Genomic DNA, 144,179 nt, shown 5'->3' with positions numbered 1-144,179 from the left:
GTTTGCATAACTTATTCACAATTTAATACCCTTCCTACAAATTTTGGTGATTTTTCACATCCACGTCACTGCAACTGGCAGCATCTGTTTTTAAGGTAGGCCTTACCTATTTTGTAGTTTCCATGGACCAACTATAGTCTAGTCATACGTAGGTCCACCTATGATCATGTTTAGCCATTCAAATGGCTGATCATGTGACCAACACTCCCATTCCAATCCATAATAACATCATGAAACCATATAAAATTACAAACCACAAATGGTCTAATTCCGTACTCCACTTTTACGAACCATTTTCGCATGGCCGTACACATATACATCACAAAAGCACTTGAAAACACCCGAGGATAGTCCTATACATGCCATATCCAAAGTTCAACTAAAAGAGTACCAAAGGGGGTTTGATAGTGTGGATGACTTCACTTCAATGATCCCGAATCGGATCGCTAGCGAGCAAAATCTATAAAACAGAGAGCCAAAGCAACGGGGTAAGCATGTTTATGCTTAGTAAATCTCAAGCAATGAAATCGGCTTTAACTAAAGCATTACATTCACATAGCCAAATGAATCATTGCATTTATACACATTCACATAATCATACTTACTTCACACTTCATCAACATATACATTCACAAGATATCAACCAATTCAAGAGATGAAAATTCGTTAGTCGATTGACGAATATTATTCAAACGTATCGACTTTTTCATTGCACATGTAAACATACCTTATCCTTTGGGCTTTTCGAGCGTACTAATTAAATGTATTACAGCAACCAACGCTCACCTTCAACCCAAGCTTCTTCGGAATACAACCGGATATAACCACACGCACGAATGCCTTCGGGTCTTAGCCCGGATATAACGACTCGCACAAATGCCTTCGGGTATTAGCCCGCATAAAGTCACTAGCACAATTGCCTTCGGGTCTTAACCCGGATATCATTCAATTGCTCATGCACACATACATCCATAATCATTACACATTCATGTTTCATTTTCGTTACTAAGGCTCAAACACAAATATAATCACTAGCGTAATTGCCTTCGGACTTAGCCCGGTACCATTCAAATACTCATACACACGTATATTAGTAATCATTACACATCCATAATTTCATTTCACATAATTCAAGTAGGGTCATTACTTGAAGACTTACCTCGGATGTTGTCGAACGGCTTCAACGGCTATTCGATCACTTTTTCCTTCCCCTTATCCAATTGTGGCCCTCTAAGCTCTTGAGCTAATTCAAACAAATTCAATTTATTAAAGTCTCGCCATAGCCTTGGCGAATACACACATCATTGACTCAACATCACATAACTAAGCACTTTAGTCAATTTTCTTTAATTACGCACACATTCGGCCTTAGCTCACAACAAGGTAGCCGATTACCTAAGTCAAGAATAGGCACCATTAAGCTTGCCTCTAACCGAATGCATGCACAATAATTCCCCTCATGTGGCCGATTATACTTAGTCATACTTGCACAAAATCAACAATAAATTGCAAGATTTTCACATCATATGTGTACTAGGCGAATGTACTTGCAATTTCACAAACATTCTTCAACACTTTCTTCTTTAAACAAACATATTTATCACTTACTTCATAACCAAAACATCATGTGCAAACATATATACACATATAAGTGCAAGGCGAATTTCAAGGTGTCCATAACCATCCAAAACACAAATTTTAACTAACATGCAAGAAGCATAAACCATGCTCATGAGCATACCATGGCGAATACATCACACACCATACCCTTTTAATTTTTTTGGTCATGGTTAAACAAAGGATTCAATGTCTTACTCAAGAATGCTAAAAGAAATTTCAAGAGTAGTCAATCCATCATTGCATGCATCATCAACAAGCTTCACATTTAGCATGCAATGGCTTTAACACAATATCAAACTTGGCCAAATACCATTTCCATGGCACAACAAGGATTTGGACCATGGGCTAACATGAACATCAAGTTAGCAACTAAAACATGCATGAATCTCATGACACAACCTCAAACATACCTTAATCTTGATGCAAGTATAGCCAAATCTCCTTCTAGATCTCTTCTAAACCAAAATGGAGCAAAAATCCCTCATTGTTCCTTAGTTTTGGCTCAAAGAAAGGATGAACAAATTTTTTTCTTTCTTTCTCTACAACTCACGACAATGGGGGAATACCACACTCACACACATTTTTTTTCATTCTTTTCTTACCCATACTCCTTTGTTTATTATTTCTCCCTAATGCACCAACAAAACATGTTTATGACATGTTTTGCCCATCCTCTCTTGCCATGGCCGCCACCACCTATAAAAGGGGTATTTGACATGCAAGTCCATTGTTTTGCATGCATGCTTTAATTAGTCATCACACATTTCCCTATCATACTTTCAAAGTTTACTACTAGGCCCTTTCTAGTGAAATTCACATTTATAACACTAAATCAAATCATCAAAAATGTCACACACAATTTAACACATATCATAAGCATCAAAATAAATTTTAAATTATTTTTATGCCTCGGTTTTGTGGTCCCGAAACCACATCCCGACTAGGGTCAATTTTGGGCTGTCACATCCCATATAGACAAGAGAGCTACGAGAGAGGATAAATGTAGCTAGGCCGTATGTGTGATTCCAAGTGAAGGACACCATGTAGACAAGAGAGCTAGAGATAAGTTGGCTAGGTCACATGGGTGGTACTAAGTGTTCACCATGTGTACAAGAGAGCCGAATTATATGAAATATGATGGTGGGGCTGTGTGCTAAACCATCAAGTATCGAGGATTGATCCGAATTGTTCAACGAGATGGTTTTATGGTGACATTGTAATCATGGACCTATACTTGTGATGTATGAAATGTGGTGAAAATGAATTGTGATATGCATGTTAAAATGAGGTTAATACAAAGAAAGTGTGAAAGAGTGAATTAGCAATAATACTGTTTTGGACAGTTGCAGTGACGTGAATTTGAAAAATCACCAAAAATAGTAGGAATTTAATTAGATGCTAAATGAGATATGAAATTAAAGCTTAATGAATCTATTTCCATGTAAAAGAAACAAAGCAAGTAAAGGAACTCTATATTTTGAGATATTTATATTTGAGTGTACTCGCTTAGAATAACTATGTGATCCCCTGTTCTAACTTTGAAAAATCATTAAAAATTGTAAAAAACAAATTAAGAAATATAGTTTATATGTATAGATTCCTTATTGAGTCTAGTTTGTAAATGAAACAAATTTCATGGCTATTTGAATTGTGTACTTGTATAAATTCAATTCGTAGTGAACAGAGGCAGATCATTCGAGCTGTATAACAGGGGAAATTTTAACTAATAAACTGTACTAATTGGCTAGACCAAAAATTCTAGAAAAACTTTAGTAAGAAGTAATATGAGTCTAGTTTCAGGGAAATTTTACAGATTTGAATTTCGGCTTTTGTAACTCGAGTTATGATTTATTTAGTGAATATGACGCAGGAGAGATAGCTTGACCAAAGTGGAGTAAATTGTGAAATTAAAAGTAGATACACTTGAGTTATTGTGTAAACATATTAAATTCTTTATTCATTATTTATATACTTGCTTACTAAGCTATAAGCTTACTTTCTTTTCTCTCTTTTGTCTTATAGTGTCGTCCAGCTTGTACAGGAGTCAAGGATCGTTGAAGATCTGCCTACACTCTCAATACTTTTGGGTATTTGAACTGAACATTTTGAATTATGGCATGTATAATAGACTTAGTTATTTTGTTACGTGTCATAATTGCCTAGGTTTAAAATATTAATTATAGTATTTGACCGATTATTTTGTACGAAGCCTTTGAAATTGGCTAGTATTGTTAAAGGCATATGTTATAATGATTCATGATCTAATTGCACGCCATATTTTTGTCTCGGTTTTATTTAATAGTATGTACTATGATTTGTTAATACCTCGGACCCTGTTCCGGCAACGGATACGGGTAAGGTGTGTTACAATGCCAAATGAAAGCATAATGCATATAATTCATAAAGAAAACTTAGATTTTTAAAGAGAATGATTAAATTTGCAAGAAAATGACTAATTCAATAAACGTAAAAACGTCACACGAGTAATTCATGCTGGATAAATAATGTCAAAATAGATTAAATATCTATGTAAAATCCCCCTATCTTTATGCATACAAAAGTCATGAAATATTTACTCAACAAGCTTTTTGTAACAAAATTAATCACATAGCATAGAAAAATTCAACACAAAGTCAAGGAAAGGTGGTTAAGCCTCGTGCTCTCCTAAGTGTCCAAAATCTCTCTTTTTCTAATGGTTTTGTAAAAATGTCAGCTAATTGGTTTAAGGTGTCTATATACTTTAGAACTATTTCACCATTTTAGACATGATCTCTTATGAAATTATGTCTAATTTCAATGTGTTTAGTCCTAGAATGTTGGATGAGATTTTTACTAAGACAAATAACACTAGTATTGTCAAACATGATAGGGATGGTATCTATATCAATTCCATAATCCTTAAGTTGTTGTTTCATCCATAAAACTTGAGCACAATAACTACCGGTAAAAATATATTATGCTTCGGTCGTAGACAAGGCAACACTTTTTTTTTCTTTGAAAACCATGATTTTAGTATGTTGCCTAGGAATGGACCAGTACTAAAGGTGCTCTATCTATTTAATTTATAACCTCCAAAATTCACATCCGAGAATGCATGCAAGCTAAAGGATGAGTCTCTAGGATACCAAAGGCATAAATTTGGAGTGTCTCAAACGTATCTAAAGATCCTCTTAAGGGCTTGTAAATGTGATTCCTTAGGATAAGATTGATATCTAGAACACAAGCATACACTAAATATAATGTCGGGTCTACTTGCGGTAAGATAAAGCAAAGAACCAATCATTGACCAAAATAATTTTAAATCAACACATTTACCTTCCTCATCTTTATTAAGCTTTGTATAAGGGTTCATAGGAGTAGCTTGTGGTTTGAGAGTGTCCATCACAAACTTCTTGAGCATTTCCTTTGTGTACTTTGCTTTATTAATAAAGATGTCATCCTATCTTTGCTTGTTTTGAAGTCCCAAAAATAAATTTAGTTCTCTCATCATTCTCATTGTAAACTCACCTTGCATTAGCTTACAAAATTCTTGACAATGAAGATTATTAGTAGAACCAAAAATAATATCACCAACATAAATTTGAACTACTAATAAATCTTTGTCTTTTCTTTTAATAAAAAGTGTTGTGTCAACCTTCTCTTTACAAAAACCTTTTTTCAATAAGAAAATTTGATAATTTTTTTATACCAAGCTCTAGGAGATTGTTTCAAACCATATAAAGCTTTTGAAAGTTTGAAAATATAGTTTGGAAATTTTGGATCTTCAAAATTGGGTGGTTGTTCAACGTACCCTTCTTCATTTATAAAATCATTTAGAAAAGCCCTTTTTACATCCATGTGATATAGTTTGAAATCATTAAATCATGTAAAAGCTAAAAGCATTCTAATGGCTTCCATCCTAGCTATGGGATCATAGCTTTTATCATAATATATTTCTTCCTCTTAAGTTCAGCAATAAGTCTAGCCTTGTTCCTCACTATGGTACCACTCTCATCTAACGTGTTCCTAAAAACCCATTTAGTACCTATAGTAAATTTATCTCTAGGTCTATCAACTAGGGTCCATACTTTACTTCTCTCAAATTTATTTAACTCTTCTTACATAGACAATATCCAAAATTCATCATTTAATGCTTCTTTGATATTTTTAGGCTCAATGCATGAGATAAATGCAACATACTTACAAATATTTCTAAGAGAAGATATAGTAATTACTCTTTGGGATGGATCTTTCAAAATCATACCATCCTTCACATGGTTGAACCCTCTTGAATGAGTGATTTCCCTTTCCTTAATTGAAAGTTCTTTTAGAGAATCTTGTGTTCGTTCTTGAAAATTTTCATTTTATGATTGATCCTCTTTATCAATATTATTAAAAGATTTTGCATCATCATCATTAACACAAGAGTCCTTTCTAGGAGGAGGATTAGATTCATAAAAAACAACATGTATAGACTCTTCTACTACTAAAGTTCTTTGGTTAAAGACTCAATAAGCTTTAGAACTTAAAGAATATCCAAGAAAAATTCCTTCATCACTTTTTGCATCAAATTTACCAAGATTATCTTTGTCTTTGTTTAAAACAAAACTTTGCATCCAAAGGGATGAAAATAGTTAATGTTAGGCTTTTTATTTTTGAAAAATTCATATATAGTTTTCTTTAAAATAGGTCTAATCATTACTTTATTTACAACATAGCAAGCGGTGTTTGTGGCTTCCACCCAAAAATATTTTGGTAAATTATTTTCACAAAGCATAGTTCTAGCCATTTCCTCTAAAGTTTTATTTTTCCTCTCAACAACTTCATTTTGTTGAAGGGTTAGAGGTGCAGAAAATTATGTCTAATTCTATTTGAGTTGCAAAAAATTTCAAAACTAAGACTTTGAAATTCAGTTCCATGGTCACTTCTAACACTAGTGATAGAGTAACCTTTTCATTTTGGTTCATTTTTTAAAACGTGATTAATTTTTCTAAAGCTTCATCTTTAGTACTTAAGAAAAGAACCCAAGTAAATCTAGAATAGTCATCAACAAGCACAAAAGCATATTGTCTTCCACCGAAGCTAGTTGTCCTAATAGGACCAAATAAGCCTATGTGAAATAGTTGAATAGCTCTATTAGTTGATACATTATTAATAGGTTTAAAGGAAATTCTCTTATGTTTACCCTTAACACAAGCATTACAAACTTTATCTAAATCAAAATTAATTTTAGGAAATCCTCTTACTAAGTCTTTTTTAGGTAGTTTATGCAATATGTTCATGCTAGCATGTCCCAGTTTTCTATGCCATAACAAAGAACTGTTTTCATTTTTAGCAACAAGGCATAAATTAGAATTATGCAAATCATTTAAATGCACCATATATATGTTTCTTGTCCTATGTCCTACAAGCACAATCTTATTAGAAGCAATGTTAATAACTTTGCAACCTTTAGACTCAAAAATGACATTGAAACCTTTATAACATAATTTATTGATACTTAGAAGATTATACTTAAGACTATTAACATATAAGACATTCTCAATAATAATTGAAGAGTTTTTACTAAAAGCTATTCCTTCAATTTTTCTTGTGGAGTTGGCACCGAATGTAACTTCTCTTCCATTTTTTTGGATTCAAATTGATAAAGTGACTCTTGTCACCGATCATATGTCTTGAGCATCCACTATCAAGGTACCATAAGTTTTTCCTTAAATAGTCCACCTCAAAACAATGCTCTTTTTCTCACAAACATAGAATTAAACTTTGATTTTTGGTACCCAAATTCTTTTCGGTCCATAAACTTTAGTTCCTACAATTTTAGTCCCTTTAGGTATCTATTTTAAAATCAAGTTCATGTCTTGAGAAGTTATGAGTCCTTTAGGGGCCCATACACTTTTATAATTTTTCTTTTGTAAAAATTTTGAGGACTTCTATGTTTATAGAAATTAAAACTTTTTTTAACAAAGTTTTGTTTTGAATTTTCTCTTTCTTCAAAAACTTTGCTAGAGTAAGATTTTTCACTATTAAACAACTTAAGTTGCTTTTCATGATCATCATGAACTTTAGAAAGTAAATTATGCAAATATGACTTCTTTTTCTCAAACTTATTAATAATTTATTAATAATTTATTGCATTTTGTTTACTTTCTCTTCAAGTTCATGATTGGCTTTGGAAAGCAAGTCATTTTCATTTTCAACTTTGAAATATTTTTTTTTATGTTTTGAATTCATGACTTCAAATTCCAAACCCAATTCATCATAGGCATCTTGCAACTCATCAAAAGAATAAAAATTTGAAATAGATGAGTTAGAAGTTACCCTAGAATCATTGATGGTCATGAGACACAAGTTGGATACTTCTTAATTTTCTTCATCAGATGAATCCTCATCACTCCAAGTAGCAAAATTTGCCTTGTGTTTTTGTGTGTTAGACCCCTTCTTCTTCTATTGAGGACAATCAAACTTGATATGTCCTAGTTTCATGCACTCATAACAAATGATAGGATCTTTCTCCTTGGTTGATTCAATTTTGAGTCCTTCCTTCTTTTGGAATTGTTTTCATTTGTTGGACTTCATAAACCTCTTGAATTTTCTTGCAAACATAGTCATCTCTTCATCCTCATCCACATCTTTATTTGAATTACCTTATTCTATTGTGGACTTGAGGGCAATGTCAGCCTTCTTCTTATCCATCTTTTCTTCTTCAACCCCTTCATTAATTCTCATCTCATAAGTAAGTAATGAACCAATAAGCTCATATAAAGAGAGTGTTTCCAAGTTTATTGCTTCTTCTATGGCGGTCACTTTAGCCTCTCATGCCTTTGGCAAGCTTTGAAGTATTTTTCTTATAACTTCTTCATAGGGATAAGTCTTTCCATATGATTTGAGCTCATTGATGATAATTGTAAATCGATCTAACATAGCCTTGATGTCTTCCTCAGGTTCCATCTTGAATGTTTCATAGTTGAGTGTGAGAATTCCCACTTTAGACTTTTAAACTTGACTTGTACCCTCATGAGTGACTTCTAACTTGTCCTAAATTTTCTTAGTATTGGAACATGAATATACTCTACTATATTCTTCCAGACCAAGTGCACAAAATAAAGTGCGCATAGCCTTGGAAATAAGTTGAATGCTCCTTTTATCCTCTTCATTCCACTCATTCTTACTTTTTGGCACCGAGAGCTCTCATTCTTGCTTTAGAGGTATGGATGGGCCATCCATGATGATGTCCCACATAGTAAGATCATTGGCTTGTATAAATAGCATCATTCTTGTCTTCCAATAAGAGTAGTTTGCACCATTGATGTAAGGAGGCTTGGAGACGGATTGTGATTCTCCAAGAAAAACTAAACCGAATGTAGAAGTCATCTTTTGTGGTTTGATTTGCTCAAAGTTGAGCTACTTCAAGGATATCCTATTTGGTTGTTAAATCATCTAAAAGAGACAAGCTCTGATTCTAATTGATAACTTGATATATCAAACTGAAATCGCCAAAAGAGGCTGAATTGGCTTTTAAAAATTTGGTGGAAAAAAAGGGAGAAAACTGAAAGATGAACATGATATTTAGAGTAGTCCAGCCCCAATTGCCTACTCCGCTACCTTAGCTTTCCAAAACTAAGGATTTTCCTAAATTCACTAATTTGATAACCTTTGAGGACAAGGTTTAACCTTACAACTTCCTTAATATTTCTACCCTAAAGCTTAAGAGACAAACCCTCTTAAGGAAATACAAATAAGCAAACAAAAAAATAATCCTTCCAAGATAAAGTGTTTGCAAATTAAGCTCAAATACAATGAAACACACTTGAGCAAAAGAATAAAAGTAAAGCCCACAAGTGTATGTAAGAAGAATATGGAAATAGTAAGCTCAAAGGTTGTTTGATTGATGATTTTAGCTTGAAAGTGTTTTCTAGTTGTTATAGGAACTTTAGATGTTGGTATTTATACCCCCTAATTGATTTCCAACCGTTAAGGTTGTTGGTATCATGAATAGAGCTGTTGGCAATGAAAAAACCAGAGTATTTAATTCACTTGCAACACCGAGTATCGATACCATATAAACGACTATCAATGTTATTTGTAATAAATGCTAAATTCAATGACCGTTGGAGATTTGTTATCGATACCAAAAGATATTTTATAGAAACTTATAAATAGGTATCAATACCAAATCGATACTTTATAAGTTTTGTAAGAAACAGAATACCATTTTGGTACAGTTTTTAAGACAGGGTATTGATATTTAAGAAAATACTAATACTTCACCAAAATGTATCGATACTTAATTGGGTTTGTGAAAAATAAAATTTCATTTTGGTATCACTTTTAAGAAGGGTATCAATAATTCATAAAATATCGATACCGGGCCAAAAAGGTATCGATGCTTTTTAGCCTGAAGCAATTTTAACTTGATAAAATGATAAAACACTTTCTTACTTAGTCAAAATTATTCTAACTTATTTTAAAATTGTTTCAAAATTTTCTAAGAGTTCAAAGTTTTTATCTCTTAGACTTCAATATTAAACAAATCATTTTGTCAAGTTAGTTCAATTTTAACTTTTATTTAAAAACATTTCAATTTGTTATATCAAAACATTTTATCAAAGAAAGCTTGGTTTAACACTCTCTCACATAGGGTCCAATTACGAGTACTTCCTAGGCCTTTTGACCTAATACTCTATAATGTGATCCAAACCAATTTTGTTTTTCCATTTCTCTAAATAAACCTTAATATTTTTTATTAAACAATTTTCTGATCCCTATTTTACCCTCGGTAAAATTTTAATGATTTTACCCCCAGTACAATTTTGAGAAAATATGTTTAATATTTTACAAATCAACTTGTTCACTGTGACCGAATGGTTTGTTTTCATTTTCAGGCTTTAAAACAGCTCAAAAACATAAATTCGTTCTTCCGATCATTTTTAAGTAATCCATATAGAATTGCAAATGAATCATTTCCATTTCCTTTTTGGAAACCTATATTCATTTCCAACTGATTCCATTTTTTCATTTTGGAAAAAACCATAACCATTTCTGAATGTTTTCCATTTCTCTTTTCCTATTCATTCTATTCATTTCTATTCAAACACACAATGCATTTCTGGTTTCAACGAGCTAGCAGAAGGACTGATTGGACATATGTAATTAGGGCTCAAATGATTTATAATTAAGTTATAAGTTTTCATCTATTAATTATAAACTCATTTAGTCACAAAGTCATTTCACTATAGTATCGTGACTGAGCTCTCCCTAAAGGCATACCATTATAAAAGCAACTACTCAGTGCTTGTCCAATGACATTGTCATAAGTGTGTTACCCTCGTAAGATGTCCTTAATCTCTTTGGGATAATACCCATTATCCCAATATGATTCTATTTTATCTCATTGTAACCATTACATCTTCCTTCGTGAAAAGTCAATTACTATCGAATAGTTATTAAGTCACTCATCAAAAAGACGAAAAAATGAAGACCATGTTTTCTTTTCATCAACCATGTAATGCCAATGAGAGGATATCACTTAGACATGTATCAGGCCATGAATTCTACTGTTGTGAATGACACTACGTACTGCAAAAGTTGTACAACCAACACACCATCTTTCAGTTCCTTATCTATTCAAACTCAGACTTTTACTTACACCAAAGTGTATGAGTCACACATATATAGTCCTCTACCTACTCAAGATTTAGATATGTCATACTATGAACATCATAAGTGTAACACCCGTAACCCGTATCCATCGCCAGACTAGGGTTACGAGGCATTATCGGACATAACAGAATGTTTCACAATCATTTCACAATCAAAAGTCATACACCGTCAAATCATAGTCAAATATCAAAACTAATTCGTATAAGTTTCATAATTTCAAAGTTTGAACCATATAGCAACAATTTCTATATCATTTGATTACCCAAGTCATAACTCAACCATAATTCATTTCATATACATAGCATATAACAAGACATTTATATCTTTAGCTAAATACAACCATAATAGTTTGAAATCTTTATACATGCACATATTAAACCAATTTGGCCTTATATCGCAGTTGAATATTCATTTGCGCATAAAACATTAGGTAACTATATAACATAACCAACTATACTTTAAACATTATCAAACCATTTTTAAATACAAGTACTAAATCTTAGCATTTTAAACATTATAACATTATGCGCATTTTACCAAATCAAATTGAATCATTTCTTTATCACGATGTCAAGTCATACGATACCTAATTCACAATCTAACTAATATAATCAACCACACATATAAACTGCATACTTAAGCCAAATTTTACTGTTACATATATATATCACATTTATGATTACTCACTGAACCAACAATTCAAATAGACAACTATTCATTATCAAATTTAGCCTCACTAGGTTCTAACATTTTCATCATTCAAATTCTAAGCTAAACATGCTATTTCATAACTTGACATTTAAACAAATGGGTCACTTGTAGTTATTTAAAATGTCCATCGAATATACCCATAATATAATCAATGTATTACCTTATTTTCAAGCCAAAATAAACCATTAGTACCTATCTATCATATACCAAAAATATTTAACCACAAATATTTGACATTTCAACTCAAATATTAACCTAACAATCTAATCTTTCATTACCAAACCTCAAACAAAACATATCAATCTCAATAGTAATGTAACTATTCAAATAATTTCATGATTTAAATCACCTAGGCCGAATCACAATTTAAACTAAAACCATTATCTATATTTACAATTTAGGTTAATACAAATGAATCAAAATGACCTTTATATATATTTGGCTATAAATTCATCAACTACTCCATTACCAATTGCAAATCTCAAGACTAACCAAATATGCAAATCATACCATATACCAAACTTATTAAATGAGCTAATTATAAGTTGTTCATATCATTACCCAAATCAAGACATAAAACCAAACACCATTCAAATATTTCATATAGCATATTTACCAAAATGAGCTTAAACCATGATTAAAAATAACTGAACATAAGCATAATAATCAAGCCATTTTCGCATGGCTATATTTATATACACTTTCAAATCAACCAAAACAAGTGTTAGCCTATACATGCCATAGGTTCGAAATTCAAACTATTTAAAATACCAAAATAACAACCGATAGTGTGACGGATTTCCCTAACGATCCCTGAGCTCGTAACTAGCTTCCAATATCTATAAAATAGCAAACGAACACACACCGTAAGCTTAAATAGCTTAGTAAGTCAAAAGCAATTAAATCAATTCAATGACATTCATCATTCAACTTAATTAAACTGAACCATACTAACTATAACCACATATCCAATTATTAAGCTTACAACTACATATATCAGACATATACTTTAGCATTATTTTCCACTTGGCCGAATACACATATATACATATACATATTTAACTCTCATTTTCATAATGCACATTTCATATATTCATATAAAGTATATACTTACCTTTCTACTTAATCATTTAACTTAGTACATATCTGTCCTTTTAGCTTGATTTCACATTCGATCTTAACTCGATATTACCTGTTGAACCATTCAGAATTAATAAGGATACTCGAATAGTCGAAAAGCTCGTACAACGCCAACGTCCCAGACGTGGTCTTACATTTAATCACATGCCGATGCCACTGTCCCAGACAGGGTTTTACACGAACTCATATACGATATCGATGTCCCAGACATGGTCTTACACATAAATCACATATCGATGCCAACGTCCCAGACGTGCTTTTATACAAAATCACATATCAAAATCCTATGTCATGACATATGTATCTTAACTATTCCTAAGGTTCGTATGGGACTTTCGGATGTCGTAACTCGATCGATTCAGGCTTATAAATACTTCTCCATACTTAAACAAATTCAGCTTGAACATATATATACAAGCAATAGTTTGATTCAACACAAATATAATATATATACAATCAAATTTAACATGTATTTACTTATGAACTTACCTCGTACGAAGACGAATAGACTGGGTCGACTATTTAACAACTTTAGATTTCCCCCGATCAAAATCTGATTTTCTCTTTTCTTGATCTAAATTAATATAAATTAAACTTATTAAATAAAATATTCAATCAAATTCATCCAAAAACACATAAATGGGCTAATTACACTTTTGCCCCTAACATTTCACATTTTTCACAATTTAGTCTCTATTTCACAAAACACAAAATATTCAAAACTTGACTATACCGATGTTAGGCCGAATCTACCCCTAGTCCATATAAGCCCATATGTTTCACTCATTTCACATTTGACCCCTAAATTTACAAAATTCACAATTTAATCCTAAATAGGCATTTTTACTAAAAATCACTTAATTAAACTTGACAATCTAACAACATATATTTATTTTTCATCATCAAACACAAAAATCATCAAGCTACCAACAATGGCAAATCATGAATACATCATCAAATTCAAAAATTCAAGCATGGGCTAGCTAGTACTCAAAGCAATGATCTCAAAAACGTAAAAATTATCAAAAACTGAACAAAATCCTTACTTTAATTGAGCAAAATGAGTGTCGAACCTAAAACCACATTCAAAGCTTTCTTTTCTTCTCAACTTTTGGCAATTATAAAGATGAACATGCAAAATTTTACTTATGTTTTATTATATTAACTTAATTTACAAAACTAACCTTTATAATGTAATAAGTAAACCATATATTATAAAACCAAAACCGTCAATGCTACCCTTTAATGGCTTAATTTCCTTTTAAGGACCCCACATTATAAAAACAATAACAGTTCACACTTACACAATTAGCTAGCTATTTTTACATTTTCGCAATTAAGTCATTTTAATTAAATCGAACACTCAAACGATAAAATTAAATCATGAAGATTTCACACATATAAATTAACATGCTGTAGAAACCAAAAATAATATTAAAATATTTTTCTGACTCGGATTTATGGTCACGTAACCACTGTTTCAAATAGGGTCTAAACCGAACTGTTACAATAAGAAAATAAATCTATAAATAGATTTAGGATATATTCTACTTGGGTCCAATCCGATGTAATATTAGAACAGTTAGTCACATCTGTCTCTATCTTCTAGGAGTCCTCCGCTCTGATGCCTAAGACAGCGCATCTTCCTAATTGGATTTGATAGACAACATATTGGCCTTTCAATTTGTTTGCTCATTTTCGATTAGACTAAGGACATGTTTAGGTTCATCTACTAATACAAGCTGTCTTAAAAATGAATTTATCCACATGAACTAAGATGTCTTTGATTTGCTCTTTAGGTTGAGCCAAGGATCGATCTACTAGTTGGAATGTCACTGCAGTAGGTTTCATGTGACTAATTTCCAACTTTTTGAAAGTAGATAGTGGCATTAAGTTTATGCTAGCTCCCAAGTTGCATAAAGCCTTGCCCAAATAATGGTTGCCAATTGAACATGGGATAGTAAAGCTCCCAGGATCTTTCATTTTGGGGGGCAACTTATTTGTCAAAATAGTACTACAGCCTTCTATGAGTGCAATAGTTTCAATATCACTGAGCTTTTTTCTTCTTGGACAAGAGCTCCTTCATAAATTTCCTATAATTTGAAATTTACACAAGAGGTTCTACTAAAGGAATATTAACCTGAAGTTACTTCAGTGTGTTCAGGAACTGTTGGTACTGCTTATCCTACTCATTCTCCCTGAATCTTTTGTGAAAAAAGTAAAAGTGGAGATACATCTGATTGCGCCAACACCTTTGATTGCGACAACAATTTTGAAGGTCAGACATTAGGCATATGAGTGACAATTTGTGGAACTTATTTGTTTGGTACATTGACAAGCTCTTCAGATTAAACCTTCTCACCAGGAATCACTTCACCAGTATCTTTAAGTGTTACAGAACAGTCCATAGTCGGCTCGCCAGTTTGTTTACCACTCCTAAGAGTGATAGCCTTACAGTGTCCTTTCCCCCTTGGACTGGGATTTTTTGTGTCACTTCGTAGTGTGTCGGGTGGTCAAATATTCAGATTCAAAGCAAGTTGCCCTAATTGTGCCTCCAACACCTGAATAGAAGATGAATTCCGTTGCACAATAGCTTCTGTGCGAGTAATATGCTCCCTCATTAAAGCCTCAAGAGCTACTAATGGGTTAGAAGGAGAAGCTTGCATATACTATTGTTGTTGATGTCCTTGAGCATGTTGATTCGGTATTGAAGAGTGTTGTGGCTGCATTTGATTCTGGTGTGGATGCATCTGGCTTTATTGTGGATTCATCTGAGTGTGCTGATTCTAGTTCTACTGTTCTTGATTGTATTTCCTTTGTCTTGGATTATAATTGCCTTGAGTAGATATATTCCCATATCGGAATGTTGCAGCATTTTGTCCACCAGTCTGAATTTCCCAAGATTGTTGATTGCGTGCAGAATTATTATAAGAGTTGCCATAAGAATTATTGCATATGTTACTGACATAAAAGGCATTCTCTGTTTGTTGTGGACATTGTTCATAGCTATGGTTGTCATTGCAAATCTCACAACAAAAGGCAGGAACATCAACTTGTTAGGCGACTTGTATAAGTGCAACATCACTAGTCCCTTGCATATGTTTTATCATATTTGCAAGAGAAAAAACTTGAGCACTAAGCGCAGATATTGCATCCAGTTCAATAACTCCCGGAGTAGCTTTTGTTTATAGGATATTAATAATCATTATGAGCAATTCTCTCAAGAATTCCAACAGCATCATTATAAGTACAATCCAAAAAATGACCATTGACTGATGCATTAAAAAGATTTCTCGTGTGTGAATTCAGCCCATTATAGAAAATTTCAATTTGTGTTTCCTGTCAAATGTGCATAGGGCAACATCAAAGAAAAGATTTATAACGTTCCCATGTAGTGTAAAGATTCTCATCATTCTGTTGATGATAACCTATAATATCATTTCAGAGACGAGCATTCATTATCGGTAGTTTAAAGCGCAAAACAAACTGTATTACTAGTGCATTCCAAAAAGTAATTGATCTGGTAGGTAGCCTAAGGAACCAAGTACGAGCTCTTCCTTGCATAGAATAAGGAAATAATTGCATCTTCAAAGCATCGTCAGGAACGCATTATTGACTAAAGGAAGCACAAATCAATAAAAATGATTTAAGTTGTTCTCGTGCATCTTCATGTGGCAGTCCAACATATTTCCCATTAGAATTCAACATTTGAAACATTACTGGCTTGAGTTTAAAATTCCCAGCTTAGATTGCTGGCCTAACAAGTCCTGATTGTAAGTCATCCAAGACAGGTACTATAAAGTCTCGTATAGTCCTGTTTTGTTATTAGTTAAACATTAGACAACCAATGAGCAATATTTACTTCCATTTTTCTTTGTGTGCAAAAACCATGTGAGGAAATTATATAAAATATTAATGCAATTCATGAATAATTTTATTAATCAATCTTTACAAAACTTACAAGTGTGCTTAGATGAAAATACTACACTTAGGGCACCAAATCCAACTGTAATGGTTACCATGAGATAAAATAGGACCATATTGAGAGAGCAGATTTATCCCAAAGATATTAAAGATATCCTATGAGGGTAAGACACTTATGAAAAGGTCATTAGATGAGCACTGATCAAGTAACTTTCGTAATGGTATGTCATTAGGGAGAGCTCATTCACAATGTTATAGTGGACTGACTTCATGATTAAATGAGTTTAAAATCAATAAGAGACAAGGTGGAACTAATTATAAATCATTTGATCCTTAATCACATATGTTCGATCAATCTTTTCACTAGCTCGTTGAAACCAGAAATGAATTGCATGATGAATCAAATGAATATAAATGGATAAAAATGTTAATTTTAGAGAAATGGGTTATATTTAGAAATGAATTTGGTTTCTCACTTAGTATTAAAATAACTTGATATTAAATTTAAGTTTTTCAAATTGTTATTTATGTCACACCCTGAAATCGATGGATCCAAAAAGGTGAGTAAGGTATGTATGTAAATTGTTTTGGCGTACTATGCTAGTAACATCTGCCACCCTACTAACTTGTTGGCGAGTTAGAGTATGCACACATACTAACGTTAAAATATTTGTCTATTGGTAGCATCTAAGGATTTTAATACAAGGTATCTTTAAGTGAAGAAAGAGTTCACCTAAGGAAGAGTACACCCTAGAGTTTTGGCTAAGCATGAAGAGCCTACCAAGTGTATGATAAAACAATAGGAGACTTAATTATCTTTAAGACCACACCATACGCGAGTCACCACCAAGGTATCGTACGCTCGGTTTACATGAGCACTGTTCAAGTTTGTTTTTGTAATGGGTTTAGTCGAGAGTCAATTGGATTGATTTGATCTTCCCCATGAATGGTCGAACAGTATTTTAAATTTTCATCGGATTTTCTTTTACCTACCCCTGAAATTGGTAGGGGAATCAGAGGGGGTCAAAAGTATATATATAAAGTAAATGGGGGACATTCCATATGGTTTTTCTTTCTGCTCGTCATTCTAGTTTTTCTTTCTATCCTAAATGTTCTCTTTTTCTTCTTTAAGCTAAAACTAAGACTTCATTTAATCTATAAATGATTCAACTTTCTGGTAAGTTTTATAGCTTTATATGTTACGATTGTTAAAGAGTAAAGATGTTAAAAGATGTAAAAATAGTAGGGTTGAGTGGAAGGCTCTGCACGGGGGTCACATGTAGTTGAAACGTTAGTAAAATATCTATAAATGAGGATTCTAATGAAAATTTCATGATCTTTTAAGCAAACAATTGTTGATTTTTGATTAGGAAGGATAGTTGAAACGGAAGCTCTAGGTCGAAATAAAGGTAGGTCTTTGGTGAGCCCCTAGACTCGACTCCTGTACATTATTTATGATGATTCTTTGTATGGTTGATTTCCATGTAGTTATGCATATCTCCTTGAGCAGTTGATGTGTGTGTGTGTGTTTCCTGTGAAGCATCTGTATGTATGTAATGAAATATACAATGTGCTGCATGAATATGATGATGTGTGGTAAGCATGCATGGGAAATTATGTGTTGGGAAGTATTTTTTAATGTGTGCGAGTGAAATCTACGTTAACGTGTTCATTATGTAAATTGAATGATGCTGACAAAGATGGCTAATGATAAAGGGGTTCAGACGGAGTGTCTGTAACAACCCATTTTTTAATGGTGTCAAAAATAGTAGTTTCAGAGCCAAAAATCTGACAAGTGAGTCTTTAAATATTATTATTTAATATTTACAAGTCAAATGTAGCAATAAATTTTTATTTGAATTTTTTTTAATAAGTGAACAAATAGTTAAGTACAAATGATTTGTCCCTAAAGTCAAGTGGTTTTGGAAAATGAGATTTCAAGACCTCATTTCCATAGACCGAGCCTATAAATATTTTTCTTAAACGTTTACGGAGTTACAATATAAGTATATTAAAATTTGGTCCAGAAATTTTAGTGATTTGATTGTTAATTAAAAAAAGGACTAAATCGTAAAAGATGCAAAACTTAATCACTATTGATTATTATGGGTTAATTGAGCACAGAAATATATTTGAATGGCTTTATATGGTAATTTATCCATAATTATTAGATAGCGGAATGTTTAGGTGATATGTTTTCTGAAATTTTATTAAATAGTAAAGGGCAAACTTGTAATTACATAATTAAATTAAATTAAAACATAAATTAAAAGATGAACAGAGCCATTTGTTTGCCATTTTTTTGGGGAGAATGCCAAAACTCCATGGAAGCTTAAAACAAGCTTTCAACCAAGGTTTATTTCACATTCATGGTATGTATTTTTCACTTGTTTTTCATGAATTTTATGTTTTTGTGATCATTTGAGCTTAATCTAGCTAACCCGGCGACTAATTCATAAAATTTCAAACATTTTAGATTATGTCATTGATGATTTTGAGGTGTTCATGAATTTTTTGGTAGATTATTAAGCTTGGTTGATAAATAAGACTATTTTGTAAAGTGATTTTTAGTAATTTTAATGTTTAAGGATTTAATTATGAAAATAGTCAAATTACATCGACTTATTTTGAAAATTTGATAAATTTGGGATGATTAGAGACTATATAGAAATTGGCTAGTATGGGTTTTATGTGATTAAATTGTAAGTTTCAAGTTTAGGGACTAAATTACAAAAAGGGTAAAATGTTAGGGGTAATTTTGTAAATTTACATTAATAAGGGTTATAAGCTTAAATTTAATTATTTTATATGTTTGAATGAATTAATTGAACAAAAATTATTATTTAGATCAAGAAACAACCTAATCGGATTTGAATCATGGAAAAGCTAAAGTCACAAAATAGGCATTGAGTTTGTCTCTACAACCATTTTTGTTTAGGTAAGTTTGTAAATTATATTAAATTAAATGAGTTGTTATTTTGGTAATTATAAAATGTGATAATCGAGTTCGTTGGTTAAAATATGAGTAAGACCATAGTTGAAAGATGTTATGGCATCACAAATCAAACGAGTAAGACCATAGTTGAAAGACACTATGGCATTATACCAGAAATGAATAAGACCATAGTTGAAAGACACTATGGCACTATACCGGAAATGAATAAGACCATAGTTGAAAGACACTATGGCACTATACTGGAATCGAATAAGACCATAGTTGAAATATACTATAGCATCATGTCGGAAAAAAATAAGGTCGTGGCTGAAAGACGCTATGATATCTTTGAACAATTGTTTATTAGGTAATATGTATCGCATGATAAATGTGTTATATAATATGAACATGAGATGGATGATTGTATTGCAATTGTTAATTATAAGCATTATATGACATGATATGATTTAAGTTTTTATATAAGAAAAATGGAAAGAATATATGCATTAGCTACATGGAATTAAACATTGAAAGGAGAAATTGAACATGGAACATTAAAATGGAATGTGATTTACCATTTGAATATGAGTTGAAAAGAATTGATTTTTAAATACGTTATTTGAAATTTTTTGCTATAGTATACTCAAGTTTCATGTATATATGTAAACTCACTAACTTGTGAGATTTGTCCTGTGCATAGGAAATGAATGAATTCATAAGCTTGCTAATGAAATTATGCATGAATTGTACAAAATGGTTCAAATTTGGTAAGCTTAAGTTTATCTTATATATGAGTTTACTAAGCTTTGATTTGCTTATGTCTATTGTTTTATTTCCTTGTAAATCATCGGAAAGCTCGACCGATTGTAATCAAGTAAGAGCACATTTACACTATCTATCCTTGATCACATTAGAATATTTGGTCATTTTGATTACTGGGTTATAAATGGCATGTACTAGGAGCTTTTAAGTTATTTTGTTTATAAAAATGTTGTCTATAAGTTGGATTGAGTAAGTTTTGTGGTTGTATATATATGATTTGCATGTTTGGTCTAAATTTGTGTTTAGAAGTTCTTTTGGTTAATTGATAATTGCCTTATGTGATTAGTTTGAGTTATGGCAAATGATTGTGAAAAAATGGATGAATTGGTATGTCTTTAAGGTAATGACTTGTAAATTTTGAGTGTGTGTCAGTTTGGATGTTTAAATTGTGGTACCAATGAGGGTACATTAGTTAAGCATATAGGTTGAATGTTATGATGTAATTTTGGTAGGTTTGAATGTGAATTAAATGCATGGTAATGATTGCAAATGGTTTGGCTTGGTACTTTAGAAATGGTGTTTGAATGTGGCTTGGATTTGAGGTTTTTCATGTACACACGGTCGTGTATTAATTTTAAGTGCGGGTTATTCCACACGGCATCAAGTTGTTATATGACTTGGCAACACGGTAGTGTTACGCTACATGAACTGAACACGGTTTGGCACACGGTCAGTGATACGATGGTGTGTGACCTTGAGTTACACGGTTTGGCCACACAGCCATGTCCTTGAGCCACACGACCTGGCCACACGGTTGTGTGAGCCCTATTTTCAATTTTTCTGAATGATTTTTATTTTATTTCAAATTAGCCACTAATTGTTTCTAAACTGATTTTTAGGTCTCGTGAGCTCAATATAAGACCTGTAAATGTATATATGCTATGAATGATATGTAGTTTTATGATATGTAGTTTTGATTATATGATATTTAAATTAAATAAAAAATGATTTAATATTGCTAATTGTTCTGAAATGTGTCGTAATACAATGTTGGGAAAATATATGATGTGATAATAAACCTCGTGGTGGTGCTTTGATGATGTCTACCAAGACAGTAAACACGAAGGCCAATATGGTGAAAATGTAGTCCGTTAAGACCGTAAACACAAGGTTTGTCAAGACAATAAACACGAAAAAATGCTAGTGTGGCAGATATGTGGAAAGACCATGGTCATGGTACATTCCAAATATGGTGGATGGGTCGCATTTGTCTACTAGCGACTTTATGTGTCCCAAGGGCAATAACGGGAAAACCTTAGGTGATGCCGAGTTTAGGCAAATCCATATTGTGAAACATGATAGTTTTATGTGGTGCCTTGGTCGCAAACCAAACTCAGCCTTTGTGGCAAATTACCTGTAAAGCCTTTGTGACAAATTATTCGGGAAGCCTTAGTGGCGAAATTATCTGAGATGCCTTCGTGGCGAGACAACTGGAAAGTCTGTATGGTGAATTCTGTAACGCGTAAGTAGGGAGTTAGTAGTCTGCCTTTTTTATGAGATCTGGATATCACTTTGAGGCATTTTTTGAAAGAGTTCTTGATAATGTATTCAACTTATGAATCTGCTATAGTAACCCGCTAGGATGGAGAGCTTGGCATATCCGTAATGTGACAGCCCTAATTTGACCCCAGTTGAAAAGTGGTTTAGAGACCACAAAACCGAGTCATAAAAATAATTAAATGTTATATTCTATTCTTATTATATGTGAAAGTGTATGTGTGAAAGTATCGTGTCTTAACTTTGTCATTTGAATGTGGAAATAGCTAAAAAGGACTTGTGTGTTAAAACTTAAAAATATGATAGGAAGAATTTAGAGGGCCGAATAATGCATGGTATATAACAAGGAGGACTTGCAGGTCAAATGGACCACTATTAGATTAGTGGACGACAATGATGAAAGTTGACAGGAAAAATATGTATTTTGTATTGTAAAATAATAACCTAATGAATATTATATGATTCCATGTTAGTAATATAATATTTAATGATATTATAAGAGGAATTATATAATTTAATAAAAGAAAATAGGTGAGAAAAACAAAGTTTCATCCACTTTTCTTTCATTTTGCCGAAATTTAAAGAACAAGCAAAACAAAAGGGTTCTTGGATATTCGGCCTTGATGTTCCTAATTGGAGGTATGTTTGATTTTATTTCTTGATAATTTATGTGAAATTGAGTTAATTGCTAAGCTCCTTTCATAGCCCATGACTTAATTTTTGTTATTGATTTGAACTGATGCATTTGGCTATGGGTTGTATGGATGTCTTTGAAGGTGTTATATGTTTTGGAAATGGTTTGTTAATGTTGTCACTTATGGTTATAATTCGGTCATGATTTAACTTATGTTTGATTTTATTTCTTGATAATTTATGTGAAATTGAGTTAATTGCTAAGCTCCTTTCATAGCCCATGACTTAATTTTTGTTATTGATTTGAAATGATGCATTTGGCTATGGGTTGTATGGATGTCATTGAAGGTGTTATATATTTTGGAAATGGTTTGTTAATGCTGTCACTTATAGTGATAATTCGGTCATGATTTAGCTTATATTGAAAATATGTAATTATAAGCATAATAATAAACATGCGAAATGGTTGTATTTTTAGTAGATATTTGTGTTCAAAATGGTTCAATTTGTTTTAGCCACATGTGCATAAATTGTAATAATAGAATAGATAATATGTACTTGAGTATTCGGTTATGGTTTTAGGTTCGAGTTGACGGATATGCAAAAATTAGCTTTTGGTATGTATTGATTTAGTATAAGAGTTCAAAAATGGCTTAATTTTCATGTTTAAATTCGGTTATATCCGATCATGGTTGGAGTTATTTTGATATGCATATTATAAGGTATGTATGATTTGTGTATTGGTTGCATTTTTGAGATGTTAGTTGTCTTTTGATCATAACCCATGAATTTATTTTCCTAATTGTTGAACATTGAATGTTCGGTCATGAGGTTGATATGAAGAAATGCTTTAGTTCTTTGTTGAATCTGCTAGAAAATAAAAGTTGGTGTTTGATTATTGAGCTTTAAATTTAGATGTTAGGTGATTTTGTGTTTATGGTATGAAAATGAAATAAATTGTTAAATGGGAAGTTAATTGCAAAATGAAGATATGTAAGGATTCATATAGGCATATGGAGCATTCGGTTATGGTACATTGAAATAAAGAATTGATGTATTTTAATTATTAAATACTTTGGACTATTTAGCAAATGTTGAATACCATGAGGAGCGAATAAGTAAACTTATTAATTATGCATTAAGAATTGATTTGTTTATAAATTAAATTGAATGAGTTGAAATTGAAATTTTAATTAGATCAAGAAACGAGGAGATCAGAAGCGGATAAGAGAAAAGCGAAATTAATTGAATAGCCGAGAAACTTAATCCGTCGATAATCGAAGTAAGTTTTAAGCAATTGAGTTGATTGAATTTAATTATAATGTAATTCATGAATTCAATGGAAGTACATAATTATATATGTATAGTTTGGTATAATCAAAAGTTAATACATATGTATGGTTTGATATCACCGAAGGTGAATATATATATATATATATATATACATTTATTTGATCTAGCCGATTGTGGTATAAGTATGTGTATATATATTCAAAATGGTAGTAAGCTTGAGATGAGCACTAAGTGTGCGAAGTGAAATTGGTAATGAGTACTAAGTGTAAAAAAAAAATTGATCATTTGGCACTAAGTGTGCAAACTGAATTTATACCGAGTACTAAGTGTACGAGATCAGTTAATGAGCACTAAGTGTGCGAGTTTATCTTTACGCATCAAAGATGGATTAAGGTGAATAAATGTTTATTTGTTTGTTTAAATTAAGCTCAAGAGAAAAAGGAGCTAAATTCGAAAAGGGGGAAAGCAAAAGTAGTTGATTAATCAATCCGTAATTGTGCAATGACATTCAAGGTAAGTCCTTAAGTAATTAAATTTGATTTGCTGTGCGCTTAAGATTATATAATATGATAAGAAATTATTTGACCTTTACAAGTTCGATTTGCAATAAGTATATTGAATTTAGGCTATAAAGCCGAATATGAAATGGATGATTTATGTATATAATGTGGCCGAATGACTATTAAGTAATGATGTGAAAGTTTGTAATATGTGTGTACAATTTTATTGTACTTGTTTGTATAAAGTCGAATGTGAATTGAATGGTATATATGTGGTGACCGAATAGCTATTATGAAACAAAGTCAAAGAATGGGATATTTGTATAATAGATGAATTGTGATTATTGTTCCTACTTGATCGAGGTTGTGTGTAGCCGAATGGTTATTAAAAGTGAAACTGGGATAGTGAAAAGATTATATGTTCTTTATGTATGATTATTGAACCGAAAGTTAAAGGGTAGGTGTACATTTTGTGCTTATATTCGAATGAAGCAATTGAATTACTAATGTGATATGTTATGTGAAATGTGTTAACATGTGAATAAATATGCAAGACACTGGAAATGTATCCGGGCTAAAGTCCCGCAGGCTTCGTGCTAGAAATGTATCCGGGCTAAAGTCCTGCAGGCTTCGTGTTGGAAATGTATCCAGGCTAAAGTCCCGTAGGCTTCGTGCTGGAAATGTATCCGGGCTAAAGCCCGCAGGCTTTGTGCTGGTAATATAATTTCGGGTTTTATACCTAGCAGGCTAAGTGCCGATGAATTTGATAAAAGTATACAATTACAAGATCCTACACTAAGATGACAAATTGAAAGTGTATTACATATTAAGTTGGCCAGGTATGTATCATGTACTTGTATGGGATTTTGATTTGAATTAAATTATAAATGTGATCGTGATACATTCGGTAAATGTGTAAAGTTATGTGAAGTGATTCTATGTTTATATTCAAATATAAACACTTGGTCCTTGTGGAAAGGTTTGTGGAAGTATATGATTTTATTTTTTTTAGGTGATTACGATCATGGAAAATTAAATGTGAATATGATATTGCATTTTATTCGTTTCAATTGAACTAAAGTTAATAGTGAAGCATTTTAATGCCTATGTTATATGAGTTCGATCTTGAATGATATGATATACGTGTTTAAATAATTTGAATGCAAGGAATGTGTGAAAGAGCAAATTTGTAATAAATCTGCTTGGGACAGCAACAATAGCGTGATTTTGAAAAATCACTATAAATTGTGGAAATGGAATTAGAAGCTGAATAAATTATGTAGTTAAAGCATAATGAATCTAGTTTCTTATAAAAGAAACCATGTAAGCAAAAGAATTATAGATAATGAGATATTTGAAGTGGCGTGAGATAGAGTCAAAATGACTTCAAAATCCCCTGTTATGTTTTTAGAAAATCATTGTAAATTGTACAATGAAGATTATAAGATAAAATTTATATTCTTAGACTCCTTAATGAGTCTAGTTTCAAATGAAATAAACGAGAACATATTTTGAATTCTGTATAATGAGAAATCTGATTTATAGTGAAGAATGGTCAGAATAGTCAGACAGTGAAATAGGGGAAAATTTAAGAAAAATCTGGTATTGATTGGTCAAACCAAAAATTCTGAAAATTTTAGGGATATAAGATATATGAGTCTATTTTCAGGGAAAATTAACAGCACATGATTTGGAGTTTTGTAGCTCCAGTTATAAATAATTTAGTGACTGCTGCTTAGCAAGACAGCTTGTAGTGATTATGTGATTATGTTGTGAACATTGAATAAACTTGGTCAGATGTATGTAGTCCATGTGAAAATGAGACGTGATAAATAACAGATAAATATATGCTATATGTGCTTGACATGTGACCTTGTGGTTCAATGAATCAAACATGGAAAAATGTGACATGTCTTGGTTGGTATGAATTGGATATGTGCAAGTTTTGTTCATACGAATGAATTGGCAGTTATCACATGAATTTAAAATCATAGTCATAAGTTATTTGTAAATATAAATAAGTGAAGCTATTTAATAAGGTTATATGAACTTAAGAGTACTATGAATGTATATGCAATTGAGATTATTTTTCAATTCAGATTAGTGATATGGAATTTCCATAATCATTGAAATGATTTATTTGCTTAAGGTTTACTAAGCTTTCAAAGCTTATTCTGTGTGTTTTTCCTATGTCTATAGTGTAACACCCCATACCCGATACCGTTGCCAGAGTCGAACACGAGGTGTTAACGGACTTAATTCATTAATTAAACAGCTCATACAATTCATTTTAAAATTTCCAGACAAGCTGGCTAACTGCATCACAGTCGCTTTAAAAATCATATCTCGAGTTACGAAACTCGAAATCCAATTCCGTAAATTTTTCCTGAAACTAGACTCATATATATATCTACTAATTTTTTTCTAGAATTTTTGGTTGGGCCAATTAGTACAGTTTATTAGTTAAAGTCTCCCCTGTTTCAGGGTTCAACTACTCTGACCTCTGTGTATTACGAATCAGATATCTCCCTGTACAGAGCTTCAATGACTATGGCGTTTGTCTCTAATAAAACTAGACTCAATAAGGAATCTTTACATATAAAGCGTGATTTCTAATTATCTTTGTAAAATTTATGGTGAATTTCCAAAGTCAGAACAGGGGATCCAGAAATCGCTCTGGCCCTGTTTCACAAAAATTTAAACATCTCATAAAATATAGCTCATATACCTGTTTCGCTTATTCCATATGAAAATAGACTCATCAAGCTTCGATTCCATAACTTATTCATTATTTAATTCCATTTCTACTATTTTTAGTGATTTTTCAAACTCACGTCACTGCTGTTGTCTGAATCTATTTTATGGTAAATTTTACCTATCTCATGGTTTCCATGGATTAGCTAGCAATTTGACATACATAATACCAAATATGATCATGATTTGCCATTCCAATGGCTAATCATTACCAAGCATTTCTATTTCCATACCACTCAATAACCATATCACAAGACCATATATACAAAATGATTATAATGCTATACATGCCATACTCAAAATATACAAGCCATTATGCCAAGATGGTATACGGATAGTGTGAGCGTGCCTCCGACCGCTTCCGATTTCCGAGCTGGCTTGTCAACACTACAAGGAATGAAAAGGAGGAGTAAGCATAAATGCTTAGTAAGCTCACATGCAAATAGCAAGTAACATAACCATATAAGCAAACATAAAACATCATTTGCATAATCATCACCAAGACATTCATATCACCTTTTCATTTATCATCTTACCATATTGTTGTTATATCGAGTTTTCAACCATAGGGTTAAGTACATACCTGTTCAAAGTATCCATTTCACAACACTTACCAATCGTCCCTTTCATCTTGAGTATTCCTCCATTTGAGTAGAACTTTACCCGTTGAACACATCGAATATAATTTGGATACATGGATAACTTGCACATAAGTGCCACATATGTAGCCAAGCTACCATGTAACCCGCCCATAAGTGAACTCGGACTCAACTCAACGAGCTCGGGCGTTCGCATCCATAAGTGAACTCGGACTCAACTCAACGAGTTCGGATGCCTAGTTACATCTCACGAACTCGGACTCAACTCAACGAGTTCGACGCTCGCATCCATAAGTGAACTCGGACTCAACTCAACGAGTTCGGATGCCCAAATATCCCAGTGACATGTCACTTGTATCCTAATCCATTCCTAAGGTTCAACGGGACCTTTTCCCAATCATGTGTCTCAACCATCTTCTACGGAATGCCGATACGATACTCGGTAGTATTTCACATTTTCCAAGTATATCACATAATTTGACATATTATCAAACAATTATCACAAGTATAATATTTCATAATAATTATCATATCATTTAAAAACATTAAAACATTTAAAATAATAACTATGTTACCAACATTTACATATGAACTTACCTCGTATGCGAAAATGGCTATTTTACCATTTCGTCCACAACTTGGTATTTTCCTATTTTAGCCCGAATTTCAGTTTTCCTTGCTCTATCATTTAAAATATAGTCTAATTAGGACTCACATTATTCAAATTGACCCAAAATCATATTTTGGAAAAATTACAATTTTGCCCCTAAACTTTTGCATATTTACACTTTTGCCCCAAAGCTCGTAAATTAAAATTCAGCCTATTTTCTTATGTTTTATGACATGCTGATCATTTTTCCTTCTATGGCAACATCAAATTCTCACTCTAACATGTACTTATGACTATTAGGTATTTTTACCGATTAAGCCATTTTGCTCGTTTTCACTTAAAACCGAGTAGCACAAGTTGTCTAACATAATTTAAAACCTCATATTCTATCATAAAACACCAAAATACACAAATTTCACCTATGGGTATTTTTCCAAATATAAACCCTAGGTTAAATTATTGCTAGCATAAGCTAAATCGAGCTACCGGGACTCCAAAAACGTAAAAATCATTAAAAACGAGGCTAGAACGGACTTACAATCGAGCTTGGAAGCTTGAAAAACCCTAGCCATGGTTTCTCCTTGCTATATTCGGCCATGGGGTTGAAGATGAGCAAAATTGGCTTTTAATTTTGTATTTTAATTCATTTTACCCCTAAATGACCAAAATGCCCTTACTACTAAACTTTCCAAAATTCCATCCATGTCCAATTTTGTCCATAGACTTAGAAATTGGTAAAATTACTCTTTAAGGACCTCTAATTAATAATCTAATTCAATTTTATGCAAAATACTTCTAGAACACAAGTTTTGCAATTTATTCAATTTAGTCCCAAATTTCAAATTAAGCACTTTATGCATAAAATTTCTTCACGAAATTTTCACACAATTATGCAATCATATCATAGACCTTAAAATAATCATAAAATAATTATTTCTATCTCAGATTTTGTGGTCACAAAACCACTATTCCGACTAGGCCCAAAATCTGGATATTACATATAGGGCTTTAGAGAAATTGCTTGGGTTGGAAGTCGAGGAGATTTCATCACACTATCGAGTTATCATGTGAGTAGATAAAGTTTGTATATCATTAAGGTTTAAGGCATGTATAGAATAGACTATAGTGGAAGGATATTTTGGTTAACGTATTTAAGCCATGCGAATATGGTATCTTTTGGATGTTTAATTTTATAAGTTAGAAATTCAATCACTGGTTGTGTCTAGCAATTATTTAAATAAAAAAAATCTTTATTTCAAGAGAATGTTCAAAATTTTACTGTTAAGATCTGTTTTCTGATTTCCAGTAACGCCTTGTCCTATTCCGACGACGGTTATGGGATAGGGGTGTTACATTTTATTGGTATCAGAGCCATGGTTTAGTCAGCTCTAGGACTACCACTATATATGAGTCTAGTTGTACATGCCATATTTGACTGCGATAGTGTGATATCTCCGACTCGACGAAAATTTTTGAATAGGACGGATAAGTCTTTCAATCAAGCTAATTTTAATAGTATAGAATATGTACTCAGATGTTTGAATGAAATTGTGTTCTATACTGATTTGATTAAATTAAAGTTGGCTCTGAAATGTTTAAGTGTTCATGAATATATGAATCCAAAGTTAAGTGAAATGATATGTTCAAAGTGCACATATGTGATGTTTTATAGACTTGGTTAAGTCACTTCAATGTGCAACAACAAGTGAACATAGGCACTGTGTGTGTGAGATCGGTTGTTGAGGCACTGTGTGTGCGAGTTCCGTAACCGAGCACTGTGTGTGCGAAATCGGTTATTGAAGCACTGTGTGTGCGAGATCGGTTGTTGAGGCAATGTGTGTGCGAGTTCTATAACCGAGCACTGTGTGTGCAAGATCGGTTGTTGGGGCACTAAGTGTGTGAAATGAGATCATGTAAGTTTTCGTTCGAGACGAAGGCATTGATTTTAAGTAGTGTATAAGAACGTGTCTGGGACACTGGCATCACTTATGATTCGTGTAAGACCCTGTCCGGGACAGTGGCATCGATATTGAATAACATGTAAGACCGCGTCTGGGACGTCGGCATTGTATAAGTTCTATTTGAATTTTAACGCATTCCTGAACGACTCGATTTAAAACATTTGTTGAATAAGTAAATACTTACCTTACATATGTAATTTAGGTTATAAACCTAGCAAATTTAGGACTGGTGAATTGTATACTAGGCTAATAGCCTAATAAGTTGATGGCTGTTAAGATTACTCGGACTTTGGGTCAAGTAGGCTTTGAACCAGCGTGGGGGTTCGAGTTTATACCTAGTAGGTTCATACCGGTGAGTTAAGTTGTGTTTTACCTATGTGCGTTATTACCAAAATGAAAAGTAAGTGAGTAAATGTCAATTCTGCGGATCTCTGTGATTTATCATGATCAAACTAAGAAAATTTTGTTAGTTAAAGTACTGTGGCATAAGCTCAGAATTAAAAAAAAAAGGGATCTAGAGAACTCAATGAGAGAACGTCACCCTAACCTAATCACCGGTAAGATTTTCGGGGACGAAAATCCCTAAGAGGGGAGAGTTGTGACAGCCCTAATTTGACCCTAGTCAGAAAGTGGTTTCGGGACCACAAAACCGAGTCATAAAAATAATTAAATGTTATATTCTATGCTTATTATATGTGAAAGTGTATGTGTGAAAGTATCGTGTCTTAACTTTGTCATTTGAATGTGGAAATAGCTAAAAAGGACTTGTGTGTTAAAACTTAAAAATATGATAGGAAGAATTTAGAGGGCCAAATAATGCATGGTATATAACAAGGAGGACTTGCATGTCAAATGGACCACTATTAGATTAGTGGACGACAATGATGAAAGTTGACAGGAAAAATATGTATTTTGTATTGTAAAATAATAACCTACTGAATATTATATGATTCCATGTTAGTAATATAATATTTAATAATATTATAAGAGGAATTATATAATTTAATAAAAGAAAATAGGTGAGAAAAACAAAGTTTCATCCATTCTTCTTTCATTTTGCCGAAATTTAAAGAACAAGCAAAACAAAAGGGTTCTTGGATATTCGGCCTTGATGTTCCTAATTGGAGGTATGTTTGATTTTATTTCTTGATAATTTATGTGAAATTGAGTTAATTGCTAAGCTCCTTTCATAACCCATGACTTAATTTTTGTTATTGATTTGAAATGATGCATTTGGCTATGGGTTGTATGGATGTCTTTGAAGGTGTTATATGTTTTGGAAATGGTTTGTTAATGTTGTCACTTATAGTGATAATTCGGTCATGATTTAGCTTATATTGAAAATATGTAATTATAAGCATAATAATAAACATGCGAAATGGTTGTATTTTTAGTTGATATTTGTGTTCAAAATGGTTCAATTTGTTTTAGCCACATGTGCATAAATTGTAATAATAGAATAGATAATATATACTTGAGTATTCGGTTATGGTTTTAGGTTCGAGTTGACGGACATGCAAAAATTAGCTTTTGGTATGTATTGATTTAGTATAAGAGTTCAAAAATGGCTTAATTTTCATGTTTAAATTCGGTTATATCTGATCATGGTTGGAGTTATTTTGATATGCATATTATAAGGTATGTATGATTTGTGTATTGGTTGCATTTTTGAGATGTTAGTTGTCTTTTGATCATAACCCATGAATTTATTTTCCTAATTGTTGAACATTGAATATTCGGTCATGAGGTTGATATGAAGAAATGCTTTAGTTCTTTGTTAAATGTGTTAGAAAATAAAAGTTGGTGTTTGATTATTGAGCTTTAAATTTAGATGTTAGGTGATTTTGTGTTTATGGTATGAAAATGAAATAAATTGTTAAATGGGAAGTTAATTGCGAAATGAAGATATGTAAGGATTCATATAAGCATATGGAGCATTCGGTTATCGTACATTGAAATAAAGAATTGATGTATTTTAATTATTAAATACTTTGGACTATTTAGCAAATGTTGAATACCATGAGAAGCGAATAAGTAAACTTGTTAATTATGCATTAAGAATTGATTTGTTTATAAATTAAATTGAATGAGTTGAAATTGAAATTTTAATTAGATCAAGAAACGAGGAGATTGGAAGCGGATAAGAGAAAAACGAAATTAATTGAATAGCCGAGAAACTTAATCCGTCGATAATCGAAGTAAGTTTTAAGCAATTGAGTTGATTGAATTTAATTATAATGTAATTCATGAATTCAATGGAAGTGCATAATTATATATGTACAGTTTGGTATAATCAAAAGTGAATACATATGTATGGTTTGATATCACCGAAGGTGAATATATATATATATATACATTTATTTGATCTAGCCGATTGTGGTATAAGTATGTGTATATATATATTCAAAATGGTAGTAAGCTTGAGATGAGCACTAAGTGTGCGAAGTGAAATTGGTAATGAGTACTAAGTGTAAAAAAAAAAATTGATCATTTGGCACTAAGTGTGCAAACTGAATTTATACCGAGTACTAAGTGTACAAGATCAGTTAATGAGCATTAAGTGTGCGAGTTTGTCTTTACGCATCAAAGATGGATTAAGGTGAATAAATGTTTATTTGTTTGTTTGAATTAAGCTCAAGAGAAAAAGGAGCTAAATTCGGAAAGGGGGAAAGCAAAAGTAGTTGATTAATCAATCCGTAATTGTGCAATGACATTCAAGGTAAGTCCTTAAGTAATTAAATTTGATTTGTCTACGCTTAAGATTATATAATATGATAAGAAATTATTTGACCTTTACAAGTTCGATTTGCAATAAGTATATTGAATTTAGGCTATAAAGCCGAATATGAAATGGATGATTTATGTATATAATGTGGCCGAATGACTATTAAGTAATGATGTGAATGTTTGTAATATATGTATACAATTGTATTGTACTTGTTTGTATAAAGTCGAATGTGAATTGAATGGTATATATGTGGTGACCGAATAGCTATTATGAAACAAAGTCAAAAAATGGGATATTTGTATAATAGATGAATTGTGATTATTGTTCCTACTTGATCGAGGTTGTGTGTAGCCGAATGGTTATTAAAAGTGAAACTGGGATAGTGAAAAGATTATATGTTCTTTATGTATGATTATTGAACCGAAAGTTAAAGGGTAGGTGTACATTTTGTGCTTATATTCGAATGAAGCAATTGAATTACTAATGTGATATGTTATGTGAAATGTGTTAACATGTGAATAAATATGCACGACACTGGAAATGTATCTGGGCTAAAGTCCCGCAGGCTTCGTACTAGAAATGTATCCGGGCTAAAGTCCTGCAAGTTTCGTCTTTGAAATGTATCCGCTAAAGTCCCGTGAGGCTTCGTCTTTGAAATGTATCCGACTCTGATCCCATGAGCTTTGTGCTGGTAATATAATTTTGGGTTTTATACCTAGCAGGCTAAGTGCCGATGAATTTGATAAAAGTATACAATTACAAGATCCTACACTAAGATGACAAATTGAAAGTGTATTACATATTAAGTTGGCTAGGTATGTATCATGTACTCGTATGCGATTTTGATTTGAATTAAATTATAAATGTGATCGTGATACATTCGGTAAATGTGTGAAGTTATGTGAAGTGATTCTATGTTTATATTCAAATATAAACACTTGGTCCTTGTGGAAAGGTTTGTGGAAGTATATGATTTTATTTTTTTTAGGTGATTACGATCATGGAATATTAAATGTGAATATGATATTGTATTTTATTCGTTTCAATTGAACTAAAGTTAATAGTGAAGCATTTTAATGCCTATGTTATATGAGTTCGATCTTGAATGACATGATATACTTGTTTAAATAATTTGAATGCAAGGAATGTGTGAAAGAGCAAATTTGTAATAAATCTACTTGGGACAGCAACAGTAGCGTGATTTTGGAAAATCACCATAAATTGTGGAAATGGAATTAGAAGCTGAATAAATTATGTAATTAAAGCTCAATGAATCTATTTTCTTATAAAAGAAACCATGTAAGCAAAAGAATTAGAGATAATGAGATATTTGAAGTGGCGTGAGATAGAGTCAAAATGACTTCGAAATCCCTTGTTCTGTTTTTAGAAAATCATTGTAAATTGTACAATGATGATTATAAGATAAAATTTATATTCTTAGACTCCTTAATGAGTCTAGTTTCAAATGAAATAAATGAGAACATATTTTGAATTCTGTACAATGAGAAATCTGATTTATAGTGAAGAATGGTCAGAATAGTCAGACAGTGAAACAGGGGAAAATTTAAGAAAAATTTGGTATTGATTGGTCAAACCAAAAATTCTGAAAATTTTAGGGATATAAGATATATGAGTCTATTTTCAGGGAAAATTAACAGCACATGATTTGGAGTTTCGTAGCTCCAGTTATAAATAATTTAATGACTGCTGCTTAGCAAGACAGCTTGTAGTGATTATGTGATTATGTTGTGAACATTGAACAAAGTTGGTCAGATGTATGTAGTCCATGTGAAAATGAGACGTGATAAATAACAGATAAATATATGCTATATGTGCTTGACATGTGACCTTGTGGTTCCATGAATCAAACATGGAAAAATGTGACATGTCTTGGTTGGTATGAATTGGATATGTGCAAGTTTTATTCATACGAATGAATTGGCAGTTATCACATGAATTTAAAATCATAGTCATAAGTTATTTGTAAATATAAATAAGTGAAGCTATTTAATAAGGTTATTTGAACTTAAGAGTACTATGAATGTATATGCAATTGAGATTATTTTTCAATTCGGATTAGTGATATGGAATTTCCATAATCATTGAAATGATTTATTTTCTTAAGGCTTACTAAGCTTTCAAAGCTTATTCTGTGTGTTTTTCCTATGTCTATAGGGCTTTAGAGAAATTGCTTGGGTTGGAAGTCGAGGAGATTTCATCACACTATCGAGTTATCATGTGAGTAGATAAAGTTTGTATATCATTAAGGTTTAAGGCATGTATAGAATAGACTAATAGTGGAAGGATATTTTGGTTAATGTATTTAAGCCATGCGAATATGGCATCTTTTGGATGTTTAATTTTATAAGTTTGAAATTCAATCATTGGTTGTGTCTAGCAATTATTTAAATAAAAAAAATCTTTATTTCAAGAGAATGTTCAAAATTTTACTATTAAGATCTATTTTCTAATTTCCGGTAACGCCTTGTCCTATTCCGGCGACGGTTACGGGATAGGGGTGTTGTGACAGCCCTAAATTGACCCTAGTCGGAAAGTGGTTTCGGGACCACAAAACCGAGTCATAAAAATAATTAACCGTTATATTTGATGCTTATTATATGTAGATAGGCATGTGTGAAAATTTCATGTTTGAACTTTGTTAATTGTAAGTGAATTTTGCTAAATAGGACTTGTGTGAGAAATTTTAGAAATGTGCTAGGCAAATGTTAAAGTGGCCTATTGATGCATGCTAGAAAATGCTTGTCCTTGCATGTCAAATTACCCAAAACTTAGGATGGTGGCCGGCCATGCTATGGGTTAAAAGGTATTATAAACATTTTATGTTAGTGTTTTATGTTAGGAATAATAAAATAAGGAGCATGGGTGATGAAAAAAAAAAAAGGAGAAAAAGTTCTCATTTTGTTCTTCTTGACTGAAAAATCAAAGGAAAGAAAGGAAGAAAGGTTGAAGAGGTTCGGCCATGCTTGTAACTAGGTTAAGGTATGTTTGATGTTATTCCATGAAATTCATGCATATTTTTAGATGTTAGTTTGAATTCTACCTAGCCCATGGTTTAAATTCTTTTTTTTTTGCTATTTGATGGGGATGATACTCGGCCATGGATGTTGTCATTCTTGCTTGGTGTTGATGTTGTGTTGATGAGGTATCAAGTTATTTTAGTAACCCATGTCAAAATTATGAAAATCATGGTATGGTGTCTTGAGCATTCGGCCATGGTAGGAAGTAGAAGAGAAATATGGTTGTTGTTCATGTTATTTGGATGAAAAGAAAAGGGGTTAGTAGTTAGATGAAGTAGAGCCTAACAAATGAGCACATATGTGCATTAGTTGCTAGATGGAGAAAAATCGGCTAGCAAGTTATGTACTAAGGCCGAATATGATTTTGAACATTATTGAGTAATGTATGTGTTTTGAATTGATGGAATGGAGAGGATGCTTTAATTGTGTTATGCACAAATATATGTTAAATTAAGGTTTGCTAAGCTAGCTATTAAGGTGAAGTGCAAATGTTAGTATTTGATTACTAGTGTATATATGTGTATTAGCCGAGTTTTGAACTTGAAACAAAATGGTATTTAGTCAATACAAGTGACCATATTTGTAGAATGTATTAAGTATACAATCGGCCTCAACATAGACATGCATATTCGGCCACATGAATGAATACATAGGTTGATGTGTACGTTCGGCTATAGGTAAGCATATTGATGGCTTTATCTTGACTTAGAAAAATCGGCTAAAGGGGAATATTGGCAAATATGTTGAAATTGATTCATGATTTCATACATATATGACTCTAATGCCTAATATACATGGGCTAAGTACCTTGAGTTTCTCTTTGATGTTCAAAATGATTAAATCAATTTATTTTTAAATTAAGCTCAAGAACAAAGGGAACTAAATCCGATAAAGGAAAGGAAAAGGTGATCGAATAGCATTGAAATCGCTTCGACAACATCCGAGGTAAGTTTTGAGTAATGGAACATAGATTATGATTCGATTAGATCATGTTATGAGCAAATCAAAATCATGTTCTTTGTATGTGGCTATTGAGCCGAAAATGGGAATGATTGATTAGTGTCTTGTGTTTGAGTTCTAGTGATGAAAATGAAATATAGATGTGATATGATTTATTGATATACGTGCATGAATATTCGGATGATAACCGGGCTAAGTCCCGAAGGCATTTGTGCGAGTTACTATATCCGGGCTAAGTCCCGAAGGCATTTGTGCGAAGTTACTATATCCGAGCTAAGTCCGAAGGCGCTTGAGCGAGTAGCTATATCCGGCTAAATCCCGAAGGTACTTGGTTTGGGAATGAGCGATCTTGCTGTAATAATTTCAATTAATACGCTCGTAAAACCCCAACGTTGAGGTATGTTTTGTATATGCATTGGAATAATTGATTCCTTTTAAATAGTATTCGCTCAATCGATTAACAAGCTTAGGCCTTTAGTCAAGTTGATTTCTTATGTATGAATATAAGGGTTGGAAATGTGAAGTAGGTATGGTTGTGAGAATATGTGTATATGAAATTATTCGTTTAGTCATATAAATGCTATACTTCAGTTGTGCATGATTTCATTACTCAAAACTTACTAAGCATTAAATGCTTATTCATTTCTTTGATTCTCTGTTTTATAGATTTTGGTTCGCCGGGTTATCGACTCGGAGTCTCAAAGTCAAGTCGCCCACACTATCAAAGCCCTTTTGGTACTCTTTTAGTTGAACTCTGATAATGGCATGATTAGGGCTGCCCTTTTGTTGTTAGTCAAGTACTTTGGTATTGTATATATTTGGATAGCCATGCGAAAATGGCTTATATATTTTGAGCATAGCGTTATAATCGTTTTGTATATATATGGTTGTTGAGAGGTGTGGAAATGCTTGGCAATGATTAGCCATTGGAATGGTTAATCACGATCATATTTTTGTGCTATGTATGTAAAAGGGCTAGTTGAGTCATGGAAATTATGAAATAGGTAAAGTCTACCTTAAAAATAGATACCGACAGCAGCAGTATTGTGAATTTGAAAAATCACTAAAAATAGTAGGAATAGAATTAAATTGTGAATAAATTATGTAATCTAACCTTGATGAATCTATTTTCATATGAAATTAACGAAACGATCATATGAGCCATATTTTATGAGATGTTTAAGTTTTCGTGAAACAGGGCTAGAGCAATTTCTGGATCCCCTATTCTGACTTTGGGAATTCATTATAAATTAACCAGGGATAATTAGAAGTCATACCATATATGTATAGATTCTTTTTCGAGTCTAGTTTCTTTAGAAATAAACGCCATAAGTATTGAAGCCCTGTACAGGGAGATATCTAAGTCGTAATGCATGAAGGTCAGAGTAGTCGAACCCTGAAATAGGGGAGACTTTAACTAATAAACTGTACTAATTAGCTTGACCAAAAATTCTAGAAAAAAATTTTTAGATGGACATATGAGTCTAGTTTCAGGAAAAATTTACAGAACTGGTTTTCGAGTTTTAGAACTTGAGATATGATTTTTAAGGTGACAGTGATGCAGTTAGCCAGCTTGTCTGGAAATTTTAAAATGGACTGTGCAAATAAATAAATTAAGTCTGTTTGCACCTCGGGTTCGACTCCGGCAACGGTCTCGGGTACGGGGTGTTACAATTTTATTGGTATCAGAGCTACGGTTTAGTCAATTCTAGGACTACCGTAATACGTTTGGGTCTAGCTATACATGCCATTATGTGATTATTTGATAGTGTGGTGATTTTTGACAATTGAAAATGTGTTTATTTATAGTAATGGATCCCGATCCCAACCGAAGCGGTGGTGATGATCTTGAGAGTGTAGCGCTGCTCCCAGACAGGGACAACGGCGGGACTCTCAACCTATTGCTAGTAATCGAATGATGAAGCTAGACAAGCTTTTATAGCGTGATGAATGATTGGTTCAACCAATACATTCGAACTAATACTACTGTTCCACAACCTCCATTCCCGACTAATACAACCCCAAGACCTACAATACCTCCGTGAATCGACCAAATAAGGTCAAATAAGCCCCATTTGATGAATTCAAAACACGGCTATCGAATTTAAAGCTACGGACAATGACGATGCCAAGCAAGCTGAATTTTGGTTGGACAACACTATTCGGCTACTTGATGAACTGTCTTGTACACCCGATGAATGCCTAAAGTGTACTATCTCCTTGCTACGTGATTACGCCTACTATTGGTGGAATACATTGATTTGTCATGCCCGAGAGCAAGTAACTTGGGAGTTTTTCCAAACCGAGTTTGAAAAAGTATATCGATCGAGATTCATTGATCAAAAGCGGAAAGAATTTCTTGAACTTAAACAGGGTTCCATGTCGGTTACCGACTATGAACGAAAGTTTGTAAGGCTCAGCCGGTAAGCGCGAGAATGCATTTCTTCAGAAATTATGATGTGTAAACGTTTCGAAGATGGACTGAACGATGATATAAAGCTGTATGTTGGCATTTTAGAAATCCGAGAATTTGTGGTACTTGTCGAGCGAGCTTGCAAAGCCGAGGAGCTCAGTATGGAGAAAAGAAAAGCTGATATGGGAGCAAAGAAGTTTCATAAGAGGTCTTCGGGGAGGCCCTTTCAACAGTCATCAAAAAAATTTAGAGATGATTTAGGCCGATCTAAAGACACTTCGGGCTTTTCTAGACGAGATCGTGATCGACCCCTGTGAGTGCACAAGTCACTTGATGCCGATGTTGGAAATGATCGTCGAGACGAGCGAGTGTCGATATTGTGGTAAATGGCATTCGGGAGTTGTAGATTCCATGGCCGCTCTCGTTACAAGTGCGGATCACCGATCACTTTATTAAAGATTGCCCGAGATTGCTGAATGAATGTAAATCGAGTGGGAAACCTAGTGCTACCACCGCTGGGTAGACCATCTAGAAATACGGGCAATGCTAGTGGCGGTCGAGAGGATCTAGAGATGCTACAACCGGATCTCGAGGCTCGTACTCTGCTAGAGCTTATGCTATCTGGCGCCGAGGATGCTTCCTCGCCGATGTTATTACCGGTACTTTTACGCTCTTTGATACTAATGTGATTGCTTTGATTGACCCTGGTTCTACTCATTCTTATATATGTGAAACCTTAGCTTCCAGTAAGACTTTACCTGTTGAGTCTACTGAGTTCGTAATTCGGGTGTCAAATCCCTTAGGTCGTTACGTGCTTGTCGACAAAGTGTGTAAGAAATGTCCCCTAATAATTCGAGATTCCTATTTTCCGGCCGATTTGATGCTTTTACCGTTTGATGAATTTGATGTTATCCTCGGTATGGATTGGTTGACCGTACATGATACAATTGTAAATTGCAAAAGAAAAACCATCGATTTGAGGTGTGTCAATAACGAGATAATCCGAGTTGAGTCTACTGACTGGAATAGGTTGCCAGCTGTAATATCATCGATATTGGCTCAGAAATATGTAAGAAAGGGGTGTGAAGCATACCTAGCATTTGTACTTGATGACAAAGAGTTAGAAAAGAAGCCTGAATCTGTGCCGGTGGTTTACGAATATCTGGATGTTTTTCCCGAAGAATTACCGGGTTTACCACATGTTCGGGAGGTAGAGTTTGGCATTGAGCTTGTACTTGGGACTACACCGATTTCGATAGCTCCGTATCGTATGGCACCAACGGAGTTAAAGGAATTGAAGGCTCAGTTGCAAGAGTTGATGGATAGAGGTTTCGCTCGACCAAGTTTCTCACCGTGGGGTGCACCAGTATTGTTTGTGAAAAAGAAGGACGGAACCATGAGGTTGTGCATCGACTATCGTCACCGAATAAGGTGACAATAAAAATAAATATCCGATACCGCGCATTGACGATTTGTTTGATCAACTAAAGGGAGCCTCGGTGTTTTCAAAGATAGATTTGAGATCGGGTTATTATCGATTCTTTCGAGATTCGGATATACCCAAAATAGCTTTGAAGCGAGATACAATTACTACGAGTTCTTAGTGATGCCGTTTGGGCTCACTAATGCCCTACGGTATTTATGGATTTGATGAATCGGATCTTCGAGACGATTTGGACCGGTTTGTAGTTGTGTTTATTGATGACATCTTAGTCTATTCAAGAGATGAGACCGAACATGCCGAGCACCGAGATTAGTGTTGCAGATTTTACGGGATAAGCGGTTATATGCTAAGTTCAATGAAGTGCGAGTTCGTTAAGAGGTTAGCTTCTTGGGTCATGTGGTATCTCGCATCGGCATTCGAGTTGATCCGAGCAAAATTTTAGCCATACTTAACCGGAAGCCTCAGAAATCTAATTGAGGTTTGGAGCTTTTGGGACTTGCTTGGTTACTACTACAGACGGTTTGTAAAGGTTTCTCGATGGTAGCCACACCAATGACGAAACTACTTGTAAAGATGTTGAGTTTGAATGGACGTAAAAGTGTCGAAAAGTTTCGATCAATTGAAAACTCATTTGACGGAAGCTCCAAGACTAGTGCGCCCGAATCGTGCAAGGAGTTCGTCATCTACATGATGCATCCTTACTTGGGTTGGGTTGTGTATTGATGCAAGAAGGTCGAGTTGTAGCTTACGCCGAGACAATTGAAGCCACATGAGAAAAATTATCCAACCCATGATCTCGAATTAGTCGCCATCGTATTCGCTTTGAAAATATGGCGACATTACTTATTTGGTGAGAAGTGCCATGTATTTTCGGATCACAAAAGTCTCAAATATTTGATGACTCAAAGAGACTTGAATCTGGGACAAAGACATTGGCTCGAGTTGTTAAAAGATTATGAGCTTGTCATTGACTATCACCCAGGAAAGGCTAATGTGGTTGCGGACGCTTTGAGTCGTAAATCACTGTTTGCTTTACGAGCGATGAATGTACACTTGTCCGTTCTATCCGACAATGTGTTAGTAGCGGAATTAAAGGCTAGACCATTGTTGATTCATCAAATTCGTGAAGCTCAGAAAGTCGATGATGAATTAGTTGCAAAATGGGCTGAATGTGTTTCGAATATGGAATCAGAGTTTCAAATTGATGATGACGATTGTTTGAGGTTCAGAAGTCGTTTGTGTGTTCCAAGAAATTCAGAACATATTTCGACGATTCTGAACGAAGCTCATTGTAGCCGAATGTCAATTCACTCGGGGAGTACGAAAATGTACAACGATCTAAGACTTCAGTTTTGGTGGCATGGTATGAAACGAGACATTTCCGATTTTGTTTCGAAGTGTTTAATATTCCACAAGTGAAAGCGGAACATCAAGTGCCTACAGGTTTACTTCAGCCGATCATGATACCTGAATGGAAATGGGAACGAATCACGATGGATTTTGTATCTGGGTTACCATTGTCGGTGAGTAAGAAAGATACGATTTGGGTTGTTGTTGATAGACTGACTAAGTCGGCTCATTTTATTCCCGTACGTACGGATTATTCATTGGATAAACTAGCTTAATTGTATGTTTCTCAGATTGTGAGATTACTCGGGGTACCCATTTCTATTGTGTCGGATAGAGATCCGAGGTTCACCTCGCGATTTTGGAAGAAATTGCAAGAAGCTTTGGGTACCAAGTTGCATTTTAGCACCGCTTTTCATCCCCAAACCGATGGTCAATCCAAGCGGATAATTCAGATACTCGAGGATATGTTGAGATGTTGCATCCTTGAGTTTAGTAGTTCATGGGAACAGTATTTACCTTTGATTGAATTCGCTTACAACAATAGTTTTCAATCAAGTATTAAGATGGCACCTTACGAGGCTTTGTACGGTCGTAAATGCCGTACACCATTGTTTTGGACCGAGCTCGGTGAAAGTAAAATTTTCGAGTTGATTTGATTAAAGATGCTTTGCGGAAAGTAAAAATAATTCGTGAAAGTTCAAGGCGAGATCCGATCGTCGAAGTCGATGCGGATTTAAAACGAAGAGATATTGAGTATCGTGGGAGACAAAGTGTTTCTTAAGGTTTCATCTTGGAAAAAGATACTCAGATTTGGCCGTAAGGGCAAACTGAGTCCAAGATTCATTGGGCCGTATGAAATCTCCGAACGAGTTGGTCCAATTGCATATAGGTTGCTTTTACCCCCTGAACTTGAAAGGATTCACAACGTTTTTCATGTTTCGATGCTTCGACGTTACAGATCTGATCCTTCGCACATAATTAGCCCATCAGAGGTCGAAATTCAATCTGACTTGAGTTATGAAGAAGAACCGATTCGTATCCTAGCTCGTGAAGTGAAAGAGTTGCGAAACAAAAGGGTTCCGTTAGTAAAGGTGTTATGGCTCAAACACGGAGTCGAAGAAGCTACTTGGGAAACCGAGAACTCTATGAAAGAACGATACCCAAATCTATTTACGGTAAGATTTTCGGGACGAAAATTTCTTAAGTGGGGAGAGTTGTGACACCCTAAATTGACCCTAGTCGAAAAGTGGTTTCGGGACCACAAAACCGAGTCATAAAAATAATTAACCGTTATATTTGATGCTTATTATATGTAGATAGGCATGTGTGAAAATTCCATGTTTGAACTTTGTTAATTGTAAGTGAATTTTGCTAAATAGGACTTGTGTGAGAAAATTTAGAAATGTGCTAGGCAAATGTTAAAGTGGCCTATTGATGCATGCTAGAAAATGCTTGTCCTTGCATGTCAAATTACCCAAAACTTAGGATGGTGGCCGGCCATGCTATGGGTTAAAAGGTATTATAAACATTTTATGTTAGAGTTTTATGTTAGGAATAATAAAATAAGGAGCATGGGTGATGAAAAAAAAAAGGAGAAAAAGTTTTCATTTTGTTCTTCTTGACCGAAAAATCAAAGGAAAGAAAGGAAGAAAGGTTGAAGAGGTTCGGCCATGCTTGTAACTAGGTTAAGGTATGTTTGATGTTATTCTATGAAATTCATGCATATTTTTAGATGTTAGTTTGAATTCTACCTAGCCCATGGTTTAAATTCTTTTTTTTGCTATTTGATGGGGATGATACTCGGCCATGGATGTTGTCATTCTTGCTTGGTGTTGATGTTGTGTTGATGAGGTATCAAGTTATTTTAGTAACCCATGTCAAAATTATGAAAATCATGGTATGGTGTCTTGAGCATTCGGCCATGGTAGGAAGTAGAAGAGAAATATGGTTGTTGTTCATGTTATTTGGATGAAAAGAAAAGGGGTTAGTAGTTAGATGAAGTAGAGTCTAACAAATGAGCACATATGTGCATTAGTTGCTAGATGGAGAAAAATCGACTAGCAAGTTATGTACTAAGGCCGAATATGATTTTGAACATTATTGAGTAATGTATGTGTTTTGAATTGATGGAATGGAGAGGATGCTTTAATTGTGTTATGCACAAATATATGTTAAATTAAGGTTTGCTAAGCTAGCTATTAAGGTGAAGTGCAAATGTTAGTATTTGATTACTAGTGTATATATGTGTATTAGCGAGTTTTGAACTTGAAACAAAATGGTATTTAGTCAATACAAGTGACCATATTTGTAGAATGTATTAAGTATACAATCGGCCTCAACATAGACATGCATATTCGGCCACATGAATGAATACATAGGTTGATGTGTACGTTCGGCTATAGGTAAGCATATTGATGGCTTTATCTTGACATAGAAAAATCGGCTAAAGGGGAATATTGGCAAATATGTTGAAATTGATTCATGATTTCATACATATATGACTCTAATGCCTAATATACATGGGCTAAGTACCTTGAGTTTCTCTTTGATGTTCAAAATGATTAAATCAATTTATTTGTTAAATTAAGCTCAAGAACAAAGGGGAACTAAATCCGATAAAGGAAAGGAAAAGGTGATCGAATAGCCGTTGAAATCGCTTCGACAACATCCGAGGTAAGTTTTGAGTAATGGAACTTAGATTATGATTCGATTAGATCATGTTATGAGCAAATCAAAATCATGTTCTTTGTATGTGGCTATTGAGCCGAAAATGGGAATGATTGATAAGTGTCTTGTGTTTGAGTTCTAGTGATGAAAATGAAATATAGATGTGATATGATTTATTGATATACGTGCATGAATATTCGGATGATAACCGGCTAAGTCCCAAGGCATTTGTGCGAGTTACTATATCTGGCTAAGTCCCAAGTCATTTGTGCGAGTTACTATATCCGGCTAAGTCCCAAGGCATTTGTGCGAGTTACTATATCCGGCTAAGTCCCAAGGCGCTTGAGCGAGTAGCTATATCCGCTAAATCCAAAGGTACTTGGTTTGGGAATGAGCGATCTTGCTGTAATAATTTCAATTAATACGCCGTAAAACCCCAACGTTGAGGTATGTTTTGTATATGCATTAGAATAATTGATTCCTTTTAAATAGTATTCGCTCAATCGATTAACAAGCTTCCGGCCTTTAGTCAAGTTGATTTCTTATGTATGAATATAAGGGCTGGAAATGTGAAGTAGGTATGGTTGTGAGAATATGTGTATGAAATTATTCGTTTAGTCATATAAATCTTGTACTTGATTGTGCATGATTTCATTACTCAAAACTTACTAAGCATTAAATGCTTATTCCGTTTCTTTGATTCTCTGTTTTATAGATTTTGGTTCGTCACCATCGAACTCTGGAGTGTCAAAGTCAAGTCGCCCACACTATCAAATCCCTTTTGGTACTCTTTTAGTTGAACTCGATAATGGCATGTATAGGGCTGCCTTTTGTTGTTAGTCAAGTACTTTGGTATTGTATATATTTGGATAGCCATGCGAAAATGGCTTATATATTTTGAGCATAGCGTTATAATCATTTTGTATATATATGGTTGTTGAGAGGTGTGGAAATGCTTCGCAGTGATTAGCCATTGGAATGGTTAATCACGATCATATTTTTGTGCTATGTATGTAAAAGGGCTAGTTGAGTCATGGAAATTATGAAATAGGTAAAGTCTACCTTAAAAACAGATACCGACAGCAGCAGTGATGTGAATTTGAAAAATCACTAAAAATAGTAGGAATAGAATTAAATTGTGAATAAATTATGTAATCGAACCTTGATGAATCTATTTTCATATGAAAGTAACGAAACGATCATATGAGCCGTATTTTATGAGATGTTTAAGTTTTCGTGAAATAGGGCTAGAGCAATTTCTGGATCCCCTGTTCTGACTTTGGAAATTCATTATAAATTAACCAGAGATAATTAGAAGTCATACCATATATGTATAGATTTCTTTTCGAGTCTAGTTTCTTTAGAAACAAACAGCATAAGTATTGAAGCCCTGTACAGAGAGATATCTAAGTCGTAATGCATGAAGATCAGAATAGTCGAACCCTGAAATAGGGGAGACTTTAACTAATAAACTGTACTAATTGGCTTGACCAAAAATTCTAGGAAAAAATTTGTAGATGGAAATATGAGTATAGTTTCAGGAAAAATTTACGGAACTGGTTTTCGAGTTTTGGAACTTGAGATATGATTTTTAAGGTGACAGTGACGCAGTTAGCCAGCTTGTCTGGAAATTTTAAAATGGACTGTGCGAATAAATGAATTAAGTCTGTTTGCACCTCGTGTTCGACTCCGGCAACGGTCTCGGGTACGGGGTGTTATAAAAATAAATGAATTAAGTCTGTTTGCACCTCGTGTTCGACTCCGGTAACGGTCTCGGGTACGGGGTGTTACAGGTGTTACACGTAATTATAAGTGGTGTAAATGCCCACAAAACTTAGAAGATTTCATAGTATGTATCGAAGTCATCTGAGATTAATTGGATGATCTAAAATATGGTATATATTAGACCAAGTTCGTTTGTGTGGATCGACTTGAAGTTACAATATGACTGTGTTCTTACAACCTACCAGAGCCAATATAAGAATCCGCCAAGAGTAGTATCCGTATGATTATCATTCTAAAGAATGTATCCAACTTCTATCCTCAAAGAGATTGGCAAATAGGATCTGCAAAAGGTGTGGAGTCTGTGACCCTCCAATCGAGCATAATGTGTATAAGGGGGCCTAGTGCAGAGGATGGAGTATAGTTATCCATTAGGAATCAGAAAAGTATTCGGCATAGGCTAAATGGAAGTTCAGAACCTTTAAGCCGAGGAATTCAACAACAAGGTTCAAAGGTAATATTGGGTGAGACTCACTAAGTTCCGTTGAACTTACGAGCAATTATTTATAATGCAGGATTCTGGAAATTGAACCAGAACGTCAGGAGAGATCAAGCCAGGAATGCACCTAAGAGATAGTTCAAAGAGCAATATTATGCATACAGAGGGGCACTCGTAGGAATATGGCGAGTATTACTCTATGCCATGATTAAGTCAGTTTTAACAAGTTTTAAGTTGTAATGTCTTATACTACTATCGAGAATTTGTTGTATTTAATAAACATCTCCTTCAAAATCTTTTGACTTCGGAAAGAAAATATAAATAAATTAGAAATATGTTCAGTATGGTTTTTGCCCATTGAAAAATTTTGTTAACTATGGTGGCATCCTATATCTGGATCCAGTGAGTCGAGTCAGGTGTAGGGTGCTACAATTTACTTAAATAATTGAAGTTTGACAATGGAATTAAATTAATTGATCATTATGAAATCTAATAAATGTGTAAATTAAATACATTTTCTCATAAATTCTTTTACAAAAAAGTTGTCATAATTTTAACGGAATTAGAATTGGATTAAGAAAATTATTTAATAGAAAATTAATTAATTTAATAAATAATGTCTATTTTAAGAAATAGAAAAACATGTAACGGGTTGGATTAAATTATAAAGTGTTGGGTTAAAGTCCAAGTATATATAATTGGACCAAATACAGGAGAGGCCTAAATCTCCATCATAATATATATGAGAGGAAACACACCCAATTAGTCGCCTATCTCTTCTAGTTCAACTAAGGGATTGGTTTTTTTTTTCTATTAAATAGACATTAAATGCATTCTACTAATTCAACTAGAGTTTCACTTCTTTTCCCTATAAATAGATGACATCGATAAGGCTAAAAATAGAATATGTTACTCACAACTTTTGAGATATTGTTATATTACCTGAAAATAGTGAGAATTTATTTCTAAGTATAAATTCTATTTTTTGAGAATAACAATTCTACCAATTTCTATAAGAGAGAAAGTTTTACTTTCCCACTGAAAGTAAAGAAAATATTTTCACTTTCCCACTGAAAGTAAAGAAAATATTTTCTGGTTTTGTGTTTAACTCAAAAGTGTTCAAGCCCACACTCGAAGTAATTCGTGGTACGAGAATAGAGGAGAAGGTCATTCGATTGAAAGCCGAGAATGACAAGGATCCTTCTAGCCCAAAGCACAGTGCAATTTCGGGAAAAAGTTTATTACTATAAGTATCACAAATCAGCTTGTTTTTCAAAATTTTATTTTTTTACTGTGCAAGAAAATCATTTTCAAACTAGATTTTTTGCAACAGACTTATGATTGGCTTGGCAAAGACATAAGGGCCCTTTTATAGTTTTGGAGCAAGTAAGCCGAAGGGCTTACAAAACAGAGTTGGTGGCAATACTCAAGGTTAACCTAGTGTTCAATGTGGGCAAGTAAGAGGGGTGGGCTCTTGTGAACAAGATGTACAAGTGAGAAATATAGTTTGAGTTAGGCAAAGACAGAGACATAAGTTAAGGCAAATGTTTTGAGGGGCAAAACTAACTGAAAGAGAGACTAGTTGGGAATCGAACGAGGCATTGAAACAGTTCCAAGATGAGCCAAACTAGTGTCATTCCGAGGACGCGACGAGGGCATTGCGAGAATGGGTAGGGAGAATGTCACAAGTCATAGATTAAAACCCGTGAAAAATGCCCATAAAGCATCTCATGGAGGACAACTGATTAAATGAGGCTCATTGACCTACTTGAATTGGCCCAATTTGTGGAATACATGGATAATCCCATCTACTTGAAGCCTTGGTGGCCCAGTGAAACACTCTAGTTAAACTAGAGTTACCATAGTGAATATTGTAAATCCTAAAGGATAAGATTGTATAGAATTTAAATCCCTTAGGACTCTCATCTTGTAAATAGGAACTAATCTCAATCATTGATGTAACTCAAATTGTACCATTGGATCTAGGGAAGCTTAGCTATAAATAGAGCCCTTCCCTTTATTTGTAATCATCCCATTGTATCACATTCTTGAGTTAAAGAAAATTTTTGAGAGCATGTACTCAAAAACTTGGCGTGCTTAGTTTTCTTGTGGCTTTTGTGTTTGATTTGAGTTCCTTTGTCTTTTGAGTTTGCTTCCTCTATACTTTGGTATATTAGAGAATTTCTGTAAGAAATCTCATCCTTCGAGAGATAGGCTGACTTAGGCGAACTAGAAGTAAAGAAATCACCTAAGGTCGCATGGTTTGCCAGACTTAATTTCTAGCCCTGTGACATAAGAAAGGTCTAGTTAATACCATTGAATCCTGAGTTAGTGATTACATAGATTGAACAATTGAATGAGAGATAATGAGAGATAATTGATTAATTAGATTAGGTGAAGTTAGAGTTCCAAGTCTTTAAGATTGATTGAGAAACATGGGAAATTTTATTGTTTTATTTAATAATATCTTTATAGTTTGCTTAAGTTTAATTAATAGTAATTAGAATTTATTTTATTGATATGGATTAGATAAAAACTGAATTGTTGGTATTTAGCAACTCAGAATTTGGTCATTATGGGAATGATATCTTCTTATCACTTTGTTACTTGATCGATATGTACACTTGCCTTACGAATTTTCAATCATCATCTATAAAAATATTTAAAATATATATTAAAAGTGAAAAGCTTGATAAGGTTCTATCACTAAGCTTGAATTCGGCTTGAATTGCTCAAGCTTGAGCTTGACTTGATAATTATTAAATTGAGTTCAAATTTTTTAAGTCGAACTCAAATAGATTGCAAACACCAATGTCTCATTTATACTTCTACTTTAGGGTGAATTGTAATGAAATAGGAAAACAATATGGTTTAAAGAGGTAAAAAGAAATAGGCTTATTGGTAAATAATGCCCTCAGTGGAAAATAAAAAAAATCAATTAAGCCCTCAACAAAATTTAGCACCTAATTGAGCCCTTAAAGGATGAAATATTAATCAATCAAGCCCTTCTGTTAACATTGACTAGGTTTGACCGTTAAGTCTCGCTGGCGTGGTTGACAAACCAATCGGAAGGTGACACATGGTAGCCACGTGTACATCATGCTGACATGACATTTTGTCATATCAACAAATATTTTTTAAAAAATAAATATTTTAAAAAAATACATCTAGGATGACCTTGGACACATGATTGTCCAGATTTATTTGGATGGCAACACGTGACTACTACGTGTCTTCCGATTGGTCTATCAAACACATTAGCGAACCTTAATGGTTAAACATGGTCAATATTAACAGAGGAGTTTGATTAATTAGTTTTTCATCCTTTAAAGGCTCGATTGGGTGCTAAATTTTGTTGAGGGCTTCATTAATTTTTTAGTTTTCACTGAGGACTTTTTACCAATAAATCGAAGAAATATAATGTAAATAAATAGAATGATAGTTGTAACTTAGGTAATTTATACCAAAAGTTTGGGTTACTCGATGCATGGTTGTTTATTATCGGTCTAGTCATGTTAGTGTGTTGATCTTCTTAATGTGTTTAATGACGAGTTTGCTGGTCTTACAACCTTGATTGCTCATGATCCTTTCTAGCAAGCTTGTTGAATCTTTGTTATTAATAACCAGATTAATTAAATGTTCTAGGCCTTGTGAACTGTTTTTTTTTTATGGATAATCTTTTAGTATCGGATATAACCTAATATGTAAGCCGGTATAAATAGTTTAAAAGTGTATTTTGATAAATGTTGTTTGAATTAGATTGATCTATAGGATTAAGAATCAATTGAGATATTGAATTAATAAGAGAAAAATAAATTGACTCATGAACTAATTAACTAACAACTAAATTAATTTTTATAATTTTTAATAATTTATTTACTTTTTATCGTCAAAACCAATTGAATCGATTAAACTGAAATTTATTTTCAATTTCATAAACATTAATTTAAAATTTTCAAAAGACGTTTAAAAGTCACAAAGCAAATAAAAAATATCACTATTTAGGAGTACTAAGAAAACAATTATGTAAATGATGTCACGAGCGTGATCAAATAAAATGTAAAATCATAAGGTAAAGATTTTAAGCAAAATAAATAAATAAATAAAAGAAGACAAGCATGGCGGCTACGTGTATGATGGGTATTGACTAAGTAGCTTGTCGAAGGAGAATATGAAAATAAAATTGGACAAACTTTTTTTTTTCTTTTTTGGTTTACCCTTCTTGCCCGCCCGCTAACCGAAACGGTCCAGCAGAAAGAACAGGGACTAGTGCGACCCACATTACTCATACACCACCACCTGTCCTTTTCCATCAAAATTTCTCCACGTGGCACTCATCAAACGGCTTCAAAGTCTCCACAAACTCCCCCTCACTTCTTCTACTTGTTTCCCCTGCTTTCTTGCTCTTTCAGTTTCACTTCCTTCTCCTCCTCGTCCTTCCATTTCTATTTCTCTGCAAGTGTTTTGCCTTTTTCCGCTCTGATTATGATCTGATGATTATATCTCTCTTTCTAAGGTCTCCTTTTTCTCTCTTCTTTTTTTTTTTTTGTGAATATGATCGTTATTCGATACTGTGGTCTTTATTTCTTAGGATCTTTTTTCCGTCCTTTCTTCGTTTGATTCCTCAAGAGGAAAAAAAAAGTTAAAAGTTCTTTTATTTTATTTTGCCAAAGCACCAGAATTCAACTATCCTTAGCTCTTCGCTCCTTAAATTGCGAATTTTTATGAGGAAGTTTTTTTTTCTTTATTTTGACGTGTTACATTGATTACCTTTTGTCTTCTTTTTTTTTTTTGTAAAAAAAAAATTGTTGATGATAAAGTAGACAGGTAAATGTGGTGTAAAAAGTAAAAACACTTCCTGATCATCGTTTCATATGATCTTTTTATTTTTTTAAATGTTTAGTTGCATTTATTAATTTTATTTTATGGTTTAATGAGGGAGGTTATGCGTTGTCCTTTAAATGGGGTTTTGAATACTTATTCTAGGGGTTTGTAATTTATGTATGTTGGCTTTTTCGGGATGCAAGTTAAGAATTAGATGCAGCTTAATTTGTTATTTAAACACTTAAACGTTCTGTTTCTTAAGCTCTGTTTTTTCCCCTTTAATAACTGTATTTATTTTGAATTAATGCTCACGATGAGATATCCCTTAAACTATTCAAAGCTGGATTTCAGGAACTTCTCTGTAACTGTTGCTTTCGATGGCTCTGATTTTTTTTTCTTTTTTTATGAATCTATAGCCGTTTCTGTTTACCAACGAGAATTTTGCATTCACAATGCTCGGGATGAGTACTGCTAGCTTTGATTTATACATAAGTCCAATGTCACTTATGCGAGATAATGGGTTTGTTGGTCTTTTGGTTTTGCATTCGTTGTACACTTTAAAGAGCTGACTCTCTGATGCTGTTGTTTCTGTTCAGTTGTGTTGTAAGGTGAAGCAGCGTTTAGACTTCAGAGTTCAGACCATGTTTGATGGTTCTAAAATGGGGAGTAAATTGGTTTTTCTTCTTGCTTCATGATATTTATTGATAATTTATTAGACTATTAGTCTAATGGGGGGAGTGTGTTCAAGGAAAAGAGACCAACAGGTCGTTGAAGATGGAATGAGAAGAGGAGTGTCTGGAAGGTACGGAAAAAGTGGTAGTTCAAAGTGGCTTCTAACCTCCTTTTCTCGGCCCATGGTGGTTCACCAGCCTGGATTGGCCAATTGCCCGTCTCTCATGGAATTATGCATCCATAAAATATGCGAAGTAAGTCTTATCACATTGGTATCTGGCATGTCCTTTAGGGGATTTTTTTTTTCTTTTTTTCTTGAAATTATATTCTTTTCCTATCACAGGACATCAACCAGTATAGTTCATTCACAATGCTTCCAAAGGATATAAGTCAACAAATTTTCAACAAGTTGGTTCTATCTCATCTTCTTACTGATGTTTTTCTTCAAAAGTTTCGTGATTGTGCTCTAGAGGTGAGTTTTCCCTAAATGGTTAAAAATGGAGCACCTTTATTTTTTTATGTCTTCACAGAGAATGAAATTTACCTGATTTTCATCGTGTTGACAGGATGTTTGGTTGGGTGAATATCCCGGAGTGCAGGATAGTTGGATGGATGTCATCTCTTCACAGGGGACATCTTTACTTTCTGTTGATCTTTCTGGTTCTGATGTGACAGATATTGGCTTGGGTCTCCTAAAAGAGTGCTCGAGTCTCCAAGCCTTAACTTTTAACCACTGTGAAAATATTTCAGAAATTGGACTGAAGCATATTAGTGGTAATGTTCTATTTCTTTCTTGGTATAGATGTTACCATAGGCCAGTTTCTGGCATTTTCCTAGATTCTAGCTTGACAAGATACTTGTAAAGAATTACAAGTCTTCTGTATATGTTTTTCCTTTTATTTATTTTCTGTAGTGGACCAATGATACTGAAAAGTTGGGGCAGATTCTATTTCAAGGCTTTTCTTTTGCTATTTTGTGCTGTTTCTTATTTAAAATCATATTTCATAGGGGAACAAAAAAAACCTAAAATAAAGATGGCATGCTTCCAATATAACATGTTTGGAAACCGTTAAGTATGAAGTATCTATTAAATGTGTTGTAAAAATTAAAGAAATCCCATAAAACTCTTAAGTGATCGTGGTTAGAGAAATGTTATTCCCATATAATCTATTTTATTAATAGTACAATAAAATTTTGCATAATAGTGTCGTTCTGTGGTTAGGATATCTATGCAATAGTTCTTTGGATTGGCATGCTGTTTGACATTGTTTTTGTGCTGATCACGGGCATTATGTTCCTTGAACTTTTAGGTCTAACGAACTTGACATCCTTGAGTTTTAAAAAGAGTGCTGCAATTACAGCTGAAGGAATGTGTGCCTTTTCCAGCTTAATAAACTTGGAAAAGTTGGACCTGGAGAGGTGCACAGGGATTCATGGTGGATTTGTACACATTAAAGGTTTGTTTTGAATGAATCCTTGTGAGACCTTAGAATGCTTGTGTTCTACTGAATTGTTTGCACCTCCAAAAGTGTGCAGTTTGTAACAATTAAACTCTTCTGAACTCTATTTCATGTATTTTGTAATTGATATTTTTATTTTATTTTCTTTCATGCAATTGCATAAGCAATTTAGTATATTCTGATCATGCAATTCTGAGAACAACATGAGAAAATGGAAATACAATAGATATCATATATTGGGATGAAAGTGTGTGGGCTGGCAGATAAGCTAAACCAGGATCCAATCTCATATTGCATTTAAATATGATCTTTATGCATTCTAGAATGGAGAGTCAACCAGTTTTATGAATTACACAATTTTTAGTTGGAGTTCCTATGTTAGCTGGTTAGTGCAACTCTCTTCCAGAAATTCTTCGCTCTGAAGCTGTCATTTTTTTACTTTTTTCAGGTTTGTCCAAACTTGAATCTCTTAATATCAGATGCTGTAAATGTATCACAGACTTGGACTTGAAGGCTATTTCAGGTAATTTGGACATTATTTTTAGCTAATAGAGGGTGGTACTTTTTCTCACAACAATAATAAGTGAAGCTGACATGTAAGCTCATCATTGCATTCTGATGGTTTTGCCAGTGTATTTTCTATTATTATTTCTTAATTTTGTTTACAGTCAAGTAAGATTTAGCATGTATAATTGACAACGCACCAACTCACATAAGGGCAGTAGATTCGAGATTTTTTTGGGGGGTATGGCTTTACATTTCCCTTTTATTTCAGGGCTTAATAATTTGAAGGAGTTGCAAATATCAAATAGTAACGTTACAGATTTTGGGCTGTCTTATTTGAGAGGTATTTGACTACCTGCACTTTTGCATAGTGGTGGACTAACAGAACAAATTTTTGTCTGTGCTATGTAGAAGGATAGGACTTCTCTTTGTTTTATCTTAATTGTTCTTGGATCATTTCCTAATACATCTGTTACATGATTAATACATCTTACCTGTCCATGGCAGGTTTGCACAAACTTGTTATGTTGAATCTAGAAGGATGTAATGTTACTGCTGGATGTTTGGATTCCATCTCAGGTACAGTTTCTCGTTACAGAGCTTCCATTGATACTATAATAGTACAGTTACTAGCTGCTATACATTGAGCAAGGTTGTGGCTACAGATTTAGTGATATGTGGTTCATGTGGGAAATTGGTTAGTTGATGTACTGTCTTATAGGTGGGAGATAGGTGGATAAGGATAGAGTCTCTACCATTATCATGCATAGAAGATCAAACTTCATCATAGTGCAACAAACAATGAGTCATTAACAAGTTCACGGAGTTTGAGTGATTACTGAATTTCCTGGAACTATAATAATTTTCATGTTTTATGCAACCATCTCTCAAGTTTTTTCCTCCCTTTGAAGCTGGGACTGGGATTGTAATATGTTATTCAACTTGATACCAGAGAACATATAACATGTTCAGTTAATTATAAAATATTTATTCTATGTGCAGCTCTTGTTGCTTTGGCATTCTTAAATGTAGGAAGATGTGGCCTGACTGATGATGGATGTGACAAGTTTTCTGGTGAGTTGTATTTGATTTCTTTCAATGTTTTGATTCTTGAATCAACACATAGAACTACTTCGTTGCTAAGTATAGTTGGAATGTTGACATTATTTACTACTAATTTGCAGGACTTGAGAGTTTGAAGGTATTGAACCTGGCATTTAACAATATAACAGATGCATGCTTAGTGCACCTAAAAGGTTCTCTCTCCCTTCCTCCCTCCCTCCCTCCCTCATTTAACTCTTGCTGGGAGTGGACCATTTGTATTCTTCTTTTCCTTGAACAATAATTAGAGGGTTTTCGAGTTAATGATTTTTCTAGGTTAGTGAATTGCATGTTACTTGCCATAAAATATGGGAATTGAAACCTTCATATTGTTAAAGGTGTGGCTTTTGATTTGGCACTAGACTTATTCAGGCAAAACTTTTGATTGAACTATAATGATGGTATTCACGAACTGCTATCTTATGCTTTCTATTTTGACAATTACAATGATTGAAATAACATAACCTGTGGTCCAAAAGTGAACAATTTCCATTGCAAACCATATAACTGCTATGCCTACCCTATGTACTCATCCTGGTTTGCATTTCACGTCATTATTGTTGATTGAATTTGAATAAACTGAACTATTGTTCTTTTGGCTCATTTTACATTTGATTTTGGCAACCTTTGTATTTGAAATGGTGTTAAGTTTGTTTAATTTGGTATATCTTTTCTTTCCAGGATTAACAAATTTGGAGAGCCTGAATTTAGATTCATGTAAAATTGGGGATGAAGGCCTTGCTAATTTAACAGGTTTATATGACATGCTTCATTTTCCTGCTAGTTGAACTGTTATGTTGGGAGGGTCTCCCTTTGCTTTGAAAATTTTCATGACTGAGTTCATCTTGTGCTTTTATTTTCAGGCCTTTCACTCCTCAAAAGTCTAGAGTTGTCCGATACTGAAGTCGGAAGCAGTGGACTGCGACACCTGTCTGGTTAATAATCTATCTCTTATAATCTTACACCTGTGTGACACTACTGGTTCTAAAATCTTGCTATTAGCTATGAATATGATTGAGTTTCAGTAATACATTTATTGAAACATATCTTCTTGTGAGGTTTGTTCTCATAAATAACATTGTTTGCAGATTCCATTAAGATGGCTTTCTTAATTGTCCTGTCCTTTCTATTGAGTTAATATGTTCTTTTATACAATTGAAGTGGCTAATTTACGTGGATTCCCTTTATGTGTATTCCTTCATTATATGGTGACAATTTGAAGATGTGAGAGATGTTTAATATTTCCATTTTGGTCCATTCATAAGTGCATTTATGCCTTGCACATTGACACTGACGAGGCTGAATTTATATCAATGAATAGAATTTATTACGGATTTCAGGACCATGATATTTTCTATGGCGTTGGCTTTGTCAATGATCTAACGAAAAGCTTTAACATTATGGTTGTGATGTTTTAAATAACCTATTTTGATCCTTACCCAGTTCTGCATGGTCTTATTTATAAAGCTAGATGTCCTTGATTTCACTATTTTCTGAAATATTCATTGCATTAGAATGTTAAATACATGATGCTGACTTGGTTCTGCTTTATTAGGATTGACTCATCTGGAGACCTTGAATCTGTCATTCACTTTAGTGACTGATAGTGGTCTAAAAAAGTTGTCTGGATTGACTGCTCTTAAGTCACTTAATCTGGATGCTCGCCAAATTACAGATGCTGGGCTGTCGGCTTTGACAAGTTAGTATTTTCAGTCTTAGATTATTATTCTAACTTTGTGGTATTTTCATTCTTAGATTATTATTCTAACTTGGTGTCTCTTAAGTTTGGTCGCATTCTCACGTGCAACTATTTAAGGCTTTCTGAAATTAGATTTTGCATCTTCGGTTGAAGCAGAGGTCTTTTGCTGGTCCTTTTATTGTGAAGGGATTTGGAGTTACTTTTTCCCTTGATTTTTATGTTTTACTAGGGGTGACTGTTATGAAATGTACGATGTCTACAATCTTTTCGTTTCTTAGACTATGACAAGATAGCCAGGCTTGGATTTTCTGCTATGAACGGGATCCTTATATGTGAGAAATATCACCTCAGATTAATAAATCTTTGAAAGTAAATAAATAATAACACTTCAAAAGATTTTTGAAGGCAGCTCTGATAATTCATTACAACATTACTTGGAATTGAATAAACAGTAACTTCAAACTTTCCGTGGACTAAAGTTATTTTTTTAGTGTTATGGTGGAAATTTTCTTGCACTATTTTTGTCTCTGGCTCTTGGTGTATAATTGTGCTATTATATTGAAGCCAGTTTAATAGTTTATTGACCATTTAGGCCTGGTGTATCCTTCCGTTATTAAGAATGTCATATCAATTTGCTTCACCAAGATGTCTGTACTGACATATTCATATTCCTAAAGCCAAGTCAAAGTGGCTTCAAATTGCTGATCTCTCTCTTTAAATACTTCTCTCTCTTCCCATTATGTAATGTTTTTAAGGATGCATATAAGTCGTCAATTTGTTCTTATAGTTATTATTTTGTTGATGCAGGTTTGACTGGACTGGTGCATCTAGATCTTTTTGGGGCTAGGATTTCAGACACTGGAACAAATTATTTGCGATGTATGTAAACATTTTGCCATGCCTTAAGTAATTAATAATTGCAAGTTGTGTGATGATTGTGGTTTCCTAGATGTTCTCGCTTTTGCTTATTTAGGAAACTTGTTTTTATGTTTGGTGGTTTGTTTTCTATTCTCATGGCCTCTTGCAGATTGGATATAAAAATTTGACATCCTCTTGCAGATTGGATATAAAAATTTGACATACTTGAGAAAGTTCAGGGGTAACTTTGAGAAATATAAGGTCCTTTAGTAGATAAACTGAGGTGTATCCAATGACAGTGTTCTTATGATTGCTGTAAATAAACCTAAACCGAGTTAAATGAAATCTCAATTTAATTGTAAACTTTTATCAACAGTTTTTTTTTATGCGATCCAGTTTTGCGTGTTCAATATTCTTACACCACCTCTTTTCATGTGAGACAGGCTTTAAGAACCTCCAGTCCCTTGAAATATGTGGAGGGGGTTTGACTGATGCTGGTGTGAAAAATATCAAAGATCTCCCCTCCTTAACGCTACTGAACCTTTCACAAAACTGCAACCTGACAAACAAATCCTTGGAGTTGATTTCAGGTATGTTTTGCCTTACTTTTTCCTCCTCTAGGCTTGTGGTAGTGTTTAGTGTTTTGTCTTCTTTCCCCTAATTGTTAGAACAAACATTACTGTGCTTGTACAGAAACTGATACAGTGATGTATATAAGATGGTAGTTTATCTCTAGTGTCAGGTTATCTCATCTAGCATTAGTCCCACACTCCCACTTGGCATTCTGCAACAGAATCAGTAATTCGCCGCATTTTTACTGCTGTCTAGTAACTTATGACTAGTTGGCCAGGAAGTATGTCTAAAGTATAAATGTATATGATGGAGACAATTGGTGAATTGAGAGCTTATTTGGGTACACTGCTAATAGTTGCTCCTGAATATGAAAATCTTGTAGTCAGTTATCGTTTTCTATGAACCCTCACTGAGCCCTTCTCATGGATTTTGCATTTTGTGTTGCAAATGCAGGACTGAATGCATTGGTGTCGTTGAATGTTTCAAATTCCAACATAACTAATGATGGTTTGCCGTATCTAAAGCCTCTGAAGAATTTACGGTCACTGTCTTTGGAGTCCTGCAAGGTAACTGCGGCTGAAATTAAGAAGCTTCAGTCGACTGCCCTCCCCAATCTGGTTAGCTTTCGACCAGAATAAATGCTTGGGGACAACTGCAACATATGCTGTAATCGTAAATAGCTGCTATCAGCTGGGGATAGCTATCTCAACAGCTAAATAAGTGTATATTGAAACGTGAAAAGCTGCTTTCTAATGGGATGAAGGGACAATTGTGCTAATTCTATGGACTGAAGTGATTGTAAATGTGTGGTTGCTGAATTTGGCATTTCCTCTTTTCTTGTTTTGAAAAAACAAAATTAAAAGATTTGTTAATAGAAATTTCTTGTTTAATAGTACACGTTGCCTGTCGAGTTTCTTTCTGAAGATTTGAAACGGAAGGCAAATAATGAGGGGAGGGGTAAGTATGAGATTCCATCTATTCGGGTAATAGAGCTGTTCAGGAGTCTTACTTGTTCAAGTTGTTTAAAGGTGGAACTTTGTAAATTTAGTTTGGGGTAAATTTGAGTAAATTATGATTTTCGATCCACTAGTGTCATAACTATAAGAGCATAGTAGTGAAACAAAAACCAGATTTCAAGTAACAAAAGAGTTCACCCAGGTCCAATTAGAAATACATGTTTGAGTATCAAAGAGTAGAAGCAAAAGCTGAAAATAAGTTCACAATACTTGCTATTCCAAAAATAAATAAATAAAAATTCACAATCCTTAAATCCCTTATAGTAATACAAGCACCAAATCTAGGATCATCATCAACCGAACACAAAGCTCGTCTTCCTTGATGAACACAGCCTATGCTTGAAACCAGTATAAGATACATGCAGCTAGTAATAACAAGTCAATCAGGTAACTATTGCAACTAATGAATTCAGCATGTTTTTTCCTACTTGTTTTGAGGGGAGAAGCTGATGAAGACCAAAGCAGAAAGCATAAAAAAAACATCGGATCCCTGCTCTCATGCTTCAACTCCTCCCCAACACATGTATTGATGTAAACTGAACCTATTTCTTCAAAATCACATCACACAACTTTCAGCAATCCAGTAGTCTCTCCATTGAATCTGAAAGTTCAAGACTGATACTTGATGTAAAAGATAATGGCAATAAAACCTGCACAAGGGATGCTCCTATGTTATTCATGGCAATGAATGGTTTAAATAAATTGCATACAATTTTCTGAAAACATGTAATTGGATGTCACAAACCAGTTTAGCGAACATATCAAAAGTGAAATTTTGAAATGCATAATATGAATTGCAAAAGATTTCGTGACATGGTCAATTGCTTTTTGTACTAAAGAAAGAATCAGCTTACCTAACTTTAATGCAGTACTTCATATCACTTCATATAATATGAAGCACTTAACAATGGTCTTTTGACCCAACTTTCTCCTGTAAATCCCAATCAAAACAGTATGGAACTTATGCCTGCTCCAGTGCATGATAAATTTTGGAAACTTGCCGTCTAAGTAATGGTTCTAGTCGCCATGATGGAATCTTGCTCTGCCACTTTTTAGCTTCATACATCTCATTCCATGCCTGTATTATCTCGTCAATCTTAAACCCTAAACCTGCAAGTGATAGAAAGGTAAGTTAGTGCTTTTCAAGGGGTAAGCAGATGTCCAGTTGATGACAAAAAGTTATGAATTTCTAACCATAGGTTACCTTCCAAAGCAATGTTATTTGAACAGTGGTTCTTTACCATAACAGCTACATCAGTGGGAGAAGCTCCAGCATGCTCAAACTTCTCAACAGCAACCTCCAAACATTCATGCCAGACAGGTAGCCCTAGTTTAAATTCCATGTTCGAACGTTCGTAAAGTATGGTGCCCCATAAAATGTTTATCTGAGCACTCATGTTGATTGCCTGCTCTGCTGCTTCATCTGCTGTTATATCTTTCAGTAAACCATCCAATCCCATTTTCTTCAACTGCTTTTGTTCATCCTTCAAATCAGAAAGCTCACACAGGCGCTGCTGTTCTAACTCTTCCCACATCTGCATACCCCTCTCCATATTTTCCTCAGCATTGTTATAAAGCTGCAGGACCACCTCAGAAGGCCATGTTTCCAGATCAACATTGTTGCCAATTGCATAATACCAAGAAAGTTTTCCCTGCTCAAACTGTTGTTGTGCTAGAGCTAGATGAGCTTCATAGAAATCTGGCTTGATTCTCAGTGCTTCCTCATATCTCTTACCAGCTTTGCTATATTCTAATTGTGCATAATCATAGGTTTTTTTGATCTGCTTAAGTACAGATTCTCTCGAACCATCTTCAGTGAAGTATACCCTCTTCCTTGCCCTGGACATGTGAACATTTCCCCAGTTGAACAATGCTAATGCTGTCATCTCTTGGAATTTCTCAGCAGCCATGTCGAAAAGATCCTGTGCCTCTTCACTTGTAACTATGTCCTCCATGGCCTCAGAATATTGCTTCATACCAAGCTCATGGAGATTCAAGTATGCGTCTAAATCAAACCCAACATAGTTCTTGAATAGTTGAGCAAACTCAATTATCCAGTCATCAATGCAACACGATTCTTTTCTGGTTTCCACAACTTTTCTGGCATGGCCATTTTCAGTTGCCTTACCTTGTTTGATGTCAAGAATGTGAACTTCCTCATGCTTAAATCTCTCGAAGAGTGGATCCTGCTCAGGATTGACTTCTACAACATACAGCCTCACAGAACCCTGGGATTCTGCTGATATTTCAGCCAATTTCAACTCTTCATCACTGGTGATTGTGACTAAATCACCTTCTCCATCTCTGTATTTGACAAGAACTGCTCTCAAACTAGGAAATCGATCATGAATTACTTCCCTTAGTTGAAGAAGGCTGCAATTAAGTGGTAACTGAGCGCATCTTATATCTTCACCCAAAATCAACTTGACAGTCTTCTTTGGTTCTTCCGCTTTACTGCTAATTTTCTCCTCTATAACCAGTTTATCCTCAGCCTTCTTTTCCTCTACATTTCCATCAACCTCCTTCTCCTCAATTCGATCCGCAGCCTTGTTATCTTTAGCTTTACTGATCTTCTTCTTGTTCTTCTTCTCGGTTTTCTCTTCGACAACTTCTGGAATTTGTGAATTCCTTGGAGGTTCAACAGATTCTTCAGCTTTACTGATCTTTTTCTTGTTCTTCTTCTCTGTTTTCTCTTGGACAACTTCCGAAATTAATGAACCCCTTGGAGGTTCAACAGATTCTTTAGCTTTGCTGATCTTCTTCTTGGTTTTCTCTTTAACAACTTTCGGAGTTTTCGAAGTACTTGGAGGTTCAACGGATTCTAGAGGCAATTCAACAGGTAAACCTTCTTTCTCAAGTGAGCTTCTTACCCTTTCTGAAATCTCTAATGCCATGACATTATTAGGCTCCATGTTAAGAACTGTATTAACATCTCTGAAAGCTAATTCCAGCCTATTCAAAGATTCGTAACACCTGGCTCTCTTTACAAGTGCCTTGCTATACTTGGGAGTAACCTCTAATGCCAAATCACACTCATGGATAGCCTTGGGGTACTCACTCAATCCCATCTGCATATAACATGCAGCAATATTAGTCCTAAGATGGCATACATCTATGTGATTCTTTGGGAGCAATTTGAGAGCCTTCTCATATGTCAACATTGCTCCTTCATGATCCCTTTTCTGAAACAGTTTGTTCCCCTCTTCTTTCAGTTCTTGAGACATGGCAATGAAAACTGCCGTGTCTGAATCATATGATTTCGAACTCTTGTCTCCAACTTTCTTTTGCTTCACATTACTATCCCCTGTTTGCTTCTTGTGCTTTCCACTATGCTTCCCCATTGCAAATCCAACCCCAACTATATTACGTGACTCAATCCAGAAACCCTGACTAAGAAAACAAATCCCTACCCTGGTTCTGAACTAACTTCTTACACAAGTTTAAAAAAGCTCAACCCCAGTAGCTAAAACCACAAGCAAGCTCCCACCACCAAAAAGACCTTAAAACTTTTTACAACTTTTAATATGAATAAAGATTCAAAAACCAGTTCAAATACAGCAGATATGACAAGCACTCCAAAACAAAAGCTCTTAGACACCTAAAAAGAATTAAAACCCAGATACCAAAATGGGAATAGAAAAAAAGATATATTATCTTTACCACCTCAAAACTAGAAGCTGTCAGCCCTTAACGAAGTATTAAGAAATCCCAGTTGAGAGAGGAACAGAATAATAGGCACGCTCAGTTTCAGCTAAAAAGATAAGACCTTGATGCAAAACCAAAAATAAAGAAGGAAATTTGAAGGCAAGGGATTATTTATGTGGGGGAAATGAGGTGTGGAACTTTTCCAGGAAAATTGAAAAAGATAATGTTTTTGTGAGAAAATGGAATATGTGTGTTGCAGGGAGAATACGGAAGAAAAGAAAACAGACCAACGTTTTCTGTTTTATATTTTAGTGTAGCTTTTTTTGTGTTTTTTTTTACAACGTGAATTTCAGCTTAACGTGAACGCCACAAAAAGCTTTCTTTGTTTTTTTTTTTTTTTTTCAGAAAAAATAAAAAGGACCCATTTTCCAAGGGATTCCAGGTTCCTTGGTAACGTTTGATAAAACGGCCAAAGGCAGAGATTTGTTTTTTTGACTATTGCCACCTTCATTTGTCATTAGAGAATAAACTTGTCAGCTTCTTTAGATTTTGCTACTTCCAATCCAAATAATTATAAAAATCTAATTATATTTATTTAGTAATAGCTTAATAAATTTGGTTTGAAGTTTTATAAATTTTAATCCTAAAGGTTGAATCGTTGATATATGGGGGAAAAATATACATAACAATTTTTTAAAATTATTTGTGAAATAAATAAATAATATTAAAGCAATAAAGAAGAATAGTAAAACACGTGACAAAGGTTCAGAATTCCTTAGCTTTAAAGTTGAAGGGCAGGTTGGAAGAAGTCATGTTTAAAATCTCAATTTTTTGGCAGAAAATGGGAATAAAATAATAAGGATGATAAAATAGAAATGTTTGTCTTGTAATTTCAACCACATGTATAAATAATAAATAAAAAGCCTCAAGTGTGGTGGGTCTGAAGCAACTTCCAAAGCAAGTTGGAGTGCAAACGGTAAACGGCAAGACAAGTGTTGTTGGAAAGAAGATTCCTACGGAAACGTGATGTTGACTATTTACTTTTGTTAGGAGTCACCGCCACAATCCCAATGTCCTCCACCCTCCGTCTCTACGCAACTATGAAAATATCAATTTTTTTCCTTCAAATGATAAAAAAAATTCCGTATTGTAAATCCTTGATATTATCTTTTTCATTCAAGCTCACATCATCGTTTCCATTGAAGGTCATGATGGGAGAGCTAATGCAATGGACATAATAAATTAATGATACGGTAACAAAAGTAGTGTTATATATTAGTAATTACCAATTCGAGCCCTCTTCGATCCATGATTTGAATAGGTTCCACCCAAAGATTAAGTGCGAAGCGAGCCATGAGAAGACAGCAAGGCAAGCTTGCGGGCCCTACTCGCAGAGCAAGCTCATAGACTTAGTTTGCAAGGAAAAGCCAAGGACCCAACTCGTAACACAAGGCCTAACTCGTAGGGACTTAGAGAGCTTGCATGTAGGGGCCACGTGCTCCGCAAGCTACCCAAACACGTGTTCAGCAGGTACGAAGCCTGCTCTGAATGTTAGTCCCAGAAACAGAAAGGATCACGTGTTCCATAAATACGTGCCCAGCAAACTTGGAGTTCGTAAAGAATGTCAGTACTAGGGACAAAAAATGTCAATACTAGAGATAGCGGAGTCAAGACAAAATAGTGGGGTCCTATCATGAGGTATAATAGCATCTGTAGCAACATGTATAAATACCCGAACACTCCTATCAATAACATACGAGAAAATATTACTCAATAATTGGTACGGTGAGCGTGGACGAACTTCTGATCATCAGATTTTTTTAAGTTTGATTAAGTTTTCTTCAATTTTCGAAGCAAATGGCTCACCAAAGTTAAAATTTCGCTCTCAACTCTTCATCAGGACAAGCTGGAGTAAAAGGTTCTAGTGACCAGTACAATAAAACAGACTTATTCGCCAGATGGTTCGTCGATAGACCAGAAAACCTTGACAACACAATTTATCGAGGGGTTTCTAGTCCTTTAGACTTGAATATCTCTACCATTCAGGGGTTGTCACCCCTTTCAACAAAACGGCACCCCCGTAGCAGTTCTTGGCTCTTCAAGAGTATATGAGACTTATGAGAAAGCAGATGGTCGTTCAAGAGGCGCGATTTGAACAATAATAAGCTGTTCAGCATGAGCTCCTGAAGCAGAACGAGGAGCTGCGAAGGAAGGTGCATTCTGATAACTCTAGTTTCCAGGACAATATAAACACATAGAACGAGGCCCCAGGCACCCAGGCTAAGGAATGGTAGAAAGAGATAGACAAGTTGCGAAGAGACATACGAGTGTTACACCCTGAATCACAAGACTTGGATTAACTGTTCTGCTCCAACAACCCACTGACCTACCACGTGACTTCAACGTCCCGAAAGACATGTTTGAAGGAATAAGGGACCCTCAAGTTCATTTGATGCAGTACAATGACTACATGAACGTACTGGGAGTATCGGATGCAGCAAAATGCAAAGTCTTTTCTATAGCAATTAAGGGGAGCACCAAAGATTGGTACTTGTCTCCTCCACAAGGTTCGATTCAAAACTTCTCACAACTGGGATAGATGTTCATGAGCAGATTTAGGGCCAACAAAATAATTATGAATACGCTTATGGGACTCATGTCTGTGAAAAAAATGGAGGGCAAGTCCCTTCAAGATTATGTAAAGAGGTTCCATGTGGCCACCCTAAACACAAATAACTTAGAGGACCAGTGGGTTGTATATGCCTTTATCATGGGGGTACAGAACGACCATCTACAATACTTTTTCAAAAATAACAGATCGCAGAGTCTGGTTGACCTTTATGAGTGAACTCACAAGTTAGCAAAAGAAAGGAGATCAAACGAGCATCGCGTGCCACCTTTTAGAGGAAAGACAGACAATCTAGAAATAATGAGGGACCTTGCAGTAGGCAAGGCTCCTTAACCAATCATTGCGAGTAAGAAGCGATATGCCGCAGAGGAACCAGCCCCAAAGTGATACACTTATAGCTCCCTAAAGACCTCAACAAGACAAGGCTAGAAGATATGTTCCACACGGAAGGTTCGTAACTTGCACCCATTTAAACACCACCCGTACCTACATCCTTAACCAAGTCAGAAACCTTGGCATCTTACCCAAGCCACCTCCGATGAGGAGCATCGAAAGAAAGATGAATTCAAAAGATCGATGTGCTTACCACAACGACATAAGACATAAAACCGAAGATTGTTTCACATTAAAAGACGTTATAGAAAGAGCAACTTGAAATGGAGAGCTCGTAGAATTTGTAAATCGGAGTGGCCCCCAACAGGGTTAGAGCTCGCGCAATAATCCCAATGGTAAATAAAAGGTTAGAAGCACCTGATTGTAGGCACAAACGAAGATTGAGCATATTCCAATACAAAAAAGATGGCGCACATGAGAAATGTAAGTTTGTCAGTGCACCTAAGAGGTCACAAAAACAGGAAAAATGGAATGTTGAGTTTGGCAATAATGACGAGAAACTGGTCCGAGATGAGGAAGGAAACGATCTGATGGTGGTTTGAACAACAATTATGGGTTTCGAGGTCAAAAGAATACTCGTGGATAGTAGAAGCACGGTGGAAGTGTTACCTTGGGATGCGTATCAAAAGATAGTGTAACAGCCTGATTTAGATCCTAATCGGAATGGTGGTTTCGGGACCACGAATCTGAGTCAGAAAAATATTTTGAAATTATTTTCTGTGTTCATTTTGTGTGAATTTATATCTATAAAATTTTTGTGATTTAATTTTATCGTTTGGATATCCGATTAAATGAAAGGACTTAATTGCATAAATTGAAAATTAGCTAGTTTTAATTGTAAGGATTGAATTGGTAATGGCTTCTTAAGTGGAAGCATTCATGATGCAAAAAGCCCAATTTTTATATGATAGTGGGCGACATTATATAGGATAAATATGTTTTTATATTAAATATGTACATTTATGTATATATGTGTTATAATAATAAAATGCATATTATATGTATATAATATAAGAAATGAGTTGGAAACCATGTGCATGTGATATGGACGATTATGTCCTTGGCCTATAAGTTTTAGTTATTAATTTTTAAAGGGTAATTTAGAAAACTAACTTATAAATTATATAATATGTGATAAAACATAAAAGAAAACAAAAAAGTGTTCATAATTTTTTTTTCACATAGCCAAAACTAAAAAGAAAGAAAAAGGAAGAAGCAAGCTAGGGTTCGGTTGATTTTTAAGCTCAATCAAGGTAAGTGTTTGGGTCGATTTTTGATAATTTTTACGTTTTTGAGATCGTTGCTTCGAATACTACAAAACCCCTGCTTGAATTTTGAATTTTTATGAATATTTTGAGTTATGCCATTGGTGAGGGCTCGTGATTTTTGTTATTTGATGATGAATATGAAAGGTAGGTGTTGGGTTAACATATTTTGTATTAGAGTTTTTGATGATTTTAAGTAATTAGAACTTAATTACAAAAATTATAAATTGAGGGACTAAAATGTGAAATAAATGAAATTTATGGACTTGTGTGAGCTTAGTGAAGATTCAGCTTAAGCATAGTAAAGTCAAATTTGGAATGTTTTGTATTTTGTGCAAATTAGAGTAAATTGTAAAAAGTGGAAATGTCAGGGGTAAAATGGTAATTTGTCTATTTATGTGTTTTTGGGCTAAACTGAATGAAAATATGTTTGAATGAGCTTAATTTGAATGTGTTTAGATCAAGAACCAAAGAAACCAGATTTGGATCAGGGAAAAACGAAAGTGGTCGACTAGCCGTCCTGTTCCATCTTTATATCGTCCAAGGTAAGTTATAAGCATAATTGGGTTGTTTTATATAATTAAATAAGGGATTTATATGCTGATTTTGTAATGTGTAAAAATCTACGTATATAATTCATTGTAAGAAATATGGCACTAAATGTGCGAGGGATAAAGTGACGGCACTGCGTGTGCGATACGTCACAAGATTTTAGCACTAAGTGTGCGAGATGTTAATGTAATGGCACTAAGTGTGTGATACGTTACAAAGATTTAGCATTGAGTGTGCGAGTTGGCTGATCCCTTAAAAGAACCAAATTGTAATTGTGAAATCGAATTAAATGGTCAAACATGAATTATCTTGATATTTACTTGAGTAAAGAATCGTATGCAAACCAAATGAAAAACATATGGGTATATGATGTGTATATTCGGCTTATAAAAGAATAATTTGAGTGTCATTATAATGCTGGTTAATTAAGTATACATGTGAGTTGGTCCATTCGGCCAGGTAACAATATATATGTATGATATTATTCTATGATGTTTTAATGTACGGATAGGAGTAGATATATGTACAGCTAATTATGAGTACTTGAATTAGGAATAGATGAATATTACGTATGGCAAATGATTGATAGAGTGAAGCATGAAATTTATGTTAGTATTAAAGGCTTGGATGCGGCTGGCTGTTAATGTTTAGATGCGAATATAGGTATAGTGAAATGAGATCTATAAGTATGTTTATATATGAGGCTATCTTCGGCTATGAATATGATAATGATATTTATAAGTGGAAGGTAAATATATAATACTAGTAACTTGTGTATTCGGTCAAGGGAAAGTTGATATATAGCCACAAGTTTATAATCACTTTTAATAAGTTTAATTAATTATTTCAGTAAAATATTGTATTACGAATTTTCCTATTGATGATAAAATGTGATTGAGTTGAATATTTGCTTATGACTTACTAAGTTGTATTAGCTTACTATGAGTTTTCATATTTATTCTGTTTTATAGATTTTGAATCCAAGTTACGAATTTGGGAATCGTCAGAGGAGCTTATCACTCTATCGACTGTTTTCGATATTTTATAAATTGAGTTTTGGAACTATGGCATGTATAGGCTGGAAAGTGTTTTTGAAATAACAAATTTAGTTATGTATTTAAAGCCATGCGAAAATGGCTGGCTTATTATGCCTAAGTTTGGTTGTACATATTCTTAATTAAAATGTTTGATGAGTTTAAATATTGGTAATTTAGTGATGGAAGATTTAGATGTGTATATGAATTTAGGTAATAAGATTCGGTTATGAAACCAAATAGCATAATATGCATTTGGTACAAAGTATAAATTTTGCATGCGTGATTGCTATTTAAAATTGTAACATGATTTGAATTAATGTTATTATGAGTTTGTGCAGCAGCTATTAATTGATGCGTGTTGAATGTTTGGTAATCCGTAAACGTGACTTATTATAAAGCCTATTCAGATATGTCTAGATGTCTCTCTCTCTCTATATATATATAAAAATCGTAAGAATTATAGATGTTATGTTGTCTTTGGTTAAGATTATTAATTATGTTGTATATGTATTTATAAAGATTTAAAAAAAATGAGATAATGAGTATATTTGAATAAATGTGATATGAGTATCGAACATATTAAATTTTGGGTATGGTAAGTATATTTAAACTTATGTGAATTTTGGTTGAATATAATGCATGATTTATAATTGTAAACGGCATATTTAATATATGTTTGATTTGTATTTATAAGTGGTCTGCTATTCTGACTTAGTAATAAGGTAAAAGAATAAACATTTATTGATTGAATTAGGTTTACGTGATGTAGTAGCGATGGTTTTAATTTTATAGTTGTGCAAAGACTGGTAATTGAATTATGAAATCATTGGTTTAATTTTTATTAACTTGATAGTATATTTTAATTTGGTTTAACTAATAAGTATGATATTTGTTTATTAATAACTTAAATTGTATATTATAATTAATATTAAAGTACGTTTGGTGGATATGTATTTTGGGTTTTAAATTTGGTAAATTTGATTGGTGCTTAGTCTTGAAATTTTAATACTTGAATTAGTATGTTTGGATATTGTGATATAATTTGTTTGGTCTTTTAAGTGCATGAATATTATTAAGTATTTGATTACCCTTACTTTGATAAACACCCGACTTGTGCATATAATTGTAAAGCGTGTTTTGTATGGCTTTGAGGCAGACATATTAATGTGATAATATGTTTATCTGTACAATATGAATTTGGTTGATAATTTGAATTATTAATAGTATTTGTATTTTGATTAATAATATATGTTTGATATTAAAGCTATTATATGTTTTATTTTTGAGAATATGATCTGTGTGAATATATCGTATCCGAAAGTAGTGTTGTGGTCGGTAGTGCCTCTTAATCCTAGTTCGGCGACGAACACGGGTTAGGGGTGTTACAGATAGGACTAAAGGAACATGCACCATCCAAGGCTAGTCTATTGTATGGTTTTGCAAACCATCCCGTTGAGGTGAAATGATCAATCACATTGCCAATCACCTTAGAAGATGGCGAGCAGACAACCACAGAATATGTTCAGTTTCATGTGGTAGATCACCCAATGGTATACACTGCCATCTTCAAAAGACCGATAATGAGATAACAAAGATGGTGATTGCAACATTCTGTATGAAATTTAAGTTTTTGAAAAAGACTGGAGTTGGATTTTTACGATCTGATCAACGAACTGCGATCATATGTTGTTTGTTAAGCAAGCGAGAGAACCTATAGCTAAAGGACAAAGTTCACAATGGGCTAAATTGGCAAGCCAAGTTCTTGATTTAGACAGTTTGGATGTGAGAGATGAGCATAAGAGAAAAAAGCCCGAGGTTGCAGAACATACTGAGACTTTACAGCTATTTTGTGATAACGAGGAAAGAACTGTCAAAGTTTCATCAGCTCTCAAAGAAGAAGAAAAGAATATATTGATCTAATGTTTAATGAAAAACTCAGATGTTTTTGCTTGGTCCGCAGCAAACATGCTAGGTGTAGACCCCCAAGTAATTGTGCACAAGTTGAACATGCTCCCGGAGGCGAAGTTGTTAAAGTAGAAGAGAAGAAAATTCACGCCACAAGTGGTGAAGGCAGTGAGGCAAGAAGTAGCTAAGTTACTATCAGCAGGATTCATCAAAGAAGTAGAATACCCAGGTTGGGTTTCGAATATAGTAATGGTGAAGAAGGCAAATGACAAATGGCACCAACCTTAACAAAGCATGCCCTAAAGACAGTTTTCCCATGCCATCAATTGATTGATTAGTGTATGCCTTTGTAGGCCAAATGTTCATGAGTTTCATGGGTTACAACCAAATTCTGTTGGATTGAGGTGACCAAGAAAAGACAGCCTTCATCATTGAGGAATGACTTTTTTACTATCAAGTCATGCCATTTGGCCTCAAGAATGCGGGAGCAACCTACTAGAGATTCGTAAATAGGATATTCAAACGGCAGATAAGTCACGGGCTCGAGGTCTACGTAAATGACTTGTTAGTAAAGAGTGAGTCAATGGAGAAACATGTGTGAAGTCTATTAGAGACATTAGTAGTTCTAAGAGCTCATAACATAAAGTTAAACCCCGAGAAGTGCGCTTTTAGAGTGCGAGCTGATAGGTTTTTGAGCTTCATGATCTCAAAAGGAGGGATAAAGTTGAACCTAGAAAAGATCCAAGCTATCATGGAAATGTCTCTTCCGCGAACCATAAAAGACATACAATGCCTCACAGGCATAGTGGTGGCACTCAACAGATTCATTTTTAGAATGGAAGAAGAATGGCAGACAAGTGCATCCCCTTCTTCAAAGCTTTGATAATCTCTTTCTCATGGACTTAAGAATGTTGGCAACCTTCAGGAAATCAAAATTGTACCTTACCTCCCCTCCACTTTTGAAATCACCCCAGGTAGGAGAAACCCTTTACCTATATTTGGCTACCTTAGAAGAGACAGTCGCTGCAGTGTTGGTTAAGTTAGAGGGTGTCCACCAATTCCCAATATACTACACCAACAAGGTACTCCAAAACAAAAAAATGAGGTACTCAAAAATTGAAAAATGTATCTATGCTCTAATAATTGTAGCTCGCAAATTACGCTCGTACTTTCAAGCTTATCCAGTCATTGTGGTTACCAATTAGCCCATGAAGAAAAGTGTTGTCCAAGGCAGACACTTTAGAAAGGGTCATAAAGTGGAATACTGAACTTGTTAAATTTAGAATAGACTTCACCCTGCGAACAACAATAAAAGGACAGGTGCTAGCCGACTTGATAGTGGAGTGTTCTTTGAAAGAACTGAGGACGCAGTAAGTAATGTGGGCTACAACTTGAAATGTTGAATAGTAATTATCCTATAAAAATTGTATGTTGTATGAACATTGATGGAAGTTAATAGCTTGATTAGTTATATTTTATGAGGAGGCATAACATGCTAACAATTCCACAGGTTATACTTTATGATGAAGCACCATGTATTATGTATTTTATACTAAAATTATTTTTTCGCTTGTTGTGCTACATTTAATAGTTAACCCACCTCTAGAAAGTGTAAATGCAAACTGATAATTCAAAAAATTGTCTAATTTCTGTCGATAGTTCTACAGCCAAATAGGATCAGGAGTAAGTGTACTCATAATCGACCCTAGTGGCAACGAATGACAGTGTCATTTGGGTTCTAAACATCCAATAACATCACAAAATATGAAACCCTGGTATCAAGACTACAATTAACACAATAGTTAACAGCAAAGGACCTAATTGTCCACACAGACTCACAGTTGGTGGCAAAATAAGTGAATTACGAATACGATGTAAAAGAAGCGATGCTGAAAAATATCATGCAATGGCAGGATAGTTGCTTGTAGGGTTTGATAAAGCTCAAATTAAACAGCTCCCGAGAAGTGACAACGTATGTGCTGATGCTTTGTCCAAATTAGCATCCTCTATTGTCATCGAACAAAGAGGGAAAATCCTACTCGAGCATAGAGAGACCCCAGGCTATGACATACTGTAAGTGTTATGTATAGATTAGGCAGAGGCCTATATGACACCAATAAATCGTACCCTCAAAGGTGAACCAGACAACTGATACAAGAAGGAGCTCGTAAAACTATAACGTAAAATAGCAAGGTATATCATCATTACAAATTAAAAATATTTGCCAAATTCCTAATAAATGATTTGGATATTTAAATGTCACGAACCCATTTGACTATACGATGAATTAAGAAAATATATTTTATCCTACATTTGATAGGTACACCGTTTTGGAGGGTGTACTATATAGAAAGAGATTTTCACATCCACTACTGTGGTGTTCATCACCACCTGAGGCTGGATATGTAATGCAAGAAATCCACTAGGAGATTTGCGATGATCACCTAAGGGGTAGGCTACTTACCTAAAAAAAATATTTAACCAAGGATATTACTGGCCTACAGTTCAAAAAAACACGCACCAACTGGTTCGTATGTGCGATTCCTACCAAAGAAATGCCAAAGTCCAACAACAACCAATAGGGCCTCTTCAAGTCATGTAAGGTCCTTAGCCATTTGCAACTTGGGGGGTTGATATCCTTGGCCCATTTCCTATAGCCACGGCATAAAAGAAGTTTATAGTAATGGCTATGTACTACTTCACCAAATAGATTGAAGATGAAGCATTAACAACTATAACAAAGAAACAGATAGAATCTTTCCTGTGGAAATCGATTGTCTGCAGGTTTGAGATATCTCACATGATTATTATAAACAATAGTACCCAGTTCTAAGAAAAGTTCAAAAAATTCTGTGTTGACCTCCAGATAGCTCTAGCTTAAAGCTCAGTGAAAATGCCACAAACTAATGGGCAAGTGGAAGCAATAAACAAAAAAAATTCTAACAACCCTCAAGAAAAAAAGTTAGCAAGACTAAGAACACTTGGTTAGAAGAACTGTCTGGAATCTTATGGGCCTTGCGAACTATGCCCTATACAGCAATAGGAGAAAATTCTTTTTTGCTTGTTTACGGTGAAAATGTTGTAATCACTGTAGAGATTGGTTTGAGGTCGCACAAAACACAACACTTCAATGATAAAGCTAATCTGGAGGCCATCAGGCTCAATTTTGACTTGATTGACGAACTTAGAGAAACAACTGAAATTAGAAACACAAAGCGTGCCCAACAAGTAGCTCACTACTACAATTCGAAGGTAAAAAACAAGTAGTTCCAAGTTTGTGATCATGCCTTAAGAAATACTGAAGTTAGTCTACCCGCCTCACAACAAGGAAAAATGACTCTAGATTGGGAGGGGCCATACAAAGTTATAGAAAAAATAGGTTACAGAGTAATAAGCTAGCGAGAATAGAGGGCACGACTATACCGCGAACTTGGAATGTTCGACATCTCAAAAAGTATCATGTTTAAATCCTTACCTTGTGAATGAAGAATCTTTCCCTAACAACATTTATGCCATATTAAGGCTCCTAGGATAAAAACCGTAGCCTCCAACATAATTAGCGAGAGCAAAGCTTCCAACTGTCTTATTAAGGCTTGCAGGTGAAGAGTCACAACCTCCAACACAGTTAGCGAGAGCAAAGCTCCCAACTGTTATATTAAGGCTCGTAAGTGAAGAGTCATAGCCTTCAACATAGTTAGAGAGAGAAAAGCTCTTAGCTGTTATATTAAGGCTCGTAGGATAAAAATCATAGCCTCTAATATAGTTAGCGAGAGCAAAGTTCCCAACTGTCCTATTAAAGTTCACAGGATAAAAACTGCAGCTCCAATATAGCTAGTGAGAGCAAAGCTCCCAGTTGTCATGTTAAAATTTGCAGAATAAAAACTGCAACCTCCAACACAGTTAGCGAAAGCAAAGCTCCCAGCAATCATACTAAGGCTCGTAGGATAAAAACCATAGCCTCCAATACAGTTAGTAAGAGTAAAGCTCCCAACTGATATATTAAGGCTCGTAGGATAAAAACTGTAGCCTCCAACACAGTTAGCAAGAGCAAAGCTCCCAACTGCCATACTAAGGCTTGCAGGATAAAGATTGCAGCCTCCAACACAGTTTACGAGAGTTAAAAACTCCTAGCTATGTTACCTTTCAAAATTTTCTTAAGTATAAAACAGCTCACAGATTCATATCCCCAGCTATGTTATCTTTCAAAATTTTCACAAACATAAAACTACAAGTGGATAACAATCCTAGCTAACAACCTTACTAAGTCTCAAAATAGCTCGCAGCTGGTAATTTTTAAAGGTTTTTACTTAAAGCCTTTATAATAACGATATAGCTATGCGATAAACATAATGAGCTCGCAAAAGACACAATGGCAACGACTATCAAAAGTAGATTTCTTTAAATGCACATTTTCATTTCATGAAAAACCAAACAACAACAAATAAAAGTTGGCTAAGACATATTATTCCCATCTACTCCATCAGAGCATTGGTTTGCATTTTTAAAAGGGGCAACGTCATCGTTCACAACAAAGAGGGCCACGTCCTCATTCTCAGCTGAGTCCTCTCCTCTAAGTAAAAGTATGGAGAATTCTTCCAGGTGGACACAAATGAGTCTCACGTTTCACTAGAAGGAAAAAACACATTGAAACCCAACCTATTCATGTCTACCCCATCAAGACATTGAAAGGGCCATCAACAACTTTAGCATGCATCAATATGTTCATTTTCAAATTCAAAATAGAATTCAAGAAAATTTCAGCTATTTTCTCTTTGAACTTTTCCAGGGCCTTAGATTGCTTCTACACAGTGGCCTCCACTTGGTTCTAGCACTTTTTAATGGTCTTCTCGAGAATGGCTGCGTATTTCACAATGATCCCTTTTACCTCAGCCTGCACAGCCTCATTACTCTGCCTCTCAATGGCCACCTCGCAGGCTACTCCCTCTATCTTAATCTCAGCAACAGCCAATCGCTCTATAAGATCCCCGTTCTATTTATTGATAACCTCATTTTCCTCTTTCGTCTTATGATATAACTCATGAACTCTTACCAACTCTTCCTTAGTCTCTGCGAGCTCGCTCTGATGGGCCTCTTCAAATCTCAACCCAATCAAATTAGCCTTAGAAAGTAAGAATCACAGAGATGAGGATAAACCTGATGTTGGGGTATTCGTGCGCTACTTAGCCTCACAGCTTCTGGTACAAAAGCTTACCATCCGAGGCCACGTTATTAGGATTATAATGATACTCCTGTGCGCTCAAATCACTACGCCATGGAAATGAACCTCCATTACTTTTAATCAGAGCTTCTCCAACAACAATAAAAAAAGGAGTGGCATGGGGGTAGATGGGGAAGTATTCTCATCAATGGAAATTGGCTAGCTCGCAAGGAGAACAGGTAGCAAGCTCGCCACTAGAGAACTTGGAGAATTTAAAGCTTCAACCACTGCAGCAATAGGACCAGCATGACCTATCCTTCCTATGCTGCGTCGCTCCAATTGCGTATTGCTCTTATCTTCTTCACTCGCAGAATTAATGTGCACAACCCCCGCAGTAGTCTTACATTTCTTGTGAGAACCACTAATTAAAGAGTCAATATCCATGGCCTTGTTGATTTTGTGAGAGATACTATTAGTTTCACTCGAACTATCCTTAGGGCTGTGATTAATCCCTGGATCACCAACAACCCAATGATTAGTGGAAGTAGTTAACAGATTTACATTCTGCCTACCACCTTCCCTTTGCGAATACTCGATAAGAGAAATGAATAAAGTTTCATTTCACAGAAACGATAGAAAAAGTTTACTGGTTCTTTCGTGGCACCCCACAATATTGGCCTAACTTGTCAAAAGAGTCATGAGATCACGTACAGCTCTCAAGCAGTGCACCAAGAGATCGAGCAACTTCCACGTTATCACTAGGCCTCCACCCTTTAAAGTTGTAACCCTCCAAGTAAGACTGAAAAACATTCATTGTCATGATAAGGTCCTCCAAAATCAATAGACCCCTAGTGGCAAGCCTTTGAAGCTAGGCCACAACTTTGTCAGTGGAGAGAGTCCGCTGGAACGAACACATATCCCGACTCAACGAAGACCCCTACTCGTGTCTGACGCTGGGACCAGATACGAGGCATTACCAGGCTTAAACATGCACACAAATAAAAAATGGCCCTAAAATTTCATTTAATTCAAAACTGTTCAGACACATGCATAACGTCCTTTATTTGGGTCTACGAAGCCCAAAACATACTTTGGAACGATTTTGAGACTAAACTGAGAACTTACGAAAACCTGGAAAATTTCACGCAACAACAAGTCTTTCATTTTAAACATATTTCACTTTAACCAACATCCATGACTATCAACCTCATCACACCAGAAACATAGAACATGACATGATTAATTAAGCTTACAAACCATAGTGAATATAGGCCACATCCCATGGCCATATACAATAACTCAACGTAGATCAATAGGTTACGCCAAATCATAATAATAATACATGTCATAAAACTAGCTTCCTATACATGCCACTCACTTGATATTTCTAATATTTGAATTAATTTTCCCAAAAGTGATAGCTTGATAGTGTGATTTTGCCTCCGATGATCTCCAACCCCAAGCCGACCTGCCAATACTAAAGAAATGGAGAGGAGGGGTAAGCTTTACGCTTAGTAAGTCCATATGAAATTAATAAGCAATTACTAACATGCTTTTTAAGATAAAACACTATAATTGTACAATTACACATGTTCAGGTTAAGCTATTTTATCAAGTTACAGTTATTAAATCATTTATATTTGGATCTACGAAACTCCAAATTAAGTTCTGTTAATTTTCCTTGAAACTAGACCCATATACCTTTCTCCCATAAAATTTTCAGAATTTTTGACTTAGCCAATTAGTACAGTTTATTCATTAAAGTTTCCCTTGTTTCAGTGTTCGGCTACTCTGACCTCTGTTCACTACGAATCAATTTTCTCTCTTTACAGAATTCAAAAGGAAATTCCATTCTCTTAAAAATAAACTCAATAAGGAATCTATACATGTAAATTATAACTCCTAATTATTTTTTCACAATTTTTAGTGAATTTCTCAAATAGGAACAGGATTTCGAAGTCATTCATACTCTATCTCACAACAATTTAAATATCTCATAACATAAAATTCAATTGCATATACCATTTCCTCTATGTGAAACTAGACTCATTGAGCTTTAATCTCATAATTTATTTAGCCCCTAACTCAGTTTCTACAATTTATGGTGAATTTCCAAAGTTGCATCACTGTAGTAACCCAAAACTGCCAAGGCTAAATTTACTCAATCACAACTATTATTCACTAAACCCATACAATATCATTTCATCCATCATGGAAAGAACATATAATTATGATTCATATTCATGGATCCATAATCTCAATGTCATCAAGTATCAAGACTTATTCCTCATCATGTCATTTTCATAGTATTCACCAATACTATATACTTCATATATCAAGGCATCACACATAAGTTTAGTGTACATACCTGTACAACTTGTAATTTAACTGAAGAACATACTCACCAATTGCATTGGGACCATTATCGAATACTTCGTCAAATTACCCGTTGAACACTCGGAATATAATCGGATACACGGAAGCCCGCAGCTAGACAAACTCAATAGCCTGTGGTTTATGTAGCAAAGCTACCATAATCTCACCCATAATGAACTCGGAACGTAACTCAACGAGCTCGGGTGTCCGCATCCATAATGAACTCGAAACACAACTCAATGAGTTTGGACACTTGCATCCATAGGTGAACTCAGAATGCAACTCAACGAGTTCGGATGCCTCATAATTCTCACGAACTCTTACCACAACTCAACGAGTTTGAATCTCAATTTCCTAGTGACATGTCACTTGTATCCTAACCTATTCCTAAGGTTCAAACGAGCTCTTTCCTCGATCATACGTCTTTGCCATCTTTCTCGTGATGTCAATATTGATACTCCGGTGGCAACTCATATTTTTCAAGTATTCCACATAATTTGTATAATAATTCAACAATAATCATAGCATGCAACAATTCGTAAACAATAATCATCATACCATTATCAAGACATCAACAACATATAGTAATGTTGCATCATTTACATAATATCAAATTATTCACATATATGTATACTTAAAATTCATGTAATATCATAACATTAACATTAAAATACACATTGCATTATTAAAATCATATGAACTTACCTCGTATGTGAAAATGGTCATTTTTACCATTTTGTCCACGACTTGGTATTTTGTCAATTTTATCCCGAATTTCAATTTTCCTTGCTCTATCATTTCAAATATAGCCTAATTAGGACTCATATTATTCAAATCAACCCAAAATCATATTTTTTCAAAATTACAATTTTGCCCCTAAACTTTCACATATTTACACTTTTGCCTAAAATCTCATAAATTAAACTTCACCCTATTTTCTTATGTTTTATGACATGCTGATCATTTTTCACTTCTATAGCAACATCAAATTCACACTCTATCATGTATTTATGAACATTAGATATTTTTACCGATTACATCATTTTAGTCGTTTTTACGTAAAATCACTTAGCAAAAGTTGTTTAACACAATCTCAAGCTTCATATTCTACCATAAAACATCAAAATTCATGCATACCATTCATGGGTAAATTTTTAAATATAAACCCTAGCTCAAAATATTGGTAGAAATAGGTAAACCGAGTTACGAGAATTTCAAAAATGTAAAGAACATTAAAAACGAGGCAAGGATTGACTTACTATTGAGCTTAGAAGTTGAAGAAAACCTAGCTATGGTAGCAAGTAAAATTTTGCAGCAACATGAAGAAGATGAATGGATTTTTGCTTGATTTTTCCCAATTTTAATTCATTAAAATCCAAATGACCAAAATGCCCTTCCTTACTAAACTTTCAAAAATTCCATCCATGTCTAATTTTTTTCCAAAAAATTAGAAATTGGTCAAATTTCTATTTAAGGCCTCTTAATTAATATTCCAAAGCAATTTCATACTAGAAACTTCTAGAATGCAAGTTTTGTAACTTTTTCAATTTAGTCCCAAATTTCAAATTAAGCATTTTATGCATAGAATTTCTTCACGAAAATTTCACACAATCATGAAATCATATCATATACCTCAAAATAATTATAAAATAATTATTTTTATCTCGGATTTGTGGTCCCAAAACCACCAAGTCTGCTACGAACTCTGACATACTTCCTCCAGTTTAGACGAAGGTTGGAACATTGGTTCACAATAACCGCCTTCACCTTTTTACAATGAGAGAAGTAATTGAACCCCAATGAGTTCTCCATATTATGACTCTTCAACTAATATAGATGCTGAAAAATGGTGAGCAAAGGAACATTACCACGCTGGGAGCATTCGATGAATTACATCATGGTAATCCACCAAGAAAAGCCCGAGAGTTGACCAAGTGCAATCTTGTAGTCCTTGAGCAAACTGCAGAAGAAATGGTGTAGTGGCAAGTGGAATCCAGCCTCCAGTGCGTGAATCGAAAGAAGGAAACTATCTTCGGAGGTTCCGCACAGCCGGTGTGACCTCTCTAAAATGGAAAACTTATAAATGAAATTGGGAAGTTTTATTCCCTGAACACCTAGAACTTTTTGCAGTTCCTTCTGCTTAGTGGTACATGGATAAAGTTTGCCCGTCACCAGAACCAGAGACAGTCGTTCTCGCAATGGATGGGCTGGGAAGAAAGCGAAAATTTAAAAAGTGAGAATGTTTGAAATTACCTTCGTTTCAGGTTGTTGGAAAGGCTAGACATGAAAGATTTAAGGTTCTGAAGGCTCCCCTTTTAAAGAAGGGTTTCTCATCCTGCTCTTAGATGATTCGTATAACCAAGAAAAATCAACGATCCAGATGCAAATAGATGGGAACGGGTCAACTTTCAACAGTTAGATACGTACACTCGAAACTATCAGAATGATCGATATGCATTATTTCTCACAAACGTATCCAACAAGCTGCATTAAAAACTTAACATAATGGACCTAAGGTCGCCATTTTATAGCACCCCTTAGGCCTATTAAAAGAAGGAGTAGATTGTTATACATCAATAATCATCAACCCGACCCCTACTAGGGATCCAGGTCTTCGACCCATGACCCGGATAGATCCCACCAGAAGACTAAGTGTGAAGTAAGCCACGAGAGGATAGCGAGGCAAGCTTGCAAACCCTACTCGTAGAGCAAGCTCACAAACTTAGCTCGCAAGGCAAAGCCAATGACCCAACTTGCAGGGACCTAGGGAGCTTACAGGAAAGGGTGGTGTGTTCCGCAGGCCACCCAAACACGTGTTCAACAGGTACGGAGCTCGCCCAGAGTTTTAGTCCTAAGAACAGAAAGGACATCGTGCTCCATAGACACGTGCCCAGCAAACCTAGAGTTCGTAGAGAATGCCAGTATTAAAGGCAGTGAAGTCAAGACAAAATAGTGGGGGCCTTATCATGAGCTGTAATAGCATCTGTAACAATATATATAAATACCCGAACACTCTTATCAATAACATACGAGAAAATATTACTCAAAAAGTAGAAAATTGATGACACTTAATCACATTGTATATTATACATTCTTTTTATTCACATCCAAATCATTTTAATAATTTTATGTTTTTATAATTTAAAAAAGACTAATATTTTTAGAAAAAATTGAAGGTATTTTAATTTCTTTTACATTTTTGAATTAAGATCCATAATAAAAGTAGTTTTTAGTACAGGAATATAAAATTTATATAAAAAAACTATAATTGCTTATAAGTTTGAATGAAATGATTATGACCAATCATCCCATTTGAAAATTGTAGCGGCTTAAACATTATTTGCAATTATAATTTTTAAGTTAATTGATATATTTTTATATGTTAAAATTTTGTCACTAAATATTAGAAATTTATAAAAATATCACTAATATTATTGTGTTATTATAAAATATCACTTAACCATTCACTATCGTTATTTTGTAATATGTGTCTGACGTGACATGTAAAATTTGTCACTTGTTTAAAAATTATTTTTAATATTAAAATATTTATTGAATTTTTATTTCTTTTTTAATTTCTTCTTTTTCCCCCTCTCTTTTCTTCATTTTATTATTATTATTATTATTATTATTATTATTATTATTATTATTATTATTATTTCCCTTCCCAACAAACCTAGCAGCCACCGATTCCACCACCGCTGGTGGCTTCCCCAAACATCAAACCCGTTGATGGATCTCCCAAGGCTTTCCCCAAAACACCCTTTTTTCCATCGTCAAAGCTTTTGTTGCTGGTGTGATATTGTCCATTAGTTTCATCCATGTTCTTCCTAACACCACTGAAAACTGAACATTTCCTTGCCTTAGTAAAAATCCTTGGGATAAGGTTTTGTTTGTTGGGCTTTTGTTTATGGTTGCTGAGATTGGTACATTGATGGTTGAAGAGAAAACAAGGGAAAACGAAAATCATCTTCATCATGGCCAAGCTTATGGTTCTGTTTCTATGCCTGAGCATTCGGATTCAACTCAGATTCTTAGAGACCAATTTTGTTTTGTGAATCATATATATTATTGTTTTATGAAAATATATATTGCAATTTTGGTTTTTTTTATTGTTTTCAATATTTTCTGTAACTGACTCAATTGTAATATGAATTCGAAATTGCAATGTGAAAATCGATATATGTGATTTTTTAAGGTACTGGAACTGGGAATAGTGGTAAACTCTTTGATCATAGGGATATCATTTTGATCATAGGGATATCATTAGGTGCTTCTGAACATTCAAAGATTATAAAACCTTTAGTGGTTGCACTCACCTTTCATAAGTTCTTTGAAGGCATGGGACTTAGTGGATGTATTTCTCCAGTAATACATACATGTGTTTTAAGTTATAATTCCTTATTTTCTATTCCATGTAATATTCTTGGTCATGACTTAATTTTGAATGGTTTTTTAAAAGCTAAATTCCAAGGTGGCAATTAGGGTTTGTTGAGAAGAGAAATAATATAAAAAGAACAAAGAAGAAGAAGAAAGGGGAAATAGAGGAAAATAATAAGGAAAAAAGAAAATAAATATTTTAATATTTAAAAAATCAATTTTTAAACACGTGGTACGTTAAAAATGCTATGTCAAACGCAGTTATTAATAATACAGTAAACAGTTAAGTGGTGTTTTTATAATAACGCGATAACGTTAGTGATATCTTTGTAAGTTTTAAAAGTTCAGTACAAAAATAAAAAATAATCAAAGTTCAGTAATATCTAGTGTAATTTACCCTATTTATCATTTATATATTTTAAATATATTTATAATTTATAATTATTTTTCTTTTTATAATTTTTCCAAGGACTATGTCACCTGCCTAATTAACTCAAAGTTAACAGTGTTGGGCGTTAAAACGGAAAAGATAACTTGGAAAACTTAATTAATTGTTAGTCTTTAGTTTTTGAAAGCAATTGTTAGTTTTTATTAATATTTCAAATGAGTGATATTTTCGACCAACTGTTTAATTAATTATTCATTTATGTTATAAGGAACTTTTTATCATTAAAGTTTTTTTAAATAAAAGAAACTTATATGATAATTAAGAATAGAAAAGTTTATCATTGATTATATTAAAACAACAATTCAAGGCTTTAGAATCAAATTATTAAATTACCTTATTTATAGTATATTTTCTTCAACTTAATTATAGTGATTTATTAATATAATTGTTGGTCTTCTCCTAAATAAATTTGAAATACTATAAATAGAAATGGAAATATTTATAATGAAAATTTAATATACATTATTTAAAATTAAATATGTCTTTTTAATTGAAAAATGTAACTATACAGTTAACAACATATTAAAGATTTTCTAAATACTAGATTAGGGTGTCGTCAAATTATTAAATTACCTTAACACCATATTTACAATTTCACGTAAAATAGAAAAAAATTTAGATTAGAATATTTCATTTATAAAAGATTGAAGCTATTAAAAAGATTAAATTAGAAAGAATATTCATGTGCTAATCTTTCATCAATTTTATTATAAAGTTGGTTTACATAATTTCTACAAATATCATATTTTTAATCAATTAATTCAACATGCATACAGTAAATCTCTTCATTCATTTTAGTTTCAGATTTACGCTAATATCTTGGAATTTTAAGAGTACAAAATTATGTACATATATTTATAAAATTGGATGTATTATGGCAACACCATTAACTTTTTAACGAAAGGAAACATGCAAGTCAAAAATAAGGTCTTGACCATGTTTATATAATTTTTTTTCCCGCCTTTTATGCAAAGCTATGATAATAAACCCCAAAAACTTGATTAAATGCTTAGGGAAAATTCTAAATATTTCTTTATTATTCGGATTTGTAGGCAGAAGTGAATGAAAGTTACATTAGAAAACGCATGTAATAATCACACCTTTTTTAACATTTGTTCTTTTTAACATTAAACTATTTAACACATGTTCACACATTTTTTGGTTTATTTGCTTTATAAACTCTTTAAATATTAATAGTTTCGCAATTTAATTTATCTTCCAAATTTATTTATTAACTTTTTTAAAAAATGATATTAATCCCTATTAAATTGTAATTGTTACATTTAGTTAAAAATAACTACTTATTAGTAATTATGAATTTGAATAAAATTTTAAATATTTATTAAATTGAATATTGATCAAATATTTATTTTAATCATTTAATTAGACTAACGTTAACAAACTTTAAAATTATTTAAAAGTTAATAAATTAATAAAATTTAATAGATATATACAACAAATAAGATAAGAAACTAGTTCTTTATATATTCTTATTTTTAGTAATTTTATTTCTTTATTATTATTTATTATTCTCTATTAATTCCTTTTTTCTTTTACTAGAATCACATATATATATATATATATATATATATATATATATATAGCATATCTTGCTATTTTTGGTTCTTAATTAATATATTTTAAAGATTTTTCTTTCTTAAGGTTTTTAATTATTTATTTAAATATAATTAAATAATCTTCTTTTAGTTATGTTTATTTTGGAAAATCTACAACTATGGTTAACTCATAACTAAATGTTGTTTTGATTCTTCTATATCTACTAATTGTCAATTTATTTCTTGGTAAGATAACATAAATAATGAAAAGAACATTTAATTATGGTTGGAGATGATACCCTACATGTTTGGGTTTGAGGTTTGCAAAATGACTTAATTTTTTCCTGAGAGTGAGAGAAGAAGGGGTTGTTAAAAGAAGAAATTATAAAAATTAGTTTTATGTTATTTTAGAAGTTAATAAATAGTACCATGTATATTTTAAATATTGATGTTTTTTATGTGGGGTTTATTTTATTTATTTGGTTTAATTATTTATCTATAATATATATAAAAACATGACTTTGAATTTTTTTGAACTGAGAATAATACTTTTTATATTTTATCTTATTACTAAATTCACATTTAAAAAAGTTGAAGTAAAATATAAATTGTGATAATTATTCATTTAAAAATAATTATAATTCATTAGAAGTTAAAGTTATGAGAATTACATATTTAAAAATAATTATGATTTAATTGACAATTATTAGTTAAAAATATTGTACTAATTTTAAAATAAAGTTATTACTGAATAAAAATTTAAGCATAAAATATAGAATTTTTTTAAATATAATTATTAGTTAAAAATTTGATGTAAAATATAAATTGTGCTAATTTTATTTTAAAAAGTTGGCTAATTTTATTAATATAAAATAGAGTTATTATTTAATAGAGTTCTAAGCATTTTAATTATCATTTAAGTGATATTAGAGTTAATTATTATTTTTACTTGGTTAGAATTAATTATGTTTATTAGTTATTATTTGAATAATATTACTTTGCATTAATTACATAAAATAAAACCATATTATATGTTGAATATGTTAAAAATTTTTAATTACGATTTCAAAATTTTCTATTTTAATATTTGAATTGATAAGTTAATATATTTTAATTATTTTCAATAATTCAAATAAAAATATTATTTTACATTAATTTCTATAATTAAGAATACAATATTTTAAAGAATATATATTAAATATTAAATTTATAAAATCACGTGCAATGCAGGTGACATATATTTAAAATATTATCAACAGCATATTAAAAATTATTTAATTTTAATTTTAAACCATGCATTTAAAAATTGAAATAAAAATTATAGTCATTTAAAATTTAAATGAAATGATTTGTTTAGAGAGATGTACATAACCCTATTTAAAACATCATTTAAATTCAAATCTTAGTAGTGAGATATTAATAATCACATTATTAAATTTTAAAACAATTTTGAATAAAAATAATTGTTTAATTAAATTATAAAAAAATTTAAAGAAGAAAGAAGAAACCCCGGCGCGTTGTTTTTCCTTTTACTAAAGTCAAACTACATTTCATTATTATTATTATTATTTACATGAATACAAACACAATAAAAGGGTACTGTATGGGTGTGGATCTTCATTGTTAGTGTCAGTTACTAATTTAATTTGGTGGGACGATTGATGACAAAACTTGCTGTTCTTCCTTTCGGCTTTTCCCTCACATTTGCTCCATTCAACTTTCATATTTCATTTGTTCTCTACTTTATCTTTTCATCTTATAATAATATTAATTAATTAATTAATGGATTACTGTATTAAAAAAAAAGATTACAAGTAGGACTGAAAGAAATTGAAGAACGGAATTTATTTTTGTGTTTTTACCTTTACGGTGTTATAAAATAATATTTCAACTTTTTCCCTTGTATAAAACTATATTTATTTCAATGAATTTAACTCAAACACACTTAATTAACTCATTTCTTTTCTATTTAAACCCAACTTTATTATTTTTCACAATTTCAACATGTCTTTTCTTTGAATATTCTCTTCCTTTCTAGGTAAATTATATAGTTGGTCATCTAATTTTCATAAATTTTCATTTTAGATATTAAATGTAATATAGTTATTGTTGCTACATATTTTTTATCATTTTAGTTTTATCCTTTTAGATACTTGTCGTTAAATTGTCATTACATACACTTATTTTAGTCACTTAACTTTAATAAATTTTTATTTTGATTACTCATATTATCTTTTAAATTTCTTTTATTTTTTAAGAATTAAATTTCTTTAGTAAGTTTTTACATGGGAAAATTTGAGTTAGAAAAACTATTTTATCTTTTTAATTTCCTTTATTTTTCATTTTAAAAAATTAATTTCAAATTCTTTCCCCGTAAAAAGGAAGGAAAAACTATCTTTTATCTTTTCAATTTCCTTTATTTTTTAGAATTAATTTTAGTCTTTATAGGAAAAACCTAAGCTATTACATGAAATTGAGTTACAAATGGAAAATTTGGTTTCATCTCAACAACTAAATAAGTTAAATCATTGTAAAACTCAGTTTTTTTTTGAAAAATTAATTTAAAAAAAGTGATCAAAATGAAAATTTACTAATGTTACTAAAATGTGTATGTAATGGTAAATTAACGTCAAGTAACTAAAATGATAAAAGCATGTAAGGAAAGTAACTAAAATGATGAAAGTATGTAAGGATAGTGCCCCTATTACAAACTTTTTATTTTTGATGCCCAAAATGAAAATTTATGAAAGTTAAGTAACCAACCACATAGTTTACTATTTTCTTTCCTTTCATCTTTTTAATATTTTTTTGGTGAAAAGATAAAAAAAAAATTGAAAAAGTTACATCAACATAAAACTAACTTCCCAAAGGAGAAGCCTCAATACTTGTAGTCCTTCTCTCCTTTCTTGTACTAGTTTAGTGATTTCATCGGTAACATCTCAAAATAAGGCTTAAGAGTTTGGGGTTTGGCAAGCAAGGGTTGCTAGTGGGCTTGGCGAGCTATGGTCGTTGGCTTAGGTCAAGAGTGAAAGTAGGGTATTGAGGGTAAAAAAAAATTATTAGGAGTGGCCAATGAGTAGTTATACCAAAGGTAGAAAGTCAACTTATTTTCCTATTCACAACACTACCCATGCGCGTAAATCTTTCTTATGTCTACTAGGGCAAGCTAAGATCATCAAGACACCTACTGCCTATAAATTAAGCTTTTTTCATTGAAATTTCATATTCCTTTGAATGAAAAAACTCTCTCAAAATTCTTCATCTATTACTTCTTTCTCTTGTTTCTACGAAATCAAGAACCTAGAACTTAGCTCTTAAAATTTAAGGTAAAACTCTATTTATCTATTGAAAGTAATTTTAAAATTTTTAAGAAGGTTCACAATGAAAGAGGCTAGGTTCGCCAAAAGACTAGTATGTGCGAACCTAGGTTCACTTACGTTTATGTATTAGTTTTAATGTGCTTCGTCTATTAGTAACTTGTGTATATTTGTGAAGTTGCGAACCTAACAGAGTTATTTACAAGTAAATATAATGGAAAAACAAAGCTTGTTTAAAGCTTTCAACAAACTGGTGAGTGTTTTGGGATCGCCACAAGTAAGTGCGAACCATAGTGTTAATCAGGACTTAGGGCTTAATCCTAAGTTTCGGGAAATATTCTTCTCTAAACTCTATTTTGTGATTGTGTTTAATTATGTGGTTTCATAAACAGTGATATGCAATCTCTATAATGCGAGCTAAATATGAATAGTGTTTTGCGAGCTCCTCGTTATTTGTGAGTTCTATGTTTAAGTAAATGCTACACTATAGTCTTTTACAACCGTTGGATATAATGGCATGCTATAAGATTGTGAGTATTCACCTTTGTGTTTTGTGATTTGGGTGAGAGACCCTAGGACAGGTTAGGAGAAATAAGGCAATAATAAGCCAAGCTTCACTCAATGAGACATGCTGGTGTTATGGAAGTGTTAGCTTAGCACTACACTTATGGGATATGACAAACTCTTAGAGTCAAAGTGAGGAGTCATAAAGAGCTCCATTTATCCAACAAAAGAATGTGAGAATAAGATTGTGTTTTCCAAAATACTATGTTTTACTGTTTTAAGTTAACTAACAACAAGTATCCATAAACTAGGCTTTACATAGATATGGCGAACCCAGTTCGCAGAACAGTAACCTTGACAAAGCTCTTGTCTAACTTATGTTTTTGTCATGCTATGTAGTTTTTTTCTGTACATTCACTGAGCTTGCAAGAACTCACACACTCATTTCTAAACACTGTAGATAGTTAGATCACACAGTGTGTAGTGGCGAAGCGAGGGATCCAGGCGAGGCATAAACACTGAATAGGTGATACAAAAGAACTCTGGACTTAAAGGAAATGTAGGACTTCGCTTGGTCATAGAAATATCTTTCTCTATGTTGACTTTGCTGATTGTTCTAAGACTTAGGCTCCATTTGTTTGACTGAAAATGGTTTCTGGAAAATGATTTCTAGAAAATGAATTATTTTTCTGGAAAAGTTAATATTTTCTGGTATTTGGATGAATCTATGTAAAATATATTTTATTGGTTAGCAGATTTCTTGAAAATATTTCAGAAAACTGCTTTTAAATGAATCAAACATACATTTGAGAATTTATTATTTTTCTTTGTTTAATTGAGTTTATTTTATATCTATTAAATTTATATTTTACATTTTTTTACATATATTGCAACAATTTATTTATAAATACATCAAATTAAATATATAAATAATCATAAATTGAAAACAACTAAAGCGAATACATGATTCCTAATTATGTTATAAAAAATAAAAAATAAATATTAAATAATAATAAATTAGCTTTCAAACCACAATTAATATTACAAATTACCACATGATAACTATAATATTTTCCATAACTAATATTACAAATTAGAAGTACACCACATGATAATTACAAATTAAGAATATTATCCAAATACATAATTAGTAGTACACCACATGATAATTACAATATTGTCCAAGTGCATAACTAGTATTACACCATATAATTAGTACTACACCACATTAAAGCATATATATCTTCAACCTTGAGAAAATTTTTGAAGTCTATGCTTCGTACTTTTGACTAAGAAGGTTTTGGCCTCCGATTCACGACTCACAAGATAATCAAACACACTACAAAGGAAGCCGTCATCAAATCCTTCCACCTCCATCGACATCATTTCTTCGTAAAGATGTGGTGTCTTATCTGCAGTAAATTGTTCCAATGCATTTGCAATCTTGCCAAGTTGTTCACCCAAAAATTTAATATTTTCATCAGTGACACTTTCTTGAACATTTTTTCTTTTACATTCAAATGTGCCAGATGAAGATACATTTGCTCTTACCTCAATCTCCTTAATGTCGTAGTCTATAGGCAATGAATCTTGGTTAATGTCATCCAAGTCTATGTCAGCAAATGTTCTAGCAAAACTCTTTATTACCATATCTTTGCCAACAACCAAAGCCATTTCATCATAATGATAAATGCTTTTATTAAAAAATGGTTCATACTTCTTGTGTGCTTGTTGGATATTATACATAATTAGGATAACAAGTAAATAATATAATGCTAAGATATATTTAACATATATATAAATATATTATCATTACTATTGTATCATATGTCGATCTATCACATGTGATCATTTTCATGTTATCATCCCATCCAAAACCACTTTTGGCTCGAATTGCATATTATTTGCCATTGATTTTTTACAGTCCTCAAATGATTTTCCACATGCTTAGAATCACATTGAACTTGGAATTTTTCAGAAATAGCTATAGCTACTCGATTAATAGAAACTGCTTTGAAAGTGTTAGAAGGCTTATTTCCTTTTTGGGCCCCATCTGCTAGAATTTTGAGAAAAAATATATTCCATTGGTTTTGTCCACCTGAATTGCTTGGTTGTCCTTTCTTTGTTGCCCTGACCCATTCTACATTAATAATTTTCATTGTCAATCATTTCAATATCCAACAAGCTTAAAACATAATAAATTCAATATCCAACAACTTTAAAACATAATAATTTCAAAATCCAACAAACAAATTTCAATATCAATATCCAACCAACATTAAAAAAAATAAAGTTTTTAATGCTAAAACATACATAACATAGAAAAAATTAACCTTAAGCCCTAAACCTACCTAAAATTTCAAGCCATATAATCAATCCAATAGTTTGTGCAATTTACTCTCTCTTAATAGACCATTCTCTTGCTTTTTCTCTTTCTTGTCACTCTGTAAGAGTTGGTATTATCAAATCAAGCTCAAGCTCCTTATATAATCCTTGATTAAGTAAATCACTAGGATCAACTCCCATTATATGATTATGAATGATATAACAAGCCAAAGCTATATCTACTTGAGTTTGAAAATTCCAAAATGGTTCAGTATCTAACACACAAAATTGTTTCTTCAAAATCCGAAAAACAAGCTCAATAGCAATTCGCAATGATGAATGACGAAGATTAAAAAGCTCCTTTACATATTCTGACCCTTGATCATTAAACTCTTTTAAATGATATTGGATGCCACGATATGGGGTAATATATCCATTTTGGATGCAATATCCATTTTGGATGCCATATCCAGCATCAGCAAGATAATATTTACCTACAATTTTACAAAACATAATTATTACTAATAAATTATGAGCTTACTTGAACTATTTGGTATTTAATGTTAATTCTTACCTTCCGGAATTCTTAATCCTACTGGGCGTGAAAGTGCATCACTTAAAATACAAGAATCATGTGCATTACCTTCTCAACTAGCTAGAATATAGGAAAAAAATTCAAATCAAATGTAATGACAGCCAATACATTTTGTGTTGTCTCCCTTTTACGACTATGGAATCTTCTTTGAACGCTAAGTGGAACGGATACATGAACATGAGTTCCATCTAATGCTCTAATACAATATTTAAAATAAAGATAAAACCTTGGATTGTGTAACGCCCTAAAATCCTACGTATTTATTTTTGTATGGTTGTGACACAAGTGTGTATTTTCTTCAGTGGTTAAGTGTTCTGGGAAGAGTCTGAGAATTCTTGGGCTCAAGCCTTGACTTGTGCAAAAGTTTTATTTTTATTTTGGATAAGCCCTGTCTCTGGTCAGTAGGTTCTTAAATAAATGTGGGTATTTTATGTCAGAAAGGGCCTGCTGATCTAGGGGATAGGTGGCATGGCATTGTTACTGAAGGTCTTGAGTTCGAGTCCTACTATGTGCAAAGGTGTTTTATTTTGCTGCTAGTACCATGAGAGTGTTCTAGCTTAGCCGAAACTCTAAGGAGTTTGGGGGAAGTTCAAATTAGATGGTCGAGGGATTGGAGGAGAGTTTTGAGGAGTGGATCAAGGGATTGGTGGACAGTTTGAGTGATTTGGGGAGGTAAATTTGGGATTTTGAAGTGTGGGAGAGTTAGTGCCAAATTGGTATGCTAGCCATTCAAGAATTCGGCTAGGGATTGGTATGTTTTCTCTCCTTATTTTCGGTTCCTGACTTTTTCCTTTTTGCTTCTTTTCTCTTCTTTGTTTTGGTGGTCGAATATTGCTATTGACCATTCGGGTACTTTTTGTGTTGGTCTATTTTGGTTTTGCTTTTCACTAAAGTGCCTTTACTAATCGATTTCTCCTCTTTCTCTACTCCTCTATCAGCAATTCTCTCGGTTTTCTTTGCTTTTGCTGAATCTTTATTCTCTTCCCTCTTAATACGTTTTGTTTTGGCTGATTCTCTACTCTTCTCTCTCTCTCTCTCTCTCTCTCTCTCTCTCTCTCTCTCTCTCAAGATTTGGCCAAATACTCCTTTTTCTCTCTTCTGTTTCTCCCAATTATTTTTCTCTCTTCATTTTGTTGTTTGGCCGAATACTCCACCTCTCCTCCTCCTCTTCTTTCCATTTTGGCATTGTCATTTGATCAATCGGTTTGAGTGTACGGTTGCTTTCTCTTTTTTTTTCCTTTCTCTACCATGCTGGTCTTGTATCTAACATCTTATTTTACCGTCGATTTACTAGGAGTGTGGTGGTGTGAGCCTATGCCTCTGTTGTACTGTGTGTTTGTCGCGCTTGGGCTGAGTGTAGGCCAATTGCTTCTGTCTCCTATTATTAGCTTTACACCTTCGGCAAGTAGTTATGCGCTTGGTTCAGACTATGTGCGTGTACAATAATGGTTATTAAGTTTGGTTGGAATGTAGGTAATCTTTAAAGGGTTGGTAATCAATCTCTTGTAACGGGTATAGGGTGCAAGCCTAAATCGGTCGACTAAGGCAAGTGGTAATTTATCTTTTAGATAAATATTATAAGAGGGGTCGTTTTAACCCTATCGTGTAGAGACTAATGGTGTGCTATGATTGAATCTAGGATTGAAGTGCTCAAGAGGGGTGTGCACACTTTCGCAAGCAAGGTGTGTAATCTCCATTCCAACTGTGGAAATCGGCAAAAGTTGGAATAAGTGAATGATGATGCTACACGAGCATACGCTCGCTCGTGTGGTAGTCTATTTGACTAAACATGGGCGGTTGATCGTAGAGGCCATCATGAGCGATTTCATGGGCTTAAACCGTTTTGGGCCTCATTGGGCTGAACTGGGTCGTGTGGGCCCCACGAGAATGTGGGTCTCACTCGGGCAAACCACACAGACGTGTAGTGAATTTTGGGGCCAGGCTGTGTAACTCTCATGGCCAAAACCATTTCTAGGCTAGGTGGGCCATACGGACGTATGGGCCTTGGGCCCATTTTCATTGTTTAACTGTTAATGTTGCACGGATCGCCCGAGATGGCTGTGGATTTTCTGTTGGGTCAGTAAGTGTACCTGGACCCCTAATCGATAAAATAACTATTGTGCCCCTATGAGATATATGATTATGTTTGAGTATGCCACTTTAAACATATTGAATACACGTATGATATTATGACACGACATGACATGATGCATGATATGTTGCATGGGGATGAGTTTTATTATAATTGGAGGAAGTGTACTGTACTGGCAACTCTGCTGCAAATATTGTTTAGTGCCGCAACCAGTACTACTTGGAGTGTAGGGATGGGTGAGTTGATTATATCCCCACATGGAGTGCAGGGTTGGATGGAGATCGAGTGTAGAGGTTGGCTGGGTAGGATCTCTTGATTGCATATTTGTACTGTACTATTATTAAGATGGGCTCTGGCCTAAACTGATTCTGATACTTTAACGGGTTAAGTCCCTAACTGATACTGAACTGTCACTAATATAGGTCAGATTGCGTATACTCACTGTTTGTTAAATTGTTATGAGATTACACACTGAGTTTTCTTAATTCACACATCTATTTATCTGTACAGGTAATCCTTAGACTTAGGTGGATCAGTGCTGCGAGGGACTCAAAGGTGGCCATATAACCGCACTTACTTCCTTAATTGATTTTAAATTATAAGTAATTTTATTCTGGGTATTTTATTGTAATAAGGCCTCTTTGGTTTTTATTTTTAATGTGGGATTGTTATTTGCTTGATTTATAACTACTAGCAATAGGAAAATGACGCGAATTTTAAAAAAATAAATAAATGTTTTTCAAAGACACCACGAATACGAAACCTATTTTAAGAGCTTCAGAAAGTAATGACATTTAAAAATAAATTAATAATAATAACTTTTTAATATGATTGACTTTTCGACAAACACCTTTCATTTTGAAAATAATAAACGTATCTTAATATCACATAAAGCGGTTAAATAAAGAATGGGTTTTCAACGAGATTATACTTTGCGAAAAACACTTCAATGTGATATCGCCAGATTCAGCCATAACATCTAGGCCGAATTTGGGGTGTTACATTTAGTGGTATCAGAGCTAGGTTGCAAAACTCGATTGTGGACTTGGGTTTTTTTTTTAACTTGGAATTTCTAAAAAGAACTGTTTCAAATAATTTAAGGTATTTTTGAAATGTTTTACTGAATGTGTGGTACACCGAGTCTCTGGCGCCGATTTTGTAAGTCTTCTGAAATCGTTGTCTGTTTAAATTGAAATAATAAGACTATTGTAAGTGGTAGATTATACTAAAATACTCTATTTAGGGTATATTAAAAACTGTAGTAAGACTATGATCTGCGAAAATAAACTCTGAATTACTGATATTGTTTCCATAAAATATCCGTTAATAAACACTGAAACTATAAAGTAATGTATAAAATTGTTAATACAGATAAAACGTAATTCGATAATGAGCACTAGAGTACTCGTGGAAAGGGTACAAGAGGCCACGACGGAGGCCGTGGAGGTGCTCGAGCTGGGTCTTCAACATCTGCCCACATGCCTAATGTTGAGGCTAGAGAGGCACCGACTTCACCTGTGACTGAGATTGGTCTCATGATGGTGCAGTTGGGGACGACACATTGTCCCAAGCTATGTTACTGATTCTGGATAGGGTCGCTGGGCCCAATACTGGTCCTATCGGTCGTGGGTCAGTTACGAAACGACTCCGGTCAAGTGGAGCTGAGATTTTTAAGGGTATTACTGGAGTTGCCATGAATGTGGCTGAATATTGGATTGAGGCCACAGAGAGGATCATGGATGATCTCAACTGTACCCCCGAGTAGAAACTAAAGGGAGCAGTGTCACTGCTGTGAGATGAGGCTTACCAGTGGTGGCTCACGATTAAAAAGGGCACTCGGCCCAATTGACTGACCTGGGAATTTTTAAAGACTGCTTTCCAAGAAAAGTATATAGGTGCTAGTTATGTGGATGCCCGAAGGAGAGAGTTTCTGAATCTAACTCAAGAGGATAAATCAGTGGTTGAATATGAGGTTGAATTTTTACAATTAAACTACTATGCACGAGGGATGGTGGCAACCGAGTACAAGCAGTGTGTTCGTTTCAAGAACGGCCTCAGGGATAGTCTACGGGTTCTGATAACTCCACAGAAGGAGCAAGATTTTTCTGCTTTGGTTAATAAGGCGAAGATCGTAGGGGAGGTCAAGTGCGCTGAGCGCCAGAATTATGAGAAGAAGAGAGGTAGGAATAAGAGGGATTCGGAGCCCTCAAGTTCCTTTCTGAGGCCTAAGAAAAAGCTAGAGTTGATGGGCCAGTTAGAGTTGGGGCCCCTATTGTTGCTATGGACTGCAGCCCTGTGCTAATTGTGGGAGACGCCATCAGAGCGAGTGCTAAAAAAGGATTGGGGCATGTTGAAGATGCGGATCATTGGAGCATTGTATCAGAGATTGTCCACAGAGACTCGATCAGATGCGAGCTACAAGTTTAGGTACTGTACAGCGGCCGAGGGGTGTTCAGCAGCCACCAAGGGGCCGTGGTCAGGCCAGGGGTGGTAATGGTTTGGGCCGCGGTCAGAGAGCATCGGGTAGAGGTGCTGATTATACTGAGGCAAGGCAGCCAGCTTTGGTTTATGCTGCACGTCACCGAGAGGAGGGAGATGGCCCAGATGTTATCATGGGTATGTTCTTTATCTATAATGTACCTTATACTGCATTGATAGATATAGGATCTACTCATTCCTATATAGCCTGTAATGTGTCTAAGACTTTGGTATCTTGGTTGAAAGTACTATTAGTGAGGTTACTGTGTTGAGTCCATTGGGGCAGTCAGTGAGGGTAAATAAACTGTTCAGAAATGTACCTTTAGAGGTTTAAGGAGTCATCTTTTTGGCAAATTTGATGGAACTTCCTTTTGGAGAATTTGACTTAATTATGGGAATGGAATGGTTAGTTGAGCATCATGTGAGCTTGGATTGTGCTACTAAACGGATGGTACCGAGAACTGTGGAGGATGACGAGGTAGTTGTAATTGGGGAACGTCGGAATTATTAGTTAAATGTGATTTCTGCATTAAGGGCAGAGAAGTTAGTTAGTAAGGATTGGTTGCAGGCGTACCTGGCCTACATTAGTCTTTTTGATTTAGGGGTTCCTTTTGTTAAGGATATCAGAATAATTAAAGACTTGCCAGATGTTTTTCTCGATGAGCTACCTGGGTTACCTCCAAACCGTGAAGTTGACTTTGGGATTGAGCTCTTACCTGGTACAGCTCTAGTGTCTATTGCCCCTTATAGAATGGCACCGAAGGAGCTTGTGGAGCTTAAAGCTCAGATTCAAGAGTTATTGGATCGAGGGTTCATCTGACCTAGTGTGTCTCCATAGGCAGTACCGATTTTGTTTGTAAAAAAGAACGATGGGTCCATGCGTATGTGCATTGATTACCGGTAATTGAATAAATTGACCATTAAGAATAAGTACCCCCTGTGGAGGATAGATGATCTGTTCGACCAGTTTTGAGGAGCTTTAGTTTTCTCTAAGATTGATCTCTGATCAGGGTACCATCAATCGAAAGTCAAGGAGACCGATGTATACAAGACAACATTTAGGACTCATTATGGTCATTACGAGTTCCTAGTGATGCCGTTTGGACTGACGAATGCACTAGCGGCTTTTATGGATCTGATGAACCGAGTGTTCCAGCCCTATTTGGACCGGTTCGTGGTGGTTTTTATTGATGACATCCTGGTGTATTTGGAGGATTGAAGATGAACACGATGAACATCTCCGAGTTGTTCTGTAGATTCTGAGGGAGAAACAATTGTACGCCAAGTTCAGTAAGTGTAAGTTTTGGTTACGGGATGTAACATTTCTGGGCCATGTGGTATCTGCTGAGGGGATTAGGGTTGATCCTTGGAAAATTTAAGCTATTCTGGATTGGAAGCCGCCTAAGACTGTATGTAAGATCTATAATTTTCTGGGACTGGCAGGCTATTATCGACATTTGTTGAAAGGTTTTCACTGATAGTAGCACCTCTGACTAAGTTGTTGCTTAAAGGGCTGCCATTTAACTGGACTGATGCATTGCAGGAGAGCTTGGAGAAGCTCAAGAAGGTACTGACTGAGGATTTTGTTTTGATTCAGCTAGAGTCAGGGAAAAAGTTCACTGTCTATAGTGATACATCACATGTTGGGTTGGGATGTGTGTTAATGTAAGAGGGTAAGGTGGTTGAATATGCGTCCCGTCAGCTTAAGACACATGAAGCGAATTATCCGACGTATGATTTGGAGTTGGCTGCGGTGGTATTCACATTGAAGATTTGGAGGCATTATCTATACGGTGAGAGGTGTATCATTTACACTGATAACAAGAGCCTCAAGTATCTCCTTACTCAGAAGGAGCTAAATCTTAGGCAGCGTAGATGGATTGAGCTGCTAAAAGACTATGACTGTACAATCGAATACCACCTTAAGAAGGCTAATATGGTGGCAAACGCACTAAATCGTAGAGCTATAACTGATTTGAGGGTGATGTTTGCTCGCCTCAGTTTATTTGATGATGCTAGCTTGTTGGCTGAGCTTCAAGTTAAACTGATGTGGATTGAGCAGATTAAGGGTAGACAATTGGAAAACAAGTCGCTGGATCTTCGTTTTCTATAAGCGGAGAGTGGGGATACTGTGGATTTTGGGCTGAAAAGTGAAGGGTTGCTTTGTTTCCGTGGGAGGATCTGTGTACCGAAGGATACCGACTTGAGGCAGTCTATACTGCGAGAGGCGCATAGTAGCCCTTATGCTATACATCCTGGTAGAAGTAAGATGTACCGTGACCTTTGTGAGTTGTATTGGTGGCCGGGTCTTAAGCATGAAGTTATCGACTTTGTGAGTAAATGTCTAACTTGCCAGCAGGTTAAGGCTAAACATCAATTATCTTCAAGGTTGCTTTAGCCAGTTAAAATTTCGCTTTGGAAGTGGGAGAGAATGACTATGGATTTCGTTAGTGGGCTGCCCTTAACGCTTATTAAGAAGGATTTAGTATGGGTCATCGTGGATCGATTGACCAAATTTTCCCATTTCATACCAGTTTGTACTAATTACTCTTTATAAAAGTTGGCTAAACTGTATGTGTCTCGAGATAGTAAGACTGCATGGGGTACCGGTTTCCATAATATCTGATAGGGATCCTCTCTTCACATATCAGTTTTGGAAGAAGTTGTATGAAGCTCTGGGTACAAGGTTAGACTTCAGTACTACATTCAATCCTAAGACAAATGGTCAGTAAGAGAGGGTGATTCAGATGCTGGAAGACATGTTAAGGAGTTGTGTGATTGATTTTCGAGGCAGTTGGGAGGATTACTTGCCGCTAGTAGAGTTTGTTTATAACAATAGCTATCAGTCTAGCATTCAGATGACACCTTACGAGGCATTATATGGTCGTAGGTGTCGCACTTTGATAAACCGTAATTTATTCATATTTCTATCCCATACTTAGCACATTTTATGGATGATTTTTCCTTAAAATTGGTGAATTCGATGCTCCTAATGCCTTAATTTCATGTTTTATACTTAGGTGAGCATAGGAGAGTGAAAGGAATGAGAAACGGGCCAAAAATGGAGAAAATGGGCCAATGTATGAAATCAACACGGCCTGGACCTCCTCACATGGGCAGACCACACAATCGTGTCAATTTAGCAGAATTGAAGCACGACTCACATGGGTGGACCACACACTCGTGCCACTTTAACATGCTTGACCACGGCCTAAAGTAATCGCACACGGGCGTGTCCTTACCGAGCCCAAGTTTAGTCCAATTCGGAAAAGGAAAATTTTGAGGGTTCTTAGGCATTCCAAAGCCTATAAATACACCCTAGAGAAGGAGGAAAAGGAGACACAGAGAGAGGGAAGCAGGGAACTGCTCAAGGAATTGATCCATATCAGAAGTCGAATTCATCATCAAGACTGAAGATCTCCCCTCAATTTCCCTTCAGGAGTTTTGGGTTTTTCTTTATGTTTTCTATTCATTATTCTTTTGAGATGTTTACCTTTTTAGTTATGAACTAAAACCCCTAAATACCTAAGGGAAATAAAACCTAAGACAGATCTTATTATTATTATCTAAATTGTATGATAAATATTTGACTTGTTCTTAATTATGTGTTCTTAATTCTTGTTTTGATATTCCAGGATATTGATTCAAGTTAAGCTCTTATTCAGAGGAGGAATAGACCCTATCTAAGAGTACATTTGTCATAATTAATCGGAGTTGATTGCGCGCCTAGAGATAGGGTTGCTATTGCTGCGAATAATTTTGAATTAAAACCTAACACTATTCAAATGATACAGCAATTTGTTCAATTTGATGGTTTGCAAGATGAGGATCCAAACACTCACTTGACAAATTTCCTAGAATTCTACGATACATTTAAAATTAATGGCGTTTCTGACGATGCTATTCACCTTCGGTTATTCCCTTTTTCATTGAGGAACAAAGCTAAACAGTGGTTGAACTCGTTACTACGAGGGTCAATTACTACTTGGGAACAAATGACCCAATTTTTTTATTAAAATATTTCTCACCGGCTAAAACGACCAAATTATGTAATGATATCTCTTCGTTTGTGCAGATGGACTTAGAAACTCTTTATGATGCATGGGAAAGATACAAGAACCTACTGCAAAGGTGTCCTCACCATGGACTAGCTCTATGGTTGCAAGTTCAAACATTCTACAATGGTGTGAACCCCTCGACAAGACAGATGATTGATGCAGCAGCCGGGGGAACCATCAATAACAAAACACTTGAAGAGGCTTATGAATTTATTGAGGAGATGTCACTGAATAACTATCAGTGGCAAGTTATGAGAACAAAGCCGACGAAAGCAGCCGGTGTGTTCAACCTCGACGCGGTTACTATGCTATCTAACCAAGTAGAACTCTTAAATAAAAAGATTGACGGTTTGTATGGTTCTACTCAGGTACATCCAATGATGAGGTGTGATTCGAATGGAGGAGGAGCGTGCACAGAATATCAACCCTTTAACCCTAGCATCAAAGAGGAATAAGTCCAATATATGGGTAACAATAACTCTAGATCCCAAAATAACCTATATAGTAACACTTATAATGCAGGTTGGAGGAACCATCCCAATTTCTTGTGGGCCGGTCAAGGAAATCAAAGGCCACAACATCTTCCGGGTTTCCAACAACCACCCTACCAACAGGAAAAGAAGCCGAACCTTAAAGAGATGCTCTCAAAGTTTATCTCGGTGTAAAAAACCCATTTTCAAAATACCGAGACAACACTTAAGAATCAACAAGCATCGATCCAAGGGCTCGAAACTCAGATTGGATAGCTTGCCAAGTTGATTTTTGAACGACCACAAGATAGCTTGCCAAGCAACACAGAATCTAACCCAAAGGAGCAACTCAACGCGATTACTAGTCAAGATGAGGAAGGGTTAGTGACACTTGAACCAGAACCAAGGCAAGATGTTAATAATGCATCTTGTGGATGATAATTATGCAGGGAGTTTTACAATTTCTTGCTTAATTGGTAGTTTAGATGTTAATAATGCATTAGCTGATTTAGGGGCTAGTATTAACGTCATGCCTTACAAAATGTTTAAACAACTAGGTCTTTGGAAACCCAAACAGACTAGGATGAGCATTCAATTAGTAGATAAAACTATAAGATTTCCTAGGGGTATTATTGAAGATGTGCTAGTTAAAATCGATAAATTTATATTTCCCGTTGACTTCGTTGTTCTAGACATAGAGAAGGATAGCAACACTCCTTTGATTTTAGGAAGGCCCTTTTTAGCAACTGCTAGAACGATTATTGATGTTGCCACAGGTGACCTCACACTTCGTGTGGGAGACAAAACAATCACCATTTAAGCTCGCAATTCTGGCAACACATCAAAAATTGAAGGTGATTGTCTAAACCATTCTACTAAAACTGACAATATGGTGCAACCTACTTTGCAGGAAATGTGTTTGAAGGAAGTACATAAACCATTTTCAAGCAATAGTAAAGGACCCATTCATGAAGAATGAAGGCTATAAATCGAGAATCTAGATGAATGGCGGACGCATAAACTGTGAACACACGATAAACCAAAACTACGCCAGAACAAGCTCAATACCTTTCTAAATCAACTTAAGGTTAGAGATAAAGTTTTATTAGATACCGCAGATCCTCACATTGTTACTGCCAAACCGAATGAAAAATTCCTCTTACGGTACTTAGCATTTTATCATTCGGTGTAGTCGAGGTAAGTCATCCCAAGTTCGGCACTTTTAAGGTAAACAATACCCGCCTAAAACCTTATTTTGATGAGATTCACAGCAGGAATGAAGAGTATAAACTCCTCGAACCACCATGACCATTCAATGGAGAGTTAAGTCAAGCTTAGACTATAAATAAGTGCTTCTCGGGAGGCAACCCAAGCACTAACTATATTAACTTCTTTAAATTTTAGTGTTTAAACACCTAACTTACTAATGAAGCTCTTGAATATAGGTTTCCCACACAGACATGGCCTAGCACACGGGCGTGCCTTAGGCCGTGTGGAAACAGGGCAAAGATTTTCCCTAGCACGTGCTACGATAAATCGGCACGACCTTGCGACATAGCCGTGGGTGAACTTGCCAAAACAACACGCGCCTGTGACACGCTCGTGCCTTGAAACCGTGGCCAAACCTGTCAAATTAACACAGGCATGCGACACGCCCTTGCCAAGCAACTGTGTTCGAACTTGTTAGATTAACACGGGCGTGGGAGAAGCAAATGAAGATAGACAAGGCCGTCTGACACGACCATGCGCACCCACACGCCTAAGGAACACGGGCGTGGGCCAATTGTCAAACGCGCCCAAATTTAAAATTCGCGAATCACACGGACAAAAATTGGGGAACACGGGCGTGTCCTCTGGCCGTGTGTCCCAAAATCTATAAAAACCCTGTACTATTCATTGTCTTCTTCACTCAAAATCCCTAACCCTAGCCGTTACAAGTTCACACGGCCTCCTTACCACATCCGTGCGTCGCTTCCCACTCCATTTTTGACGCCCAATCTCTCTCCCTTAGCATTTGTTTCCTCTTTTCACTTCTATTTTACTTATTTTTAATGCTTATTATCAAAATAATCTTCATTTTTCTCATACTATTTTCATTTTGCTCATTATTCTATCATTTAATTTGCATTCTTAGGTTATTTATCATACATTTCATGTTGAATCGAGTTGTTAGGAAAGCCTCATTCTATTGTCATACCCATGGCATTACTATGCTCATTCTCATGCTATTACCATACTAATGTCATGAAATTATGCTATCAAATTGATTATTTTGGTTAAGTTTTGTTAGTATTAGTAGTTTTGGCTGAAATTGTTAGTTCAAATTCATGGCTTTTTCCTTTTCAAATTCGTTTACCTACTTTTATTCTTTTTTATATTACATGTATACAATGTCGTCTTCAAGTGGTAAAAAGGCCGCCGTCCCTGCTTCAAAGAAAAGGAAGGGAGCGTCATCTTCCTCGGGTCCTACCGCGGAAATTCGTAACCCTTTCTTGCAGTTCCCCATTCGGCCCCATGAAGAACTTTTCCAAATACTCCGGGCCCGACCTTTAATTGTAGGCTGTTGCATCAACTGGGCTGCAGTAGAACAAGTTCAGTTGGCTAATGCGATTCAGGCCCTCCTAACCACCGACCCTTAGGAGCTTTTCTTTGGGATCATCGAGTCGACGTGTCTCGAGCTCACGATGGAATTATGCTCAACATTTCATCTTCAGACCGTGATGACCCGTTTTGATGATCTGTGGACATTCCAATTTCGCCTCGGTGGTTTAATCCGCCAGTTGAGCGTCCCAGAATTTGGTACAGCACTAGGCCTTTACATTGAAGAGTTCATGGAGGAGAATGAACTCCACTCTCAATCGCCACATCCATCATTCTCCCTCGAAGTGCTGGCATGCTTTGGCCCTTGGCGCTACCTCCTACAGTCCTAGCTGCTCCAAGGCATCGGTTCTCTCTCCGTCCCTGAGGTACCTATACGCTATTTTGGCTCACACGTTAACGAGAAGGCGAGAGAGCACTGACATCGTCAACACTCACGATGCCTACTTTCTATGGTGTATGTCACGCTGGCACGTCATCGACCTTGCTTATTTTGTTGCCCTTGCCATTCAACACCAGACGGAGCAACATAGGAAGGGGGTAATCTCTATTGGGCCCTATGTGACACGACTGGCGTGACACTTCAGGATCCTCGACACCATGGCCTAAGAATTATCCTTGACCTTCATTGGCTAGATGTCTCCACAAGGAATCTCGAACATGCTAAGCATGAGGATGATTGAAAGGCTCCGAGGAACCTACCCTTTTCAATATTGTCTCACCCAATCTACCAAGGAGGAGGCCCCCAAGGACATTACTGATAATGTCCCTCCACAGCACGAGGACACAGCGTCTCAGCCACCACGCTCCCATCGTCCAGTTCATGTGGCAGCTTCAAATGCTGACATCTCTAAGCGCCTCACTCAATTTGAGCAGCAGTGTTTTCAACGATTTGATAACATTGATGCTACTCTACAGCAGATTTGTCAGCACTTTCACATCTCAAGGCCACCACCACCTCACGAGCCATCCGACGATGATGATGTTTAATTTTATTTTATTTTTACTTTTATTTTATGTTTTTATTAATTTCACCTTTAACTTTTAAATGTTATTTCCTTTTTGTTACTATTTTAGGTTTTATAAAAAAATCTTGGTTAATTCTTTATGAGTAATTATTCTTCCTAATATTCCCTAAAAAGTTCCTGATTTTAGCACAGTTATAAAGAGCTATGAAGCTCACCATTACTTAGGAACTTGAAACTCCACTGGGAAAGGTTCTCCACGACTGCCATGTCCTGCTCGACCACGACCATAGCTACTGCTAGATATAATATTCATTTGGCACAGGACTTATGGACTAATGAACCTCTACCACCACCGGAGTATCCTTCTCCACCCTCACGCCGATTATTCTCCAAAACTCCAGCTCAAGGAAATTCATTCATAACTCAGGAAGTTTCACTTCTCTCCCTTTCTTATATTTATATTCTTTTCTACATATCTATCTTTGTACATTGAGGGCAATGTACATCTTAAGTGTGGGGGGGTATTCATTTCACTATCAGAAAAATCCCTGAATGATTGCCTTGTTCTCTTGAAAAGCTATCATATCATGTTAGGATAAATTTTGATTGATTTATGACTTTTATTGATATATCTTGAATTAAAATATAGGCATTTATGCATTGATTGTTTAAACTTTAAGACATCAGGGAATCAAGCATGATAAGTTGATTTTTGAAGAATTGAAAACTTTTAGGTTGTTTCCTTAAGTTTAGGTATTATCCTGAGTTGGAATTCACAAGTATAAACATAAAAAAGCCATAATTTTTGTGAGATCTTGAGCCTTTAGAGCATCTATTATTTCTTTCATGCTCACTTTCATTATGAGTGCATCAATATTGAATTGTTATTCTAGAACTTGCTTGATTATGCATGTCAAGACCACACTATTTGATTTGATATGTCAAAATGAGAAAGACACTTAGGTTTAACCCACTCACTCCATAAAAGCCTACCTTCACAATTAACCCTTAGTGAAACCCCTTGAGCCTAACAACCCATTTATTGATTTACCCTCAATACTAACCCATAACTCATTATTGTTGAAATTCTCTAAATTAATTTGATCCCTATTTTTGTCAAGATTTGAGTTGGAATAATTGTTTAGCTATGTTTTATCCTATTTTGTAATTTGATTTGTTATTAAAAAAAATATAAATATATATATACATGTATACATATTAGTAGTAGTGATCTTTTGAGCTAGAGAAGTTAAATTCTATATTCTGAGAAAAAAACTTTGTTGTACGCAATTGATGACTAGTCATTTTTCTAGTTAGGTAATTTTTCAATTCAATCTTGATTCTAACCCTTTCTTTCAGCTTGTGACCACACCCTTTAACCAAAGCCACGTTACAACCCTCTAAAGACCTTTTGATTGATGTTTCATCTCAATTTATAGTGGTGGAGATTTGATTTTCATGCAAGCCTATAGTAATGAATTTTCATTATTGACTATTGAGTGCTTCATTTATTGTCCTTAAACACCTCGAGTGATTTGAGTGAATCTTTAGTGAGGATGTGAAACTCTGTGACATTTTGAATCAAAGGTAATTACTTAGACGAGGGGAGACACCTATGTTTTCATGATAAAATACTTAACTTGGAATTTTTGAAACTTTGATGTTCTTTTAGTTGAATTTTCAATGTATGATTACCTATGGATTATTTTGAGATATTATCGATAGAAATTAAAAGTTGAGAAGAATTTATTTTGATTATGAGTTGAGGATTTTTGCTTGAGGACAAGAAAATGCTTAAGTGTGGGGGTATTTGATAAACCGTAATTTATACATATTTCTATCCCATGCTTAGCACATTTTATGGATGATTTTTCTTTAAAATTGCTGAATTCGATGCTTCTAATGCCTATATTTCCTGTTTTATACTTAGGTGAGCATAAGAGAGTGAAAGGAATTAGAAACGGGCCAAAAACGGAAAAAATGAGCCAATGTACGAAATAAACACGGGCTGGACCTCCTTACACGGGCAGACCACACGGCCGTGTCAATTTGGCAGAATTGAAGCACGACTAACACGGGTGGACCAGACGCCCGTTCCTCTTTAACAGGCTTGACCACAGCTTGAAGTAATCACACACGAGCGTGTCCCTACCGAGCCCAAGTTTAGTCCAATTCGAAAAAGGCCAATTTTGTGGGTTCTTAGGCATTCCAAAGCCTATAAATACACCCAAGAGGAGGAGGAAAAGGAGACGCAGAGAGAGGGAAGCAGGAAACTGTTCAAGGAAAGCCGATTGATCCATATCAGAAGCTAGATTCATCATCAATACTGAAGATCTCCCCTCAATTTCCCTTCAGGAGTTTTGGGTTTTTCTTTATATCTTGTATTCATTATTCTTCTAAGATGTTTACCTTTTTAGTTATAAACTAAAACCATTAAATACCTAAGGGGAATGAAACCTAAGACAGATCTTGTTATTATTATCTAAATTGTATGATAAATATTTGACTTATTCTTAATTATGTATTCTTAATTCTTGTTTTGATATTCCAGGATATTGATTCAAGTTAAGCTCTTATTCAGAGGAGGAATAGACCTTGTCTAAGAGTACATTTGTCATAATTAAGAAGAGTTGATTGCGTGCCTAGAGATAGGGTGACAAGATTTTGCCGGATTAGGGTGAAACTTAATAAGGGGATCCATAGATCGAGTTAATGCAACCCTAGGGAGTTAATTAGAAAGAGATTTCAATTATTCAACCTAGGGTTAGATGTTGTTAGTCTCGAGAGGGATAATAATATAACTTAGGGATTTTTACGGATCAAGTCAAATGAATAAATCGTCCGATTCAGAGTCAAATAACAAGTGAAGTCTAGGTGGATTTTTCCTTAGGTATTGTCTTAATTCAATCATTTTTCCAAAAGTAATTCTCCAATTCTATTTTTTATGAATTCTTAGTTTATTTAATTAGTTAGTTAAAACAAACCCCATTATTCTTAGGCTAGATAATAAAAAGACAGTCATTATTAGTACTTTTAGTTCCTTTGGGTTCGACAATCCGGTCTTGCTAAAGCTATACTACTGTTCGATAGGTACACTTGCCTTCATCATGATAATAGTTAGTTTCAAGAACGATTCATTATAAATATTTAAAACCTGTCACGAATATCATGCATCACACTCCTTTGTGTTGGACTGGGTTAGGTGAGCGACGTGTTCTAGGCCCTAAGTTAGTTTTTGATACTGAGGATAATGTTAGGCTAATTTGGGATTGACTGAAGGTGGCATTAACAGACAGAATTCGTATGCAGATCTGAAGCGTAAGGAGATTGAGTATTTTGTGGTAGACTTCATTTTTCTCAAGGTCTCGCCATGGAAGAAGGTACTGAGATGTGGACGGAAGGGCAAGTTGAGCCCTAGGTTTATTAGGCCTTACCTCATACTGAAACGTGTGAGGCTGGTTGCATATCAGTTAGAGTTGCCTCCAGAGTTAGACCGGATTCATGCTGTGTTCTACGTCTCTATGCTGAGGCACTACCACTCTGATCCCACGCATGTTATTTCGGTTGAGGAGGTTAAGGTTAAGCCATATCTGACTTTTGAGGAAGAGCCGGTTTAGATATTGGATCGCGCTGTAAAGATTTTAAGAAAGAAGTCTATTCCACTGGTTAAGGTTATTTGGCGTAATCACAGCTCTGAGGAGGCTACGTGGGAACTCGATGAGGTAATGCGACAACAATACCCTCATCTGTTCTGATCAGGTAAATTTTGAGGCCAAAATTTTCTTTTAGGGGGTAGAGTTGTAATGCCCCCAAATCCTACGTATTTATTTTTGTATGGTTGTGACATAAGTGTGTATCTACTTCAGTTGTTAAGTGTTTTGAGAAGAGTCTGAGAAGTCTTGGATTCAAGCCTTGGCTTGTGCAAAAGTTTTGTTTTTATTTTGGATAAGCCCTGTCTCTAGTCAGTAGGTTCTTAAATAAATGTGGGTATTTTATGTCAGAAAGGGCCTGCTGGTCTAGGGGATAGGTGGCGTGGCATTGTTACTGAAGGTCTTGAGTTCGAGTCCCGCTATGCACAAAGGTGTTTTATTTTGCTGCTAGTGTCGTGGGACTGTTCTAGCTTAGTCGAAACTCTGAAGAGTTGGGGGGGTTCAAATTAGATGGTTGAGAGATTGGAGGAGAATTTTGAGGAGTGGATCAATGGATTGGTGGACTGTTTGAGTGTAATAGCCTAAATTTTTAGTGGTGTCAGAACAGTGATTTGAGATCACTAAATCCGACAATGAGTAGAAAATATTATTAATTTAGTTAATATAAGTTAAATGTGAAGTTAGGCAAATTTTTGAAATAGCGAATAGTGTACTAGAAATAAATATTAAAAAAATTAGAATCGAAAACGAGGTATCGAGACTTTGAAAATTTTAAACCGAGCCATAAATATTTTTATAAATATTTATGGAGTGTTAATAAGTTAGTATTAAAGTTTCATCAAGACATTTTAAAGTTTCGATAGTTAATTGAATACAAAAGGACTAAATTGTAACAAATGTAAAATTATGGGAAATACTTAAATAGCTTACATGGTAAGAGGGTTTAAAAGGCAAATAGACCTAAGGTCTATTTGGGTTGGATGGCAAGGGGCATGAAATCAGCAGAAAAATTGATGAATTAAGGGCAAAATTGGAATATTGCAAAATTTACTTAATAAAGCTAGGACTAAAGTGGAATTATCTAGATTTCTCTTTATTTTTCTACATTCTCATCGGCAAAAACACCATAGAAGGGTTTTCTTAAGCTGGTTTTTCATATTTTTATTGCAAGTAAGTTCAATTATTGATTATTTCTTGAAATTTTTGTGTTTTTGTGACTTTTACAACTAGGTCCACTTGTTGAATTCATTAGTTTTTGATTCCATGAAAGAAATTGAAAGTTTCTATGAATATGTGCTTGAAGTATATGATGATTTAGCATGGAAATAGAGCTTTAAATTGTTTATATGCTGATTTTATTAAAAGAATTGAATAGAAAGTGAATGTTTGGGACCTAATGGTGAAAGAGTTTGAAGTTAGGGTTTTATGTGGAAATTCTGAATTTAAATAGTTGTGAAATAACTTATAATGTCTAGGTAAAGTATTAATTGAGAAAAAAATTAGTTTAATTGAGGGGTTAGTTGAGCAAGGACTGAATTGTATGAACTCTGAAATTTGGGGTAAAATGGAAATCAACATTTTTCACTAAAATAGTTTTGGACAACAGTAATAGTCTAACTTTGAAAAATCACCAAAAATTGTAAAAATCGAATTAGAGAATGAATAAAATATGAAATTAAATCTTATTGACTCTAGTTTCCTATAGAAGAAATGGTGAAAGAAATTAAATTGTAAATCATGAGATATAATAAATTTAGTGAGACAAAGTCAAAATGATTCTGGGTTCCCCTGTTCTAATTTTGGAAAATCATAAAAAAATTGGAGAAAAATAATTAGGAGCTTAAATATACATGTTTAAAATTATGAATGAGCCTTTTTTCAATAGAAACAAATGGGAACATCATCCAAATTTTGTACAAGGATATAATTAATTTTTAGTGAAGAAGGGTTAGAACTGTCAAACAGCAGAATAAGAGTGATTTTAAAGAATAAACTATACTTATTAGCTAAACCAAAAATTTTGAAAATTTTATGATAAGAAGATATATGAGTCTAGTTTTAGGGAAAATTAGTAGATCATAATTTGGAGTTCTGTAGCTCAAGATAAAAATAATTTAGTGACTATGACACGGATGGACAACATTGAATATACATAGGTAAATAGTGAAATTTCAGATAATGTTACTTATAAACGGGTTATAATCATTAAGGATGTGAAATAGAATGAATGTGAAGTCAATACTGATAAGTGAAAAAATTTATATTATAGATCAATAAATCAAGGATAAACGAGGAAAAGAGAAAATTCCGGAATAGTTTCAGAAATCTCTACAACTACTGCAAATTGTTCCGGGTAAGTTCGTACAGTTAAATCATTAAATCTCAATATTATTTTATGAATGGTGGTTAATATTTATGTATGTTAATTGTTAAAAATAAGTAAATTCTGTACAAAAGTTACGAAATTGAACTGAGTATTTCGGAGGAACGGAACGTGGGAAATGAGTACGATCGTTCAATGAAAAAGATGAATTGACGGTAAATTACCCAAGTAAACCGAGATTCAACATTTGTTGCGAATTCTCATGTTTTCTTTCTGTTTAGCTCTTACAAGCTTTCGTTAACTCATATGAGTTTCAGTTAACCCTTTAGGGGTTTCGATTCACTCGATGAGCTTGATTGTAGCCTTCGACTTCATTTAGCACTTATGTGCTTGATTAGCCTATAAGACTTCGTTTAGCACTTATGTGCTTCACTAGACTTCGGCTTCAAATCACGATATACTCAAATCCGTAAGTCATTCCTTAAATGGACAAGTTGGTAAGTCGTAAATATAACGTGTGGAAAAAGAAATGTAAATAATGTTATCATTATTAAATTTTTAAAAAAAATGAGATTATGACTTACAAGATGAAAGTAACTTACTTGAAATGTCCATATGATTTGAATTTTGGAAAACTAATATTTTGTAAGATTTATGGTTAAAGCCGACGAACTTACTAAGCTATAGTCAGCTTACTTGTAATGTTTATTGCTCTTTGTAGATTAACGGGAGGGTCAGAGGATTGGATCATCACGTTCAAGTCACACTATCTCGATTTTCCAGTAGATTTTGTTATAAATACTTTAAATGGTTTATATGGCATGTATAGGAGCTTATATGACTACTCATAAATATATTAGTTAAGTTAATATAAGTTGATATATGATATGAATGAAAATTAACTAAGATGTTTAAATACTACTTGAAAGTATGAATGGATATAATGTTAGATAAAATATGGATTAGTGATATTGTTATGAAACGAATGTGATTTGGATGAAGAATGTATTTGTTGAGTTGTTGTTGTGTTGAATTGGTTGCAAATTTGAAATTGTAGGGAAGGTTAGATGTTTTTAAAGGGGTTATATTGAATTTTTTTTTAAAATAAAAATAAAAATAAAAATAATTATATTATGAAAAATTTTCGGAGTACTTGAATAAGTCCCTATTCATTTATAATACGTGATTTAGGCCTTGAGGGTTCATAAAAGAGACATAATGATTTAATTTTAATATATTTGTTGTTTATTCATGAATTGTTTGTAAATTAACCAATATGTTTGGTAACGCTTCGTAACCCTATTCTGGCAATGGTTTGGGTTTAGGGGGTGTTACATTGAGTGATTTGGGGAGGAAAATTCGGGATTTTGAAGTGTGGGAGAGTTAGTGTCGAATTGGTATGCTAGCCACTCAAGAATTCGGCTAGGGATTGGTATGTTTTCTCTCCTCATTTTTGGTTTCTGACTTTTTCCTTTTTGCTTCTTTTCACTTCTTTGTTTTGGTGGTCGAATATTGCTATTGACCATTTGGGTACTTTTCGTGTTGGTCTATTTTGGTTTTGCTCTTCACTACAGTGGCTTTATTGATCGATTTTCTCCTCTTCCTCTACTCCTCTAGTAGCCATTCTCTCGATTTTCTTTGCTTTTTCGAATCTTCATTCTCTCGCCTCCCTCAATCAGTTTTGTTTTGGTGATTCTCTACTCTTCTCTCTCTCTCAAGCTTTGGCCGAATACTCCATTTTCTCTCTTCTTTTTCTCCCAATTCTTTTTCTCTCTTCATTTTGTTGTTTGGCCAAATACTCCACCTCTCTTCCTCCTATTCTTTCGGTTTTGGCATTGTCATTTGATCAATCGGTTTGAGTATACGATTGCTTTCTCTTTCTTTTTCTCTCTCTACCGTGCTAACCTTGTATTTAACATCTTCTTTTACTGTCGATTTACTAGTAGTGTGGTGGTACGAGCCTGTACCTTTGTCGTACTGTGTTTGTGGCTCTCGGGTTGAGTGTAGGCCGATTTCTTCTGTCTCTTATTTTTGGCTTTATACCTTCAGTAAGTGGTTATGCGCTTGGTTCAGACTATGTGCGTGTACAGTAATGGTTAATAAGTTTGGTTGGAATGCAGGTAATCTTTAAAGGGCTGGTAATCAATCTCTTGTGACGAGTATAGGGTGCAAGCCTAAATCGGTCGACTAAGGCAAGTGGTAATCTATCTTTTAGATAAATATTATAAGAGGATTCGTTTTAACCCTATCGTGTATAGACTAATGGTGTGCTATGATTGAATCTAGGATTGAAGTACTCAAGAGGGGTGTGCACACTTTCGCAAGCAAGGTGTGTAATCTCCATTCCAACTATGGAAATAGGCAAAAGTCGAAATAAGTTAATGATGACGCTACACGAGCGTATGCTCGCTTGTGTGGTAGTTCGTGTGACTAAACATGGGCGGTTGATCGTAGAGGCCATCATGAGCGATTTCATGGGCTTAGGCCGTTTTAGGCCTCATTGGGCCAAACTGGGTCGTGTGGGCCCCACGGGTATGTGGGCCACACTTGGGTAAACCACACGGATGTATGGTAAATTTTGGGGCCAACCTGTGTAACTCTCACGGCCAAGGCTATTTCTAGGCTATGTGGGCCACACGGATGTTTGGGCCCACATGGACCCGCATTATGGGCCTTGGGCCTATTTTCACTGTTTAACTGTTAAAGTTGCAAGGGTCGTCTGAGACGACTATGGACTTTCTGTTGGGTCGATAAGTGTACCTGGGCCCCTAATTGATAAAATGACTATTATGCCCCTATGAGATATATGATTATGTTTGAGCATGCCACTTTAAACATATTGAATACACGTATGGTATTATGACACGACATGACATGATGCATGATATGTTGTGTGGGGATGGGTTTTATTATGATTGAAGGAAGTGTTCTGTACTGGCAGCTCTGCTGCAAATACTATTTAGTGCCGCAACTGGTACTACTTGAGTGTAAGGATGGGTGGGTTGATTATATCCCCACATGGAGTGTAGGGTTAGACAGAGATAGAATGTAGAGGTTGGCTGGGTAGGGTCTCTTGATTGCATATTTGTACTGTACTATCACTAAGATGGGCTCTGGCCCAAACTGATTCTCGATCTTTATGTGGGTTAAGTCCCTAACGATCTTGAATCATCATCGATATGGGCGGATTGCATATGCTCACTGTTTGTTAAATTGTTATGGGATTACACACTAAGTTTTCTTAACTCACCCATCTGTTTATCTGTATAGATAATCCCCAGTCTTAGTTGGATTAGTGCTGCGAGGGACTCAAAGGTGGCCACACAACCGTTCTTACTTCCTTAATTGATTTTAAATTATAAGTAATTTTATTCTGGGTATTTTATTGTAATAAGGCCTCTTTGGTTTTTATATTTAATGTGGGATTGTTATTTACTTGATTTATAATTACAAGCAGTTGGAAAATAACGCGAGTTTAAAAAAATAAATAAATGTTTTTCAAAGACACCACGAATACAAAACCTATTTTAAGAGCTTTCGGAAGTAATGACGTTTAAAAATAAATTAATAATAATGTCGTTTTAATATGATTAACTTTTTGACAAACACCATTCATTTTGAAAATGAATAAACGTATCTTAAGATCACATAAAGAGTTTAAACAAAGAACGGGTTTCAACGAGATTATACTTTGTGAAAAACACTTCAATGTGACATCGCCAGATTCGGCCATAACGTCCAGGCCAAGTTTGGGGTGTTACAGATTATTTTTGATTTCATTAGGAGTAGACTTATTAGGTAATCTAATAACTAGTTTATACAATTTCAAAATAGCTCTCAATACAACCCTAAAATAAAAATGAATTGTCTCAATTGATCTATAATATCTAGATCCAATCACTCGAAACCTTACATCTTAACTAATTATATGTAAAAATATAACTACTTGGTCCCTAATATTCACCTTTTTTGTTAATTGTAACAAATGGTTCCTAATAAGAATATCACACAAATTAGAAAAGACAATCGGTCTCATCCTTATCACATCAATACAATGTTGGTCACCACTATATAAAATACTATTAATATAATTTTCTCTTTCATAATCTCTATTCACACAAGGGTGAGAAGCGATTTCCTTCCTAGTTTTTAAAATTTTAATACAAAGAGCCTCAAAAGCTAAGACTAAATCCATGACCCCAACAATTGCATTTTTATCTTGATTATGATCCATCTATAAAAAATAATACCACACAAATATTTGATCACTACAAAAAAAAAAAATACAAGCTTGTCATAAGATCAAAGGACAAACAAACAAACAAACAAAAGGTATATATGAAAAAAGTAATATATATCAATAACATTATATAATTAATTTAATTTTTTAAGTTACATTAAGTAATATATTCCAAAATTAACATTTAATAATTGATTTTATATGTGGTAGTAGAAAGATATTTTTCATTTGTGGAGGAGAAACATAATGAGATAACAGATGCAAAATATTCCTATTATATTTCATTGAAAGTGACCCACATTACTCTCCACTTCATAGCTATGGCCACTGTTGGACGAGTTAGGACACAAATTAAATCTACCTCCATTAGTTTTAGAAATCGATTTTCCCAGCATTTATTAAGGCAACTTTTTGATTCAAATTTCCTCAAAAATAGGAGGACACCATAGGTATTTTTTTGTCAAAATTATGTATACTTGAAAATATTCATTACGAATCTCATTCGAATTTGATTAAAAATAAAAGTTGAGTCTATTGTTTCATTGAGTCTTAACATTTTATTAAATAGAGTTATTACCATATGACAAGCAACTCCATCATCTATGATCTACCATAGATATAATTAATAAGAAAGAACTGATTTTAGATCAAGAAACATGTTTCATCTTGTAGAAGAAGCAAATTATTTTGAAGCAAGAGTAGCAGTAACAGGACGATATGCAAATCTATTCAAATAATTTAATGTTGTCCTAACTTTCAGTTAGTCTCAAAGAGCCAACCAACAGGCATAAAAAAGCATTTTTTTTTCTTAATTCCATGAGTCTGTGATATTTGGAATGACTATTGGTACTAAAATCATATTCATGCCACTGCTAAAATTGCACTAAGGATTGACAGATTCGTGTTCAAGAAGATCTAAACATTCAATGGCTACTGAAAGAAAAAGCTACATGGAGATAATTAATAGAGTAATATAATTCCAGGCTTAAACATACACTTGCCATTTGTTCAATGAATAAGAAAATATACTGTTGTCCTTGTAATCTTTAGTATATAAACATTATGGAGCAATCATTGGTCTGATATAACAGATAATAATAGCACCAGCAACAAACTTTCTAAAGCTCTAATACAATTGCAAATATTGGATTGTAGATTGTAAAACAATCTTTAGACTACTGACAATTTGATATGTTTCATCAAACTTGATGCATTTGGGACTAAAATATAACAATAACTTTGTTATGAATCAATGTTGCAACCAAGAATTCCATAATATGTAGTTTAATTATTGCATGATCTATATCTATATAAATCCTAACTTAAAATCCCCAAATGTACTTGTAGTGACAGCATTCAAGCTACACCAAAACCAAACTCAAAACATAAAAACACTGAAAAGGAAAAATGCATATGAGTCTGTTACCTGCACGTTTGTGCTCTGTGGTTGACCGATATAGGAGAGATGTGCAGAAAAGAGTAATATATATGTTAAATGTTTCATTCATATATATAGATGCATCAACATCAGATGAGGATTTAATTTTCGTGTTTATAGGCTGTGTTTAAGAACCATAAAACAAACACAAAAAACAACAACCTAGTTTCTCAACATGACATAGGTTTTTATTTCTTCCTTCCTTTCTTCAAAAAACTTTTATTTATTTTAGTTATTTTTGACAATATATATATAAAAAAGATGGGTAGAGGAAAAGTAGAGTTGAAGAGGATTGAAAACAAGATAAATCGACAAGTCACATTTGCAAAATGAAGAAATCATTTACTAAAAAAAGCTTATGAACTTTGTGTTTTGATTTCATTTTACCAAGTTTCTAAGAACCCCAAAATAGATGGTGTGTTCTTGTAAGATGCAGTCAATGAGTTCCCTTAAATTCTTAAATCCAAAGATAATATTTTTAAGTACAAATTCAATGAGATAAATCTCTTTTCCCACAATTATGCATTACAAACCTACCATTAGAAGAGAACTAGCATAACAAGTAAGACCCCCTCAACCCAAATCTTAGAAGCTGATAGATCTAGCAAACCTAAGACCCAAATCTATTCATACAGAGGCATTTTGCTTGACACCTTTGCAACAAATTAACAAGCTTTTTCAATATAAAACATACAAGAGCAAAAACAATAGAGAAATGAAACAATAGTTAAAGCTTCTAATTTTTTTTAAAAGCTTAAGACTTTGTTATTCAAAACAAGATTTTGATCATCCAAATTCCACCCAAGAAGAATAGAACAATAGAGAGAAAAAGGAGGAGAGGCATACCCAAGAGCAGATCTTAATCATTCAAAAAAATAAAGAAAGAAAAGGAGAGCAAAACCTGTTGATAAAAAGCACACCCAAGATAAGGAGAAGAGGCTGACGCTGATGGACGGGGAGGAAAGGAGACGGACTGCTCTCTGATGAGGGTGAAGGAATGGGAAATGTCTTACAGAAATAAAATCTGTAAGACATTTTACGTAAAAAAAGGGACATTTTTTCGTGTTTTTGAAAAATTTTCGGTCAAACAAACACGGTAAAAGAAGGAAAATATTTTCTAAAAAATCAACTACTGGCAAACAAATGGAGCCTTGGCTTTTTATTCTTTTCAATTATTTAAAGCTAGTGAACCGATGAAACTATTTATATATATACTTGAATGTTAAGTAAGTTAATTTCTTATCGATATGAATATAATTCGAAACCATGTTTGATGTTTTCTTAATTTACAATTTAATGTCTAAAGTATTTAATTTCTAATCAGAGTGTTCACCATAAGTTAGAATATGAAATAATCAAAGCTGACTAATTTATATAGAGTTCGCCAAAGTTGTTGCGAAGTGACAAAGTTGCCAAATTGTGCATGGTGCGAACTATAGCGTTTAACGAATTGTTACTTGCAAACCCTTACTAATTTACGGTACACGAAATAGGAAGAGCCCTACAATACAAGTTCACAAAATCTAAATACAGAGGGATCGTTCGTGAGACCTACCTTGTTTAAAGAGACTTATTCCATGAAGACTAGAATATGTGAGTTGTGTAATTAGCGAGCCCTAGAAGTAAGTTACTATGTGTTAACAATCTTCTGCATGTTTACGTGTATGCATGAGTTCTCTTTTTGTTTACATGTCTTACTACTACGACATGCGAACCCTTTTGCTTGCGAAAGTGAAGTATTGTAATTAAAATCTTAGAGCTTACATGTTCTTATTGTTTACATGGTATGATGGTGTGTTGGAGGTTGGTTAAAAATGAAATGGGGAGTCACTCTAGTGGTTAATGTAACATTTTGGGTTTGAGTAGGGCTGTCTCGATCAGGTTTGGGGTGTTACATCATCGCTTCCTTGTTATATTCCCTAAGAATATGTCGAATGATCCAATATTCTATAGGAACCTGAAACATTAGGAACTTGGTCTTGAATTTTGTTGATTGCGTTCATGCTATCTGTCTAAATTAGAATGCCATCATAATTTTGTTCCAAAAGAAGCTCTAAACCATCTTTGATGCCCCATAACTCAGCCTCAGTAATACCTGTTAAAACCAAGGATCCACCTTTCATTTTGATCCCACACTTCTCCTCCAGCTACAACAAATCCTCTATCCACATTGACCATACCATCTATTCTTAAGCATATCAAAATTCCTGCAAAGGAAAAAATGTGAAATTTTAGGTTGCAATTCAACCTTTGTTACCTTATTACTACATGAGAGATACTATTTGGCCCAACTGTAAGAAACTTTAATAATTTCACTTGCACTCCATGAAATACCTTAAAATGTGAGAAGGTTGCGATTTTTCCAAATCCACCACATAATGAGTCCAATTTATCAATCAACATCTCTCAAATATAACTGTTGAGAGTTCTGTAAATTTACTAGCCACTCCAGAAGTCCACCTAAATAAAACCGAGATAGCTTATCTGCTGGAATTATGTGTTTCTAGATACCTCTAGTTGTCGGACAATCCCTTAAAACGTGTAGCACATCTTCAAATTCATGATGAAAAACCCACAAGAACTATCATGACTCAATCACCTTTTTCATTTTTTCCACATTAGTAATAAGTCATTGCAGAAAAGCAAGCCAAATGAAGTATCTAATCCTTTAAGGACCTTGAAATTTCCATGGAAATTGCCAAATTGCTTCTTTTGGGTTCCATGACTCTTTCTGAATCTTCCCATATACACTCTTGAGTATGAAAGCTCCTATTGTTGTACCTCCCCATATGACTCTATCCAATCCAATTGTTGGACTTGGTAGGGGAATCGCCACAATCCTACAAATAATCTCATCTAGAAGCAAAAGTCAGAAAAGAACAAGATTCTAATATCCTTCCTCAGTGACCATATCCTTAATAAAGTAATCTGACGCCAAATTGGAGTAAGATGAAATATGATTACAAAAGGGACCAAGTAGGGATCCATATGTCCCTCCAGCATTTAATACTTCTTTGATCCAAAGTTTCAGGAAATCCATTCTTGATTCCATATTTTGTTCAAAGAGCATAAATCCAAAGAGCATTAGAAATTGAGATTATTAAATCCAAGTTTTATCATAAAGGCTGTATTATGATCCTTTAATCACCTTAAGCTTAAACCACCATTGGCCCAAGGCTGACACGCGGACTCCCAAATGACTAGCACCATTTTCTTTCCTTTACTAGAAGATCCCCAAATGAACTGTCTAACCAAACATTCAATTTTCTCATATATACCTTTGGGAATCATCATAGACTGCATGAAATAATTGGGAGTAGTTAAAATGATCTATCCCTTCCAACTAATGAAATTTATTTCGTATCCCAACTGTTTCACTTGCTCCTAACATTGTCCACAACAAATTGTAGTGTATTATTAGTAACCTGCTCATGAAATAGGGTTATCCCCAAGTAAGAGGTCATGTTATACACTCTATGAAAGTCAAGAATATTGCTAAGTCTCAGCTAATTCCTCATCAACCCATTTAGAGAAGTAAATAGTTGTTTTTCGAGCATTGATTCTATGCCCTGAGAACTCACAAAATCTATCCAATATATCTTTCAGAATCTGAACTCGTTGAGCATTGCCATGTCTAAATAATATGAAATCATTTGCAAAAAAAATATGAGATAAAATTGGACCAGAACAAGTTAATCTAATAAGATTCCACTGTTTAGAGTCTATAGATGATCAGATACTATGTCTAAGCCACTCCATACAAATGACAAATAGATACGAGGATGGAGGACAACCTTTATGGACACCTTTAGCCGACTTGAATTTCTTTAAGGCGATATCATTCTAGAGAACTTACATAGTAGAATTCTTAATGATAGACATAATAACATTAATGAGAAAAATTTGAATAACTGCAGCTTGTAAAGATGCCTTGATAAACTCCCATCGAACCCGATCATATGCCTTCTCCAAATCTATTTTGGTATCCAACCATTTTTTATTCTTTTGTCTACTCTTCATCGAGTGAATTACCTTCTACGCAATGATGATATTATTTGTGAAATTCATACTGGCTATAAAGTCAAATTTTTCTTGAGCAATTAACTATGGGAATCCAACTTTGAACTGATTAGTAATGACCTTTATAACCAACTTGTAAAGAACCAAGCACAAACTAATTGGCTGAAACTGATACGAAACTCACCTCGGTGATGATTCGAGTCGTTTAGATTGCCTAATTGTAAAATTAAGTAAGAATAGGTTGTTTGCAAACCAGGCTTGAAATTAAGAAAGATAGGTGAAAACAAGGTGATTTTGAAATGATTAAGGGAATAAAGAAATGGATTCGGCTAAGGCTAAATTTTGAACCAACACAATAGGCTATGTTGACCCAAAACCAATGGTAGCACTTAGGTTGTAAAATAATGGAAATAGTAAGGATAAATATAAGAACCTTGACCCACTATTTATAAAAGATAGGAACCGTAGGTATAGGTGAATGCCACACTTATGAAAGTGATAAGTTCAAAAGAAAGACGAGTTGATGCCACAAGAGTTGTCTTGATAAGTCAATTCAGTCCAAAAAGAACTATAAGAGTTGAACACTCACAAAGTAATATAATATTCATAAAATGATCACAAAAAGTCCTTACAAAGTGAAATGAGCTAAGTATTTATAGTTCATTACATAAGCTAGTCAAATAGACACTAAGTGAGCTGAATGGACAACTTGTGTTCAACTTATGGAGCTGAAATTACTTGGAAGCTTCCTTGAACGTCCCTTGTAGTTTCCTAGGTCACTTAGCTTAGGTTGAAAGGCATGATGAGCTAAATGAATACTCTGGGTTTGGATAAGAGGGAAGAACAAGCTTTAATATGCTGCTTTGATTAGTTGAACAGTTCTGGGCTATTAAAAATCAGCTTGGACACCTCAATAGTCAAGCAATGGTTCAACCAAATGCGGTGAAAATAATTGTGGCTGATGGTGTACATGATAGGACAACTTGGGAAGAGAAATCAGCAACACTCTTGTCTCTTAATGTTTCAAGAAAAGTTGCTTAGAGAAATTCAAAACAGCAGCTTTAATTCAGCTTCTTGTCCATTGATTTCCACTAATAGTCACTTGGAAAAGATTAATCAACAGCTCACTTTGATGCTGCTCCTTGAACTTAAGCTAGCTGAATCAGTTGCTATCTGAATCAGTTGCTATGAATCACCTATAAACATCCATAAATTCGACTAAGGACACATTCAAACCACATTTAAATTGTCTAAACTTAGGACACAATAAGTAGCTGTATTAACTAGAACAAATTAAATTAACTCAAGACATAATAAATGGCTAAACTAATTAGAACATATTAATTAACTTATGACATATTAATTGCTGAAACTAATTAAGTGTAACACCCTTAACCTGTATCCATCACCGGATTAGGGTTACGAGGCATTACCTTTCCATACACAGCTTAAGAGTGTTAAACATTGCTATATGGCTGAATATAACTTTAATACCATATATAAATAATGCATATTTTATCATGCCACTATGAATCATTTAATGAGCACAAAATGTGACTCATAGTATAACACATTTGCATACTAAATACTATACATAATTAACACTCATGTAATTAAGTATACATGCTCATACTAAAGGTAAATATATTCATTTTACTATGACTATTCAATTTAAAAACATTAACTTAACATTTCTTTTCACTAACCAAACGGACATAATTTCAATCATTAGATATATGTATATACACAAGAATCATACTAATCCATCACTTAATTCATGCCATAAAACACTTATAAAATAATTTAGTAACATAGATGAATATTCATTATGCTTAACATTACTCTTTTACCGAATCATATAATAACATAACAAACATATATTCTTTGTATTAAATTATTAACTTAAACTAATTCATAATACCATTTGTGCATTCCAAGTAAACCAAATTTTAAGACACAACCAAAATATATAAGTATGTACATATATCTAATATGGAAAGCTTTCCAAAATGATCAACCATAATCTATTTATATCATTATTTTAAAACCGTGAGCATATACCAAGGAAACTATATATATAACATACATATTACTAACTAATGAATTACATTTTATAACTCAATAACATCCATCATTAATCCCATTCTTGAAACACAATATCAAGTACCATAACATATATATATACCTTGAACTAACGTATATGCATATATCATCAATACATTATGTGCCAAAAATATATATCTATGCAAGTGCCATAGCCGAACCTGCCAAACATACACATCCAAAATCACCAACCATTTTCAAAGCATATAACACATATAAACATGATTAATGTTTTATATAATTAGTTAACATATTAGCCATTTTCACATGGCTTAATATATACACAACTTCAAACTTAACTAAACATAACCTAGCTTATACATGCCATAAAATCAAATTCAAACTTATAATGTACCAAAAACAGTCGATAGTGTGATAGACTTTGCTGACGATCCCTGAGCTCGTAACGTGAGTCCAAAATCTATAAAACAGAGGTAAACATGAACACATACAGTAAGCTATCATAGCTTAGTAAGTTATAAGCAAATAAACAACTAATTGACATAATCAATTCATTTAAACTAAACCAAATTATACTATCATAATCACTTTAAATCTTAAGCTTACAATTTCATGTATTATATAAACTTCACATATAAATTATTAATGGCGAATAAACCTATATAAACATTAACAAAATATCATTCAATTTCCAAGCCAAAATATCTTTATCATACCAAGTACACATACACTTATATACATATATACTCATAAGTCAGAGTATAACAATCACATACATATTTATATCACATGGCCGAATATACCACCAAATACACATATGTTTACAATAGTAACTTGTATTTTTTGGATAACATATTAAATGGCCAACTTACCTTATTTTCAAATGGGTAATTAACTAACTCATACCTGATCGTTTTAGCTCGTTTTACACCTCCATTCATAGCTTATCATTTCCCGTTGAACCATTAGGTCAAATAGGATACTTAGATAATCACATATATTGAACAATGCCAACGTCCCAGATGTGGTCTTACATGCTATCTCATATCGGTGCCACTATCCCAGACAGGGTCTTATACGAACCGAATATGATGCCGATGTCTCAGACAAGGTCTTACACGTAACCACATATATCGATGCCGACGTCCCAGACATGGTCTTACACAAAAACACATATATCGATGCCAACATCCCAGACGTGGTCTTACTCGAAAATACATATCGAAATCCTATGGTTCATACTGGGCTTCTAGACATCATAATTCAGTCGAAACAATTTCGTTGACGTAGCTCCCAAGCTTATTTACATTCTGTTGACATATATATATTACCAAATTATTGATTTCAGCATATAAAACTCATATCTTTATTTAAAGTTAACAATATCTATTTGCTTATAAACTTACCTCGGACGATGAAAATCAAAACGGGACGACTAGTCTACAACTTTAGTTTTCCTCCGATCCAAATCCGATTTCTTTGGTTCTTGATCTAAACATATTCAAATTAAACTCATCAATCATATTTTCACTCAATTTAGTCCACAAACACATAAATGGGCAAATTACTATTTTACCCCTAACATTTTACACTTTTTACAATTTAGTCCCCATTACACAAAACAGAAAATATGCAAAATTTCAATATATCATGCTTAGGACGAATCATACTTGTGTTCATACAAGTCCATATATTTAATTTATTTTACATTTTAGTCCCTCAATTTATTGTTTTTTCAATTTAGTCCTAAATACTCAAAATCATCAAAAATTCCAATACAAAACATGTTAATCCAAAACATATCTTTCATATTTCATCAACTAACATCACATAGCTCAAATATTCATCAATGGCATAACTCAAAAGATTCATCAAAATAAAAAATTTAAGCATGAGCTTTGTAGATAACATAACAACGATCTTAAAAACGTAAAAATTATCAAAAACTAAGCTAGTTACATACCTTGATTGAACTTATCAAATGGTCGAACCTGGTGAATAGGTTCAGATAACGGTCTTTCATTGCATCCTTTGGCTCCCATGTTGCTTCCTCAACTCTGTGTTTATGCCACAGTACTTTAACTAATGTAATTTTCTTACTTTGAAATTCTTTAACTTCATGAGCCAAAATACGAATCGGTTCTTCCTCATCTTGTAACACTCCTTACCCGAGACCGTCGCTGGAGTCGAGATGAGGCGTTACCAGCCTTATCTTACTTGTTCGGGGCATAAAAAAATTTACTTCACTCACTTTCATCCAATAAATCCCTAAAAAGGGCCCTCGAGGCCCTAAAATGTGCAATTGGAATGGTTTGGGACCAAACCGGGAACATTAAAAATTTTTTGATTACTTACACAAATCAAAACAATTTATTTCACTATTCATAATAAAACTGTCCATCTGTATAACAGTCACTAAATTAATTATAACTCGAGTTACAAAACTCAAAATTTAAATCCACAAATTTTCCTAAAACTAGACTCATATATCTTTTTACCATAATTTTTCCAGAATTTTTGGTTTGGCCAATTTGTACAATTTATTCATTAAACATTCCCCTGTTTTGCAGTTCAACAGACCTGACCTCTCTTCACTAAAAATCGATTATCTCATTATACAAAAATCGGATAACATTTCCATTTATTTGTAATGAAAATAGACTCACTAAGAAATCTAGAAATATAAACTTTGACTTATAATTCTTTTTGTACAATTTCTAGTGATTTTCCAAATTTGGAAAAGGGAATCACGAAGTCACTCTGAACCAGTCTTACAAAAAATTTAAATTTCTCAGAATATAGACTTCCTTTTCTTGATCTATTTCTTTTATATGAAAATAGGCTCAATAATATTTAATTCTATATCTCATTTACCATTTAATTCTATTTCTAAACTTTTTAGTTATTTTTCAAAACCACGTCACTGCTGCTGTTTCCTAACTGTTCCATGGCCAACTATTACTCTTTCATAGTTTCTTTGCATTAAACCTCATTTAGGCATACACAATACCAAAACATGTTCTTATTTAGCTATATCATAAGCTAATCATTACCAAGTATTCACATGCCATTCTTTAATCATGTCGTAAGGACATACACACAAAATAGCCAAGTCCCTATACATGCCATAACTTAAAGTATTTCTAGTCACAAATTATCGAGATAGCTCGTTGATAGTGTGAGGCGATCTTCGACGTCTTTACAATTTTCTAAGTTGGCTTTGAGATACTATAAAAAAGAGAGAAAAGAAAGGGAGTAAGCATAAAGCTTAGTAAGTTTGCACGTAAAAAAATAACAACATTCTAAATGAATTATCAAGATAACCTGAACCTTTCGAACACGGACTTATCTTACCTTCCATTTGGTACACTCTTTGAATTTTCCGTTGAACCATTTGGAATACTAAGGATACATGGGTACCTTTCCTTTTTAAACTTACCATTTCCATGTCTGACATGGTCTTACGTGGTATCCTTGCCTTATGAACTCACCATTGCCATGCCTTGGCATGGTCTTACATGGGATCTTTGCCTTATAGTAGTTTATCAATGGCATGTTTTGACATGGTCTTACATTATTTCCTTGCCTTGTAAAACTTACCAATGCCATGCCTTGGCATGGTCTTACTTGGTATCCTTAAACCCTAATGTCATGACATTTGTATCCTACACATTCCTAAGGTTCAACCGGGACTTTTAAGTATCATTTCTCCGTCAATTCTTATTTGAATCATCAAGGAATAAGTTTACAAAATAAATATATAGATGCTGAAAAATAACATCATTAATTATAAATAATAAAACATTGCATTTATTTACGGCAAACTTACCTCGATACAAAATACGATAATATATTTTGATTTAGTCCTCAACCTTTTTCTTTCCTCAGTCTAACCCCGAATTTCGTTCTTCTTGATCTATAATACCAAATTTAACTTATTTAATGTTCACATTTATCAAAACAGTCCTTAACTCTAACTTTGGAAAAATTACAATTTTGCCCCTAAAATTTTGCATATTCACACTTTTTCTCCAAGGCTCGAAAATGAAACTTTGTCCCTAATTCTTATGTTTTATGACATGCTGATTCATTTATTTATCTAAGGCAACATCACACTTCCACTCTAACATGTACTTATGACCATTAGGTATTTTTACCGATTATATCGTTTTACTCGTTTTCGCTTAAAATTGCTTAGCTCAAGTCGTTTAACATAATTTCAAGCTTCATATTCTACTATAAAACATCAAAATAAACACATTTCACCTATGGGTATTTTTCCAAATATGAACCCTAGGTTAAATTATTGCTAGAATAAGCTAAATCAAGTTACCAAGACTTCAAAAACGTAAAGAACATTAAAAACGGGGCTTGGAATCACTTACTATGAAGCTTGGAAGCTTGAAAAAACCCTAGCTATGAAGAACCTTTGAAATTTTGGCCTAATAAAGAAGATGGGCACATTTTGCCATCTTTTTCCCTTTTTTAATCTTTTAATTTCCAAATGACAAAAATACCCTTTATTAAAAATTTAGTTATTTTTATCTATGTATGTCCATTTTTGTCCATGAAAACCTAATGGTCTAATTACCATTTAAGGACCTCTACTTCAATTATACTCTTCAATTTAATCCTTTAGCATCTAAAACTCATATTTATCAACTTTTGCAATTAAGCCCTAGTAGGCAAATTAAGCATGTTATTTATAAAATTTTCCACCGATACTCTAACACATGCATCTAATCACTCGGTAAATTATAAAAATTAACCGGAATAAACTTTTCTATCTTGAATTCGTGGTTTCGCAACCACTGTTTTGTTTAGGCCCTATTTTGGGATGTTACACATTTGTCATATCAGACTTAATCTCAATCTCTAGCAGACTAATCACATGTGAGGGATCAGATCGATATCTACAAAGCATCGAAACATGGAGTACATTGTGAATCTTTTCTAGCTCAGGTGGCAACAATAGTCTATAAGAAATCGGCCCGATATGTTTTATAATCTCATTCGGCCCAATAAATCTCAGACTCAATTTGCCTTTACGACCGAATCTAAGTATTTTCTTCCATGGTGAGACTTTCAAAAATACTTTTTCCTCGATCTGAAATTCTAGATCTTTTCGTTTCAAGTCTGTATACGATTTTTGACGATCTGACGCTGTTTTTAGACTTTCATGGATTACTTTCACTTTTTGTTCAGTCTCTCTAATCAAATCGACCTCGTGTATCTTGTTTTCACTGAGCTCAGTCCAATACAATGGTGTACGACATTTACGACCGTACAAAGCCTAGTAAGGTGCCATTTTGATACTCGATTGAAAGCTATTATTGTACACAAATTCAATCAATGGTAAGTATCGTTCCCACGTACATTCGAACTCAAGAATGCAACATCTCAACATATCCTCAAGTATCTGAATGATTCGTTCAGACTGACCATCTGTTTGCAGATAGAAAGCAGTGCTGAAATGTAATTTTGTACATAACGCATCTTGCAGTTTCTTCCAAAACCGCGATGTAAACCTCGAATCTCTATCTGAAACAATAAAAATAGGTACCCCGTGTAATCTCACAATTTGAGAAACATATAACTCAGCAGTCTTATCAAGCGAGTAATCTGTGTGAACCAGAATAAAATGAGCTGATTTAATCAATCTATCCACAATAACCCAGATTGCATCTTTCTTGCTTGGTGCCAAAGGTAAGCCAGATACAAAGTCTATCATGACTCTGTCCTATTTCCACTTAGGTATCATGATCGGCTGAAGCAATCCAGAAGGTACTTGATGCTCAGCTTTTACTTGTTGACAGACTAAACATTTCAAAACAAATTCAGAAATGTCTCGTTTCATACCATGCCACCAGTAAAGCTATTTTAGATCATTATACGTCTTCGTACTACCCGGGTGAATAGATAACCGACTACTGTGAGCTTCGTTCAAAATCATCTAAATCAACTCTGAATTTCTCGAGACACATATTCAGTTTCTGAACCTCAGACAACCCTTAGCATCAACTCGAAACTCGGATTCAATATTCGAATCACATTGAGCTCGCTTTTCTAACAAACCATTATCAATTTTTTGAGCATCACAAATTTGTTGAACAAATAAAGGTCTTGCTTTTAATTCAGCTATTATCAAACCATCATCAAACATATCCATATGCGCATTCATTGCACGCAAAGCAAACAGTGATTTTTGGCTTTAAGCATCAACAATAACATTAGCCTTTCCCAAATGGTAGTCAATCACAAGCTCGTAGTCTTTTAACAGCTCTAACCATCGACGTTGTCTCAAATTCAGATATTTTTGAGTCATCAAATATTTTAGGCTCTTGTGATCAGAATAAACATGACATTTCTCACCAAACAGATAGCGATGCCATATCTTCAATGCAAACACAATAGCTGCCAATTCTAAATCGTGTGTCGGATAGTTCTTTTCATGCGGCTTTAACTGTCTTGAGGCATAAGCTACAACTTTGCCGCCTTGTATCAAAACACAACCTAAACCATTTAAAGATGCATCGCTATAAATAATAAATTCTTTACCCAATTCTGGCTAAACTAGCACTGAAGCTTCAGTCAACAGGGCTTTCAACTGAACAAAGCTTTTCTAGTACTTTTCTGACCACTCGAATTTAACATCTTTCTGTAATAGCTTTGTCATCAGGGTTACAATCATAAAGAAATCTTTCACGAACCGTCTATAGTAACTAGCAAGTCCTAGAAAGATTTAGACTTCAGAAACATTTCTTGGAGGTTTCCAATCAAGTATAGCCGAAATTTTACTTGGATCAAACCGAATACCTGATGCTAATACAACATATCCTAAAAAACTGACTTCGTGTAACCAGAATTCACATTTACTAAACTTTTCATACAACTGTTTATCTCACAAAGTTGTAACACAAGTCTCAGATGTTCAGCATGCTCAGTTTCATCAGGGGAATAGATCAAAATCTCATCTATGAACACAACCACAAATCGATCCAGATACTGTCTGAAGATCTGGTTCATCAAATCCATGAAAACGGCAGGTGCATTAGTAAGTACAAAAGGCATAAACAAAAACTCATAGTGTCCGTACCTCATTCGGAAAGCAATCTTTGGCACATCGGAGTCTTTAACCTGCAATTGATAGTAGCCTGAACTCAAATCTATCTTCAAAAACACTGTAGCCCCTTTCAGCTGATCGAACAGGTTATCAATCCGTGGCAATGGATACTTATTCTTTACAGTCACCTTATTGAGCTATCTATAATCGATACACATTCTCATAGTTCCATCTTTCTTTTTCACAAACAAAACTGGTGCACCCCAAGGAGAGAAACTTGGTCACGTGAAACCTTTATTTGTCAACTCTTGCAACTGAGTTTTCAATTCTTTTAATTCAGTACGTGCCATTCTGTAAGGAGCTATAGATATCGGAGTCGTCCCTGGTGCTAACTCAATACCAAACTCTACCTCTCGAATAGGTGGCAAACTCGATAATTCTTCAGGAAACACATCCGAATATTCACACACAATTGGTACTGATCGATCTTTCTTTCGGCCACTTTACTATCAAGCATATATGCAAAGTAAGCTTCACAACCCTTTCTCACATACTTTTGAGCTAACATCGAAGATATTACTGCCGATAAACCATTTAGATCATTAGATTCAATCTGAATAATCTTATCATTCTGGCATCGTAAATCAATAGTCTTTCTTTTGCAGTTTACAACAGCATCATGCAAAGTCAACCAATCCATACCCAAAATTATGTCGAACTCATCAAATGGCAATAACATCAAATTAGCCGAAAAACACGAATCTCGAATCATCAAAGGACAATTCTTACACACTTTATCAACCATAACACACCGGCCCAAGGGGTTCGATACTCTAATCACAAACTCAATAGACTCAACAGGCTAAGTTTTACTGAATACTAAAGTCTCACACACATAAGAATGAGTCGAACTAGGATCAACCAATGCAATTACACTAGTATCATAGAGAGTGAATGTACCAGTAATAACATCTGGGGATGAAGCCTCCTTGCGTGCGCGTATAGCATAGGCTCTGGCAGGTGCAAGAGCCTCGGATCTAACTACTGTATTTTTAGTCCCTCTCTGATTGCTACTCACATTACCCGTATTTTTGGGTGGTCTACCTCGAGCTGCAGTGTTACCCGATCTCGTATTATGTATTGGATTTTGTTCAGCTAACTTAGGGCATTCACGAACAAAATGATCCGCCGGTCCGCATTTAAAACATGCCCGATCATGCAATCTACAACTACTAGGATGTTGTTTACCGAAATGTTTACACTCGGGTTGATTCGATCTGACATTACCAATACTAGCTACTGAGGTAGCTCTCGAGCTCACAGGTGGTCTATCCCGATCCTGTCTAGAATAACCCGAAGTAGCCTTAGAATGGCTAAAATCATCTCAAAACTTCTTTGATGCTAACTGAAATGACTTACTGATGATCTCTTACGTGAATCTCTAGCTTTAAAGTCAGCTTTTCTTTTCTCTTTCCTGAGCTCTTCGGCTTTGCATGCTCGCTCAACCAGTACTACGAATTCTTTATTTCAAGTATGTCAACTAGTAGTTTAATGTCTTCATTCAACCCATCTTCAAATCTTTTACACATGATAGCTTCGGTTGAAACACACTCTCGGGCATATCAACTGAGTCTCACAAATTTTAGTTCATATTCTGTCACGGTCATCCGACCCTGTTTCAACTCTAGAAATTTCTTGCGTTTTTGATCAATAAATCTCTGGCTAATGTATTTCTTATGGAACTCAGTCTGAAAGAAGTCCCAAGTCACCCATTCTTCTGGAACCACCGATACTAGTGTATTCCACCAATGATATGTGGTGTCTTATAGTAAATATATAGCACATTTTAAGCATTTATCTGGGGCACAAGATAGCTAATCAAACACACAGATAGTATTATCAAGCCAGAATTCAGCTTGCTCAGCATCATCATCATCAGTAGCTCTAAATTCTTTAGCCTTGTGTTTTCTGAGTTTATCAATAGGAGGCTTATGTAATCTCAACAGATCTTTCACTGGGGGCATAGCAGGTATCGGAGAAGGATTAATCGGGGGTGGAGTTATTGTACAACTAAATTCATCCGAATATACTGAGTAAACCAGTCGTTCATCATTTGATAAAAGGCTTGCTTAACCTCTCCCTCTTAATTACTCGAGGTCGGTCGAGAATCAACCAGTGTTGTCCCTTGTGCAGGAATAGGCGCTATACTCTCAACATCATCAGTTATGGCTCTGTCGGGATCCATTTACGATATGAAAACACATTTTCAAATGTTAGAAGTCATCACACTATTGCAGTATATAATATGGCATGTATAGCTAGACTCACACGCGCTATGTTAGGCTTAGAATCGACTAAACCGTAGCTCTGATACCAATCAAATGTAACACCCCTAATCTGTATCCGTCGCTAGATTAGGGTTAGAGGCATTACCTATCCATACACAGCTTGAGAGTGTTAAACATTACTATATGGCCGAATATAACTTTAATACCATATATAAATAATACACATTTTATCATGCCGCTATGAATCATTTAATGAGCACAAAATGTAACTCATAGTACAACACATTTGCATGCTAAATACTATACATAATTAACACTCACGTAATCAAATATACATGCTCATACCAAAGGTAAATATATTCATTTTACTATAAATATTCAATTTAAAAACATTAACTTAACATTTCTTTTTACTAACCAAATGGACATAATTTCAATCATTAGATATATGTATATACACAAGAAACATACTAATCCATCACTTAATACATGCCATAAAACACTTATAAAATAATTTAGTAACATTACTCCTTTACCGAATCATATAATAACATAACAAACATATATTCTTTGTGTTAATTTATTAACTTAAACTAATTCATAATACCATTTATGCGTTCCAAGTAAACCAAATTTTAAGACACAACCGAAATATATAAGTATGTACATATATCCAATATGGAAAGCTTTCCAAAATGATCAACAATAATCTATTTATATCATTACTTTAAAACCGTGAGCATATACCAAGTAAACTATATATAAAACATACATACTACTAACTAATGAATTACATTTTATAACTCAATAGCATCCATCATTAATCCCATTACCGAAACACAATATCAAGTACCATAACATATATATACATACCTTGAACTAACGTATATGCATATATCATCAATACATTATGTGTCGAAAATATATATCTATGCAAGTGCCATAGCCGAATCCACCAAACATACACATCCAAAATCACTAACCATTTTCAAAGCATATAACACAAATAAACATGACTAAAGTTTCATATAATCAGTTAACATAGTAGCCATTTTCATATGGCTTAATATATACACAACTTCAAACTTAACTAAACATAACCTAGCTTATACATGCCATAAAATCAAATTCAAACTTATAATGTACCAAAAACGGTCGATAGTGTGATAGACTTTGCTGGCGATCCCTGAGCTCGTAACTTGAGTCCAAAATCTATAAAACAGAGGTAAACATGAACATATACAGTAAGCTATCATAGCTTAGTAAGTCATAAGTAAATAAACGACTAATTGGCATAATCAATCCATTTAAACTAAACCAAATTATACTATCATAATCACTTTAAATCTTAAACTTTCAATTTCATGTATTATATATACTTTCACATATAAATTATTCATGGCCAAATGAACGATATATACATTAACAAAATATCATTCAATTTCCAAGCCAAAATATCTTTATCATAATAATTACATATACACTTATATGCATATATACTCATAAGTCGAGTATAACAATCATATACATATTTATATCACATGGCCGAATATACCACCAAATACACATATGTTTAGATTAGTAACTTGTATTATTTGGATCACATATTAAATGGCCAACTTACCTTATTTTCAAATAGGTAATTAACTAACTCATACCTGATCATTTTAGCTCGTTTTACACCTTCATTCATAACTTATCATTGCCCATTGAACCATTAGGTATCGAATAGGATACTCAGATAATCACATATATCGAACAATGCCAATGTCCCATACATGGTTTTACATGCTATCTCATATCGACGCCACTGTCCCAGATAGGGTTTTACACGAATCAAATACGATGCCGATGTCCCAGACATGGTCTTACACATAACCACATATATCGATGCCAATGTACCAAATGTTGTCTTACACGAAAACACATATATCGATGCCAATGTCCCAGACGTGGTCTTACTCGAAAATACATATCGAAATCTTATGGTTCATACGGGGCTTCTGGACATCATAATTCAGTCGAAACAATTTAATTGACATAGCTCCCATGCTTATTTACATTCGGGTAACATATATATATATATTTCCAAATAATTCATTTCAACATATAAAACTCATATATTTATTTAAAGTTAACAATATCTATTTGCTTATAAACTTGCCTCGGACAATGAAAATCGGAACGGGATAACTAGTCGACAACTTTAGTTTCCCCCTGATCCAAATCTGATTTCTTCGGTTCTTGATCTAAACATATTCAAATTAAATTCATTCAATCATATTTTCACTCAATTTAGTCCACAAACACATAAATAGGCAAATTACTATTTTACCTCTGACATTTTACAGTTTTTACAATTTAGTCCCTATTACACAAAACAGAAAATATGCAAAATTTCAATATATCATGCGTAGGCCGAATCATCCTTGTGTTCATACAAGTCCATAAATTTCATTTATTTCACATTCTAGTGCCTCAATTTATTATTTTTGTAATTTAGTCCTAAATACTCAAATCGTCAAAAATTCCAATACAAAACATGTTAATCCAAAACATATCTTTCATATTTCATCAACTAACATCACATAGCTCAAATATTCATCAATGGCAAAACTCAAAAGATTCATCAAAATCAAAAATTCAAGCATGGGCTTTGTAGATAACATAGCAACGATCTCAAAAACGTAAAAATTATCAAAAACCAAGCTAGTTACATACCTTGATTGAACTTATCAAATGGCCGAACCCTAAGCTTTGTTTCTTATTTTTTTTTTTATGTTTCGATCATGAGAAAATATGAAGAACATGGCTTTTAATTATGGTATATTATATCATATATATGTTATTAACTATTTTACATATTTAACCTTTTAAATTTAATTATAAAACCTTATAAAACATGTCCAAAATTGTCCAATCATATATTCAATGGCCTAATTGCATTTTAAATGCTTCATATTAATAAGACAAGTTCAATTCTGCCCCTACATATTTAACCACAAAATTTTCATTTTGCGCGATTAAGCCCTTTTTATTAAATCAGCACTTAAACGATAAAATTAAAGCACAAAAATTTCACAGATATAAATTGACACATAATAAACACAAAAAATAATTTTAAAATATTTTTCTGACTCGCATTCATGGTCTGTAAACCATCATTCTGAATAGGGTCTAAATCAGGCTGTGACATTAAGACATACTAAATAGACTCAAGACATATTAAATACTTAAACTAAAAATAACTAAACATTATTAATGTTTGTTCCAACAACTAATTAGCTTAAAAATGAAAACTAAAATTCATTTTTGAGTAAGTTGCATGGGACGCTTGTTGAGCTGATCCACGAATGGTTGATTAGTCCCATAACCTCTTCTTCCCAAGCTCGATCGGTATAACTTGAGATAGCTTCTTGGAACTTCTTAGCTCGGGATCGAGTGATGGGACCCAAAGACAACTCAATGGATTTGTCAACTAGTTCCTTGGCTATGCTTACATCATTCCCCTCTCTTCAAGGTGATTTGTCCCCAAATCATCACCTACATCAAAAGGGGATAAATCAGCAACGTTAAAGCTATCGCTAACTCTATACTCACCCGGAAGATCTAACTTATAAGAATTTTCGTTGATCCTTTCCAAGACTTGAAAAGGACAGTCTTCTCTCGATAGTAGCTTAGATCTCCTTTGTTCGGGAAATCTTTCCTTGCGCATATGGATCCAAACCCAATCATCGGGTTCAAATACGACTCGTTTGTGTCCCTTGTTTGCCTTATGAACATATTGCTTGATCCTCCTCTCAATATACTCTTTAACTCTTTGATGAAGCTGTTTCACAAATTCAGCCTTTCGCTTGCCATCTACATGTACTAGTTGGTTAGAAGGCAAAGGAACTAAATCCAAAGGAGTTAAAGGATTGAAACCGTATACTACTTCGAAAGGAGAATGCCTAGTAGCTGAATCAACAGATTGATTGTAAACGAATTCAATGTGTGGCAAGCATTCCTCCTACGTCTTTAAGTTTTTCCTAATGATGGCCCGCAGTAAGATCGATAAGACCCGATTGACTACCTCCGTTTGACCATCCGTTTGGGGGTGGCAAGTTGTGGAAAACAAAAGCTTGGTGCCAAACTTTCCCCATAAGGTTCTCCAAAAATGGCTAAGAAACTTAGCATCTTGATCGGAGATGATGGTCCGCGGCACTCTATGCAACCGAACGATTACCTTGAAAAGAAATTAACAATATTTAAAACATCGTTTGTCTTATGGCATGCAATGAAATGAGCCATTTTAGAAAATCTATCTACAATGACAATGATAGAGTCTTTTCCACTTTTGGTTCTAGGAAGCCCTAGAACAAAATCCATAGAGATATCCACCACGGTTCTTTCGAAATTGGTAATGGGGTATACAAACCGTGTGGCTTGATTTACGACTTAGCTTTCTTACAAGCAATACACCGTTCACACTTTTTCATCATGTCGCACTTCATCTTAGGCCAATAAAAATGTTCTTGAACTATAGCCAAAGTTTTGGTTACACCAAAGTGGCCTGTAAGTCGTTTGCTGTGGGTTTTATTAACGAGCACTTCTCGAATAGAACCATGGGGTATGCAGAATTTACCTTTGCAAAGTAGGTAGCCATCTTGTTAATAATACCTTTCATGAACACCTTGTATACAAGACTTATATATCTCACCAAAATCAACATCAGTTTCATAAAGATCTTTCAAATATTCAAACCCAAGCAATTTAGAATCTAATTGATTAATGAGTGCATACCTCCGTGACAACGCGTCAGTAACGATATTTTCTTTACCTTTCTTGTATTTGATTACGTAGGGAAAAGATTCTAGGAACTCCACCCATTTAGAATGGCGCTTGTTCAACTTGTGTTGTCCTTTAAGGTGGTTCAAGGCTTCATGATATGTATGTATAACAAATTCTTTAGGCCATAGATAGTGCTACCATGTCTCCAAAGCCTGAATCAAGGCATACATCTCCTTATTGTATATAGGATAATTGAGAGTAGCCCTATTAAATTTCTCGCTGAAATACGCAATGGGCTGCCCATCTTGAGTCAAGACCACTTCGATTCCTATCCCTGAAGCATCACACTCAATTTTGAAAGTTTTGTTAAATCAAGTTGAGACAACAAAGGAGTGTTAGTCAAACATTCCTTGATTTTATTACAAGAAATTTCTTGTTCATCAGTCCAATTGAATGGAGAATTTTTCTTTACAATACCTATTAGGGGGCAGCTAAGGTACTAAAATTTGGTACAAACCTCCTATAAAAACTTGCTAGTCCATGGAAACTCCTTACTTGGCTAATGTTTGTAGGACATGGCCAATCTTGAATCGCTTTAATTTTCTCTTGATCGACTTCGAGTCCATCAGCACTCACCACAAATCCTAAAAATAGAACTTTATTAGTACAAAAAGAGCATTTCTTAAAATTAGCAAAGAGAACTTCCTTATGCAAAACTTCCAACATAGCACGCAAATGTTGAACGTGGTCTTCCAAATATTTGTTGTATATTAAACTATCATCAAAGTAAACCATGCAAAACTTACCAATGAAAGCATGCAATACATGGTTCATTAAATGCATAAATGTGCTAGGAGTGTTAGTAAGATCGAACGGCATTACTAGTCGTTCATACAAATCGTATTTTGTTTTGAAGGAGGTCTTCCACTAATCTCTCTTCCGCATGCGAATCTAGTGATAGCCACTCTTCAAGACAATTTTTTAGAACAGTTGGGCTCCACTTAGCTCATTGAGCATGTCATTGAGTCGAGGGATGGGGTGCCTATACTTGATGGTGATCTTGTTGATGGCGCAACAATCGACACACATGTGCCACGCGCCATCCTTTTTTGGTACTAGTAAAATGGGCACCGCACATGGGTTCAAGCTTTCTCGGATGTAGCCTTTCTCCATCAAGTCAGTAACTTTTCTTTGCAACTCCTTAGTCTCTTCAGGGTTGCTCCGATAGGCTGGCCGATTCAGGATCATTGCTCTAGGCACGAAATTGATTTGATGCTCAATGCCTTGAATAAGAGGCAAACTACTCGACACTTCCTTTGGGAATATGTCTTTGAATTCTTGAAGCAAGGAAACAATAGAAGAGGGTATATTTTCATCAAGCTGGTTAGTTTTAAAAAGGCATTCTTTGTACATGAGTACAAGAATGGTCTGTCTCATCAAAAACAACTTCCGCACTTCTCTTTTCCTCGCAAAGACACTTATTTTTCCATTCTCACTCTCTTTTTGTTTTTCTTTTTCCACTTGAGTTTTTAAATCATTTTTCTCACTTTTTCCTTTTTTTTTTTCTACTTTCTTTTCTTTTTCTTTCTTTTTTTTTCTTGTTCATTTTCTTTTTCATTCTTTTTTTTCTTGTTCTTTTTAATTTGATTTTTCTACGATTGTTTCATCTTTATTTGATCTTCATACACTTATTTTAGGGTGAGGGGTGCTAAAGTTACATTCTTTCCTAAGTGTTTAAACATGTATCAGTTTGTATATCCATCATGGATTACACGTCAGTCAAATTGCCAAGGATACCCTAAAAGAAGATGCCCCGCGTGCATTGGTGTAACACCCCGAACCCGAGACCATCGCCGGTGTCGGACACGAGGGGTTAACAAGCCAAGTTCACATATTTTGCCCACCAATTTCCACTTTTCCAGTCAGGCTGGAAAACTGCGTCACCGTCGCCTTAAAAATCATATCTCGAGTTTCAAAACTCGGAAACTGGTTTTGTAAATTTTCCCTGAATTTAAACTCATATATCCATCCATGGATTTATTTCTAGAATTTTTGGTCCAGCCAATTGGTACAGTTTATTAGTTAAAGTCACCCATGTTACAGGGATCGACTGCTCTGACCTTCGCGCGTTATAACTTGAATATCTATCTATACAGGGCTTTAATACTGGTGTCGTTTGTTTCTAATGAAACTAGACTCAAAATGGAATCTGTACATATAAGGCATGACTCCTAATTCTTTCTGGATAATTTATAGTAAATTTTTAAAGTTGCGACAGGGGACCCAGAAACCGTTCTGGCCCTGTCTCACAATAGCTTTAATATCTCTTAACATGTAACTCCTATGACCATTTCGTTTCTTCCATATGAAAATAGACTCATCAAGGTTCATTTACATAGCTTATTCACTAATTAATACCATTCCTACAAATTTTGGTGATTTTTCACATTCACGTCACTGCAGCTGGCAGCATCTATTTTTAAGGTAGGTCTTACCTATTTTGTAGTCTCCATGAACCAACTAGTCTTGCCATACATAGGTTCATATATGATCATTTTAACCATACCAATGGCTGATCATGTGACCAACATTCCCATTTCCAATCCATAATCACATCATGACACCATATATATACATACAAACCACAAATAGTCTAAGTTCATGCTTCCTTTTACGAGCCATTTTCGCATGGCCGTATACATATACATCACCACATTTTTAAACCAACAAGGGTAGTCCTATACATGCCATTTCAAAGTTCAACCAAAATTTATACCAAAATAGAGGCGTTGATAGTGTGGATGACTTGACTTTATTGATCCCGAATCCGATTGCTATCGAGCGAAATCTATAAAACAGAGAGCCAAAGCAACGGGTAAGCATTTTTATGCTTAGTAAGTCTCAAGGAATATAATCAGCTTTAATTAAAGCAATACATTCACATAACCAAATGCATCATTCCATTAATACACATTCACATAGTCATTCTTACTTCACACTTCATCATTATATACTTTCACAAAGTATCGATCAATTCAATAGCTGAAATTGTTAGTCGATTGAGCGAATGTTGCTCAAACATGTCGACTTTCCAATGCACATATAAACGTACCTTATTCTTTGGGCTTTTCGAGCGCACTAATTGAATTTATTACAGCAACCAACACTCACCTCCAGCCCAAGATTCTTTGGAATATAACCGGATATAACCAAGTGCACAAATGCCTTGGTCTTAGCCGGATAGAATGACTTCGCACGAATGCCTTTGGGTCTTAGCCCGATGTAGCCACTAGCACAATTGCCTTCGGTCTTAACCCGGATATAATTTCCAGCATAATTGTCTTGGGCTTAGCCGGATATCATTCAATTTCTCATGCACACATACATCAATAATCATTGGACATACATATTTCATTTTCGTTACTAAGGCTCAAACACAATTATAATCACTAGCATAATCGCCTTCGGGACTTAGCCCGGGTATCATTCGAATACTCATACACACATAAATCAATAATCAATACATCCATATTTCATTCCACATAATTCAAGTAAGATCACTTCTTGAGGACTTACCTCGGATGTTGTCGAACGGCTTTTCGATCACTTTTTCCTTCCCCTTGTCCAATTGTGGCCCTTTTAGCTCTTGAGCTAATTCAAACAAATTCAATTTATTAAAACCTCATTGTGCTAGCTTATGGCCGAATATGACAAGGAGTTTAAATGGTCATATGGCCACTCTTTAGCTTGAATACACAATGGTCATGCACATTTTATACTACATCAAGCAATTCAATACAATTCATTCGAGCATCAAGGAAAAGCTAAGGCCATCAATAGGCTACCTAAGGCCGAATATACATGTCCATGTTGAGGCCAATTATGCACTTAATACCACACAAAAATAGCATGCATTTTACTAGTTAATGCTTTGCATATTGTAGCTCAAAACTTATAATATAGCATCAAGCACTCATATGTGTGCTAGGCCAATGTGCTTACAATTTCACAATTATTCTTCAACATCTTCTTCTTTAAACAAACATATTCATCACTTACTTCATAACCAAAACATCATGTGCAAACATATATATACATATATGAGCATGGCCAATTTCAAGGTGTCCATAGCCATCCAAAACACAAATTTTAACTAACATGCAAGAAGCATGAACCATGCTCATGAATGCATCATGGCCGAATATGACAATCATGCCCCTTTTCAACTTCAATCATGATTAAACAAAAAGAAAACTCAAAATCTTACTCAAGAGTAGACAATCCATCATTGCATGCATCATCATCAAGCTTCACACTTAGCATGCAATGGCTTTATCACCATAACAACTTTGGCCAAATACCATTTCCATGGCATAACAAAGATTTGAGCCATGGCTAACATGCACATCAAGTTAGCAACCAAAACATGCATGAAACTCCCAACACAACCTCATACATACCTTAATCTTGATGCAATTTAGCCAAATCTCCTTCTAGATCTCTTCTAAACCAAGCATGAAGCAAAAATCCTCCCCCTTTTTCCTTAGTATTTTCGGCCAGGAAGTGAAATTGGATGAACAAAAATTTCTCCTCTCTTTTCCTCTACTCACGACAACAAGGGGCATCCAAGCTCATCTTTCTCTTTTTTTTTTTTCATTTTTTTATGCTTATTTTTATTATAATACTTCCTACATAACTCACTAGCCAAACATGTTGGAAACATGTTTTCCCTTGCCCATCATACCCACCTTGGCCGGCCATTATAGTCAAATTTGGGGAATTTGACATGCAAGGACAACATTTCCTAGTGTGCATCAATAGGCCACTTCAACATTTGCCTATCTCATTTCTAAGTTTTCTCACACAAGTCCTTTCTAGTGAAATTCACCTTTATAACACTAAATCAATCATCATAAAATGTCATACATGAGCACACACATATTATAGGTATCAAAATAAATTTTTAATTATTTTTATGCCTCGGTTTTGTGGTCCTGAAACCACATTCCGACTAGGGTCAATTTTGGGTGTCACAACTCTCCCCACTTAAGAAATTTTCGTCCCGAAAATCTTACCGTAAATAGGTTTGGATATCGCTCTTTCATAGAGTTCTCGGTCTCCCAAGTAGCTTCTTCTATCCCGTGCTTGAGCCATAACACTTTCACTAGCGGAACCCGCTTGTTTCGCAACTCTTTCACTTCTCGTGATAGGATACGAATCGGTTCTTCCTCATAACTCATATTAGCTTGAATTTCAATTTCTGATAAACTAATCACGTGCGATGGATCGGATCTATAGCGTCGAAGCATCGAAACATGAAAGACATCGTGAACCTTTTTGAGTTCGAGAGGGCAAAATCAAACGATATGCCACCGGACCGACTCGCTGGATATCTCATATGGCCCAATGAACCTCGGGCTCGACTTGCCCTTACGGTAGAATATGAGTATCTTTTTCCAAGGCGATACCTTGAGAAACACTTTATCACCCACGATACTCGATATCCTTACGCTTCAGATCCACGTCGACTTGACGATCGGAGGCTATCTTCGACTTTCACGGATTACTTTCACTTTCTGCTCAAAGCATCTCTAATCAAATCCACCCGAAAATCTTGCTTTCACCAAGCTCACCAAAACAATGGTGTACGGCATTTACGACCGTACAAAGCCTCGTAGGGTGCCATCTTAATACTTGATTGAAAGCTGTTGTTGTAAGCGAATTCAATCAACGGAAAATACCGTTCCCATGAACCACTAAACTCGAGGACGCAACATCTTAACATATCCTCAAGTATCTGAATTATCCGCTCGGATTGACCATCGGTTTGGGGTGAAAGGCGGTCTTGAAATGCAACTTGGTACCCAAAGCTTCTTGCAACTTTTTCCAAAATCGAGAGGTAAATCTCGGATCTCTATCCGACACGATGGAAATAGGCACCCCGTAATCTCACAACTGAGAAACGTACAATTCGCTAATTTGTCCATTGAGAAATCCATACGTGCGGGACAAAGTGAGCGGACTTAGTCAATCGATCTACCACGACCCAAACCGCATCCTTCTTACTTGCGACAATGGCAATCCGGATACAAAGTCCATTGTGACTCGATCCCATTTCCACTCGGGTATCGTGATTGGTCAAGTAATCTCAAGGCACTTGATGTTCCGCTTTCACTTGTTGACATATTAAACATCTCAAACAAAGTCGGAGATGTCTCGTTTCATACCATGCCACCAAAACCGACGTTTCAAATCATTGTACATCTTCGTACTCCGGGTGGATTGCCATTCGGCTACAATGGGCTTCATTCAATTATCGAAATGAGTTCAATTCTTTGGAACACACAGACGACTTTTGAACCTCAAACAATCGTCATCATCGATTTGAAATTCGAGTCCTTGTTCGCACACACTCAAATTTCGCTTTGCGCCAACTCGTCGTCGACCTTCCGAGCTACTCGAATTTGATGTATCAACAAGTGGTTTGGCTTTTAATTCAGCTACTAACACACTATCGGATCGGACAGACAAGTGCACGCTCATCGCTCGAAGCGAATAATGATTTACGACTCAAGGCATCCGCAACCACATTCGCCTTTCCGGGTGATAGTCAATGACCAGCTCGTAATCCTTTAACACTCGAGCCAACGTCTTTGTCGCAGATTTAAGTCTCTTTGGGTCATCAAATATTTGAGACTTTTGTGATCCGAGTACACATGGCACCTTTCACCAAATAAGTAATGTCGCCAAATCTTTAAGGCGAACACGATGGCGCCAATTCGAGATCATGAGTCGGATAATTTTTCTCATGTGGCTTTAATTGCCTCGACGATAGGCCACAACTCGACCTTCTTGCATCAATACACAACCTAACCCAAGTAGGGAGGCGTCGCTATAGATGACAAACTCTTTGCGGGACTCGGGTTGCACTAGAATTGGGGCTTCACCAAATAAGTTTTCGTTGATCGAAACTTTTTGGCATTTCTCCGTCCATTCGAACTTAACATCCTTTTGGAGTAGCTTCATCATCGGCGTGGCTATCATTGAGAAACCTTTTACAAATCGTCGGTAATAACCTAGAAGCCCCAAAAAGCTCGAACCTCAGAATATTTCTGAGGCTTCCAATTAAGTATGGCTGAAATTTTGTTCGGTCGACTCGAATACCCGATGCAGATACCACATGACCCAAGAAGCTAACCTCTCTTAACCGAACTCACACTTGTTGAACTTAGCATATAATTGCTTATCCCGTAAAATTTGCAAAGACTAACCGCAGTGTTCAAAGATGTTCGGTCTCATTTCTTGAATAGACCAAGATGTCATCAATGAACACGACTACGAATCGATCCAAATATGGTCCAAGATCCGATTCATTAAATCCATAAATACCGCAGGGCATTAGTGA

The 144,179-nt window shown here is 34.4% G+C and overlaps 2 protein-coding genes, 1 long non-coding RNA gene and 1 other non-coding gene across 7 annotated transcripts; 1 reads left to right on the top strand and 3 right to left on the bottom strand.

Moving 5' to 3' along the window:
- Positions 1-51,827: 51,827 nt before the first annotated feature.
- Positions 51,828-60,048, top strand: LOC108469692 (uncharacterized). Of its 2 annotated transcripts, none has more exons than XM_017770682.2 (16): positions 51,828-51,978; positions 52,883-53,212; positions 53,302-53,430; positions 53,525-53,732; positions 54,269-54,415; positions 54,867-54,941; positions 55,194-55,265; positions 55,430-55,501; positions 55,925-55,996; positions 56,107-56,178; positions 56,705-56,776; positions 56,887-56,958; positions 57,579-57,722; positions 58,530-58,601; positions 59,024-59,170; positions 59,607-60,048. In XM_017770682.2, exons 2-16 carry the CDS (start codon positions 53,015-53,017, stop codon positions 59,789-59,791), a joined length of 1,737 nt encoding a protein of 578 aa, XP_017626171.1. In that variant the 5' UTR covers positions 51,828-51,978; positions 52,883-53,014; the 3' UTR covers positions 59,792-60,048. The 2 variants fall into 2 exon arrangements, with proteins under 2 accessions (XP_017626171.1, XP_052887509.1); XM_053031549.1 differs by having other exon boundaries at positions 51,832-51,978; positions 52,703-53,212.
- Positions 59,764-64,178, bottom strand: LOC108469690 (protein PHOX1-like). 3 transcript variants are annotated; one of them, XR_008286968.1, is made up of 3 exons: positions 61,374-64,178; positions 61,024-61,279; positions 59,764-60,819 (listed from the first exon to the last, which is right to left on the bottom strand). XR_008286968.1 is itself a non-coding variant. In XM_053031548.1 (2 exons), exons 1-2 carry the CDS (start codon positions 63,508-63,510, stop codon positions 61,131-61,133), a joined length of 2,286 nt encoding a protein of 761 aa, XP_052887508.1. In that variant the 5' UTR covers positions 63,511-64,178; the 3' UTR covers positions 61,020-61,130. The 3 variants fall into 3 exon arrangements, 1 of the variants encoding a protein (XP_052887508.1); XR_008286969.1 differs by having other exon boundaries at positions 59,764-60,770; XM_053031548.1 differs by lacking the exon at positions 59,764-60,819 and having other exon boundaries at positions 61,020-61,279.
- Positions 64,179-90,382: 26,204 nt separating this feature from the next.
- On the bottom strand, positions 90,383-117,628 carry LOC128279498 (uncharacterized). The gene is made up of 3 exons (XR_008269696.1): positions 117,471-117,628; positions 90,886-91,474; positions 90,383-90,777 (listed from the first exon to the last, which is right to left on the bottom strand). It is a non-coding gene; the product is annotated as an uncharacterized LOC128279498 (long non-coding RNA).
- Positions 100,869-100,973, bottom strand: LOC128279821 (small nucleolar RNA R71). The gene has a single exon (XR_008270016.1). It is a non-coding gene; the product is annotated as a small nucleolar RNA R71 (small nucleolar RNA).
- Positions 117,629-144,179: the final 26,551 nt, after the last annotated feature.

This window comes from Gossypium arboreum, chromosome 8, assembly GCF_025698485.1.
Source record: "Gossypium arboreum isolate Shixiya-1 chromosome 8, ASM2569848v2, whole genome shotgun sequence".
In the NCBI taxonomy this organism is placed as follows: domain Eukaryota; kingdom Viridiplantae; phylum Streptophyta; class Magnoliopsida; order Malvales; family Malvaceae; genus Gossypium; species Gossypium arboreum.
Note: the sequence above shows the minus strand (reverse complement) of the source record. Positions and strands in the feature narration are given on the sequence as shown.

What these genes read in the sequence shown, in the direction of transcription:
- LOC108469692 (XM_017770682.2), top strand. Translation starts at nt 53,015, where the DNA reads ATGGGGGGAGTGTGTTCAAGGAAAAGAGACCAACAGGTCGTTGAAGAT. An exon ending in ATGCTTAGTGCACCTAAAAG is followed by an intron (nt 56,179 to 56,704) that starts GTTCTCTCTCCC and finishes TTTTCTTTCCAG; the next exon opens with GATTAACAAATTTGGAGAGC. An exon ending in TGGAACAAATTATTTGCGAT is followed by an intron (nt 58,602 to 59,023) that starts GTATGTAAACAT and finishes CATGTGAGACAG; the next exon opens with GCTTTAAGAACCTCCAGTCC.
- LOC108469690 (XM_053031548.1), bottom strand. Translation starts at nt 63,510, where the DNA reads ATGGGGAAGCATAGTGGAAAGCACAAGAAGCAAACAGGGGATAGTAAT. An exon ending in AAATAACATTGCTTTGGAAG is followed by an intron (nt 61,280 to 61,373) that starts GTAACCTATGGT and finishes TATCACTTGCAG; the next exon opens with GTTTAGGGTTTAAGATTGAC.